This window comes from Pyrus communis, chromosome 9 (assembly GCF_963583255.1).
Source record: "Pyrus communis chromosome 9, drPyrComm1.1, whole genome shotgun sequence".
Classification (NCBI taxonomy): domain Eukaryota; kingdom Viridiplantae; phylum Streptophyta; class Magnoliopsida; order Rosales; family Rosaceae; genus Pyrus; species Pyrus communis.
In genome coordinates, this window is record NC_084811.1 from 23,759,934 (window position 1) to 23,896,315 (window position 136,382).

The 136,382-nt window shown below is 39.0% G+C and overlaps 10 protein-coding genes and 1 non-coding gene across 14 annotated transcripts; 6 read left to right on the top strand and 5 right to left on the bottom strand.

Annotated features, from left to right (window-relative positions):
* The first annotated feature begins 18,795 nt into the window (after positions 1 to 18,795).
* LOC137746347 (U5 spliceosomal RNA) lies at positions 18,796 to 18,913 on the top strand. Its single transcript, XR_011069819.1, has one exon. It is a non-coding gene; the product is annotated as a U5 spliceosomal RNA (small nuclear RNA).
* Positions 18,914 to 25,930: 7,017 nt separating this feature from the next.
* LOC137746256 (nuclear transcription factor Y subunit A-10-like) lies at positions 25,931 to 30,851 on the top strand. The gene is made up of 6 exons (XM_068486332.1): positions 25,931 to 26,115; positions 26,846 to 27,178; positions 29,084 to 29,175; positions 29,305 to 29,373; positions 29,823 to 29,963; positions 30,089 to 30,851. The coding sequence occupies exons 2-6, from the start codon at positions 26,917 to 26,919 to the stop codon at positions 30,491 to 30,493; spliced, it is 969 nt and encodes a 322-aa protein (XP_068342433.1). The 5' UTR covers positions 25,931 to 26,115; positions 26,846 to 26,916; the 3' UTR covers positions 30,494 to 30,851.
* A 3,388-nt stretch (positions 30,852 to 34,239) lies between these two features.
* LOC137744975 (33 kDa ribonucleoprotein, chloroplastic-like) lies at positions 34,240 to 36,128 on the top strand. The gene is given in 6 exon segments (XM_068484813.1): positions 34,240 to 34,261; positions 34,264 to 34,283; positions 34,286 to 34,798; positions 34,881 to 34,982; positions 35,179 to 35,490; positions 35,633 to 36,128. Coding segments are annotated over 6 exon segments (1,158 nt in total). The 3' UTR covers positions 35,822 to 36,128.
* A 149-nt stretch (positions 36,129 to 36,277) lies between these two features.
* LOC137744976 (uncharacterized) lies at positions 36,278 to 40,437 on the bottom strand. Its single transcript, XM_068484814.1, has 12 exons — positions 40,314 to 40,437; positions 40,135 to 40,155; positions 39,912 to 40,012; positions 39,764 to 39,821; positions 39,587 to 39,630; positions 39,387 to 39,467; positions 39,154 to 39,224; positions 38,922 to 39,032; positions 38,455 to 38,537; positions 37,399 to 37,615; positions 36,739 to 36,822; positions 36,278 to 36,514 (listed from the first exon to the last, which is right to left on the bottom strand). Exons 1-12 carry the CDS (start codon positions 40,333 to 40,335, stop codon positions 36,448 to 36,450), a joined length of 960 nt encoding a protein of 319 aa, XP_068340915.1. The 5' UTR covers positions 40,336 to 40,437; the 3' UTR covers positions 36,278 to 36,447.
* A 254-nt stretch (positions 40,438 to 40,691) lies between these two features.
* Positions 40,692 to 44,508, bottom strand: LOC137744977 (syntaxin-121-like). The gene is made up of 2 exons (XM_068484815.1): positions 43,829 to 44,508; positions 40,692 to 41,668 (listed from the first exon to the last, which is right to left on the bottom strand). Exons 1-2 carry the CDS (start codon positions 44,352 to 44,354, stop codon positions 41,316 to 41,318), a joined length of 879 nt encoding a protein of 292 aa, XP_068340916.1. The 5' UTR covers positions 44,355 to 44,508; the 3' UTR covers positions 40,692 to 41,315.
* Positions 44,509 to 48,312: 3,804 nt separating this feature from the next.
* LOC137745170 (syntaxin-121-like) lies at positions 48,313 to 50,251 on the bottom strand. The gene is made up of 2 exons (XM_068485074.1): positions 49,496 to 50,251; positions 48,313 to 48,912 (listed from the first exon to the last, which is right to left on the bottom strand). The coding sequence occupies exons 1-2, from the start codon at positions 50,064 to 50,066 to the stop codon at positions 48,497 to 48,499; spliced, it is 987 nt and encodes a 328-aa protein (XP_068341175.1). The 5' UTR covers positions 50,067 to 50,251; the 3' UTR covers positions 48,313 to 48,496.
* A 675-nt stretch (positions 50,252 to 50,926) lies between these two features.
* Positions 50,927 to 64,131, bottom strand: LOC137746207 (uncharacterized). 2 transcript variants are annotated; one of them, XM_068486283.1, is made up of 28 exons: positions 63,763 to 64,131; positions 63,542 to 63,636; positions 62,899 to 62,998; positions 62,565 to 62,669; positions 62,199 to 62,361; positions 60,115 to 60,232; positions 59,915 to 59,977; positions 59,711 to 59,791; positions 59,508 to 59,602; positions 59,254 to 59,404; positions 58,980 to 59,066; positions 58,174 to 58,293; positions 57,867 to 57,995; positions 57,685 to 57,782; positions 57,465 to 57,588; positions 56,779 to 56,886; positions 55,759 to 55,900; positions 55,470 to 55,580; positions 55,310 to 55,367; positions 54,518 to 54,593; positions 53,716 to 53,901; positions 53,508 to 53,618; positions 53,079 to 53,234; positions 52,828 to 52,986; positions 52,412 to 52,645; positions 52,123 to 52,284; positions 51,793 to 51,905; positions 50,927 to 51,688 (listed from the first exon to the last, which is right to left on the bottom strand). In XM_068486283.1, the coding sequence occupies exons 1-28, from the start codon at positions 63,923 to 63,925 to the stop codon at positions 51,148 to 51,150; spliced, it is 3,849 nt and encodes a 1,282-aa protein (XP_068342384.1). In that variant the 5' UTR covers positions 63,926 to 64,131; the 3' UTR covers positions 50,927 to 51,147. The 2 variants fall into 2 exon arrangements, with proteins under 2 accessions (XP_068342384.1, XP_068342385.1); XM_068486284.1 differs by lacking the exons at positions 62,565 to 62,669; positions 62,899 to 62,998; positions 63,542 to 63,636; positions 63,763 to 64,131 and having other exon boundaries at positions 59,711 to 59,831; positions 62,199 to 62,338.
* A 134-nt stretch (positions 64,132 to 64,265) lies between these two features.
* On the top strand, positions 64,266 to 71,148 carry LOC137746208 (DExH-box ATP-dependent RNA helicase DExH1). Of its 2 annotated transcripts, XM_068486285.1 has the most exons (16): positions 64,266 to 64,600; positions 64,962 to 65,107; positions 65,252 to 65,351; positions 65,428 to 65,652; positions 65,738 to 65,833; positions 66,491 to 66,766; positions 67,392 to 67,595; positions 67,691 to 67,846; positions 68,086 to 68,178; positions 68,351 to 68,565; positions 68,907 to 69,066; positions 69,314 to 69,587; positions 69,664 to 69,856; positions 69,949 to 70,141; positions 70,336 to 70,704; positions 70,832 to 71,148. In XM_068486285.1, exons 1-16 carry the CDS (start codon positions 64,301 to 64,303, stop codon positions 70,961 to 70,963), a joined length of 3,132 nt encoding a protein of 1,043 aa, XP_068342386.1. In that variant the 5' UTR covers positions 64,266 to 64,300; the 3' UTR covers positions 70,964 to 71,148. The 2 variants fall into 2 exon arrangements, with proteins under 2 accessions (XP_068342386.1, XP_068342387.1); XM_068486286.1 differs by lacking the exon at positions 64,266 to 64,600 and having other exon boundaries at positions 64,978 to 65,107; positions 65,248 to 65,351.
* Positions 71,149 to 92,087: 20,939 nt separating this feature from the next.
* Positions 92,088 to 109,695, top strand: LOC137744809 (protein virilizer homolog). 2 transcript variants are annotated; one of them, XM_068484609.1, is made up of 28 exons: positions 92,088 to 92,312; positions 92,568 to 92,656; positions 94,724 to 94,847; positions 95,333 to 95,956; positions 96,127 to 96,495; positions 96,592 to 96,696; positions 96,843 to 97,025; positions 97,969 to 98,110; positions 98,206 to 98,387; positions 98,480 to 98,565; positions 98,642 to 98,690; positions 99,207 to 99,273; positions 99,374 to 99,852; positions 99,929 to 100,028; positions 100,438 to 100,565; positions 101,342 to 101,409; positions 101,494 to 101,710; positions 102,324 to 102,539; positions 102,692 to 102,847; positions 102,923 to 102,976; positions 103,067 to 103,281; positions 103,391 to 103,460; positions 103,994 to 104,262; positions 106,034 to 106,214; positions 106,314 to 107,657; positions 107,755 to 108,492; positions 108,804 to 108,875; positions 109,498 to 109,695. In XM_068484609.1, the coding sequence occupies exons 1-28, from the start codon at positions 92,238 to 92,240 to the stop codon at positions 109,516 to 109,518; spliced, it is 6,423 nt and encodes a 2,140-aa protein (XP_068340710.1). In that variant the 5' UTR covers positions 92,088 to 92,237; the 3' UTR covers positions 109,519 to 109,695. The 2 variants fall into 2 exon arrangements, with proteins under 2 accessions (XP_068340710.1, XP_068340711.1); XM_068484610.1 differs by having other exon boundaries at positions 98,254 to 98,387.
* Positions 109,696 to 118,835: 9,140 nt separating this feature from the next.
* On the top strand, positions 118,836 to 119,786 carry LOC137744711 (dof zinc finger protein DOF3.5-like). The gene has a single exon (XM_068484498.1). The coding sequence runs from the start codon at positions 118,836 to 118,838 to the stop codon at positions 119,784 to 119,786; it is 951 nt and encodes a 316-aa protein (XP_068340599.1).
* A 9,391-nt stretch (positions 119,787 to 129,177) lies between these two features.
* LOC137744548 (uncharacterized) lies at positions 129,178 to 129,666 on the bottom strand. The gene has a single exon (XM_068484334.1). The coding sequence runs from the start codon at positions 129,664 to 129,666 to the stop codon at positions 129,178 to 129,180; it is 489 nt and encodes a 162-aa protein (XP_068340435.1).
* Between the last annotated feature and the right edge of the window lie 6,716 nt (positions 129,667 to 136,382).

Below are 136,382 nucleotides of genomic sequence, written 5' to 3' on the forward strand. Positions count from 1 at the left end.
GGAATAGTTCGGATAAGCAGGGGGGTCAAAGAAGTCCTAATACGATAAGTGGTCCTAGTGCAATATGGATTCTCGACCAGTATTGAATATGACCTCAAAAAAGGTGAGTTCAAAGTCCTAATAGGAGTAGGATTGGTCAAGGTAGAGTTGGATCAGAACAAGAAGTCCTAATCCAGATATGGTTTTAACTCGATCTCAAGGAGGATTTGTTGCTATAAATACAAGACATCATACAACAATCAAGGATCTCCAACTCAACACACAATTGCCCTGTCCAATGCTCTCAAACAACTTGAGATTTTTTTTTTCTTTTTCCGCCAACACACATTCAGTTTGGATAAACAGCAATGTGAAGACAACTAGCGAACATCTTCAGTTTGGATAAACAGCACTGTCACCGTAGAATCAGCCGACCGTGAAGCACATTCAGTTTGGATAAATAGCACTGCGTCGAGGCTGATTGATTACCTATCCAAGTCTCGATCGAGAAGGGTTTCCAAATCCTTATTGGCAGAGGTCATCTTATTAGCATTCTCGACGAAGTAAGGTGTTACGAGTTACGACATTTGGCGCATTGAACGCCGAGTGATTTTATGATTGGATACTCACAAGTAAGTTTCAGAGTTCGGCATTCTGATGGCCGAACCATATTTACCATCAAGACATACATCACCTTTGAATATTTGTGTCCATATAGTCTGGTGTCGATTCAATGTGTTTATACTCTCACGAATATAATCATCGTGACCGAATCCAACGCCGATGATTCGTGAACTTCGCAGAACCAGCAGCCTTGTCTTCAGGCCCGAGAATCCAAAGGCCGAGATTTGTTCCTTCCTCGGCCGTAGTCGCAAGATAAAGAAGTCAACAACGCGCTCAACGCAACATCAACAAATTTTGCTCCTCGGCTGACGAGTTGGCACGCCCCGCATTCAACCGAAAGACGTAGTTAGCTTATTAGTTACTCGGCCTGCGTGTCATGTAGGTTTTGTAATTTTTAGGGTCAACATTTTGGCATGCCCAGTAGGACATTGTGCTAGACCTTCGGAGTTCATAACCATTGAGACACAGTCAGTAAAGAAGAAAACAATCATGGGAAAGTTAACAACTGACTTACCAGTACAAGGCCCTGGACAAGATTTGTCTCAGGCACAAAATCCCCTCATTGTTGGGCCACCCGAGGCTACAAGTACGACACACCAAGAGAAGAAAATTTGTCTCGGCGGACAGCTTCATAACCCAGAAATTCCTAACCAAACGGCAGACATTTTCGTCGAAGGAATAATGGAAGATTGTGATGAAGAGGGGAAGGTTCTGATTCGCCAACTAGGTCGTTTCTTCGAAGACGACTGGATGAACAATCTCAGCAGGTCGAGCAGTCGATTGGCCAGAAAATGAATAATTTGCTTGAAGTAATACAAAGTAATAGTGATACACAGACCAGGTTGCTTGAACTATTGGTCAGTAAAGCCTTCGAAGATGGCCATGTCGGCCAACCTCGATAGCTTCCCCTTAAGAATGTTCCATTACAACCCGAGAAGGAATCTGCGCAGCTCCAACCAATTAACTTAAGAAAAAGAGACGAATCAAGCATTAGATTTGATGGACCTGACCAGGGAGTGGAAGCAACATCCGTTAATATGACTGAGGTCTAAAAACTGATCGATTCGGCCTTAAAAAAAGGGCCTAAGTTCCCAAAGTTTATCCATCCGTACCTGGTTTATGTAGAAAATTTTGAATATCTTAAAGGCTTCAAGATCCCGGACTTCAGTCTTTTCGTCGGAGAATCGTCTTTATCTTCACTAGAACATGTAGCCCGGTTCACTGCACAATGTGGAGACGTTAATAGCGACTTTCATAAACTACGGCTATTCAACTTCTCACTAACGGGTTCAGCCTTTGCTTGGTATATTAACCTTCCACCGAACTCCGTCCAGAGTTAGGAGGAATTGGTCGAGAAGTTCTATGAACAATTCTATCAACCGGGGATGGAAATGTTTGTTTCATCATTAGCTAGGATGGCTCAAGCTTCAAACGAATCACCAATGGAATACTTAACAAGGTTCAAGTCGGCCAGGAATTGGTGCCGACTACCTCTCCCTCATGTTGAATTCGTCAGAATCGCTCTAAACGGCCTGGACGTGAAATACAAAAAGAAATTCCTGGGGCAAATATTCGAGATATGTACGAACTGGCTCAGCATGTTGACCAGTATGATTATTTGCTCCGAGAGGAAAAAATCTCAAAGTCCCTATCCTGGGGAACGATATACAAGAATCCCACGGTTAGTTATGCATTGGCCGAAAGTAAGGATCCCCAATACGCTAGTGTGGACGCGGCTGAAATAGTAATAGACAAACCGTACGTTTGCAAGGCATTAGCTCAAATCAATCCCAAAGATGCCAAAACCCGCTCGGCCTCTGAAGAAATGATCAAAACGTCAAAAGTTTACACTTTTGATATCACTAAGGCTGATACAATTTTCGACCAGTTATTGGTAGCAAAGATCATAAAACTTCGGCCAGGACACAACATTTCTAAGGCCGAATAGTTGAAAGGCAAAACGTATTGCAAGTACCATAATTCAAACAAGCATGTTACCAATAATTGCGTCGTGTTCCATGATGCGATTCAAAGTTGGATTGAGAAGGGCAAGTTAAAATTTCCTGAGAAACAGATGGCGGTTGACACCAATCCCTTCCCCTCGACGACAATTGGCATGGTGGATGCTCATCTCCCTAAAAACAAAGGAAAAGGGAAGGTCGAATTCGTCCCAGTATAACATAATAGTAAGCAGGGTGGTCAGCCGAGACTCAAAATTGATTTATTTTCAAATGCACCACCCATCGAGTCTTCAGGGTCGGCCATCGTTGAACCTATGTCAGGTTCTAGTTCCGACAAAACTGATGAATCAATGGTTTTGTGCGGCCGCTGTAAAACACGAATTGCCCTAACCAAACCTAAAAAGAGAACACCTCCGACTCCAACTTCATATCAGCCGTCCATGGCCGCAGCAAAACCTCTGAAAGAACTCGGCCTACAGGTTCCAACCCTAGTCAGACGACGTCTTGACTTTGATGCGCCATTCTATAATGAGGATTATTTCTTGCGTAACTCCAGCAATTCGAGTTCATCATTGGGTTGAAAAACCTTTAAGCCACGTGACCAACGTTGGTACAGTTACAATTCTCCAACTGGCCTGTATACGGCGTTATCTAAGTCTCAAAAACGTCATCGCCAGTGGATAGATTGCATGGCTCGACGACAAGAATCATAAACTAATTCGACTACCTGGTGGCAGCCAAAAAAGGCATCAGGAAGCAGCGACGACCGACCTACCCCAACCATTATGGCTGAATTACTTCAAGAGAAAAAGGCAGTTGATCGCGACTTTGAAGCCACCATTAAAGAATCCGAGAAACGCTTCAAGCTCTTTCTTCAGCCTGGAGAGATGAAAGCTCATCTTGAGCATTTCAGACAAGAAGCCGAAAGTAAGCTTCCCTCATTATTACCGCAGGAACCGTTAATAAAAATACGGTCAATCTGCACCTTCCATTCCTCGGTGAATCCTTGGAGTACATGCGGGAATTTCATAAGAAATACTTCGCCGATGACTTGTACACACTGCCCAAGGCATGTCAGGAAGCCCTCGACCTAGCACTAACTTGCCCTGATGCTGAACAAATTATTCAGAGAACCACCGATCCGGCAATAAAAGCTAGGTTCCAGCATATACGTGAGGCTCGAGTCCTCGGCTTTGAGGTCGACCCATGCACAGATATAAACACCGTTGAGCTACCTTTTTCACTCGAAGACCTTTAGCACCTGCAATATCATTTCGAAGTCTTCTCGGCCGTGTCTCTTTTCGACCTTATGGGTGATGAGGAAAATCGTGTGGCGCGTTTAGATGCATACCTGGACACAATGAACCCCTGAATCGCCTACGAAGAACGAGCCCGTAAAACACTACAAGAACAAAATCACTCTTCAGCAATAAACAGGCTCGAGGACGATGACCAGAATGAAATAGGTTCAGTCAACGTGCCCCAAGAGCAGGTACATATAGAGGCGATAAATAATCCGGTTGAAGACACTCCAAAGACTGATACCACATCTACTAATCTGGAAATCGACGACTAAGACCCGATGAGCCCTTCGGTCCTCGAGCACATAGAAATCAGCATGGTTCATGTCCTCCCAGCTGAATTTCAATCGAGAAGCCACCAGTCAAATTTTTTGGATAGGGACATGGTTACCGAAGAAGCGACATAAGTATATTTCATCGTTACTGAGGAAGATGAGGAAATCAATGAAGGTGACAAACTTAAGGTAGCCCTGGCCGAATTGTTTCCTCGCTCTCCTTCTGTTAATCTCCAACATCTAAAGTCGTTATACGTCATGGCTTATATTGAAGGATACCCCATTTCCAAGGTGTTTGTTGACTGTGGAGCCACAGTCAACATCATGCCGATTTCCATCATGAATGCATTACGTCGCTCTAATGACGAGCTCATACCATCAGGGATTACGATGAACAACTTCATCGGCGACAAGTCTTAAACCAAAGGAGTGCTTCCGTTAGAAGTCAGCATTACAGGTCGCAACCACATGACTGCATTCTTTATAATTAACTCAAATACCAACTATAATCCATTGCTCGTGCGCGATTGGATCCATCAAACAAGTTGCATTCCTTCATCACTATACCAAGGTCTCATATTTTGGGATGACAAATTTGTAGTAGTTCATCCAGCCGATAATTAGCCGTTTAAGACCAACATGATTCAGGTTCGTTATTATGACGATAATCAGCCGTTTGAGACCAACATGATACAGGGTTTTAACGAGGACGGACAACCGACTTAAATTTTAGTTTAGAAAGCCATCGAGGTAGGCGCCGAGACTGTACACCAGAATTCAACGAGACTCGGCTTGGTAGATCTAGTTACCAACATCGATGACTAATGTTGCCAAACAAGAAAGGCGTCGAGCCGTGATTTCATCCACCATGGAACGTCTGCTGGCTCATTGGTATGCTATTACCAAGCAACCACACTCGGGCATAAGCTTAATCAAATTTTTGGCCGAGGGACATAACGGCCCAGTTTTAACCCTAGACAAAGTTTAGGCCGCACCAGCCGAACTTGAAGACAATCGACCCCAAGTCAAGGACTCATTAGAAGAAATAAATGTTGGCACAGCCGATGAGCCTCGGCCATTGTTTATTAGTGCGTTGTTGCCTTCCCCCATGAAGGTTGAGCTTAGTAAATTACTCAATGAGTTTAAAGATTGTTTTGCGTGGAATTATCATGAGATGCCAGGCCTCGACCAAAACCTCGTCGAACATGAGTTACGCATTAAAACTGGTTATAAGCCTTTTCGACAACCTCCCGTCGGTTCTCGACAGAAGTACAGCTTGGCATAAAGGACGAATTAGTTTAGCTTTTGCAAGCCGGGTTTATTCGGACCGCTCGGTATGTCGAGTGGTTGGCCAATATCGTCCCAGTGTTAAAGAAAAGTGGAGCCCTATGCATCTGCATCGATTTTTGTAATTTGAATCTGGCAACTCCCAAGTATGAATACATGATGCCGATCTCAGATTTATTAATTGATGCTACAACCAATCATGAAACATTGTCCTTCATGGACGGCCATGCCGGCTATAACCAAATCTTTATCGCTGAAGTTTATGTTCACAAGACCGACTTCCGTTGCCTAGGGGCACTCGGCACATACGAATTGGTCGTCATGCCATTCGACCTCAAGAACATCGACGCCACATACCAAAGAGCTATGAATATGATATTCCATAATTTAATCGGTACGGTTGTAGAAGTATATATCGATGATGTGGTTGTGAAATCAAAAAGCCACCGAACGCATCTGGATGATCTTCGACAAGCATTCTTTCGAATGCATCAGCATAATCTCAAAATGAACTCGGCCAAATGTGCCTTCGGTGTATCGGTCGGTAACTTCTTGGGTTTTCTTGTGCACCATCGTGGCATCGAGGTCGACGAAAATAAAGTTTGCGCAATCATTAGCGCTCCATCCTCGGCGACCAAGAAGCAACTCCAATCGTTACTCGAGAAGATAAATTTTCTCTGCCGTTTCATGGTTAATTCGGCAAGCAAAATGAAAGCATTCTCTACACTCTTGAAACTTAAGGACTCAGATAAGTTTGAATAGTGCAAAGAACATCAAGCGGTTTTCACGCAAATCAAGGTCTCCCTTACCACACCACCAGTACTAGTACGGCTTTGCCGTGGCAGGCCTCTCAAACTGTACATTTCGGCAGTCGACGAGTCTATCGGTTACCTCATTGCGTAAGATAACGATGCTAGGCGTGAACAAGCTATCTTTTATTTATGCCGGAATCTGAATTCACTGGAGATCAATTATTCACCCGTTGAGAAACTTTGCTTAGCTTTGTTTTTCGCCGCGTCCAAACTTCGACATTACATACTCTCATTAGTTACACAGGTAATCGCCCAAACAAATGTTATTCGTTACATGCTTACTCGGCCCATCGTCAAAGGCCGAATTGGGAAATAGACAATGGCATTATCAGAGTTCAGTTTGCAGTACGTACCCCAAAAGGCCGTCAAAGGTCAAGCTCTAGCTGATTTTTTGGCCCAACATCCCTCTCCTTATGGTTTTGAGGGCAGCGAAGTCGACATCGGTTTAGTCAAAACACGAGACAACTACTGGACGATGCATTTTGATGGTTCTAGCACCTCAACCTCGACGGGTGTTGGTATCGTCGTTCAATCTCCCGACCACTACCGATGGTATTTCTCTCTCAAGTTAGATTTCAGTTGTACGAATAATCAGGCCGAATATGAATCTCTCATCATCGGCCTTCACGACTTAAGAGCAGCTCGTGTCCTCGTCTTCGGTGATTATGAATTGATGATTAACCAACTAAACAATGTTTTCCGTTGCATGAGTTGTACTTTGGCGCCCTATCACATGGTTGCCACCTATTTGGCCAAGTCGTTTGAAAAAATTACACTGACGCAGATGAACTTGCCCAAATAGCCTTCGAAACACAATTCCTGGGGGGCAAGTTAGGCTGGGCAACACCTACAGAATGACGGTCTTACCCGGCCTTGGTTAATCAGCAAGATTTCCAGCGCAGTCAAGTAATACGCACACGAGTGATGTCTTTACCATCATTGCTAGAGCGATGAGACCCTATAAATGTATGCACCATTAAGACAATGCCAGACGATTGAAGAACGACAATTATACGATATCTCGATAACCCCAACGACAAACACGATTGCAGAACGAAAGTACATGCCACAAACTACGTGTCGTATCAGAATGAGTTATATCGAAATGGTGATAATGGTTTGTTGTTATTGTGCCTCAGCCCAGATGAGGCTGCCCAAGCAATGGCCAAAGTACACGAAAGGATTTATGGAGCTCACCAATCTGGACGTAAAATGCATTGGTTGTTCCGACGACACGGCTACTTCTGGCCGAGTATATTGAAAGATTGCATTGAATACGCACGGGGATGCATACGGTGTCAGATTCACGGACCTATACAGAGAGCCCCGGCCAAATTACTCCACTCAGTTACCAAACCATGGCCATTCAGATGATGGGCAATGGACGTAATCGGCAAAATCACTCCATCTTCTGGAGCGGGAAAACACGCGTGGATATTAGTGGCAACCGACTACTTCACTAAGTGGGTTGAGGCAAAATCATATGCCGAATTAACAACCAACGAAGTTTGCAATTTTGTAGAGGAAAACATTATGACCAGATTCGGCGTGCCAGAAACGATCAAAACTGACAATGGCACAATCTTCATAACTGACAGGTTTAAGGAATACACGGCGAATCTAAATATTTGACTTGAGTAGTCTACGCTGTATTACCCACAGGCGAATGGACAGGACGAAGCAAGCAATAAGGTATTGATCGGCATTTAAAAAAAAAACGGTCAGAGAGAGGCTTGGGATGTGGCATTTAAAGCTAAATGAAGCATTATGGGCCTACCGAACTGCACCCTGATCCGCCACCGGAACAACTCCTTACGCGTTAACTTACGGACACGACGCTATGTTACCAGTCGAGCTAAGTATAAATTCATTACGAGTAATCGAGTAAAGTAGTTTGTTCAGTACTGAATACAATCAACCCGTGAGACAAGAGTTAGAAGACTTGGAAGAAATTCAGCTTGACGCTTGTAATTTATTAGTAGCACAGAAGAAAATTATTGAGCGGTCTTATAACAGACAAAAAACGTTCGGCAAAGGAGAGTTGGTTTGGCAAACTGTGTTGCCCGTAGGGATTAAGGACCCTAGGTTCGGCAAATGGTCGCTAAATTGGGAAGGACTGCTCATCGTCCACAAAGTTATTGGCAAAGGGGCATACCACCTTAAAAACCGAACTGGTTTAGTTCACAAATTACTAATCAATGGGAAATTTTTAAAGAAGTATTATCCAGTCATGTGGGAGATGCGAGAATAAAGTCTATTTTATTAATAAGCTCGCAAAAACGAGTATACAAATACATATGGTCAATTCGATTGCAGCTAAATATCCCTAAGGTGAGGAAGGAATGAGAGTTTCAAGGACAACCTTCAATTCCAACCACCTTACCTCACTCATCGTGACCTCGGCTTGCCGATTCCTCTTATCCATCTTCACCTGGTCGACCCACCGCACACTAACTATGTATTCGGTTAGGCAGGACTTGTCACCCGACTCAAAATCTCTTGTAAGCTCGGAGGTAACTGTTGACCTTCGGCTCTGAAGTTCGGCGATTTGACGATCGAGGTTTGCCAGTGCTTCTTTCTTCGTCTTCAACATGTCGACCCTTGGACACAGAGCTTCTTGAACGACTATCGCAACTTTCAAGTCATCTTTGGCTTAGAGAGCTCTCTCGAAAATACCAAAATATTCTTGAGTTCATTCCAGAGTAGAAGATGCTCGAGTGATGGCTTCGTTGCTCAACTGATCATTGGCTGCAAGATCGTTCAGATATGCCTTCACGGAGTCGGGGCCCTAGAATTCAAGAATTTGTAATGCTGAAAGGGACAATAGTTTCTGCAGCTTTACAAAGGCATCCGGTTCGACCGTTGACACAGAGGGTTTGGTTGCGGTTGTTGAAGAGCCAGCCGCTCCCGACGTAGTTAGGATAAGGGCATTAAATTCGACCTCCCACGAAGGCTATATAAAAAAAAATTGTAAGCAGAAGAAAATTATATGGAATGCATAAAGGGATTTGCTTTAAACCTGTTAAGATGAGACTTCGGCCATGTCCCCTGGTTCATTGTTCGAACCCAAAGAGCTCAATGACCGAGCTCAATATTTAAGGTTGCTCCTCAATTCACGCAGCCGATGGAGGTTATCCACATTCGACGACCATTGAGGTGGCCAGGAAATATAGATAACAGCCCTCGGCGCGTAGAACTCTCGGTGAAATGAATGATCGGGCACTTGACATTTAATATTGTCTGGGTTCAGATTTGTTGTAGTAAAATTAAATAGATAAGGGGATCGAGCCTTACAAAAGCCGAAGTGACCTCTTGGGGAGGAATGCCGAAGTTTTGATCCTGCGGATGGATCGGCATTTCCGCCGTAGCTTCAGGTTCGACAAGTGGCCTCTTTCCACGATCCGCGACATGAGGGAAGTCTGGGGCTGCCGCCTCAACCACGGGAAGGGGATTTACAATAAGGGATTTGGTTGGTCGAGGGCGGCTTGTCAACGGGATCTCATCGTTTTCGTCATCCTGAAATAAAAAGCTGTCAACACTTGCGAATTCAATGAGACAAAGAGTGTTACCAACGATAGAATCATACATCTTCCAAAATGATCATCGGTTGTTTGTTGGGAGTTGTCTCAACGAGTGTGGCCATCTTCTCCACAACAGGCGCAACGGCCGGCTCCGAAGCTGCAGATGGAACAATAGTTGGTCCAGCCACAACCTCAGGGATTGGTTAGGCCGGTTGGTGGGATGGAATTGACCATTTTTTCGTCAAGGCCTGGACAACTGGAATGGGATAAGAGACACTAGGATCGGTCGCTCCCGTGGTCTGGCTAGAGATGACGTGAATCTCCCGTTCCCCCTTTTCTTGACGTGTTTTGGAAGTCGAAGAGCTTTACCTCCCGTCTCGGCATCCTGGCGAGGTCGTTTGCTCGGTAGGGCGTGTGCGACGGTTTTGGTTTTCTTGGAAGAAGGCACTGATTTCTTCTTGACTGCAGCCGCGACAATCACGTCCGTCATTTTCAATGCTTGATCGTTTAAGGAAACCAAAACAAGTTAGCAAAGTTGAGTTAGGTATTTGAAAAATGAAGATGGATATACAAATACCTTGATCTTTTTCTGTAAGTGTGGGGGTGGAAGTATTCTTCGGGCGATCGCTGAATATTTTCTCGATAACGTCTTCGGATTGCGCGTCGAAGAAGTCTTGAGTATACACGGCTCACCAGTCGACGAAGGTGGCGGTATTGATAGTCTCAGGAACGTTTGGCCGAAGGCGGAATTTCTTACATCTTTCTTGAAATTCTTGCTCGACCTTCCTGCATTCTCTTTCCGAAGAACCAGAAAAACGTCCTCGGCTCAGGAGAGAACGAGATAATAGAAGGAGCAACGGGAGCCTTGAAGATACCCAAGTTACCGTGCGGTGAAATGGGGTTGGTAGACTTCCCAACTTGCACGTTTAGCGTCACAGCAGAAAGGAAGGTCGCGAGTCAGAACGAACGACCCCCAGCTCTGTCGGAGGTCGGCATCTTCACTTCATCCCATGCCGAGGAAGAGAGCTTGATGGAAGGGGGTATTCTTGATGACGGCAGATCAAGAATTCATCATTAAAAAGGTCTTCTAAGCCGAAAAAGTATTTGAAGACTTTTTCGGCCGAATGAGGAGGGGCGTGTCTAGAGCCCAATTGAAGAGCCAATACTTCAGTGGGTATGAAGTTTGGGGTTTCTGGATTGAGGGTGGCGAAATAGACTTGCAGCCAAAGTTGAAGAACCCAGAATGGGCCAGTCTGGTGTGGATCAATCTTGTTTACCGTTGCCTCGGCCAAACAATGGGTAAGCTGGGCAAGAACAGCCGAGCTAAGGGCCAGGACGTGACCACTGGCTAAGGCCTCAGCAACCGACATGTTCTCGACTAAACACTTATTTGATTTGGTACAACAAATTCATTTGTTGTACCAATAGAAAAGGAAGGCTTCATGTTCCCCTTTTCATGAGGTTTTCTTCGCCAAGCCAACAAAGTGCTGGATAAGGGTGTTGTAGTTGAAGAAGTTCTTGTGCAGTTTTTGAACTTCTTCTTTTAGGGGTTTTTGGTGTTTCTTCCTCAGCGATTCGACGACACGTTCGTCGAATAGCATCTTGAGGTCGACACTAGATGGACACCTAGAGAGAGACGTCAACCAGAAGACCCGAAAGAGAGGTCCCGAGAATGGCTGAGATGTCAAGAACGGTAGGACCAATGGGGCTAAGTGGAATGACCAAAAGCTCAGAGTTGCCATAAGAAGCTCCTTGTCCATAACAGTCTTGATGGTCGAGAACCTAATTGTGCCATAGATACCAAGAACCCTCCATTCTTTGCTAAAGAACTTCTCAATCTTTTCGCCCCATGCTACCTAGGTCGCGGTGGTTGAAGGCCAAGCCCCTTGGGGTTTAGTTGATTCCTAATTCGATCAATTGAAACCTTGACACAGGTGCCAGACAGTGATCCTTGAGGAGGTTGGTAATGGATGCTAGAACGTTGTCCTTGAAAAGTGCTCCCAAGATTTGATGAGAGGCGTTTGAGTCACCTTTAAATCGCAAGTTTTTTATGGTACTCTGGTCGGTGAAGTCCCAGCATTTGGCGCATTCATCGGAGAGTTTGGAAATAAAGGTATTGGAAGCCATTTTGGAGAGCTTTGAGGGATTTCTGGGATAGCTTGGAAGGTTTTCTGGGATAGGAGTCTTTGGGTTTTCTGGGATTTTGAAAGCAGAATGACAAAAAGATTTAGGGGTTTTGGAAGCGTAATGTACAAATGGGAAGGTTTCAGGTATTTATAGGCGTATTGAGAGGAAGGTTAAACGTTTGATCTTCAAAAGCATTCGATTTTCAAAATTTAGGGCGAAATCGACCTGGAAATTCCTAATCATTATGGATATCTAAGGGATCTCGGGGAAAAGATCGAGGTTTTCGCAGTTCAAGGACGCATGATTGCGTGTTACGGTATATTTAATACGAAGATGACATTTCGACTGGCGCACGTTTTCGAGGGTCATGATTAAAAGCTGCTAGGCTAGCCAAGGGGTTGACATGCGGCAAGACGTGTAGAAAATTCGGATAATGCGATCATGTGTCGTAAATGCGCTTAACGATTGGGATGTGTGAGGCTTTTCATTATCCCGTAGTTATCTTCTAGGGTTCGCTTCTTCAAGGTCAAAAATCGGCCAAGAGACTCTGGACCGAAGACCTCAGAAGCGAGAGGGCAATGTTTGGGCCCAAAATGTTATTGGGCAAAAAAATGATTCATGGGGATATTTGTGGACTGATTCACCCTCCATGTAGACCATTTAGATATTTTATGGTTTTGGTTTATGCTTTCACACGTGTGCTTGCTATCCACAAGGAACGCTGCATTCTCCAAATTGTTGGCTCAGGTTATCAAGCTCAGGGTTCACCACCCTGATTATCCAATCAAATTTATTTGATTGGATAATGCTGGAGAATTCACATCTAAAACTTTTGATGACTATTGCATGTCGGTTGGGGTTGAAGTTGAACATTCAGTACCCTATGTTCATATGTTCACACCCAGAATAACCTGGCAGAGGTATTAATTAAACGCTTACAAATGATTGCTCGATTGTTGTTCATACGTACCAAGCTTCAGATCGCTGCTTGGGGCTATGCAATATTGCATGCAGCCATGTTGGTCCATCTGAGGCCTGTTGCGACCAACTATATAGCGTCATTCAGTTGGTTACCAGATATGAACCCGACATATTACATCTGCGTGTTTTTGGTTGTGCAGTCTATATGCTGATTTCACCGCCTTTATGTATAAAAATAGGGCCCCAACGAAGGATGAGAATCTATATCGGATATTATTCTCCTTCAATTATTCATTACTTATAACCTTTGACAGGCAATCTTTTTACCGCTTATTCCACAGATTGTCACTTCTATGAGACAGTTTTCCCATCATTAGGGGAAGATAAGAACGTCACCATTCCTAAATAACAACGCCAATTATCGTGGAAGACTCCCACTTTGTCTCATTTAGATCCCCACACCACGCAGTCTGAAACTGAAGTGCAGCGCATATTAGATCTTCAAAACGTAGCTCAGAGCATGTCAGATGCTTTTACGGATCTAGCGTGAGTAACAAGATCACAAATTCTAGCTACAAATGTGTCTGCAAAGATGGATGTACCAAATGTATGAGGGACTTCCCTCCTGGAGGCCTAGGACGCCACTTTGGCTGATCCACGTACATTAGCAGTTAGCCAATCCTCTGCCCCTACACAAAAACATGGCAGACCACTTGGTTCATAGGATTCATACTCCAGAAAAGGAAACCCACGGCACAGGTTGTTAAGCATATTGTGAATCCGACTGTCTCTTACTCATTTTATCCAACTAATGAGGAAATTTTAGATTACAAAAATGCCCTTCAAGAGATGAATTTACCTCCTAAGAATAGTGGGATTTCGATCCATTTTGCTAGCTTGGATGATGTTTGGTGTAGAAATGAGATGATTATCAACGATGCATTAGCATATGTAGTAGTTACTTTGATCATGTTGAGCGATGACATTGAACCCTGTTCTGTTGATGTATGTCGACGTAAAACTGATTGGTTAAACTGGAAACAAGCAATCCAAGTCGAACTCGATTCGCTTGCTAAACGTAAGTGTTTGGACTTGTAGCTCATACTTCTCCACATGTGAAGCCCGTTGGCTACAAGTGGGTTTTCGTTTGGAAGCGTAATTAGAAGAACGAAATTGTACGTTACAAAGCTCGTCTTGTTGCGCATGGCTTTTCACAACACCCCGAGATTGACTATGATGAAACTAATTCACCCATTATGGATGTGATTACTTTTCGCTACCTTATCAGTTTGGTAGTTTTCGAAAAACTGAGTATGTAGTTGATGCACGTAGTAACTGCATATATCTATGGGGATCTTGATATGGAAATTTATATGAAAGTTCCCGAAAGACTTACATTGACTGGATCAAATATTTCCAAACCCTAGAATATGCTCTCAATTCGGCTGAGGCATTCACTCTACGGTTTGAAGCAATCCGAAAGAATGTGGTATAACCTTCTAAGTGAGTATTTGACTAGTTAGGAATATGTGAACAATGAACTATGCCCTTGCATGTTCATTAAGAAGTCACATTTCGATTTTACGATTGTTGCAACGTATGTCGATGACATGAACCTCATCGGAACTTTTAAAGAGCTCGAGAGAACTGCAAAGCACCTAAAGTCAAAATTTGAGATGAAAGATCTAGGAAAGACTCAATACTGTCTTACTCTCGAGATAGAGCATCGTTTGGATGGAATCTTAGTACATCAATTGAACTACACCCAGAATGTGTTACGCTGCTTTAATGAGGATAAAATAAAGCCTTCGAGTACTCATATGGTCGTTCGATTACTAGATGCAAGACGAGATCCCTTTTGTCCGAATGAAGATGATGAAGATATTTTGAAGCCCGAAGTTCCTTATCTAAGTGCGATAAACACTTTATTGTACTTAGCTCAATACACTAGACCCGATATCTCCCTTGCTGTTAATCTTTTGGCAAGATACAGTAATGCACCAACACGCAGACACTGGACTAGTATTAAAAACATCTTCTGTTACCTTAAGGGTACTACGAATCTGGGCCTATTCTATCATTACGGATCCTCGAGTGATGCTGCACCCCTATCTCGAGTTGATTCTCGCCTTGTTAGTTATGCCGACGCATGTTACTTATATGACTTGCACAAGGCGTGCTCTCAAACAGGTTATATCTTTACCGTTAGAGGCACCACAATATCTTAGAGGTCAACTAAACAGACCTTAATTGCCACTTCGTCTAACCATGCTAAAATTCTTGCCTTACACATAGCTACTTGGGAATGCTTCTAGTTGAGAACAGTTGTGGGTCATATATGAAGCTCTTACGATCATTACCCCCTCGTTGACGTCCCGATGACGATCTATGAAGATAATGCAGCATGCTTCGAACAACTCAAGAAGGGTTACATCAAAGGAGACAACATCAACCACAATGTGCCGGAATTCTTCTTCTCATATCAACAACAAGAGCAACAGAAGATTGAAGTCACGCAAATCCGTTCACAAGACAACTTGGCCAACCTCTTCAACAAATCACTACCGAAGGTGACGTTTCAGAAGGTTGTTTAAGGAATAGGTATGCGTAAACTTTCTGAGTTATAACATTGTTAGTTCTCTTTGGAATTATGTCGAACTCAGGGGGAGTATCCTGAAGTATACTTGTAACATCCCACATAGCCCAGGGGTATGGATCATGTAAGCCTTATATGTATATTCTCATCTCTACCTAGCATAAGACATTTTGGGAGCTCACTGGTTTCGGGTTCCATAGAAACTCCGAAGTTTAGCGAGTTTGCCCGCGAGAGCACTCCCATGATGGGTGACCCACTGGGAAATTCTCTTGTAAGTTCCCAGAAACAAAACCGTGAAGGTGTGGTCGGGGCCCAAAGTGAACAATATCGTGCTACGGTGGAGTCGAGCCTGGGATGTGGTGGGGGCCCGGGCCAGGATGTAACAATACTTGCTTGATCTTAATGTACTCTTTTTCCCTATGATTAGGAGCATATTTTCCTTTGGGTTTTTGCTACCTAACGAGGTTTTGACAAGGCACCGTTGATTATATCCCTGATGACGTTCGGTAGACGTTTCATTTGACTTTGCATTCTCTCACGCATTTTTCCTTAGACTATGGTTTTGTCCCTACTTGGTTGTTACCATAGCCATTGGGTTTTTTGTGAGACTTAGTTCCATTCACAAGTTCCTACTTTACTTTGAGATTAGCATGTTCCCATAATCAATGCTGACGAGTCGACTTCCTCAACTCTACATGATGCTGAATCTACTTGAGTATTTGCATACTCAAGGGGGAGTGTTATAAACATTGTATTTAAGTGTGATTCTGTAAATCCTAGATTAGATTTGATACTAGTTATTCTTTCCTATTAGGACTTGTATTCCTTGGAGGAGAATGATTCTTTCCTCCCTTATGACTATAAATAAACACAATACGTAGGGTAAATAACACATCCTCTACACAACCCTACAAAGACATCTCTCTCCCTACTCTCTCTGTTGCCGCGACTCCCTCCTTCCTCGTCAGATTGAAATGAGCCACAACACATGAATAATTATACCCACCTTAATGTTATCACTAATTTAATTAAATGAAGAACAATAAAATTATGATTTTAATAATACATTCCAAAATCGGGGAGCTCTCACCACTTGCAAATTGGCCCCTCTATCACAAAGATGAATCTTCAACCTCGAATTATATAAAGTTGTACAAGATTCTTTGAAGGATATTTACCTTTAATTAACCATCATGCAGGAGATGTAATCGCCCATTACTTGGGAAGGACAAAGATTAAGAAACGTTAATCCACTTGCTTGGTGGCAATCCCATTTCGTCCACCCTAGCGATAATACTTTTTAGTAATTATTATTTGAACAATACTTGACTACTCAAATATGAGTAGGAATTCATACTCAGAACTCTTAGTGTTTTAATCACAGAGCTTTGTGCTTATGATTAGAACCGTTCATACTATGAATCACACTGTAAAGATCATCTATGCAAAACATAAATTAAAACTAAGGTCGTTTAGTTAATCTATTGTAGCAAATACATAGATGGTTTGTAATGCTTTTACCAATACCGTTCATTTGTTTTTAAACAGTTTTATGACTAAACGATCTTAGCTTTAATTGATTTTTTGCAGAGGTGATATTTATAGGGTGATTTATAATATGAATATTTCTTATTATAAACACGAAGTTTTATAAATAGACAACGAACAATTTTAAAAAATTTTGAGTAGGAGTTCCTACTCATCTTTAAATAGTTAAATATTGTTGTCATTATTTAGGTAAAAGTGAAGAAAAGCATAATATTTTTTTTTTTGGCTTAATTAGTTAACTCCCTTTCCTGGTGAAGTGAATTTGCATACCGCGTAATAGGTCTTTACCGATAAGGGGAAAACAATCCTCCTAAAGACCCAAAAATACGACGCAAAGTGAAAATAATTACATAAATAATAAACATAGCCAATCCAATTTTAAGATGCCGATGAACACCATAAGTATACATAGTAAAATCTTGCATGCGTTTTCAACCAAAAAAATTCCTGCATGCAGTCACGTAAACACCATACACCTGTAAAAATCTCTTTTATATTTTTATTACATATGTAGATGTGAAAAGATCAAAACACAAACACAGTGGATCAAATCCAAGCAAAAATAATTGTATTCACACCAATTATATTGTATTATTGGCACTCCGTCCGATTACGCCATGTAGATAAATGAGAGCTAGTAGCATGCCACTTAACTACTTAGAAAAGCAAAAGCAAACTAAAAAGCGCAAAATATGTGGAAATCGATCTGTATATTTGGTCGGTAATTAATTTATGATATTTATGATTTTATTCACTCTTTACATAAAAGTGGTGCATGTCATTCAACAAATTTCATATCATACTTTTGGTTAAAAAAATTATATCGTACTTTTTAAAACGATAACTGATGTATAGTAGAGTAATTCTAATTGCCTAGTCTTTTATTAGTTTATCTGTTGTCGTTTTATATGATACAAAATTTACATGTATAATATCATTCATGTAGAATTTTTTTTTTTTTTTTATAAAAAATATGAATTACTTTTTCTAATTATATTAGAAAGAATCGAATTTTGAATCTATTTAATTTCCACCTAATTATCTCACCATAAAGCGTACCCTAGACCTAATATTACCTAGCTAGCTAGGTCAAGGTTCTTCTTCCATGAATCTCTCTATATGGCCATCACTTTCTTTTATGCTATTCCTTATAATAGGTTTTCATTATTTTCTTACCGTTTTCGATGCTCTGTGCTACCTTATCTTAACAATAAAAATTACCACCACGTAGAGCTAGCTGGCTCGACCTCTTTGTTATTGAAGCTAATCTTTTTCTGTTAGGACTTGGATTATGAATTCTAATTCACGCTTGTACAAACAAAAACACAAAGAATATGGTGTACGTGTCCACTTGATCAGCCTATTGTGGATCGATCCAAGAAAGCAAACCCTTTAGACGTTGACAACGAAATAAAGCTCTCTAGTTCTCTCTCCATCTCTCCTGATCACATGAATCCAAAAGGCCATGCCAGTGCTGGTGGTATAGTCTGCTAGCTAGGGTTGAAAGATTAAAAGAAAGTTCAAAAGCTTGGTTTGTGATTAAGTGGATTGCAAACCTAACAGGCACAAAATAAAGATCAGTCCACCTTTTGTACGTGTCCCTCCAGCAGATTTCCCACTTGACGGCTCGTCGTCCGCCACCGTGGAGTCATTTTTGGGTGCTCCATATATATAATGGACACGGTTCACAGTTCACAGTTCACAGTTCACAACCCATAGTGTCTTGAGTGGTGGAAAGCTTTCTCAATCCAACATCAAACAGGGAGAAAGCTGAAAGAGATAGACAAAAAGTCACAAAGGTTTGTTCATTAATTAGGAGTATATATAATTGTTTGAGTCATGAAGCCATGCGTTGATCACAAAGCAAAGTATTATTTCGCCTTTTACACTAAAGAATACCGTGTTCTTATCGTTTTAAGTGGCATACGTCCATTTTTGAAGGAGCGTATCTCTGTCGGTGCCCCTAGAAAAAAGCTAATAAAAAAAATAAAAATAATTGTTTGAGTGAGTAGCTTGTCTCTTTTGTAACTTTGTTATATATTAACCATGCACCTCTATCAACGTACGTACTACTTGGCTAACGATATTCTTGAATAATTGAGGAGAGAAGCTAGCTAAGACCAGAGACAGCCAGCTAGGCATCTGCTTTGAGAAACTGAAAGTATGGGCATGGCAGAGGAGACTAGATGTAAAGTGATTTTCCTATTTGGTTCACAACAATGGTTGGACTACTACTTCATATAGGTATGCATGCATGCTTCTTGAAAAAGAAACATTATAACTTGTATTATGTGCTGACGCTGAATTTTGCCATTTTAAAGATACTATTTAGGTGGGAGGACTTGAATGCGTATACTAGTACCCTTTGCCAAGTTGTCATTTTTTATACAAGCTATATGGAAGAACAGAATGTAAGATTTCAAAGTAAATCGATGAATATTCTGAACTACTTGAGCTACAATTTTCTTGTACCATATTAATCACAAATACTGCATCCAAATTTTTTTTAACTAGAAATATAAACAAATAAATGAATCAAGAAAAATAAGATTAATACTTTCCTCTCATGAGATCAGCAACCGTACAATACCTTACAATATTTAAAAGCTAGCACTACTGTCATGGTGAACTACTCAAACAATATTTGATAATTGACATATATGTTGTTGGGCCATTAGTAATATACAATTGATATGTCATGAAGCCATTAGTAATAGATAATTGAATTGGTATTTTTAGTGGAAGTTGTACGTATCCAGAACTTGGTTACCAATGAGCAAAACAATACTGTAATCTAGGGTTTTTGAAGTAAGAAATTGAAGAACTCAGAAGAACTTGAAGAAAGAAATGAAAACGCAGAAATTGAACCTTTCAATTAAGGAAGTTTTAACGAAAAGTCCAAGGTACTGTTTACTTTAACGAAAAACTATATTTTTACACTAAAAAGTCAATCATGTACTATTCACTTTACCCTTTATTTTGTCATTATCATTAAAATTCAAAATTTTCAAACTCTTTTCATTAGTTTTCCTTTCAATTAACCGACTAAAGTCATTTCCACATCAGCTATATATAACTATCCAATCTTCGTTTATCAACTAAGCTATTACACTGCTTACAATTAAAAAACCAACACACAAATGACAAGTGACATCATCCAGCATCATCTATGTTATTAGCTCCAGCTCATTAGAAGCCAAATTAATTATATTATTAACGTTAATTAAATCTGGAACTAGGTAGTTAGTGTCTGTTGAAGTGTAGCTGTTATTTGAGACCTTATGAAAACTTGAATTGATAGGTTGCTCCCTGCCCTATCAACCATCCTCTCCAGCCCTCCAAATAAACAAATAAGTTGCTCACTCATTGTCATCGTTGAACTAAATTTCTTGAAGCAACCAAATAAACTTTAGTTACGTCTCGGTGTTTGTCGGGGTTTTGTAATCTAGCTATATGTGTTGTTGTTTTAGTTTCCTTGTAAAAAGTAATGAGAGAAAAATAAACATTGATGTATATGTTATTAGCATCTTTGGTAATATTCAAGGTTTTGGAGCAGGACAATGGACCTTGTCTCATCGTTCAAATCATTGGTGTAATCTAAGTCTTTACCTACTCAATCAGACGAGACCAAAGTAAAAAAGTAAAGCAAAAGTTCAAGTAAAAGGAAAATGACTAATGGGGACTCTCGCAGTGCCCGGTAGGAATTTTTTATTTTTTGAACAACCAATAGTATCTAAACTTAGAGAGTAGGAGTGAGTTAAGCCTTATAATGGATTTGTCATAATAATGTGGTTTAACTTCGTCTTTGACGATAATTGAACTTAAAACCTCTTACTAAGAGGTAAAAAAAATACCACTGAATTATAGTACTAAGTTGCAAAAATGCAAAGTAAGATTTAAAAGTTATTTATTTATTATATCTTCTCGAAAGCAAGAGGTTATTTATTTAGAAAAAAAACAGCGTCTAGGATCGTGCTTTAATACTAGATGCAAATTACATAGGGTTAAGTGCTTTAATACCTAATTTAATTACTCTTCATATTTTCTTTCTGAAAAGTAAAAATATCAGATATATATATATGTGTGTGTGTGTGTGTGTGTGTGTGTGTGTTTCCATTTTGTTACAATCGAATTAGGGAAACACATTTTGGATACGACATAGTATGTAGCAATACTAATCAAGTTTAGATCGGGTGTTACAATGTTCATGTTGAAATAAATATGAACACAAGATCGATACAATGGCATAGAATAGATGCCTAAGAATAATGAGAAGCAGCTTGACAAGGGTAAGTCCATAAGAACAAGGTCCATTCTTTGTAGATTGCTCTAAGCTCTTATTTAAGTTAAAACTTATTGTTTCGAAGAAAATAATGAGATGAGTCCAAACATTTCTTTATGGTCATATATGGTCCTTACTCAAATTCGATAATAAATTAAGTCTAAAATCATTTTAAGTATTACCTAAAATCATTTTAAGTATTTAAGGAATCTTATTCTTGTTTGTATTTTGCTTCCAATTAGGGTTTCTAGGGAAACTCGAGTTTGAATTTTAAGCAACCCTAACTCAAATATAAAAGAATTCATATGCTACATGATTAACTAGTTGTACCATGTTAACAACCTAATGCAGTTAATGATCACATGTTAACTAAATTTGAAGAACTCGTGCATCACTGCTCTGTTAATTTGCAAAGCTGCTTTTTTTTTTTTTTTTTTTTTTTTCCAATTGGAATGGAAGAACAACGTTGCGGTGTTACCTGACAAAACCTATTGATTACAAGTAATACTATGGAATGATTTACCCTAAAATACTGAGTTTATTCCTTACCAAAACAGAACTTTGTTTTTATTTGAATCCTAAGCCGTACAAGTAGAATTATTGAATAACAAAAGATGATTACTAACTTACCAAAACCAGCAACAGCTTGTTAGACTACTAGCCATAGCCTGCGCATATACATCCAAATCACCTTCAACAACTAATTCAGTAGTATTAGGCCTTCCACAGTATAATGCTACCACACTCATGTGTCTAATATATTGAACTATCATGAGTCTAATAAATTGGTATTACACTCAAATTTTTTGGTGTTGATTCCTATATGAGTTTAATATATTAATATAACTCTCACTTTGTTCGACCTACTGGGGAAGACCTTAGTATCACGTTACTATGCGCCTAATGAAAACAGCTTGAAATTTTGAATTTTTGAGTCTTAGATTAATCTTATATAAATAAATTTAATCAAATTAAAACATAAAACGATAAAAACCGAGCTAGCTACTACGCGCCTAAATATCCTTGTATCTGTCAGTGTTCACAAGAACAACTGAAAAACTACCACGACAAGGACTGCAAATTTGCAGATATCTTAGCAAGTTTAGTGAGCTTGACCAGTCCTCCTACCAACATTTCTTGTGGTCCAACCTTTCGTATTTATTCATTTCGTACTTATGAATTTCGACCTTTGGTTGCTTTTTCTGGACTAAAAGATAAAGTTTTGTTAGTGATTGATGTTTATGGTTCCTGAAATCGAAGGTTTGGTGATGTCACATGAATGTACTGAGCTTTGCCGCTAAGCAAAGGGAAGCAAAACACTGGCCAGTGGGCACCTCCAAATTAACCTAATTATTCTTCAAACATTCGAAGCAAATGGCCGGTTTAGAAACACAGCCAAAACTAAATTAAATAGTGTGAGGGAGTAAATGGCACATGTGTAAAGAGCTGAGAAGGCCGATTCCCCATTTTCCAAAAGTCCCTGTCCACTTTATTCTAACAATTTTGGGGACATTGCCGGCTTCCTATTGAGCCCAAAATCTATGGAGGGAGGCATAAACTCATCAATGTTGTTGATTTGTCTAATCATTATTTTCCCTCTAATAGGGAACAAGGGAGAGAATAGCTAATATGCTTCGGGGCATCTTATAAACTGAATTTTTTAACTGTTAAATTGTTGTTCAAGTATGTAATGGCCAATATTTTACAGTTAAAAATCTCTAAGTAGTTTTTCTCGTTTCAAAATAATTTTTCTTATTAACTAGCTAATAATGCTACCATGCCTTTAGCTAGCTACATATTTTAAAATGTGTACCTTAATTACTTGTACTTTTCAATCCATTTGGATTGGGCATCTTTGTCCAAAGCAGGTCTTTTATACAAGGAAAATAAAAGACTAGTTCCAGATAAATCCTAGAGCAGAAACAGATTTGAGCCAGTGATAAAACTGCCCCAACGTAATTAGGTTAAAGGAAGTACTACAGCTACTACTTGGAGATAAAATGAGAGTTAACCCGACCCAACAGGATCCTCTTCGGATCCTTTTGGTGAAGATCATGGGGATCTATGAATTATGTTTGTTTATCGTACATTGTGCAGTCAGTTTTTTTCAAGTATTGTTTGTGTTTAATTTTAAATAAAAATATTTAAAATAATTTTTAACTGCACGATGTATGATCAACGGACAGAATTGATGGATCCCCAGGATCCTCACAAAGAGGATCCGGATTCTAGCCCGACTATGTTGATTTAGACATGTTGAATGACAAAGCAAATTTTAGAAATTGTTATTAGCACTCTAAAAATCTCATTCTACACATCTCATAAGTGTATATTTCTTTCTAATTATAGAAAGATTGAAGTACAAAATAAGATTTTTGGAGTGCCGATGATAATTCTCTTATTTTATTATATTAAATATGGGTCAGGATCAGGAGACACACACTTTTTAACACACATTTTGACACACTTTCCTTGAGCCCATTCCATAATGTACTTAAATGATCCAACCATCTATCTTTTTGGTATTTCCTCGAAGATAATCTCTACAAAAAAATCACTCAAATGCGAAACCATATAACCGTTGGATTTATTTGTAGTCATTTTAAGTGTTTCCTTGTGAAACCTATTCGTCTATTTTCTTTACTACAATAAACGTTTTAATGGTTTTGGATTTGTCTCATTTTTTGTAAGGATAATATATGAATGATAAATTGAAATATAGACAGTTCAGCCTTAAAGAAACACTACTACATTTAACAGTTTTAACAATGAAGAACATTTGGTCACGCAAAGAGAAATTCCGTCACATAAATATTAAAACGACAAATCTTCGTCATTTGCACAAGTTGTTGTGCAAAGGCCGCGAAAAAAGATCTGCACGACGAAATTATGAACTTCCTTGCGCAACAAACGGAGCCCCATGATAAAATGAGGTTTCATCGCAATAAATGTATTGGAATGAAGCTCTTCATCGCGGGAAGAATAAGGATACAAGAAAATGTTTCAAAATGGGTGTTCCCCAATCCTAACCCATTAAATATAAGTAATATACGTTACTCGTCATATTAAAGGTTTATAGAGATACTATATATATAAAAGAATAACTTTCATGTAGTCATAAAATTTTTAGGTCCCAACTTGGACTGGTTATATATTGGAATAAACCAAGAGAAAGAACTCCAACGTATCTAATCCAAATCAAAGTAAAACAACGTACATACGCGTAGAAAAGGAGACATGTTCTCAATCTTCGCTTTACTATGCATCTTCCAGGTAGTCATTAGCAAGAAAAATCTAGCAACTAGCCAAACATATTGAATGACAAGACAAAGCCAAACACATTGTGCATACTCACGATCAAAAAAGTGAGAAGATAAAGGACACTAGTTGTAATTTTTTGCGTCTTACTATTTTTCTTGTATCTCACAACCAAATTAAGTGCCTGGTAAGCCAAAGCCAAGACACTAGTTGGAAATTTTTTTGCATTCTCATATCAGAAGATAAAAAAAGGTTGAAGTACAAAAACAAAATAACAACTTTAAAAAATAATGCATATGTGTCATCCCAACCCACCCATCCATCCAATAACTTGATGGGCCAACCTAGAAAAGTAACAGATGTTTGAGTTAGCAAACCTAGAAAAGTAAAATACAAAAGTAAAGTCATATACTTATATGATTGTATATTTTAATATCTTAATTATCTTATCTTTATGAGTGTTAAGCTTAAACTTATCTGTCACGCACTTGTATTAGTAATAACAAAGGGCACTTGTGAATAGCGTGACCACTTCTCCAACATAGATGGCATACTCAGATTCTCAACTAAAATAAATACCAAAAGAAATCTAAATTAAAAGAAAAAAAAAAGCATAAATGGAGATGTAGAGATGAGGATTGATGCGTGGTTATACCATCATTTCTTTTTACCTTTTGGGTCACTTGGTATTGTTTTTGTGGGGGCATTTTCTCACCACCTTCGTGTTGTGGTAGCAGAGTAATGCTAGGTAAACTAAATTTTGCAGACTAAATGATGTGTCATAAATAAGAAAAAAGCATGTCAATCAATATTTAAGTAACAATACAATCATCAACTTTCATGTCATTTAATTTACAAAATTCAATCGATAAATTTAGTCTCACTAGTATTACCTGGTGATGATAATATACTCATATTCTATTTTTCATTATTATTGAATAAATTTAAATTTTAAGATTTGTGTCTGCCTACTATCTCGATCTTGAAATTAAAACTCATTTAACATTAGTGATGAATAAGTTAAGAAGCATCATCATCCACTAAGGGTGGTGAAAAAAATAATTCCTTGTTTTTGTGGCCACTAGCCTCTCACTAATAGATCTCAACACCCTTGGTTTTGAAGTTGATAAATATTAATTAAATACACTAGCCCCAAACTTACCATATTATTATTATTATTATTATTATTATTATAAATTATTTAATTAAGTTATTCTAATACTAAAATACAGAAATATATAAATACAAAAGTGAGACAGGGAGAGAGAAAATGTGTACGGTAATTTTATAGTATTAAGTATGGCACAAAGGCACATATTAGAAAGCGGGGTTGCATGAAAGCCAAAGCTCATTGGCCACTGGTGTGGAGTTCCATATCACTTGTGCGCATATATCATCGCTCTCTTCGGCCGTTTTTCTCTCCCCTTATCTCTCTCTCTTTCTCTCTCTCTCTCTCTCTCTCTCTCTCTGCTTTGCTCTTCTGCTTGTAACTGTACCGACATGGCTCCTAGCAAATGGGGTTTCTCTGCTTCCGTTTGGAACTCAAATTAAGCTGCTCCTTCCACTCACTCTACAAGCACTTCTGCAATTGAGTTCTTCTCCACCAACCTCACTGTTAAAACGGTCTGTTCGGAATCTTTAGACTTGTTTCTATGCTTTCCTTCTTTTCTTCAGTTATTTAGCTTCTACGGTTGCGATTTCCGGTTTTCGCTCACATGATTGTTGTTCTCTCTTCTAAGTAATCATATTTTTGCTACCTCACTGCTAAAAAGGGTCTGCTCGGAATCGTTAGACCTGTTTCTATGCTTTCTTTCTTTTCTTTCAGTTATTTAGCTTCTACGGTTGCGATTTCCGGTTTTCGCTTACATGATCGTTGTACTCTCTTATAGGTTATCATATTTTTGCTAATATCCTTCACAATTCAGTATCTTTTGTTGAGTTTGTTTTACTCTTTCTGCTATTTCTCTTTTTTTTTCTTTCTTTTTTTTTCTTTTTTTTTCTGTTATCTCATTTTTATGTATGTCTATTTCCTTCTCTTTTTTCTTTCGAAATATTCCATTTATTTATTCCCTAAATTCAGCTTGTTTTCATCTTCTATGTACTAATTGGAAGCTCATATGAGCAGTTAGACATTCTTTTCTTATATCATAGGAACATTTTAGTTGCATATTGTTGTCAAATATTTCATTAAAATCACACACAGAAGAGGCATGTTGGTCGAGCGATTAGTAACAGAAGGAAAACTGTCCTCTTTGGTGGATTTATTTCAATAGATACATTTCAGTCCTTCTCCTTCTTTAACTGAAAGGTAGCATAAATGGTATGTTTTTAACATTCAACTTTGAATTTGCAGGCATTGTATGGAATATTTGAATTAGAATTAAGTAAAACTCATTGCTGGGATCATTAATTTTGGAGGACAGTATGGCTATGCAAACTGTGTATTTCAAGGGACATGAAGGAATTGCCCCTAATCCCATAGGCCAGTTTTCATCTTCATTGTCAGGACCTTGGTGGAGTTCCTTGGGATCTCAACCGGTGTATGGTGAATCCTGTGGCCTGTCGAAACCTTCTACTAAGGAGCAGCCCAATACTGGGGACCATTTCACTGCCACTAAACTTGCCGGGCGGGGTACTGAACAAGGACTGGAAAAAGGGAACACAAATCAGTTCACTATCTTTCCTGGTATAATAATCTCCTCCTTTACTTTTGATGTCTTTCCTTTTCTAAAAGACTTCTATTTATGAAGTCTTTTGGTCAATAACATTTACGTAGTGGTTTTGAAAAGAAAAGGAAATGCTTTACTAGCTTCTTTTTTGTCGCTGAAATTTATGTCTGAAGATAAGGTTCGTATCCTTCGTCATGAAGATCCCTCGTTGTTTCCTTGTTCATCATAGACTGATTGGAGATGGGCTAAAATGTGGGGTCAGGAAACGTGTTTTTTCTTTTCGTATCAAACATTTAAGGATTCCCCTTGGCGATGATTGAAGGTAAAGTGAGTAGCAAAGGTTTAGTCATATTTGGTGAAGAGAGTGAGTGTAGTTAGTACTTGAGAGATACTTGAGGGGGTATGAGAATCTTTCTTCGCCAACCTCGAGGTAAGTTTTTTTTTTCTTTTTTTTTTTTTCACGCGATCTTGTCGATAAGTTTTCTTAAATATCATTGCTGCAGCAAATCATGAAGAAACTAGTTAATAAGGTGTGTGGAAGATGAGAAATGAGATAGTAGAGGAAGGTTTATGAAAAAGACGCACCATTACATGTTCGAATAATATCCTTTTCGGGATCATATGTCAGAGCTTAAGCTGCGATGATCTTAGTGTTAGGGGTTTTAGGAAGTTAAGGTGGAGTTTCTTTTACTATAGTCTTCTTCCCAATAAATTTGATTATGCTGATGCGATATCGGATATCTTATAATTTTTTAAGTATGATCTTCATCAGGTTTAGAAATAATAAAGAAGGGGCTTATCTTTCCCCTAAAGATCGGAGCCTAAATGTCGAACCATCTAGATGCATTCATTGCTTATATGTTATAGGACGCTACTAATTGTACCTTCATTTGGAGTATTCTCATGAATCCCCGGGAGAGTAAGAAAACTATGAAACTGGACGCATAAGGTTTAGGTGATTCTCTAACATTGCCTAGATATCAGTGATAGCAATAACATTAACCATGTTCCTCCAATAAGAACCTCTCTATGCCCCTCCCTCACCACTCATTCGAGCTCTTCTTTACTCTGAAGCCTGATTGCGTAGCCCACCCTTGTCCCGGCTTAATTATGAAGAAGAGGCTGTCTCAGATCACGTGGGAGTCGGAGCCCTACTGCTGAGAGTTATTCAATTTTAACTGCTTTTTAGTAATCTGGGTGAGAGGAATATGAAGGACCCATGAGAGACTGGTGAGGGTTTTGACGTGAGCAGCATTAAAGCGAGCTTTTAATCCTTTATCGACACTTCTATTCCAAACTGCTCTCGAAATGCCACCTTGTAGGAATTAGGTACAAAATTTGGTTGTCAATTTCCGAAGTATTCTGAGGGTCATTTCCAATGCAAAACTATTGGCTGCAAATATAGAAAATGATTCGCAGAAGCGTGCGAGTGTAGTTCGCAATATTATTATGGAAATTAAATGTAGACTTGGTAGAGTAAGCTTTTCTCCTGCTGAGTAGACATGCCAGTATGAAGGAAATTACTTTATAAAATAAAAAATGGTTACAAAGAATGGATGTAGATGCTGTAGGAACAAAGTCTTGGCAGTTGATGTTGTCCACTCTACGTGCTTTGAAAGATCGAGTTCTTACTCGACAACGAAATAGTTGTTGATAATTGCATTATTAGTTACACTTGTTTTCTCACCTTTCCTGGCCTTCTGTGGCAATAGAGATTGTTAAACTGGTTTGCCATTAAAGAAAACCTTCCATCCTCCCTCACAAGCCCTTGTTAACTAGAACCGATGAATAAATTATCAACTCGTTTACATTATCGTTCTTTCACAACTTGTTCAAAATGATTTACTTCTCAACCAGAAGTTATATTTAGTCATGGTTAACCAGCCAAGTAGTTTCTCATTCAGGTGAATGTTAATTTTCAGGGGATGGACAGAAGTCCCAGGCAGCAATCTCTCTGCAATCATCTCCGGGAAAATATCATGGTCATTTTGAGCTTGGATTCAGCCAGCCAGTTGTAAGCCTTTCTTTTTCGATTACTTTTCATTTGTTTATTTGTGAATCAATAACTGTTTTAGGAATAATGAATATGGTTCTTGTCAAAATTGCTGATAAGTTGATTCTTTGTTTGGAACTTGAACTGTAGATTTGCGCAAAATATCCATTTATGGATCAATGCTATGGACTATTCTCAACCTATGGACCTCAAATTTCGGTGCTTCTTCGATCTCTTCTCCTACCTCACTATAAATGGAGCTATTACTTTTTCAATCATGTTAATTCCTTGAAAACAATATTTCTATTTCTCTGTAACCTGCTAATTTTGGAATATACTATCTTTTTCTTACTGGTGCATTAAAATGGAAATATGAGAAATAGAACCAGTTTAAGAAGCATGAATCTCTATTTATGTTCTTGGTTCTCTACGATAATTTTAGCTTTGCGAACTAGAAACCATTTAGGATTTAACTTAGAAAGTCTCTCTTAGCACCCCTCTGTGTATTTTCGTGAGTTAGAGTAAGCACGTCTTTGCATGTCTTTGAGTTTTACTCTTATTAAAGTCGGAAAAATGTCAAGACAAGTAGAGAATCCGTTTCTCTGCGAAAGAGGCAGTTCTTTGAGTGTAGCAAATTTACTGATGCACGTACTTATCCGTTTGCTTAGGGACGCATTATGCTGCCACTGAACTTGACTGAGGATGAAGGACCAATCTATGTAAATGCTAAGCAGTACCATGGAATCATGCGTCGCCGACAATCCCGTGCGAAGGCTGTCATTGAGAACAGAGCAGCTAGACTGCGTAAGGTATGACATCTGAATTCGATAGGATGCAAGTTTCAGAAACAAAATGCACATCTGATGAAAAAATATTTCTCTTGTGCAACGACATAGTCTGTTAGAATGACCTACGATCTATTTTGTTTCTACAGCCGTATATGCATGAATCGCGCCATCGTCATGCAATGCGCCGACCAAGGGGCTGCGGTGGTCGTTTTCTGAACACTAAGACTATGAACAATGGGGACAAGGGAACTGAAGGGAAGCAAGTTGGTGATGGGCAGCTGTTTAGGCTTTCGGGTTCTCAGAGTTCTGAAGTCCTGCAATCCGATAGTGGAACTTTAAACTCGTCAAGGGAAACGAATGGCAGCATTTCTAACATATCCGGGTCAGAGGTGACAAGTATGTACTCTAGGGGAGACCTTGATTGCTTTTCAATCAATCATCCTGGTCCCTCCCTGCACTCTCTCTCAGACATGAGAGATGGTGCGCGTGGTATGGTCATTCCAACCAAATGGGTTGCAGCAGGAGATAACTGCTGCAACCTCAATGTTTGATAGCAAAGGAAAAGATGGGGTTGGTGCCAACTCCGTTGCCTCAACCCCATCTACTCCGCAACCAGATGGAGAAGCCTTGCTGCAGTTTCTGTTAAGGCTGTTGCAACAGGCTTTCGGTTCTAGGATTGTCCTGCCCCCATTTGGTTGCTGTCAAAAGGCAAATCATTCTTGGCTAATGCTTGCGGAAAAGTTTTCCTGCCGTTCGATGCAGTCATCCTGTTCGGGCGGCTAGCGAAAACAGCGGAAACCTTGAAGCAGCATAAATTAATCAGTAGACTATATATATGGCTCTCTTCCCATAAGAGGAATCAGAACTTGAGAGTCTGGTGTGTGTTTGTGATAAAAAAAAAAAGCTAAATTTCTTGTGTAATACTGTAATATCTTAGTGTCTGGATTTTTGACCTACTTGGTTGGTGTGATGTATAACTGAATGTTTGTGTTGTGTTCCGAACGTTTGGAAGAATAATGTATCATATTTTAAGACATATTTCTTGCCTTATTGATGTCAAGGAAGATGCTTTCCAAGTGTGGTGATACTCAAGCCAAGCACCTAAACAACACATATCGCATATTGTTATAAAAATTTCCACCTAGGTGCATGATGGTTGGCCACCATCTTGATTAATCTCTAAGCATTTGAAAATTAAGAAATGGCTCATAGACTTACTTAGGCACTGGTCTAGCCGATCCAAACCTGCCTAAGTTGTGACCCTCACTTAGACAAAAAATAAATAACTTTCATTGAATTTTTTTTTCTTTCAATAAATTATAAGAGACTTGTTGATTATTTAGATAAACTCACATTATATGCTTGTTCCCCATGGTTTCATTATGTTCTATTACTTTATAATCTATATGCTATTCTAGTTTGCAATTTATATATCCCAATGTAATTATGTACTTTTTAATTGTAAGAAGAAACTTATTTAAATGATAATATAATAAATTTACTTAAATCTGTTGAGTCTGCCTAGGACCCCTCCTACGCCCAGCCTAGGCCCCACCTCCCGACTAGCGCTTACCTTCTTTTAGAGCAACTCCACTGTTGCTAATTGCCTAATTGGGGATAGGCAACCCAATCCACTCTCCTCTCCCCCAAAACACTCCAGCCCACTCGGGCAATTGGACCCAAGGCAAGCTCGATGGAAAAGTCAGACAATAATCACCTATCTCAGCACCTTACCTATGTGACGTAAGGCTAACGTCAGCCTCAATTTAAATTATTAAAAAATTACAAAGAATATAAAAAACTAATTAAAAATATAAAAAAATATAATTTTTTTCTATAAAGATGTAACCATGGTCTTCCATTTTACAAATACGTAGCCACATTCTTCCACTTTACATTACATTTCAATATTTTCGAACACTTTCAACTAATCTTTTATTATTATATGAAATTTAAAAGAAAGTTATCTTTTATTATTTTATAAAATAAAAAATATTAATATTTTAATATGAATTGCCTTGGCTATTCAATTTAGGGGTGGAGATGCACTCGGACAGTTACTATTCATTGTAGGCAATTATAGTTCATTTAAGGAGATTGAGTTGCCTATTGCCTAGGAGGCCTTCCTACATTGGAAGTGCTCTTAGAGCCTTGATATCAGGTGACGTTGATCTAGGCTCATTACCAAATTCACAGAGCACTACTTCACCATGGAATTTTGATTAGGGGTGGGTTCAAAAAACCAAACCGAACACCGAACTGAGACTGAAAAAATTGAACCGAATTGAAAAAACCAAAGCAAACCGAATTCTTTTGGTTCAATTTTGGTTTTAGTGGTCTGAAAATCGAACCAAACCGAATTAATTAAATTGACATTTATTTTATTTATTTATTTAATTATCTGTTTTGGATATATATATATATATATATATATATATATATATGTGTGTGTGTGTGTGTGTTGGAATGTGTAACAGGTAATTATTATATTATTAAAAAAACTAAAGTTGGTCGACAAAAGTTGTATCAAGCACATGGGTGCTTGCTTTCTAAAGATAGAAATCTATCTCTCTCTTAATCTCTATTGCCTCAAACTACTACCCATTTCTGAGATCTAGCAAAAAGCCATCTTGAGCCCAAAGCCAAATGGCTCTCTTCCACATTTCCATCTGTCCTCTTTCTCAAACCAACACATGCCTCCATTTCTCTGCTCTTTGCACAAATCTCATCGCTGCAACCAAAATCACAGAGCCTCCAAGGGTGCATAAGTCTGTAAACGAACATCCAAGGGTGCATAAGTCTGCATACCTCATCGGAAGATCAGTCCCAAAAACAAACCCCCAAGGTAAAAATCTCTCTTGGCTGCTATTTAGTTTTATTGGGTTTATTTTCATGGAAAAATCAAAGAACTAACACATGCATGCGTTTTCTCTGTGAAAGCCCTCGGATCCACAACAAGAAAGATACACTGACACCTAATAATGTCAAATCCATGGCCGATCATCCAACTCCGGATCATCAGTCATAGAATCAAAACTGCACTCCCAATCATCAGTCATAGAATTAAAACCCTCATCAGGTGTATAGCTTCCATCTGTTCTTGACTGCCCAGTTAAAAAATAAAAATAAAATAAAAATTAAAAATAAAATAAAAAAATAAAAATAAAAATAAACAATTTTCATGGAAAAATCAAACCGGACTGAAACCGAACCCAAAAAAACCGAAACCGAAGAAAAACTGAACAGTAACTTCGGTTTGGTTTCCGATTTTGGCCAAAAATCGAACCAAACGGAACCGAATCCACCCCTAATTTTGATTATCTTCACGATGTGTGATGAAAGAGAGTGGAGTGTCAGAATCAGAAGCCTCTTTCATCACTCAAGGGTTTAGTATTTAGGGTTTAGGGTGTGTTTTACTGTTTCAAAAATATCCCCAGTAAACAGTGTACATGAATCTCTCTGTAGACCTGCCTCTCTCTCTCTCTCTCTCTCTAAAGTCTCTCCTTCTTCTTTCCCTCACCAAGGTCTTTACCCACAAACTCTGGTTCCCAACAGTCGGCCCCTCTTTTGGTTGGGGTCGGTGGCAACCCTTAAATTTACTTTTCCTGCAACTCTTTGCTTTCCTTACTTTTCTTGCTTTACTTTTGATCCTTGTATCTGAGCTCAATCTCACTTTCCCTTAGCTCAGTCTCACTTTCCCTGGGCTCTGTCTCAATTTTCTTGGGCTTTGTCTCAATTTATGGAAATTCTTGTCTCAGATTCAGAATTCATGATTTCTTCCACTCTAATGGTTGTTCCTAGCCGCGAGTCGCCGTCCACCAGCCTTTGCCACTCGACTTATCTTGTGTTTCCTCCATGGATCTCTTTGGGAGACATGCTTTGGGTTGGGTGGCTCTTAAAGTGCTTCTAACACTATTCGGTAGGATTATGGGAGCGCTCATAGTGCAGGTGGTTTTCAACCCCCGTTTTCCGCTTCATCCAATTGGTTTGTTGGATCTTCTTTGGTGGCGGCGACCTTGTGATGGGGGTGTGGCTGCTTAGGTGGTGATGGCTGGTCCCTCATTCCAGATCTAAGGTTTTATGTTTTAGTGTGTTATGGGCTTTCCTGTTAGGCCCTTACCTTATATTTTATTTGGTTGTATTTTTGCTTACTTGGTTGTTTTGGTTTGTCTACGAACTTTCCTAACCTTGTATTAGGCTTTATTTAATGAGCTTCACTTCTTTTGAAAACCAAAAAAAAAAAAAAAAAACCACCAGTGTACATGTATGTAAATAAATCCATAAAGGGGGTTATCAAATGAAAATCCAAAAATCCAGAAAGCTTATCCATGTCCCACACGTGGGCATTCGTCTTAGTCAAATGGGAAGCCCCTTCGTCCCGTCTTCTGCCACTCGAAGACCTTCCATCCCCAAACAGCATTTCCTCCCACACAATGCTATCCATGGCTTCCACAAGCACTTCTTGTTCTTCTCCCCTCTGCAACAAAATCTCCAACTTCTCAATCTCCCACTCACTCACTCCAATTCCCACCCACTTCCCACCACACATTAAACTCCTAAAACCCCTCAAGCTCAAAGCCTGTTTCCACAGCTTCCCTCACCTCTCTCCTTCCCCCAGTTTCCGCCGCTCGTTGGCGGCGTTCGACGGCTTCGAAGTCGAAGAAGATAGTGAAAGCCAAGGCGAACTAGACCCAGAAGCAGAGCTCCATGAAAAGCAAGAAGAAGAAGAAGAAAGAGAGGAAGTGCCAAAGATATCAGACGCCGGGAGGCTGTATGTGGGGAATTTGCCTTATAATTTGACTTCGACCCAATTGGCTGAGGTTTTCGGGGACGCCGGCACGGTGGTTTTCTCAGAGGTTTGAGCTCTTCTTCTTCATGTTTCCATTGTTTGATTTGATGGGTTTGTAAATTGTTGGTGATTGTGTTTGTGTGATGTAGATTATTTATAACAGGGTCACAGATAGAAGCCGGGGATTCGGATTTGTCACAATGTCAACTGTTGAGGAAGCTCAGGATGCCATTAGGATGTTTGATGGCTCTGTAAGTATCAGCGAAATGTGTTTCTTGTGTTAGTTGATTCTTTTAACATGAAAAAACTCGAGAACTGTTATCCAAGAATGTCTATCCTTCGCTTCACCAAGTGCGATATGATTTTTTTGGAATGTCAATAACAGCTCCCAGAAATTCGAACTCTTTTCGATTTTTAATTGTTTGGGATGGTGGCAATGGTTGACAGCAAGTAGGAGGTAGAACTGTGAAGGTGAACTTCCCAGAAGTGCCAAGAGGAGGTGAAAGGGAAATTTTAGGACCCAATAGCACAAGGACAGGGTTCAAGGTGTACATAGATAGTCCACACAAGGTTTATGCAGGAAACCTTAGCTGGGGTTTAACTTCACAGGGTCTCAAAGATGCCTTTGAAGAGCAGCCAGGGCTGTTGGGTGCCAAGGTCATATATGAGAGGGTTTCTGGACGATCCAGAGGTTTCGGGTTTGTGACATTCGAAACTAATGAGGCTGCGGAATCAGCTATCGCTGCCATGAATGGAGTGGTAAGAAAACTTTGAGTATCTTATTACGTTGCCAGACTGTGAATACGAGCAGTTGGTTAGGTTAATTCTTAAATCAATGTGTGGTCTAGGTTCACATGGTTCCGTAATAATCCGTGTGTTTGTGTATGAAATTGCAAAACAGGAGGTTGATGGGCGGCCTTTGCGATTAAACATGGCGGCAGAAAGAGCAAGGCCTGTTGCTTCCTCTCCGGCAGCATCAGAAACAACTGCACATGACACAGACAGCAGTGAATTGGTCTCTCCTCCCGCATCGGAAACAACCACAGAAGACGGAGACAGTGGCGAATTGGTTTCCAGCGTTAGCATCTGAACTTAACATTGCACTAAAGGGCAGCCTAGTACCAGTTTTACGAAACAAAATGATACCGGGGCTGCGGTGATTTTTCGGTTGCAGGGGCAGAGTGAGACTCGAGTTTTTCCAAGGAGCGAGTAATTAGGCCTTAATCATGTATAAACGAATGGAAAACAATTTCAAAGTAATATTGTTTCATGTATAAAATAAATCAATACAAATGTACCTATTATTTTAAAATGGGGCCAACAACTCGTCGGAATTTTTCTTCGAGTTCCCTGAACAATGGAGGTTTTCTTGTTTTAATGGTCAATTTTGTTAACATGGAACTGCATCGAGTTTTTATCATAACAACCACAATGATTAACTTCGTACGAAAATGTAATGCAGCCTGAGAACAAACAAATTAATCTCTTAAGCAAATTTAGGAAAACTCCCAACTCCTCGGAGTCAGATAAAATCTCGATTTTCAGAGCCAGAGGCAGCTAGCAAATAAATACAGAATGCAGTTTAACTAATTTCCCTACTATCCATCGATGTTGTTGAGTATGTCACTTTTAGAAGAAAAAGAAGAGGGTTACGTATTGCCATCCCAATAAAAAAGAGGAACTGAATAACCTTCGGCACGAAGGAGTTTGGCTTTATCACTGAGGGTCATGACCATCAAGTAGAGAATCTGCTGCAGAATCCAAATCCTGAGGAAAGAAAACCCTGCACAACAGTATGTTGTTATTAATCAAAGCTCATACCATGCGGTGATTGATTCTGCTGGCAGATATGGTGTGGAAAAACTGGCATTATCATGATCAGCTTGCACTAACAAAATTCATAAAAGCCAAAATACACAGCGAGAGGTAAGGTTTACTCCATGAGGTTCACTGCACATCTAAAGCAAACAGAGACTAGTACAAAATCCAGAGTCCAGGAACATTTACCTGCAAGTGTTGTGATACAATGTCCGGCTCAGCTGACCTATGTCATTGATACCTTTACAACCGGCTACCACCTCAAGAACTTGCCTGAAAAAAATAAAAAATAAAAAATAAAAAAAAAAGGTCATGTTGAATGACGAAGCAGATACATAAATTAGGAGCTAAAACAAAATTTACTTCAGATGAACATGCACTTACTAAGAAGGAAATTGTCATAACCGCCATGTTCAAACTAAATTCCATGTCCTAATGTCAAGTTCATGAAATGAAAGATAGACGGACCACAATGTCTTAATATCAAGTTAAGCCAAACAAGCATGTAAGAGACGGACTTTTCCCAACAAAGATAAATGCATGTGTATTGCAGATGCAAAAGCCCAAGGTTGATGATCACTCAATTGAGGCTGCAGATAGTATCTTGCAGATAAAATTTGACTTGAGACCCATCTATTATTGTACAAAATTATGCAGTACTATGGCTTCCTAAGCAGTAAATGGTTCATGTTAGGGGAAATACTATTCACTGAACAGTAGAACAGTCCAACTTCACGCTATAAGAGTTTTCTTCTTACACATTACAGGTTCATTATTCTTTTTTACCACAAGAATAAAAGAAAAGAAATGGAGTTCATAATATGGTGGTAGAAAAATATTTCCACTTACCGAACCAAACACGGTTCATTGCGGTCTTTAACAATGCACTCTTGATCATACTTGTCTTTCTTCTTCGAAGGCCAAATGGACTTCACAAATTTAATCCCAGCACTTGTGTTCTTGATTCCACAATATGGAGAGTCTGTCTCAATCATCATCCTTTCAATAGGAATGTCCCTCACAATGTCGAGATTCTCAGTTGTCTTCAGAGAGCAACCATTTACTCCTGTTGAGAACCAAAAGGTATTCATGACCTCTATCTAAACCAAGATAAAGTGTTCAATATGTCCATCGTAACTAGCAATTAAAAACTACTATTTTATATTCAAAGAAGCAAAAGAGGAACTTTGTTCTCTCCTTTCAAACTTCAGATATGCAATAAAATCAGAAAATAAAAAACGTCAATGCAAAATCTGTTGCTCTATTTGCACAGGTTACAAAAAATATATATAATCATTTTGGAAAATGATTTGTAAATTCGATCAGAAATTCATTCTTATGGTGCTCATTACTCAAGATTAAAATAACCAAGTAGCCAGATGTGTTGTATAATGAGGGAAGAGAATCGGTAAATATATAGGGCAATAAGACAAGTTAGACAAAAGATACCCCTGACCCTAAAAAAGTAAATATTTAACCAAAATCCAGTCTATAAAAAAATAAAAAATCTTTCTGCACAACCCCATTTTGCCTGCACTGGGGTCATCTTATTCTCTATAAAGCCCCCAAAATTTCCAAGAACCAAGGAATGTAGGCTAAATTAGTCAGAGTGCACTACAGAATGTTAGATAGAGGGATTTGAAAATGACTAGACGAAATGCACTAGTGGGGATTTGTAAATGACTACTTGAAATGAGTCATTTGAAAATCCTTTATTTAGTGGCTATGTAATGCTCATATAGTGTGTTTTCAATCTCTCTTATTTAATGTTTTGTAGTGCATAACCATGAATCTTTAAGCATTCATCTACACATAGGATTTAGAGAAAGAAACAGACATTGTAAACTTTTGCAGGCATAGAAAGATTTGTATTAGAAGACATGCTATTTTTTATAATGTTTTCACCTATATACATGTTGTTGATGGAAAGAAGTTTATCACGATCTTCTGCACAACCAGTAAATGAGTGGGCCACCCCAGCGCTGAATCTGTGAAATAGTAGAGGAAATGTGACACGTCATGCACACATGTACAGCACACCACCATCACATAGAATTGAAAGACAATCATAAAAATTCATTTAGTGCAGTACAAGGCAAAAGGGAAAGAAAACAGGGACGAGATAAACTTGCAGCTATTCTTTCTCGTTAACAGAAATGATTATTCATCAGAAAACTAAAATGTCCAGCTGGTATTTCAGTTGTCAAAAGTGCAAGTTTAATCCAATTGTCCAGTTTATTCTGCATCCCCAGTATGGTAACTTTGGAATTTGAGGGTGAACAAAAATTGAAAAGATAAATGAGAAAATAAAAACAGTGATGATGTTAACCACCACATTTTGACTCTAGAATTATGGTGCTAAGGATTCTCACCTGCCCCTATTTCTCTCTACAATTTCACAGAAATCTGGAGCAGCTGCACGCATATGCAGAAACATGGGAAGCTTAGTGGTGTGTGCCAATTCAAACTGCTTCTCAAAATACCTGGAGTTCACAATACAGAAAAGATGGAAGAGACACAACGTATCTTGTAACAGAATGAAAGTAAAAGCGTGCAAGCGGAAACAGATAATAAGAAAAACTACTTTTTTCAGAAACAACGTACTTTTTTTGGATCTCTGCTGGGCAAAACTGAAGCCTGTCATAGTCCAGTCCACACTCACCAATTGCAACCACCTTACAAGCACAAGAGAACGAAATAAAAAGTAAAAAAAATATTGCTCCATGATATGAATATCTGACCAGACCACTCTCTCAAAGATGTTTTAATGACTTGAAACCCTATAATGCACGCCTCATGTTCCTCGTGATATAGAGAACTTAGGGTACGGGGCACACCTTTCCTTTCTCAATGCCCTCTTTGGCCAATGACAGAAGTGCCTGAAAATGCTTATCCGGATCCCCACTCTCTTCAAATTCCTAAACAGAATAGACAATGATCCTAATTCTCAAGCATCTCTAACCAAAACCGGAAATCAATAGACACACATATCAACTTCTTCCGCAGTTAAAAGTAAAAAGTGAGAAAAAGGGCAAACCTTGCATCTAGTGGGGTGCACACCAACCGTACAAAAAAGCCTTGCTGCAAAAAAAACCCAAGAAGAAAATCCCCCCAATTGTAGCTCAAATCGACATTTTTAAAACTTGGCAATGACATTTATTCACAACAATACAGTAACAGTAACAGTAACAAAACAGAGCAAGCAAAAAAAAACCATCGGTTTCCGCAATTGTTAGAGCTTCCTTTGATTCCTCAAGTGATCCACCAGTGACCTACATTATCCATAAGCCTAGTTCCAATTTCAGAGCGCATTAAACCACAACAATTACTTAACAATTCAAATCGAAAAGGAAAGAGAGTACGATAATGCGGTCGACGCCGGCAGTCCAAGCCCTGCTCAAAACCGTGGCTATGTCCGGGACATGGCACTGCTTTCCATTGTATACTCCTCTGAACATCCCATCTGTAATTTGCATTTCTTCAAAATTTCAGTTTCGATAGTCGAATTTGACAAGTATGAAGTTTGATTTTTGGCAAGACAAAACTGGCATGCCAAGTGTTCGATGAAATGCCTGAGTGACTGACCTGTGAAGTTGACGGCTATGTCTATATTGGGCATCACCAAAAACAGCAGAAAGAGAGAGAGAGAGAGAGAAAGAGAGAGAGAGAGAGAGAGGTAGAGAGAAAGAGAGAACGTAAGAAGAATGAATGGAGGTACGAATTGAATTGTTGCAGAAAGCAAGGATTTAGGAAGAGATACTTGCCTATCATGCGGATTGTTGCCATGGCCACGGCGAGAGGAAAAGGAAGAGCTGGTGCTGTAATTCTACAAAATGTCTGGTCTCTGGTTTTTGTATCGGTTAGGGTCCCGTTTGGTTCGGTTTAAAACTCAAATCAATCGAACCGGTGATATTGGTCAAATCATGATCGAATTTTATTGGGTTGGTTTTTCTTTTTACTAGATAGAACCTAACTATAGCTAATGAGACGTTTACGTATAAATTGAATTGAATTAAATTTTGATTACAAAGTACTCCAGCGTTTATTAAATATTGGAGAATAAAAAAATGATGGGATACAAATGAATTTTGGAATTCAATTCCTCATTTTGAAAGAATTAAACATTGTATATTTGTGGCATTCCAATTCCAAATGACGTTAAAAATCCGGAATAATTTTTTTTCACTTATTAGGGTTAAATGATTTTATGGGAATTTTAAATCGATTTTATCTGTTACAAAATTAATAATAAGCAACCATTTATGCATTTTCTTTTTTGTAATAATTAGGCTAACAAAAATGAAAAATATAAAAAGAAAAGGGAATTTAGCTTAGGACCAAACCGCCAGAACAGTGGTTCGGCTTCAATTTTAAAATAAAACTGATCCAATCCGAACTATGCTCACCCATACTTAGCATCCACATGGACCACGTTTCTTTTGTTCATATCATCAACTGAATCTATGAATGTCTTTGCTCTTTGGCCACTACTACAAACTATATAGATCTCATTCTCTTTAATTAAAAAAAAATACAAAATGTCATAGAAAGATCACTACATATGAAAATAATGCACTCTTCAACCAACCAACCTAACCAAAAAAAGTACAAGTATATATATACACAATACAATATACGTACAAAAGAAATGGAGAGAAAAATAAGAACAAAAATGCATATGGACCACACATATCTCATGCAAAAAGGTGAAAATTAAAAACTAAAGAAACGAAATGGTAACCAAATGACTGTTAAATTATGATTTACTAATTAGGCAGCGTCGAGGCCAATATAATCCCGACGATGATGAGTAAGAGTATGATGCCGTAACAGGTCCATTTATGGGTGTTTTTCTGGAAGAACCTGGCTTTCTGCAACTGCTGGGTGCCGGAATGCACGTACGAGTTAGCTCTCTCCACGTGGCCCTGAATGTCGTCCAACTGGTCACCTTGAGCTTGCACAAGAACTGCCATGTCCAAGAACACCTGGTGCAACTCATTCAGATTCCTTTCCATGGCCTTCACACCATCATGTCTCTCTTGAATCTCTTGTATGGTGTCCAAAACCCTCCCTCTTCCTTGCTCTTGGATTGCCTTCTGTAAAAATGTCTCGCTCTCACCTACATACATATGCATATATAATAGTTTGCAAATTAGTATTTAGTTGTATGAACATCATTGACACTCCACTCACTAATTTTGCACAGGGGTAGAGGTAATTAATAACTTAATACATTACTAATCACTACTCGTAACTTAATTAATATAGTACTAATCATTACTCTATAGTTTCATAATCGATCATTTTTTAGGTATTGAAAAATCATCCCTACAAAATTCACTTCAATCATAAGTGGTTTGGTTGTCAGACTCTTACCTAATAAATAAACTAATATAGTATTGTTAGTAATTAAACAATGAAATGTTCATAATAATAATATTCAAAGGGTTAAAATGATTTCTAAATTGAGAAATTTTTTGTAAAGATGATCTATGAATGAAAACCTAAATAAATGAACAAATGGGTTATTATACAAAATGGTCCATGAGATTTGCATGATCAATAGAAATAGTCTCTGAGATTGAAAATCAATAGAAATAGTCCTTGAGATTGTCCACCATCCATGATTTTGGTCCTTCCGTTAAAAACGATTTTGGGCACTTTTCAAAGCTTTATAACTCAATCGTTTCTTAACCAAATTTGATCCATAATATATCAAAATGAATATAGGAAAGTGTAGAATAAGATTATACCTATTTGGAAACTCAATGGTTGCCGGAGATGGCCGAAAAATAGCCTGAAAGGTGACTGGTCCGCGAGAAAACTGGAAAACTCGCCGGAAACTGGGTAAACTTTAAACGTTCTTAACTTCTTCAATACTCAACCAAATCGAGTGATTCAAAAACAAAAATAATATTTCTTGACAAGATGAAGATAATGGTATCTTTTTCGAAGGCTAACTCACCGTGGTTTGGTCGGACAACTGCTCGAAAGTGGCTAACTATTTTCGACTTAGCCACTTTCAAGCAGTTTTCCGGCCAAACCACTGCGAGTTAGTAGTAAAGAAAAATACCATTCTCTTTGTCTCGTTGAGAAGTATGATTTTCGTTTTTGAATCACACGATTTCGTAGAGTATTGAAGAAGTTATGAACGTTTAAAATTTATCCAATTTCCGGCGAGTTTTCCAGTTTTCCCGCGGACCAGTCACCTTTCAGACTATTTTTCGGCCATCTCTAGCAATCGTTGGGCTTCCAAATGATATAATCTTGTTCCACACTTTCTTATCTTCATTTTGATATATTATGGGTTTAATTTGGTTAAGAATCGATTGAGTTACGAAGCAATGAAAATTGCCCAAAGAGTTTTTAACGGAATGACCAAAATCATGGATGGTGGACAATCTCATCATTTCTATTGATTTTCAATCTCAGAAACCATTTCTATTGATCATGCAAATCTCATGAACCATTTTGTATAATAACCCCGAGCAAATTAATTAGATTATCATATTATGTTGTGGATGGCACTGGACTTACTAAATTATTAGCGTTTCCTATGTATATAGATACATGTACATCATTACGTATATGGCATGACATCTTAATACGGTGTACAAATTTACACAAATCATAACATGTGTATTATATATTATCAAGGGTTAATCTCAGTTTACTACCCTAAAATTTCTTGGCTTTCAACATTGCATACATCAAGTTTTTTTTTTGTCCCAGTCTGATACATAAAGTCATAATTTTGGGACACTGTCTTACATCTATTAAGTTTTTCGTCAGAACCTCCTCTAACTGATGACGTGAATGATGACTGGACACCACGTGGACATTAAAAAAAATTAAAAATTAATGTCCATGTGACGCCCAGTTATTATCCACGTTAGCGTCACACCATCAGTTAATGGAAGTTCTGACAAAAATCTTAACGGATCTATGAAAGTGTCCTATAATTATGATTTTAAGAATCAAACTAGGACGAAAAAAAATTATTGTATAAAATGTTGAAAACCAAAAAATTTCAAAACAGTAAATTAATATTAACCGTATTATTAATATCTAACTTCTAAACCTCAAATGAATCCAAGATCTGCACGCCCAAGTGTATCAAATATATGAACCCATATAGTCTTTCATATCAGTAGCACTCAAACCTAGATTCACTCTAGAACTCGCTTCTAGGGACAAATCATTTGTTGAATAAATTTGGTGGGCGTAACGTTATTGACTTGCTATTTTTATTTCAAATATTTCATACATGTTATGTTACCTGTAGAGATGAGAAGGTCTAGGGTTTTGTCGTCGGGGTTATCTCCGGTGACCGTGAAGTACCTACGCTGAACGGTCTCTCTATGCTCCGATGAGATCTTGTTCCTCAAGTCGTTAAAGCGATCCATGGAATCCTTTAGATTCTTCCTCAGCCCATTGACCACCGACGTCCGTGTCCGGTCAGATGAGGAGCCAGGACCGCAGCCGGGCAAGATCCGATTGGCGGCGTTGGACTTGTCCAACGCATCCAACTGCACCTTAAGAACCTTAGCGGTCTTAAGGGCAGTATGGACGTCCGCGTCCATGCGGGATCGGAGGTCCTTGACTGCCTTGGAGTTGTGGAGACTCTTGCTCTGCTCGTGTGCGCTTTGCAAGCTCTTATTGATCTTTTGAAGCTCATTGAGCTCGTTCTGGATCGACTCCACGTCCTGGAAAAACTTGTTGAGTTCGATGGATGTCGCCGCCATTTCAATGACATGGTGGTCCGGCGAGTCCTCGGAGAAGGAGCTGGAGAGCAAATCGTTCATTTTCCGATGCCGTAATTTGCTCCGAGATCATATACTCTCAGAAGTTAAGCTTTTCTCTCTGAGTTTCTATGCACTCAAAATTTAGGTTTTGGATACATGTTATACACAGAGAGATGTTTTGGCAGTCTTTCTTGACCTGCAGGTCAGGTATTGGCTGCGTTTCAAGTTCTCAACTACCAAATTTGAAGGGTTCAAACAAACATTATCCCCCAAGTACCAAGTACATTCCTCGCAGCCAAGGACCATGTTTTTTCCAACCTTCTGGAATCTATTTGGAGAAATGTAGGACCGTTGTTGTAGACTAGTGGGAACATGTGCTAATAATCTGCCATGATATTTTTTTGGGAGCTTTTAGAGATAAGGACTTACTAAAGATGATTTTTAGAATATAACCTGCAAGGTTTTTAACATTTTAATGCACCGTAACATGCATGTTACCTATAATAATACCACATATTTTACCACAATTTACATGGTTGTCATCTTAATTTTTTAGAATGTAACCTACACTTCCTGATTTCAAAAAAGTAATAGAAGGGGCGTGAAAATATTCATATCACATAATTGAAAACAAGACATGAAAGCAGGATACAATTGCACCTGTAATCAATGAAAATTTTCAAATTTTAAAATGGCAACTGTCACATAACAGTATGTTAGGTATTGTTACCTTCTACAACTCAATAAAAATCTATTTGAAGCTACAATAAAAAGAGAAATTATTGCTCGGGTTAACGATTCGATGCCTTTGTCGGAACCCAAGAATCACTTGTAAGCTGCGGTTTGTATTTTTATTGTTTTAATCAACACATCAGTTCGTACGGTTTGTGTTGTTGTTGTCTTAATCATAAGCTATACAGTGTGGAAAATGTGTGTAGCTCTCATAATCAACACACCAGTTGATACCTGTGTAGCTTTTTGGTACAATTGGTATGTTTAGGTTCGATAGTTTTCATTGTTTTAGGAAGAATAGATTATTTTGCAATGCACAGCATGTGTTTGTTGAAATCCTATGTGGTAAATTTGCATTTGGTGGTTTTGTTTTTAATTTAGGTACGGCCAATTAGGTCCGATCGATTCAGTACAGTCAATTAGGTATGCTATATAGGATGTGAAGCAGAGATGGAAACATTGTAAGTAGAATAGGATGTGATGTGAAGGTGGGGGATGAAATCTCATTGAAAAATAGTGTAATGTACATTGTAGCTGGGTAGGGATTGAGGATATGGCCTAAAGTATTTGTTGGCTGTGAAGTGCCATCATTTTTTTGAATTTTTATATGGTCATTTAAGTCTGGTCGATTCGGTATGATCAATTACGTACGTTACTTAGAATAGGTTCAATCGTTTCGGTACAATCAATAAGGTAAGGAAAACTTATGTTTGATTTACAACAATGGGTTGCCTTCAAATCCAACACCAATTAGCAATCCCAGATTGGTTTACGGGTTCAAAAGCATGGAAATTGCTAGTCAATATCACAGCAGCTTCACAACAACTGTAGGTGCAGTTGACGATGAGTAATAAAACTGAAATCACCGAAAAAAATATAGCTCTATCAATTTCTGGTTCAGTATATAGAAAAGAAGCGTGAACATTGTCATCAACAAAGAAGGAGGAAAAAACTTCATTGCCGCCAAAGATGGGGAATTCCATTGTAACCAAAAGAGGAAAGATGTGAAGAATCAATAAATACAAAACACTAAAACATTGATTTGTAGGAAACTAAACTATAATAATTCTATTTAAAAAATGATTAAATATGATATGGAATACCATAATCTGACGTGAAGGACTATTTTTAGTTTTTAATCTTACATAGGGTATTACTGAAAAAATAATCTTATTTAGGGATTCAAATGAAGTTTTCTATATTTTTTTTCCTCAAGGTTTAGGTTTGGAAATCCTTTGCTCTATCTTGGAAGTAGGAAATCTTACATGCCCCAATCACAGATTGACATGTCTGCAATAACTTTTCTTTCTGTATTTTTTATGAGTTATTTTTGCTTACATGTCAAATTGTGATTAATATGTAGAAAGTCTTTGCATATAAGTTAAACTAAAGTTGATTAATGCTATCTAAACACACAAAAAAATTGACAAACTATCTAATACAGGTGAATCTCATATACAACCGTATTATGGATTGATCTTTGGGGTTAATTACCGTAACTTCCCTTCACTAATTTTGCGATTACCAATCAAAATGAAAGGTAACAAAGGACATCGATTGGTAAGCTTAAGTTTTGACCCCAAAAAAACAGCACAAAAGTAGAATTACAAGCTTAAGTCATTTTTTTACATAATGGGTACGCACAATATACGTCATTTACAAAATTTAAACTTAAAACTTTTCATTTACCAATAATGATAGATACCACTTGGCCGTAAAGCCAAGTGACATTTTAATTATGTCATTTTCTTGATGCCCCCCCCCCCCCCCCCCAAAAAAAAAAGAACCATCCAATATTTATTAATATTTGGTACCACATAGTTATCACTCATCTCAATTTTCAGATTCCACGGAGAAAATAAAAAAAGAAAAGAACAAAAAGAGCATTTATACGTGTGATAATTGTCTAGTTGCGCACTTCCACATTTAATGTCCATCTTTCAAGTTAGCGAGTTAGAGTCAAAATTGATCTGCCCCCTTGACCACCAGGGCTCTCCAATATTGATCAGAAATGTCCATCCTTCAAGTTAACAACTCACTCATTATTTTGGCATGGAGGATGCAAAAGGATAAGTTAACAACTCACTCATTATTTTGGCATGGAGGATGCAAAAGGATACAAGAATAGTAACTTAATACTACGGTCGAGCAATATTTTTTTTTACTTGTAAGTGAAAGATTTAAGTTAGAATCACATGATTGTGAAAATTCAGTTTGGTAAAGTCAATCTTCACCACTTATATTTCAGAGTTCAGACTACTTTGGATCACCCCCCCCCCCCCCCCCCCCCCCAACCCCCGGGGCGCGTGGGAACTTTCACTAAGTCGTTGCCTTCCTCCCTAAATTTTTCCATCGAAAAATTAAGGACTCATGCTTATTTTTTTGGCCTTTTTCCCCCAATTGTTAGTTTTGGGATGTGCTATCCACACACTTTATTTTACTTCTCACATACTCTTTGATAATTTATGTCCATTGATCTTCTTCAATTCATCTGATCCGATGGCCAAAAATTAAAAAGATGTGTGAGAAGTAAAATGGGGTGTGTGGATATCATACCCCTAGTTTTTTATTATTATATCCAAATTTATGTTAAATGAAAGCATGTGTACAACATGTAAAGGTAGTTCGATCGCTTTGTTCTTTAAAATAATTGAAAACCCTAGATTTAGAAAATGTCAACCTATGCAAATATGTGTGATTATGTAGTTTTTGTGTCTAAATGTCTAGCGAAGTGTCAATTTTTTTCTTCTAAACAAACGATATTATATACGCTAAAGGAGTAGACTAAGCCTCACAATTGACTAGTAATAATGTGGTTCAAATTCACCTGGTGAGAATCGAACCTAAGACATCTCACTTATAAGTAAAGAGAAATATCACTAAATTATAGTACTAAATGGTTACATTCTAACTTTTAAGTATTTTAAATCTCCAACCACTTTTCCCACCACACGTTTGACTCTAAAACTGACCTTTACAAAGGAAAAGGATTCCCGTGATCGTGACCGTTCATCTTACATCCTGCGGTCAGAAATCATTTCAAAATTTCAAATTTCAAATTAAATATAAATACTACCTAATGAAAACTAACCGCATAATATACGATAAACGATTACAGGATCCTTAGGATCCCCAGAGATGCTTTTCCCTTTACAACATCCATAAACAGAATAGGATAGCTAAAAAGAACACAAAAGGTTACAAAGCAAGCAATGAACCTATACGAGAGCTTGTATTTTTCTTTTTCATTTTTTTCCAGACAAAGCGATATTTTAAGCTATCTTAGTACCGGAAAGAGATTTAAACTTGATACGAGTAAGCAAACACAACTCTGATCAACTGGTCAAACCTAACAAAATAAAATGAAGAAACCCCTACTATAAAAAATAAATAAATGTCACAAAAATTTAACACAAACAATAGGAATGTGGAATATGAACAAATCACAATACTCTTTACTCTCTCCTCTCCTACTGCGGCGGCGATGGCGCGGCGGGCGTCGGATTATTGCTATTATTGCTACCGCCACCCCAATTCCAGGGCTTCAAGCTGAGGATCACGATCAGAATAATAACCAGCAGCAGAATAATGGCGAAGCAAGTCCACTTGCGGGTGTTCTTCTGGGAGGCCCTGGCCTTGGTGAGCTGCTGGGTGCCACTGTTGACGAACGAGTTGGCTCTCATGACGTGGTTTTCGATGTCGTCGATCTGCTCCCCCTGCGCCTGCACCAGCACGGCCATGTCCAGGAAGACCTGGTGCAGCTCCTGCAGGTTCCTCTCCATGTCCCTTACGGCGTCGTGTCGCTCCTGGATCTCCTGAATCGTGTCAAGGACTTGGCCCCTCCCTTGCTCCTGTATTGCCTTCTGCAGAAACGTTTCGCTCTCTCCTGTAGATTTAATTCCCAATTTGGTTAATCAAATGGTTCATTAAGCATTTATTTTTTCAACCAAAAAAAATGGTTCATTAAGCACTACAATTGCAGGATTAGTTTTTAAATTGCAACAGAATTGGAGCTTTGGTCTTTAAATTAAAAATGATTGAAACTGGTATTTGAATTCACACAAAATGTGAAACCTTGGTCCTTCGTGCCAATTCACTAAGAATTTCCGTCACAATTAAGCGACACTAATAACAAAATCGAGTAACATAATTCTTTAGGCACTTTCGCTTTGCATGCTTAATTTTGACGGAAATTCTAGTTCGAATTATGGTTGCACTTTAAAGTTTTAAATACTAAATCCACGTAATTTTGACGGAAATTCTGACTAAATTTATAAATAAGGATCAATGCTCTACATTTTGTCAAATTTGAATCGAATTTTAATGAATGTTTAGTTTTAAGGTAAAAGCTATAAGTTAGTCAAAGTTTGGGACTAATGTCACAACCCTCTTTACTTAATTCCATTAAGCAGCAAAATAAATGGCGACGAATGATGGTTAAAATGTTAGAATGACGGATTTGCCCTTACCGGTGGAGATGAGAAGGTCTAACGTTTTCTCGTCGGGATTTTCGCCGGAGACGGTGTAGTACCTCCGCTGTACGGTCTCGCGGTACTCGGACGAGATCTTTTGCCGCAGAGCGTTGAAGCTGTCCATGGAGTCCTTGAGCTTCTTGCGCAGGCCGTTGACGACGGAGATCCGCGTCCGGTCCGACGACGACCCCGGCCCGCAGTTCGGCAGGCTCCGGTTCGCGGCGTTGGATCGGTCTAGCGCCTCGAGGCGGACCTTCAGCACCTTGGCCTTCTTCAGGGCGAGAGTGACGTCAGCGTCCATGCGGGATCGGAGGTCCTTGACGGCGGAGGCGTTGTGGAGCGTCTTGCTCTGCTCGTGGGAGGACTGGAGGCTGAAGTACACGCGCTCGAGCTCCTTGAGCTCGTCCTTGACGGACTCGACGTCGGCGAAGAACTTATCGAGGTTGACTCCGGCGGCGCCCGACCCCGCCGCCGCCGTCGACCCCATCTCGATTACGTGATCATCGCGCCGCGGCGACTGCTCCTCGCTCCGGAACCGCGAGAAGGAGCCCGAGAACAAATCGTTCATGATTTTGCGAGCTTTGAGTTTTTCAAATCGAAATCGAAACCAAAATCCGATCGGAATCGATAAGAATAATTGGGAATTTGGGATGAATGGGAGATATGAAATTTTGGGGAGGGGGTTTGAAGAGGAATGTGGGGGGTAGATTTAGTCAACGAGGACTCGGACTGTTCAGCTGTGAGAAGAAGAGAAGGGGATGTGGACGCGGTCTGGTGGACTGGTGCGAAAAACGAAAGAGGTGATTTATTGGAAGGTGAACGGTCTCTTTTATGATTGGGCCACCTGTTAATCTAGAGAGAGAAAGAGGATGACAGAGAGAGAGAGAGACTTAATCCTTAATCCGGAGAGAAATTTTTTTATGTGTCGGAAACTAGTTCTGTTACTTTTTAAGTGGTTGAATTATTTTTTTTTAAGTATCTAACTATTTGTATTATGACATTTCGTGTATTGAGTTGTTTTTCGGCACACTAAAAAATATCTTGTTAGCAAGAGGGAGACTTAATCCTTAATCCTCTGTTTGTTAATGTGTAGCCACTTGGGCAAATTACGCGTAAGGACTAAGGGGAAGGAAAAAAAGGAAAAATAGGAAAATTAAGTTGGAAAGCGAGTTAAAACACATGGGACTTGGTCGGGTGTCATTGCATTTTTGGATTGTGAAATCGCCAATGACACACCCAGCATAAAATACTTCGTCGGCTTTATACACCCACGCGGGTACATTTCTTATCACAGGCATTTTACACGCGTGTTTTCACAACTCCTACACGAGAACAAGTTTAGAGAGATTACTAACGAAACATAAAGAGATACAGCCTTTTTTGTCTACTGAAAAAGGGTACATTCATCCATGTATAACAATTTCGGAGTACACCAACTAACATTCACTGCTCTAATTATTCAGAGAACAAAATGGAAAAACAATTTGATTTCATCTCCTAACTTTCCTAACCCTTTCATAGTTCCTGCTGTGCTAAAATAAAAAATCGAAAACAAAAGAGAGACATCGCGAACATTATAATTTACAGGCCGAAGATACAAAACATAGTACACCCATCGTTATGGAGGAGGTAAAAATGAAAGAAAAATTTCAATCTGACTGGAGTACGGTAAGGTAATATGGATATCCCTGGCATGTCCCAGAATACCTATCCCGATTTTCTTGATCGTTAGAAAGTAAAAGGTTCCAATGCAAAACATAGTTCGACAGGTCATGTGTCCCGGGAGAGAATACACAAACTTGAAGAGGAATTTCAGTTCTTGACATAGGATCAAGTTGGACTCTAGTTGAGCTTGACCCGGACCAAATAAATGGGGAGACGCTCTCCACGGCAATTGACTTACTGACCTGGGATCCAAGGGCATCGGAAGTCACTTTGATGTCAGTCGCTAGTGAGAGGTCATGCCATCCATCTTGGTTGCCAGAAGACGTGGCAGGTTGAACTGGAGTTGCATCGCCTGAATGATCACTAGCACTGGAGTCTGAGGTGTTTATGCGTACAGATGAAACGACATCTGATGAGTTGTAGATTGTCATGCTAAGATTTATTTCACAAAAGGAAGCAGAGAAGTTATGATACAAGGTTCGAGGTCCGTCCACTAGCCATGATATAGGACTTGGCCTTGCAGTACTGTAGATTAACCACCATAATAGATGTCAGCGTAACATAAATTAAAACAAGAAACTACAAAGTTAGGTAAAGAGAGCAAAAATCCATATTAAAACAAAACTTGCCTGCAGTGACATGCATGATGAGAATAAAGATGCGGTGGCTCGGAAACTTCAGGATTAATGTCATTCTTCAAAGGCCGGGAAATCAATATGAAGTCAACTGGATTAGTGTCTCCCTAATCCATACAAAAAGAAAAGGGTCAGTGTGAAAATAATGCTGAGAAGCAGCCACAGTGCACAAAAGCGTAAGCTAATGCGTCATGACTTGTACATGTTCTGATGCACACTTTAGTTCCCCTTCAAGACATGGTGATTTATGAGTCAAACCAAAGCCAAACGGTGTCATGAACACAAAAAAAGATTGTAGAAATGATATAGCAAGAATATATCAACCTTATGTAAAATTTCCTGGTGCAGTCTTTCAGAATGGTGGAAATCTGCCAGGGGAGAGCTAGCTATATCAAAAAGTGGTCCATTACTGAATCTCAAATCAGTTCCCCGAAGTCGGGAATGGGAAGATTTCTCATCTTCAGAAGTTGATGACTTGCCATGATTCTGAATCCAAAATTAATTTCATTCATTAGAAAGAAACGAGGAGAGGGGAGGGGAATAGAGAAAGGGGATGGGGGGGATGAAATTCTGTAAAAAAAGATGGGACCACAGTTTCGGCTTCTTCACGAACCTTGAGCATGAAGAAACATGACAATGCTTGATGAGCGGTCAAAGATTGTGAAGGAATGATGTCATCAACAGGTTGAAGTAATGAGATTTCCCATTGGTTCCCAACAGATGACAACTGTTGAATTTCAAAACTTTCAGAGCTTGTCTTGTTGACAACATCCATGCGCACAAGAAACTCTTGCAATCTTGATGGACAGGGACTAATAAGGAATGACACATCCAATGACGGCAGTACCTATTAAAATAAATGTTCATCATTGATATATCTTAATCAATATATTTGAAGATAAGCATCTATTTCAAAAGATTGCATTGATTTATAATCATAAAATTAAAAATAAAAAAAAAACCATGAAATATTTCTTAGAAAAGTGAATCAAATCAAGAAACTTTCATAATTGACATTGATACACACACCTGCAAATTGTAATGCATGCGTAAAGTGCGATATCTCATGCTGCTTGAAGTATCGCCCATCTCATAATATATAGTTATGTACAAGGAAATGTTCCCAGGAGCAGCTGCCCGAAACCAAAGAGGCCACAATAATGGTGTTTCCCCTTGAATAATTGTGTCCTAAAGTATAGAAAGAGATCAACATAAAACACTAAGACCAGAAACTGGAAATTTATAGCTTCATTACAAACCGGGAGAAATTGGATGCTGACCTCTAGAAACAGTGCCTGAGAAATGTCATTAGGGTTAGCATGTTCAGCAGACTGATCAGAATTTGTCTTTTCTAAGCAAGCAGGAAACTCGGTGTTCAAACTTTCTCGCTTTCCAAGATTTAAGAATCTAGGATGACTAATCTTTATTTTCAGATTCTGCAAGAATATCAGGCCATAACATGTAAGCACATTAAACAGATTGTAAGAATATGGTAAGCCTCTGCCTAACATAAAGGTGTATAATCATTAGCTCATGCAATGGCATCTAGTACAACAATCCTGCATGGCAAAGTGATCAAAGAAATTTCAAGACAACTACCTAGACTACGTCCTAAACAATGAAGAGCAAACAAAAATTTCACAAAAACAACACAGATAAACCAACTAGCTGATTATAGATTTAGAACATAAGAGTCCAACTGAGCATACCTTCACAGCAAATTCAGATTTGTTCTTTAACTCCAACACAAGATGCCGTAAATCTCCCGCATATGCCCTTTTAGGTGGTGGATGAATGACACCCTCAAGCTTGGGTACACTCTGACATAGGAAAGAAGATAGTCAGAAGAAATGGATGCCCGAACATAGTCATTGCAGAATTCTGAAGGTGGAAAGAATAGGAGGTGGGAGCAAACACCTTAACAACTACAAACTTTAAATTATCACTATGAGGATGCTTAGCCTTCTGTATTCGCTTTCTGCTTATCTTCTTCATGGGGTTAGTGTCAAATTTATGGAAGCCAACAACAGAACCTGACAACTTCCACTTTACACCAACAATCTGTAAAATGCCTTCTATTCTAGGAGTAACCATTAGTTGCACCTGAAGGGAACGGGAACTGACAATAAGTAGAATTCGAGAAGTATAATAATGAATTTGTAAAAAAGATGGTTTATAAAATGTGTTATGGGAAATCAATTTAACTATATTTTTCAAGCAGAAAGAATAACCAGACATGTAAAATAGATCTCAAAATGTCTTCAAAATAAATAAACAATTGAAGTTGGCACAATGTGCACAGGAAGTACACAGGAAAAAATAAAAATGTAAAGGACTGAGAAAAAAAGGAAGAAAAGACAGTGATTGAAGTCATGCATCATATTAGCTAAAAACTCAGCTCTATTTTATTCTTAGTACAAAGTTACAAATCAAGTTAAGAATGAGAATTATAAAAACATATATTAAATTTTAGTAGTATAACTAACCAGTTTTATTAGTTTCAATCACAAGCGACTTTCTATCATTTGCACAGATCATGTAGATGCAAATTAATTCACTCCATAGACTAAGAAACACCAAAAGATATATAGTACTCAGTGATTTTAAAATTTTGCAAAAGGAAAAAATGTGAGAAAAGGGTCTTAATTACTTTACATTTATGGAGGATCCTAAAACACTTCATTCTGCAATACTTTAACAACACAAATGAAGTACTCACCACAATTTTTTCACCTCCAGCTAATGAAAAATCAACACCAGACAAAGAAAATAAAGAACTCTCAAAGTTCACATCCCTGCAAAAGTCAAGCAAACAAATCCACCTTAGCAGGTGCAAACATGATAAGAACCGAAATAGGGATATTGATATAGACAAGTAATGAATGTTTTCAAAGCCAAAGCTTAATTATCAAAGCATTTATGAGTAAGCCTTTGGGACACAAAGCTCTACAACAAGAAATATCACTGGTCATGGTTTAAGCCCCAAATACACTGACTTATTAAGTAGTCCATGGGACAGCCTAATATCCATTAAAATCATGAAATACGGAAGCCCACAAGCCCCACTATAAGGCCCAAACTTGGCAAAGCCAAAACTCATTTTACAAACCCAACTGGTTCTGGTTCATATTAAAATAAAATAAGTAAAGAATCCACTGGTTGTGCAATATAAAGGCATGCGGTCAGCCAAACCAATGACAGACAGTATTACTACAGGTTGATACTAGTCTTGCCAAAGGAGAAGATGAGATTTCTCTACGAACTCCTCAAACTTTCAGTGATGTCTTGATTAAGAGCTTACAGAGTCATTAAAAGATAACTTTGGCCAGTAAGTATTCAAAAAAAAAAAAAAAAAAAAAAACTATCAATTCAGCAACAAAATAGCTCATGCCCGGTAATGCAATAAGATGCTGAAAGTCATCGCCCAATGCAGTTTAGGGTCGCATTGCACTGAATGCCTCACCAATGCCTTAAAAATACTGAAAGTAATTATAAACAATCATATACACACCTATGAATTAAATTAGTAGATTCCCCATCCTGAATCTCCGTCAATGAGCTACTTGCATCTGCATCATCACAAACCGATCCACCCAATGATTGTGACATGTGCTCGCCAATAATCAACTTAAAGAGTTAAATTGTGTTTGTGTGTGTTGGGGGGTAGTTACCAGATTTCATTTCATCAGAGCCTGCAGAAAGCTCGCATATTAGGGAAACACTAGACAGGAGGAGGGGGATTTGCAATGGGTTTTTGAATTCGATATCAACCCTGACAGCTTCTGCATATGGTAATAAAGAACAAAATATCAAGAAATGTCAACAAAGCGTAAAATAACCCTACAACATCTTCTTTCTTCAATATCAATGGCAAGAAGAATGTGCATTAATCCTTAGAAGGATGCAATTTAATATATAAAGTACAAATCATGCAACTTTATATATTGTTCGTGTTCATACCTCCTGCAACACAAACATTTGAATCTTTGTACTTCTTTGGGATAAGCTTTGATTGTAACTCCAACCAATTAGTTCTAGCAGTAGACAAATTTGGAATCATTTCCTCCTCTAAGGAGACCCATATTCTTTCCTTGACATTTGCCTGGAATGTTTGTAACACAACACTAGCAATTACAAGCCATGGTCTAAAAACCTTAAAGAGTCATTCAAGAAAGTCCATGAGAAAGGAAGGCTTCTCATCAGCATCACATATAGATGAAAGGAATAAGTATGATCACATTTTCTGCGCCTATGATCAAAGCACAAATTACGTGAGTTTTCATAAGTAATTCATGCTCATTAGTACATCATACTACGTGTACCACATTTAGAAATTCCTATACAACACTCTCAAGATTCTTTTCTTGAAGTTCGCAAAAATTCAGTCCACAATTTAGTAAGGCTACAAAGCAGAATATGTGTCCATAAGAATAAACAATCAATTTGTAAACCTTCATTTTTCCCAATCATGTTGTGTGTGTGTGTCACAATACATTCATTGATATGTTGTACAAGGTTCTGCAAAAGCAGAAATCCAGCAGCAGCATAGGAAAACTAAAAGAGCCAAGCATGTCAAAAGAGTTATTCAGGCAGTTTTGTTTGTTGTACGTTGTGGCAATCCCTACACTACAATTTGTAACCTCGTTCAAAGACTTTATGCACCTTGGGAATATATGCATTAACAATGCAAAGCCCCTAGAGGTTTACAAGAGCTGGCATATTTCCATCTATTTGTGTTCCACTGCTGTACCGAAACAGCAACATCCATATATTTTTCATAAGGGAGGTACAACCCTTATATACAATAAGAACATCATCCTCATATTCTACAAGTAAACTCACCAGCCTCCTAATAGCTTCATCAAATGGGAGAGAAATAATGAAATTACATGGAAGAAATCATTGAAAAATAAGGAAATAGAGAGAAAAGGGGGAGCATTGAATAGAACATTTATAAGATAGAAAGGAAATATAACTTACAGCTGCAGATGATACATAAGTCCGATGATCCTCAAAAATTACCCTAAGAGATGAAATATTGATCTCTGGCAATTGAAGCTTTGATACTTCAAATGTTTTCCCTGCTTTCTATATAATCGAGGAGGAAAGCTCAGTTAGTTTTTAGTAAAACCTAGTTGAAGGACTATGTTGATCTCATTTCAATTGCTTAAAATATTTTAAGAAATTTAATCTGTTTAATCTAAGAAACATAACGTAAGCAAAAAGCGCAAACCATAAAAGAGTGATAAATAGGACAGAAGTCTACTAATTTTTGCTACAGAAGTTGCTAAAACTTCCATTCCAATTTGAACAGGTCTGTGGATGTCTACAGGGCCTGAGAAGTTATTCTGTTTCCTATCAGGATCATATTTAACTTTACAGACTCTGGGGGTGTAGAATCACCTAACATTTTAGTCCACCCTACGTGGTGTATGCATGTTTTAATGTTTTAAAATACCAAAAAAATTTAAAATATGGCATTAAACTCATTCTGAATGCAGGTTAATGAATTTAAAAGGTCAAGCCAAACCATATTATACCTTGAGATCTGAAATGAAAGTTAATTTTTCCTACTTTCTAAAGAGCAAATACAAACTATTTTAAGGACCTTACACTTTTTCCTTCTCCTCAATCAAGCACAGAATACAAAGAGTACTAGTGCTGACCTGAACAATTTGAAGGAAATCTCTCAGGAATAACTCCTGCGTTTTCTTGGACTGATGACTACAGGCCAGGACCTCCAACACATGATTTACAGCCAAATCATATAGCCCAAGAAGAGCATACCACCTGAATCACAGAAATTGTATGAAATATGCTATAGATTGGTCCGCAAGAAGTTGGCATGCAAAACTACATACCAAATAAAGCTGCATCTAAACTTACTGTCCAATATGGAAATGAACATGGTCTTTGATATGACACCACGTAGTCCCTGTATACACAGACATGGCACCTCTATATGTGCGAATTGCATGTTTGACCTGAAGAACACAAGGCAAGAAATCTTTCAAAAGATGCAGCATTTATTTAAACAAGTTAAGTTGAATAAACTAAAGAATAGCTACCTGATCACATTTCTTGTAACGGTCACCAGAAAGAACAAGATGAAATCCATATTTGTGCAACATAGGCGGTCTAGACAGCAAGTAACAATAAGAAGCTTGCTCAAGCATTACAGCGGAATGTAGCGGCTCCTATCAAAGAATTAGTCAGGAATGAGAAAACAAGACCTCCTAACTGATTATAGAGAAAAGCTAGCAGTAAGACGCTTGCTCAAGCATTATAGCAGACTGTAGCAGCTCCAAAAAAAGAACTGGCCCAGGAGTAGAAAAAAGGTTCCCGTAACATATGAAATTGAAAAATGAGCATAACCTCAGTACAAACACGGAAGTAAACAGTTGCAGCCTCTTTATACTGATATCTTGCCTTCAACATCTCCACCCACCAAAGACCACACCTAGTTGCATTTTGCTGGCTAGATGGTGCAACTTTCTGCTTGGATACCAATAAAATGAAATTAGGGAGGATCAACCAGAAAGAAGAACAGGAAAGATATGGGGGAGCTGCAAGTGGATATTATAATGTAAGTCAACAGGCTAGAAAATTTGCCAATTTAGCCAGTCAAGTTCCAGAAAAAATGCAGAACAATCCCTGTAAATGCAAACCTGAGAATCTATTGAGAGCAAAAATGGAATTGTAGGACGTCGGAGTTGGATTTTAGGTGGATGGGTTGGATGGGCATGAAACTGATGAGGAGACAGCAAATTGGTTGCAACGCCTTTAACGGAAGATGAAACTTGAAAAGTTTTGTTTGCCTGTGGAAGGATAGATCCCTTTGGTTTGGTGGGTTTTACATGACAGCTTCCCAGGATTGTTGGGCTGTGACTACTGACTAGAGACTAATCATCTAACAAAATATTTTGAGTATTAAGAGTGAGCTTGTGATGAACACTAATGCTATTAAAATATGCTTGATTCCTAAAACTCCATTTGTTCAAGTCATCGACTACAGACCTACAATTTGGTTCACTAGTATCTACATGATCTTAGCTAAAGCTCATATCCCTGAGATTGAGACAGGCATTGGGTAAGGTCATGTGATACCTATTCCTCAAGGGCTTTTGGCTAGCAAACATATTAATCTCAAACGAAACAGGAAAATTAAAAAATATACATACTAAATAGGTAGTAAATGCGTTTTCCATGCAATACTCTGCATCCTTTCTTGATTGGTCTAACATGAAATATGCAAGCCCCATCATTTCCTGCAAGAACAAATGAAATAAGTGAGATTTGTTACACCATGAAACCCTCACAACAAAATAAAGACCTTTTAGCCAAGGGAGAGAAATCGAATGTAGGGATACATAAGCAGAGGGGTAAAATCAAAATCCAAAAAAGAAATATATAAAATTAGGGAAAAAGTTACAATCCAAAAGCCATTAAACCCACCTGTACGCCAGCATAGCGTTTCCAGGCTTTGTCAAGCTTGTAATCTGTGGATATTAGGCGATAATTTGACAATGCAAGTTCATAATCACGTAGCATGAAGGCATAATCACCCAAAACTCTAATTTGGGATTCAATGGAGTTAAAGGTATACCTAGAACAAGGAATGTAAACTCCACATTAGTAGAATAAAAGGATATAACAAAGAACACGTAGTAACAAAATAATAATGAAATGAAATATATTGTACAGCATACGTAGGGCCACTGGGAGAATCCACCACATCATCTTTTCCTTTTCTCCACCATAGATTTTTTATTTGATTCCTAAAACCTTTCCTTGTTGCAGCAACCTGAAAACCAGAGAGTCAGACATAATCTAATTAATTACACATATACCAATTGTACACTAGAAAGTAAAATACACACAGAACTAAAGGTAATATTGTCGAGTTACATACCTGCTGATTAAGCGCACGTATTTTTTGCTCCATGTAGGGAATAATGTGTTTAGTTGATAAATCTTGCATAAGATCCCTTATCTGTCCCAGTTTGTACAAATTGGATATCATGGTCAAAATTCTGACGTAAGCAAAACATTTGAATTATCAACATAGCATTGGATTATAAGAAAATTAGATAATGAGCAACAAAAAGTACTTTACCTCATTAAAATCGTTAATATTAAGGAAGCAGCGAAGCGGTTGACTAGGTAAATCTTCAAATTTCTGTCAATAACACACACAAGCATAGAGGCTCAGCTATAATTCATCTAATTAATTTGTACAATAATACCATCAGACAATCTACCTACGGAAAAGCAAAGCAGAACAAAGTAAAAACAGAGTACTTCAGAATAGCTTACATAAAGCACCCAGGGATAATCTTGATGTTCAACCACACCATCTTGAGAAGAATTAATGCATAGTAATTGACAGTCAGAGCCAAAAGTGCTCCTCATTTCAGTTAAAATTTTAGTTGCCCTGCAAAAATAATAAGACTTAACAATATCAATTTTCCATTGTTGTCACCTTTGATTATCGAAAGTTACTATTTCTCTTAGAGAGCTCATCCAACAGAAAAGTTACAAGATTGTTTGAAAAGAAAATAAGAGAAGAAACATGTAGAAGGAAAGAGAAACAAAATGTCCAACAACAAAAAGCCCACAATCAATATAATACTCCCCTCTCCCCTCTTTCCAACACCAAATCTAGAGAGGAACTCAAGAAACCTCACTCTGATTTTTTATTTATGTTTATAAGATAGGACTCTATTGTTTCTTATCATTCCATCCAATGAGTTCACAAAATTTCCAAACATGACATAACCACAAAGTTCAAGCTTTCATTTGAAGTAACTCCAAAATGATACTCCCCGAATAAGGAGTAGCAATCTCTTGACAGCGCATCACAATACTAAACACCTAAAGAAACTTCCCCCAAATATGAGTGATAAAAGGACAATGCAGGAAGCAATGACTAATACAATTTGCATCTATAAAGCAAAAAAGGCACCAATGAGGTGGTCTTCTTTTTTGGACTATGATGTACACCCCAGAGTATCTAGCAAGGATTAGAAAAAAAATAAGATTTAGATGAAAAACACCAAGCACTTTTTAACTCCATATGATGCAAAGGGAACTGAAGATCAAGAACACTCACAATTCTCCGACACTCATGTAACACCTAAAAGTCAAGAGCCAATAAACAGATGTAGAGGGAACTGAAGAGGCAAACAAGCAACTGAAGAGAAAGCAGCATACTGATTTAATGACACCGATTATTAATAAGGGAAGAAGACTCCCAAGACAAACTTCTACCAAGATCTACTCCTATTCCATCCCCCCAATTTTACTTTGCTACCTCAATGGTGCATCTTAAGCAAATCTGCCTCTGAATCAACCGACCACCTTTTTTCATTGTCCTGTGACATTGAGTTTATGGCTGATGTTGTTCAGGGAGAAGGTATCTCTTGGGTAATACCAAAGAATTGTCTTTCCTCATCAAAGCCGGGTATTGTTTGTCTGTATGTTTCATGCTGTGGTTTAGGTTGTTTGGATGCAGAGAAATAAAAGGATCTTCAAGGATTATGGGGGAGCAAATAAATTTCAGTTTCTATCAGTCTAATGGTCTTCTGTTTCTAATGAGTTCACACTGGAATATCAGTTTCCTTCCTTTGTCTAGATTGGAAGGCAGCTATTTGCTAGTCTGGCTGTTTTTGGCTCTAGGCTGTTGTTTGTTTTTGTTTGCTTGGGTTTGTGGTCTTTGTTGTGGTAGGAGTGTTCGGGCTGGTATGTTAGACCACCCTCTCCGTTTGCTTCTTTTGTTAATGAAATTGATCATTATTAAAAAAAAAGTTTCAAATCTTCATCCTTTCCTGTAGAAAATCTCTAGGATTTTGTTCGCTCTTTGGGAGTCTAAATATAGACATGAAATTAGTAGGAATAGTACTTAAGACTGACTGCATGAGCATGAGTTATATCCTCTAGGCAAACAAGGACATTCCCAGAATTTTACAATTCATAATCCCCGAATTTCAGAAAGCACGGATTACACCCCGAAGGGTGCCCAAGATAAATCAAGGCCACCCACCAGCTTCGCAACTCATACCCAAATCAGGGACACCCTTATCTGAACATTGATATCCACCATAACACTCTTGAACACCTTGATTATGAAGCTCAATAATCCTAATATAGTTTATAAGAGAACTAAGAAGACTATTTGGATTATCAATGTTAGCTTACCTTGTTTCAACTCCATGTACCTTGATGGTATGAAAATAGCCCTTAGTTCCTTACCTCCCTATATTTACTAAATTCAGTCAAATGTGTACACAAATTAATTTGCTAAGTTCTGAGACTGCTGACCAACAGGTATAAAAGTTTTATGGCCATGCAGATTCTTCATTCACTTTCTAACATGATTCGAAGACCAGAAAGGTACGTACTTCTCTAAAGGTCCATCTTGATTATCATGCACTAGTAAATAATGCTTCAAAATCCTTGGGTCCATTGCCCCATTAGTAAGAAGGGAGGGCAACTTGGTCGAGTTAAAGAGGTCATCAAATCTGTTGATGGGCTGATCATCCTTTGAAGAAACTACAACGAGACCTGCAAGTAAAATCAAACAAGATAGTTACATCAGACCACCAATTAATACCACAAAAAGAAAAAATAGCATTTTGAGAACTACGATTCTGTGACTGATAGCGTGGACCAGACTTTTTGAGCTTTGTCATTAAATTGTAACTAGATAGGCAAAAGATAGGTACTTTATAAGTTTCAAAGGTACTTTATAAGTTTCAACATCTTACATGCCACAGGATGATCAAAAGCTTCATGGTCTGAAAAAGACACCGTATGCACAAGCTCTTTATTGAAAAACTGAAACCATGATGGTTGAACTTCAGATTCCGATACTGCAAGGGAAAGCCATAATCAATGTTAAAAATGCAGATCTGGGTAAAAATAAGCATTCATTTCAATTTCAATTGTACAACACAGGTGCACAGAATAGCCTATGAAAGATAATTGCTCAATCAATTTCACAAAATCTAAAATTAAGAATAACAGAAAATAGTTAGCCACAGCACAACTCCCTTGAGAGCAGAATGTTGACCACGGATCTATACGAGGAATAATACTTACTGGATAATGCATTATCAATTTGAGGCAGGTCCGAGCACAATTCAGAAAGATCTTTCTCCGCAGCCTGGGTTATGACTTGTTTCAACCTCTCTTTTGCTACCTAGGTGAAGTTAAACAATATATCTCAGGCTCAGACGGTTGAGAATCCGAGAGAATATTAACCTTAACTATAAAACTACATATACAAAACAGACATAATATTCAAACCCAAAAGGGCCAAAACCCACCTAAACTTCAACACGATACTTCTTCTCATTTTTTTCTCCCTTTGCTTCACTGAGAAACATACCACGATGGAAAGCAGCACAGTGTACATAAGAGTTTGAACCAGCCAACGAGGAACATTTAACATTTAACAAGTTGGACTTGTAATTGTTTCAACTTGAGCTTAAGTTTCTTCTTAATGCTTACTCTGTCTACTCAATATCTAACAAGTATAGTCCTTTTTCCCTTTTCCCCTTCCCATCTCTCGGTTAATGTCCGTGCTTTCAAAAATCAAGTCAAATGTTTATATGTGCCAGCCTAGTAGCCTACCAATATCAACTAGTCAAATTAGCAGCCAAGAAAACTTGAGTTCAACTTACTCCAATTTTTTTAATTCCCACATTTTCACAGCAACAAAACAGCACAATCGAAAAATTACCTCTAAGTTTGGTTGCCGAATATCCGACTCATAAAACAACCGCAACCCGAACTTCTGAAGCCTGTAGGGTTGATCACTCGCAGTCCGCACCGGCACTGAACCGAAACCGAAACACAAAAATCTCAATTTCCACCCAAATTCCACCATCAGAAAACCCTAACACACACATAAATAGGTGCATAAATTAGTAGAGAAGTGAGAAATGAGCGCGTGGCGTTCACCGTCGATGTTGTTGAAGACACAGAAGGGCTTGAGCATTTGAACGAAGGTGAGGCCGTTCTTGAGGCAAGCTTCTTCGACGAGGGGCGTACGGAGGACCATGACGACGGGAGTGATCTCCTCCAATAACATTCTGCCAAGTGGCGTATTCGCCGGATCAACCATTTCTCTGGAAATGCGCGGTGAAATTGGCGACGGCGACTCGGAGTAAAAGACGGGACTGAGTCAATCACCGGGTTGATGCGGGTCGGGTGAGCCAGGCGGGGGCTGGGCTCTCTCAGATCCCGGGCGTCAATGGAAGATCAGAGAACGAGCGATTCTGGCGAATGAAATCTGCGTAGAGAACTCAGAGAAGAGCTTCTACGACTTCGTTTTTGTTTTCGTTTTCGTTTGTTGTCCGGTATTCGGGTCGGGTAATTATTTGGGCTTATCGGGTTTGTCGGTGGGAAGCCCAATTACATCACTTGGACGCGTGCCCGTTCTCAGCAGCGCGCACAAACATATCTGAAGTGGGAAGTGCGGTCCGTGTGTTCGTTATAAATGTCAGTGCGCTTCCTCCTTGGCGCAACAACAAGCTGCCCGCTTCCCCGACACCTCCTCGCCGCGCCCAAAATCTTCGCGTTTCGCCCTGGGATCTCGACACTCGCCATGTCCGGACGCACCAACTTCCAAGGCGGTCGCCGAGGCGGCCCTAACTCTGGCGGAGGCCGCCGCGGTCGCGGTGGCGGCGGCAGAGGTGGAGGCGGTCGTGGAGGTGGAGGTGGAGGCGGCCGCGGCGGAGAACAGCGTTGGTGGGACCCGGTATGGCGCGCAGAGCGACTGAGGCAGCAGGCCGTCCAGGTAGGCAGTGGGTTAGATTATGTGTTTTGCTTTGGTTAATTGAAATTTGAAGAGTTTAGAGTATCTGTGGTAAATTAAGGAGTTGTTTGGTACACACTTAACTCATTGGTTTCGAAAACAAACAAAAATTGGATGTAATATGGGTACCAAACAGGCCCTAATGATAATGGATATGATATGGATAGCAGATAGAAGTTCTTGATATGGGTTGTTTGGTATTCTATTTGAAACGAATTTATGGTTTTCGAAAATGATGAATGTAGCTAAATCACCTTGACTCGTTGGTTTCGGAAACAAAAAAGTTGGATTCTAGTGGATAACGAACAGCCTGTAGATGTAATGAATATGATATGCTTGGCAGATGGAAGTGCTTGATGAGACGGAATGGTGGGGAAAGATGGAGCAGATGAAGAATGGAGCGGAGCAGGAGATGGTAATTAAGCGTAATTTTAGCCGGAATGATCAGCAAATTCTATATGACATGGCTTATCAACTGGGGCTTTACTTGTAAGTACCCTCACTAAGACATTATTTCGTACATTTGGTGTGCAATGCATAGCCCTCTTATTTATATTTTGGGTAAAAGCAAAGCTGCTTATTAGTCTTACAATATCATTTTTTGCATGTTTTTTTATGCTTGGGGAAAGAAAGCCATGCATACAATAAAGGGAAGGCTTTGGTGGTCAGCAAAGTTCCATTGCCGGACTACCGGGCAGATCTTGATGAGCGCCATGGTTCCACACAGAAAGAGGTACGACATTACTTAATGATATTTGGTACAATGCTTCAAATTTGTGCCGGAGTATTCATTTCTGTGTTTTGTACAGATTAAAATGTCTACAGAGACTGCCAATAGAGTTGGGAGTCTTTTGCACAGCTCACCGTCACAGGGGGAAATATCTGTCAATGGGCCTTCTGGGTCAGGGCAGGGAAACAGACAAACTTCAGCTAGCGTAATTACGAGTAAACCTGTCGCCCAGTTAGAGCCTGATAATGTTAATGAGAAAGAGAAACTCAGCCTTCAACTTAAGGAGAAACAGGAAAAAATGAAGGTACATACATGCATATCATACTTCTTGTTTCGTTTAATGGGTTTTGTTGGGAGATTTATCGGTGCTATTGGTTACTTATGAGCAGGTGAGCAATAGTTTAAAAGCAATGCAATCATTTCGAGAAAAGCTTCCTGCTTTCAAAATGAAGTCCGAGTTTCTGAAAGCTGTTTCAGAAAATCAGGTGCAATATTTTGCCCACTTTCATTTAAAATTGTCCTTTTTATCCAGAACCTATGCAAACTCTTGTATGAATTGCTATTTACGATGTTTATTATAGTCTAAATGGAAAAAAAATGGTTTGAACATCTTCTGCACAGAGAGAGAGAGAGAGAGAGAGAGAGAGAGAGAGAGAGAGAGAGAACCTAATTGGGACACTCTGTAAGTTGTATCAGATGAAATTCATTGGTCAGTGTATTTGTAAATATACAACACCATTTCGAGATAGCTTGGTATGGCTCACGAGGCATTTTGCAATTTTGCAATGAATCCCCAGATGTGTGTACAGCTTACTTTTTGTAAATTTTAGGTTTCACTTGTCAACCTTACACGATAATTTGGCATAAAGATACAAATTTATTTAGGTCAAAATTTGAAAAGTATTTCTTAGGTGTTTGCTAGGAAGAATAAAGGATGAAGGTGGAATATATCAACAGTATCGACTAGTTGTTCATCATTTTAGTTGATCTTGATCTAGTGGTCCATATTGATCTGATGACTAGATACTTTTTACAAATCTGTTCAGGAATAGAGGTTCTGTTAACTGTTTACCATATAACTGATCCTTTTATCCAAGATTCCACTAATTTGCTTACACTTCTTAAATTTGTTTACAATCCAGGTCTTGGTAGTCTCTGGGGAGACAGGTTGCGGAAAAACAACACAGCTTCCACAATTTATTCTAGAAAATGAGATCTCACGTCTGCATGGTGCTGACTGCAACATAATATGCACACAACCTCGTCGTATTTCTGCTGTATCTGTTGCAGCTCGTATATCCTCTGAAAGGGGAGAGAATCTTGGTGAAACTGTTGGTTATCAGATCCGTCTTGAATCAAAGCGCTCTGCTCAAACACGACTGTTATTTTGCACTACTGGAGTGTTACTTCGACAGTTGGTAATATGTTTTCTCTGTTATGTTTCCAACAATTGGTTTAGACTGGTATCCTGGTTAGTCCTTGTTTTCTTCCCTAGCTAGCCTTCAACAACGTATTAATATTTTTTTTTTTTTTTTTAACTTCTTGACTTGGATGTTGCTTGATGTGTAGCTTGATTCAATCCTTAGGTTTAAGTTTGTTCTGAGACCTTGAGATAAATAATTGTTTAGATCTCCCCTGGGAAAACAAGTTGTTTTTGTTTATTCACGAGTTATAATTTTGTGCATCCTAGCACTCAGAAAAGTAATGTTAAAGTGTATAATTATACTTCGCAAAACAATGGTGAGTGTTGGAACATTTGTTAGTCCATGTTTTAGAAACCTCCTCCCGTTTATTTTCTGTAAAAGCTATCATCTAGGGAATATTTTTCGAGTTTTTAAATTAGTTCTAATGATATTGGTAGTGGTAACAATTTTGTAACATTTAATACATTCTAAGTTACCTTAATATACTCTTTAAATCAGTGCTATATCATTGATGGTAATATGCTTGTATTCCAATGGCACCATTATACATTGAATCTTTCTAATCCATTTAATTTATACTATCCGTGACAACTCTCTTGTATTTGATGTTGAACTACAGGTTCAAGACCCAGAATTAACGGGCGTGAGCCACTTGCTGGTTGATGAAATTCATGAAAGAGGCATGAATGAGGACTTTTTACTCATAATCTTGCGTGACCTTCTTCCTCGGCGTCCAGATCTACGATTAATTCTAATGAGTGCTACCATCAATGCTGACTTGTTCTCCAGATACTTTGGAAATTCCCCAACAATACATATACCAGTATAATTTTCTTCTTTTTCTTTTGATCTACTTGAATCTTTTGAGTTCAAATTTAACATACATGTTTAAATGTTATTGTTGTTGACAAATGGCAGGGATTAACTTTTCCTGTGGCAGAGTTATTTCTAGAAGATATTCTGGAGAAAACTCGTTACGCTGTCAAGTCAGAGTTTGACAACTTTGAGGGGGGGAATTCCAGGAGAAGGAGACAGCAAGATTCCAAGAAAGATCCTTTAACTGAATTATTTGAGGCAATCCAGCATTCCCTTATTATTCTCAATGTCCTCGTTGAAATCTACCTAATTATCTTCTAGTACACAATTTTAATACTTGTACATGTTTAGAGAAATGATACAGCTCTTGGTTCATTAAAATATTTGATGGCATAGACTTATAATCAAAAGAATGTCTGTGTTTATAATTTTTAGCTTGAGCATTTCCTATATTGTTTGTGTTAAGTATTTATGAGGATAATGCTTTGGACATGCAGGATGCCGATATTGATGTTCAGTTCAAAAATTACAGCACAGCTACAAGAAAGTCTCTTGAAGCTTGGTCTGGTTCACAGCTTGATTTGGGGCTGGTAAATCACTTACTTTAGCGCCAGCATTGCTTTGAAGAATGTGTTGCATCTCATCTTTAATGAGCATATGCTGTCATGCTGAAGGAAGTTTTTCTATGTAGAAAATGAATTCTCGTCCTTTATTAAAAATGGATAAAACAAATTTGCATTCAAATCATCATAACTTTTGTAGGTGGAGGCGACAATTGAACATATATGTCGCAATGAGAGAGATGGAGCAATTCTTGTATTCCTTACGGGCTGGGATGACATATCAAAGTTACTTGACAAAATTAAGGGAAATAGATTCCTTGGAGATCCCACAAAATATATGGTTCTTCCCCTGCATGGGTCAATGCCTACCGTCAATCAACGAGAGATATTTGATCGTCCTCCCCCTAATAAAAGGCAAGCATGTAGTGTTGAAAGAATTTGAAGTTCTATTCTGTTTAGGCATTGAGATTCATCATTTGATCTTATCTTCTATATTTCATGTTTTATCTCCATGTCCTTTGGACCATATGCTCTTGTCTATACGATTAAAAATCATTATGCTTAGTGTCTTCTTCAGTTGAATCAATTGTTTGAACTGATTGAAAATGAAATATGTGCTTTTGTTGTGAGCTAACTTGTTGGTAATCAAAATTACCCTGCATGATCCATATTTTTATATTTTATTAAGACCTCCTTAATCTTGTTTACTTCACCTGTTTTCCAAATATTAAATTTCCTTGTATTTATGTTTTCAGAAAAATTGTGCTGGCAACAAACATAGCTGAGAGTAGTATCACCATAGATGATGTTGTGTATGTCATAGACTGCGGAAAGGCAAAGGAAACCAGTTATGATGCTTTAAACAAGTTGGCTTGTCTATTACCATCATGGATTTCAAAGGCTTCAGCACATCAGGTATAATTTACTAGCAGAAGTAAGAGAATATGAGGCTTTGCCTGTATTTTGGACTCGCTGAGACCAAGCCGGAACCATTTTTTGTTTGGCAAAATGAGCATTAATTTTATTGCTTTGGTGCAATGATTTCAGAAGTAAGAGAATATGAGGCTTTGCCTGTATTTTGGACTTGCTGAGACCAAGCCGGAACCATTTTTTGTTTGGCAAAATGAGCATTAATTTTATTGCTTTGGTGCAATGATTTCAGAGGCGAGGGCGTGCTGGCCGTGTGCAACCTGGAGTTTGTTACAGACTATATCCGAAAATGATCCATGATGCAATGCTCCAATATCAATTACCTGAAATCCTCCGGACGCCGTTGCAAGAGCTATGCCTCCACATCAAAAGTTTGCAACTTGGAGCTGTTGGGTCATTTTTGGCAAAGGCACTTCAGCCACCAGATTCTCTTGCAGTTCAAAATGCAATTGAACTTCTCAAAACCATTGGAGCTTTAGATGACACAGAGGAGCTTACCCCGCTTGGTATGTATCACTTTATGCAACTTATGTCTCTACTGAATATGTGCTCAGGTAGTTGACCAAATATCTTACGTAACAGGTCGCCATCTTTGCACGCTACCATTGGATCCAAACATTGGGAAGATGCTTTTAATGGGTTCTATATTTCAATGCCTCAATCCTGCTTTAACAATTGCAGCTGCTCTTGCTCATCGTGACCCATTTATACTACCAATAAATAAGAAAGAGGATGCTGATGCTGCAAAGAGGTCCTTTGCGGGTGATTCTTTCAGGTACAGCTCATTAAACTGAGGCATATTGCTGAGTGTTACAAGGTTGAGCTTGTTCTCTATATTATTGTATCTGTTTATTTATTTTCTTGCAGCGATCACATAGCTCTTGTGAAAGCTTTTGAAGGATGGAAAGAGGCAAAACAAAATGGAGCGGGAGCAGGAAAGTCGTTCTGCTGGGAGAACTTTTTATCCCCTGTAACATTGCAGATGATGGAAGATATGAGGATCCAGTTTCTTGATCTATTATCAAATATTGGCTTTCTTGACAAATCCAGGGGTGCTAATGTAAGCTCCTTTAAGGGCTTGTTTGTTAATCGTTTTATGTTCTGTTTATTTGCTGCTTTTTTTTTCCTAATATAAGACAATATGGAACAAATTTTACATAAAAATTGAAAAGTTTAAAATTGATTTTCAGTTTTCAGCATCTAGTTCACTTGGATGATGTGCAATAACTAAATATAACATGTGCGTGCATGCAGGCTTACAATCAATACAGCCATGACTTGGAGATGGTGTGTGCGGTCCTGTGTGCTGGGCTCTATCCGAATGTCGTTCAGTGTAAAAGAAGAGGAAAGCGGACAGCATTCTATACTAAAGAAGTTGGTAAAGTTGATATCCATCCTGCATCAGTCAATGCTGGGGTTCATTTATTCCCTCTCCCTTACATGGTTTATAGTGAAAAAGTGAAGACAACCAGCATTTACATCCGAGACTCTACAAATTTATCAGATTATGCTCTACTTCTATTTGGTGGTAGTCTTATCCCTAGCAAGACCGGGGAGGGCATTGAGATGCTCGGAGGTTACCTTCATTTCTCCGCATCAAAGAGTGTTCTAGAATTGATTCGGGTAATGCCTCTCGAGATCTTATGTTAAATCCATCACTTCTAGAGGACGGCAGTTGCTCCTACACTATTTTATTTGGATAGTGAAAACAATGTTCTGAATATTTGTCTTTCGTTATGGCTTTTTGCAGAAACTGCGTGGTGAACTCGACAAGCTTTTGAACAGGAAGATTGACAACCCAGGATTGGACATCTCCAGCGAGGGAAAGGCAGTTGTGTCTGCTGTGGTAGAGTTGCTGCATAGTCAGAATATACAATATTGAAAACTTTGTTCCTTTCGGACAGTCACGGTTTTGGTAAAATTTTTGCAGTAAAATGTTCTCCCATTATGTAATGCAGATGTAATTTTTTTCGTTTTCCATTTGAATGCGCAGCTTAATTTCTTGTGATGTCTTTCTTGTATGACGAGTCTTTAGAAAAAAAGTGGCTACGAAGTAATCGTTTACCATCATGTGGGCATCATAGCTTTTTCATCAATAAATATTATTAAAACTAAACTTCGAAACAAGATAGAAGATTACTTTCTTGATGATTGTATAATTCTCCATATGAAAGAAAATTTCTTGATGATATTGATTCAGATTCATTAATCGACAGAAGGGATGTATATGGGACACAAGATGAATAAAGAAACATGGTGTAAGGATAATGTATAAAACAAAAATTGATAATGGAAATGACTTATGATTGTTTTTCATTCTTTGGTTTTAATAAGGTTTTAAAAGACGCTAATTACTAGTTGGGCAGTGGACTGGAGTCTAGCGCATAGGCAATTAGGCAGGGCCTAGTGTCTAGGCGAGGATTTTTAGAACAGTGATTTTAATTTTCATGCTGTATACAATTCCATATATACTTTTCCACATTTCTCTGATCAACTCTTCTTTTATTCATTCTCTATTCCGTGTATATTTTCCTTTATATTTTTATTCAAAATTAGAACGAAAAACAAATTAACTATCAAATAGTACTGGATTGTACTAGGGAAAGACATTTATTGCTTCATATGGATCGCACTTTAGCTCTTAAGGATGATGGAACTTAAGTATTAAAGGTAGGGTTTCGAAGCCTTAAAGATTAGTCTAAATGGTGAGGACGAGTGAAATAATGAGTTAGGATTAATATATGTTTATAGTTTAAATTTATGTTTATAGTTTATATTTCTCTAATTAGAAGGCCAGAAGCATACTTTGGTGTCTCAAGGCTTCACAAAAAAAAATATATTGGATTGAAAAGCCCCTTAAACAAAAAAAATTAGAAATGACCAAATTTGATGCATGAAAACACGCAAGGGCAATTTTGTAAAAACAAAAAACATAAATCTGAAATTCGTTTTATATTTCTCTAATTAGAAGGTTAGAAGCACACTTTGGTGTCTCAAGGCTTCACAAAAAAAAATAAAAAAAAGGAGATTGGAAAGCCCCTTAAACAAAAAAAAAATTAGAACTGACCAAATTTGATACATAAAAACACGCAAGGGCAATTTTGTAAAAAAAAATATAAATCTAAAAATCCGTTTTATTAGAAGTAAAAAAAAAAGAAAAAAAATTAAAAAGGGGGAAGATGTGATGGACTAAAAACGCTGACTACTAGTCGAGCGGCAAACTAAAGCTTAACGCATAGGCAGTTAGGCAGGTCCTAGCGCCTAAGCGATAATTTTTAGAACAGTAGTTTTAATTTTCATGCTATATACAATTCCATATATACTTTTCCACATTTCTTCGATTATCTACTCTTCTTTTATTCATTCTCTATTATGCGTATATTTTCTTTTATATATTTATTCAAAATTAGAACGAAAATCAAATTAACTATCAAATAGTACTAGATTGTACTAGGGAAAGACATTTATTGCTTCATATGGATCGCACTTTAGCTCTTAAGGATGATGGAACTTAAGTATTAAAGGTAGGGCTTCGAAGCCTTAAAGATTAGTCTAAATGGTGAGGACGGGTGAAATAATGAGTTAGGATTAATATATGTTTATAGTTTATATTTATCTAATTAGAAAGGTAGAAGCACACTTTGGTGTCTTAAGGCTTCACAAAAAAAAAAAAAATGGATTGAAAAGCCCCTTAAACAAAAAAAATTAGAACTGATCAAATTTGATACATGAAAACACACAAGGGCAAATTTGTCAAAAAAAAACATAAATCTAAAATTTGTTTTATTAGAAGAAAAAAAAATTAAAAAGGGGAAGACGTGATGGACTAAAGAGATATTAGGCCAACCGACCTGGTGTCACATCCCCGCCCGAGCGGAACCACTTCCCTAGCTCGACTCCACTGTAGCACGATATTGTCCGATTTGGGCTTACCATTCCCTCATGGTTTTGTTTTTGGGAACTCACGAGCAACTTCCTAGTGGGTCACCCATCATGGAATTGCTCTAGCCCCCTTCTCGCTTAACTTCGGAGTTCCTACGGAACCCGAAGCTAGTGAGCTCCCAAAAGGGCTCGTGCTAGGTAGAGATGAGAATATACATATGTTTGGGCCTAAAATATTATTGCTGGGCCGAGCAGCAGGATGCGCTCGGCCCAAGGTGATGACAAATAATATGGGCCGAATAATAAGGCCCGGGCCAGCTGGCAGGGTCAGCCAAATCCTAAAAAGTCCAGATAAATAGAAAGGTCGAGGAAGTCCTGGTACAACTAGGATTCTCGACCAGCAAGGAATGAAGTCCCGAAAAGAAGGAAAATTCAGAATCCCAGTGGGAGTAGGTTTGTTCGAGGAAGAGGCGAAGTGGGACAAGGACTCCCAATCCAAATCGGAGTCGGATTCAAGGAATGGGGCACTATAAATACAAGAAATCATGCAAACGGAGAGGGACCTTCAACTCAGCATACAATTGCCCTGCGCAAAACCTCTCAATCACCTTGAGATTTTTCCTTTTCTTTTTCCTACCGACACACCTTCAGTTTGGATAAACAGCACTGTGGAAGCAACCGGCGAGCACCTTCAGTTTGGATAAACAGCACTGCTGCCGCAGAATCAGCCGACCAAGAAGCATCTTCAGTTTGGATAAACAGCACTGCGTCGAGGCCGACCGATTATCTATCCAAGTCTCGGTCGAGGAAGGTTTTCGAACCTTTGTTGGCAGAGGTCACCTTACTAAGCTTTCTCGGCATAGTCAGGTGTTACGAATTACATTGCTCGGCGTACTGGTTGCCGAGTGGTTTTATGATTGGATACTCACAGGTGAGTTTCAGGGTTCGGCATTCCGACGGCCGAACTACGTTTACCATCAAGACATATATCACGTTCGAGTACCTGTGCCCATACACCTTGGTCTCGATTCGACGTGCTTATACTCTCACGAATATAATCACAGTGACCGAATCGGGCTCGGACGATTTGTGAACTCCGCAGAAGTAGCAGCCTTGTCTTCAGGCTGTAGAACCCAGAGACCGAGAGTGTTCCTTCCTCGGTCGCAATCGCAAGTTAAAGAAGTCAGCAACGCGCTCAAAGCTACATCAACAGATTTTACTCCTCGGCCAGGCTCGGCCGACGAGTTGGCACGCCCCGCATTCGACCGAAGGACGTAGTTAGCTTATTAGTTACTCGACTTGCGCGCCACGTAGGTTTTGTAATTTTTAGGGCCAACATTTTGGCACGCCCAGTGGGACCATTGTGCTAAACCTTCGGAGTTCATGACCATTGAGACACGGTCTACGAAGCAGAAAACAACCATGGGAAAGTCAACAACTGACTTGCCAGTGCAAGGCCTTGGGCAGGATTTGCATTCTACAAAAAATCCGATCATAATTGCGCCGCCCGAGGCCACTAGTATAACACGCCGGGAGAGTGAAGTCTGTCTCGGCGGACAACCTTACAACCCCACAGTCCCGAATCAAACAGCTGGAATGTTCATGGAAGGGATTGTAGAAGATTGTGATGACGATGGTGGAGAAGGTTCCGATCCACCAACTAGGACATTCCTTCGGAGACGACTGGATGAACAATATCGTCAGGTCGAGCAGTCGATTGGTCAGAAGATGAATGATTTGCTAGACGCAATACGTAGTAATAGCGATACACAGACCAGAATGCTTGAACTACTAGTCAGTAAAGCTTTCGAAGATGGCCAGGTCGGCCAACCGCGGCAGCTCCCGACGAATGTGCCCATACCAGCCGAGAGAGGGTCCGCTCGGCCACAACCAGTCCCCTTAGAAAGAAGAGGACCAGGGAATAGAGCCGAGGGACCAAGCCAGGGAGAAGAAGTCGCCTCCATAAACGTGACCGAAGTCCAGAGAATGATTGATTCGGCCCTAAAAAAAGGGCCGAAGTTTCCAAAATTCATTCACCCGTACCCGGCTTATGTGGAAATGTTTGAATACCCACGAGGATTTAAGATCCCCGATTTCAGCCTCTTCGCCGGGGAATCATCATTATCCTCACTAGAACATGTGGCTCGGTTCACAGTGCAGTGTGGGGACGTCAATAGTGATTTTTACAAACTACGACTGTTTAACTTTTCACTGACAGGCTCAGCTTTCGCCTGGTACATTAATCTTCCACCCAACTCCGTGCAGAGTTGGGAAGAGTTGGTCGAAAAGTTCCATGAACAATTTTATCGGCCAGGGATGGAGATGTCCGTATCCTCCTTGGCCAGGATGGCTCAAGCATCTGATGAATCTCCAATGGAATACCTAACAAGGTTTAAATCGGCCAGGAATTGGTGCCGAGTGCCACTCCCCGAAGTAGAATTCGTCAGGATCGCCCTCAACGGATTAGACGTGGAATACAAAAAGAAGTTTCTGGGGGCAAATATTCGAGATATGTACGAACTTGCTCAACACGTCGAACAATATGAGTATCTGCTCCGAGAAGAGAAGATATCAAAGTAACCATCCCGGGGGACGTTGTATAAGAACCCCACGGTGAGCTATGCATCGGCCGAAAGTGAAGACCCTCAGTACGCTAGCGTGGATGCAGCCGAGATAATAATAGACAAACCCTATGTTTGCAAGGCTTTGGCACAAGTAAATACCAAAGACGCCAAAACACGTTTGACCGCCGAGGAAACGGCTAAGTCATCAAAAGTATACACTTTTGATATCACCAAAGCTGACGCAATTTTCGATCAATTATTGGCAGCAAAAATCATCAAGCTTCGGCCGGGGCATACTATCCCTAAGGCCGATGAATTAAAAGGAAAGATATACTGCAAATATCATAATTCTAATAAGCATGCAACCAATAATTGTGTTGTGTTCCGGGACACAATTCAAAGCTGGATTGAAAAAGGAAAGTTGAAATTTCCGGAAAAGATGGCGGTCGACGTTAATCCTTTCCCTTCAACAACGATTGGTATGGTGGATGCTCACCTTCCCAAAAACAAAGGGAAGGCCGAATATGTCCCAGTGCAGCATATCCGTCGACCAAATGGTCAAACAAGACTAAAGCTTGATATCTTTTCAAATGCACCACCAACGGAACAATCGGCGCAACCCGTCGATGAGCCGATGACAAGGTCAAAATCCGACGGAACTTGTGGATCGAAGGTGTTATGTGACCATTGTAAAACACCAGTGGAGCCTGGAAGGAAGATATCTTCAACACCACCTGCGGCCCCTACAACATCGTCGACAGGGTTAAGTCCACGGCATCAAGTGTTTGATCGACTCGGCCCACGAGTACGGCCGAAAGACCAGACCTCGGTCAGGCGGCGTCTGGATTTCGACGCACCTTTCTACAATGAGGATTATTACTCGCGCAATGCTAATAGTTCGGCCTCACCGGCCAATCGCAAAACTTTCAAACCACCAAGGACATCGGATCAACGCTGGTACAGTTACAATTCTCCGACTGGTTTGTATACGGCACTGTCCAAATCCCAAAAACGTCGTCGTCAACGGATAGATTGCATGGCTCGGCGACGAGGAGCACAGGCCAGCCCGGCCAATCAATGGCAACCAAAACAGGCCGTGGAAGGTAGTAGCGAACGGCCAACCCCGACTATCATGACCGAGTTAGCCGAAGGGAAGAAAGTAGCGGAGGCTGATTTCGAAACCACCATTGAGGAGACTGAGAAACGTATTAAGATCCTTCTCCGGCCTGGGGAAACGAGAGCTCGTCTAGAGTACTTTACAAAAGAGGCCGAAAGGAAACTTTCTCCGTTACCACCGCGCGAGCCGCTTATCAAAATACGGCGCAACTTACACCCTCCGTTCCTCGGTGCATCCATGGAGTACATGCGAGAATTTCATAAGAAGTACTCCGCAAATGACTTGTACGGACTCCCCAAGGCATGTCAGGAAGCCCTCGACTTGGCGCTAACTTGCCCTGATGCCGAGCAAATTATCCAGAAAACTTCTGATCCAGCCATTAAAGCTAGGTTTCAACATATCCGGGAGGCTCGGGTCCTTGGCTTTGAGGTCGATCCTTATACAGATATCGACGCCGCCGAATTACCCTTTTCGCTCGAAGACCTTCAGCACTTACGATATCATTTCGAAGTCTTCTCGGCTGTATCGCTCTTCGGCCTCACGGCCGACGAGGAAAAACGGATAGCACGATTGGATACCTATTTAGACACAAGAAACGCCCGTATTACATATGAAGAACGAGCCCGTGTAACAAAGGACCAACGAAAATCTTCGGCAGTACACATCGCCGAAGGAAATGGCTCACCCGCACTCGATTTGGTTCCCACGTCTCGGATACCGGCTTTTACCGAGGAACTCAAAAGTTTGATCGAAGATTTTCCGACGACTGCTACAGAGGATAGTTCTCCGGAAGACGACGACCATGACCCCATGGGCCCTTCGGTCCTCGAACATATGGAGATCAGTATGGTCCACGTCCTACCGGCTGAATTCCAACCGAGTACCCACCAGTCAAGTTTCTTGGACGGGGACGTAGTTGCCGAGGAAGCAACACAAGTAGACTTCGTCGCAAACGACGACGATAGAGAAAACCAGAGCGGGGACAACCTTAAAGCCGTTTTGGCCGAGCTATTTCCCCGCTCCCCCTCGGTTAATCTCCAACACCTGAAGCCGTTGTACGTCACGGCTCACATCGAAGGATTTCCCATTTCTAAAGTGTTTGTCGACTGTGGAGCCACAGTCAACATTATGCCGATATCCGTCATGAAGGCCTTACGTCGTTCTGATAATGAACTCATTCCATCAGGAATCACTATGAGCAGCTTTGTTGGTGACAAATCTCAGACCAAAGGGGTGCTCCCGTTGGAAGTTAGCATTGCCGGCCGTCAACACATGACGGCATTCTTTATCATTGATTCCAAGACCGATTATAACGCATTACTTGGCCGCGACTGGATCCACCAAACCAGTTGCATTCCTTCCTCACTATACCAAGTCCTCATCTTTTGGGATGGCAAATCGGTCGTAGTCCACCCAGCCGATAACCAACCATTTGAAACCAACATGATTCAGGCTCGCTATTATGATGATCACGTCGGCTACATCACCCTCCAAGGCCTTAACGAGGATGGGCGGCCGACGAGAATTTCGGTACAAAAAGTGATTGAGGTCGGCGCCGAGACTGTCCAACAGGATTCGGCGAGACTTGGCTTGGCGAACTTGGTCATCAGTGCCGATGATTGAGCACACCACGCAAGAACGGCGTCAGGCCGCGGTTTCGTCTACAATGGAACGTCTGCTGGCCCATTGGTACACCATTACCAAGCAACCACATTCTGGCATCAATTTGATCGAATTTCTGGCCGAAGCAGATAACGGCCCCGTTCTATCGTTCGATAAAGTTCAGGCTGCGCCGGCCGAACTCGAAGACCATCGACCTCAAGTCAAGGACCCGTTAGAGGAAGTTAACGTAGGCACGGCCGAGGATCCTCGAACATTATTTATTAGTGCGTTACTCCCACCGTCCATGAAGGTCGAACTCCGTAAGCTACTCCATGAGTTTAAAGATTGCTTTGCGTGGAGTTATCATGAAATGCCTGGCCTCGACCGAAACCTTGTAGAACATGAGCTACGCATCAAGGAGGGGTGTAAGCCTTTTCGACAACCTCCTCGCCGATTTTCAAACGAAGTACAACTCGGCATTAAGGAAGAATTAGTTCGGCTTCTGAAAGCCGGGTTTATTAGGACCGCTCGGTATGTCGAATGGTTGGCCAATATCGTCCCCGTTTTAAAGAAAAACGGTGCCCTTCGCATTTGCATCGATTTCCGTAATCTAAATCTGGCTACTCCCAAGGATGAATATACGATGCCGATTTCAGATTTATTAATTGATGCCGCAGCTAATCATGAACTGCTATCTTTTATGGACGGTCATGCGGGTTACAACCAGATTTTCATCGCCGAAGCTGACGTCCACAAGACGGCTTTCCGTTGCCCGGGGGCACTTGGTACTTACGAATGGGTAGTCATGCCTTTCGGCCTCAAGAATGCCGGCGCCACATACCAACGAGCCATGAATATGATCTTCCACGACTTAATCGGTACAATCGTCGAAGTTTATATCGATGATGTGGTCGTAAAATCCAAACGTCGTCAAACACACCTGGACGACCTAAGGCAAGCGTTCCTTCGCATGCGCAAAAACAACCTCAAGATGAACCCGGCCAAGTGTGCTTTCGGTGTTTCGGCCGGTAATTTCCTAGGATTTTTGGTACACCATCGTGGCATCGAGGTCGATGAAAATAAAGCCCGCGCCATCATCAGCGCCCCACCTCCGACGACAAAGAAACAGCTCCAGTCGTTACTCGGGCAGATAAATTTCCTCCGGCGTTTCATCGCCAATTCGGCCGGTAAAATGAAGGCATTCTCTACGCTCCTTAAACTGAAGGAGACCGACCGATTTGAATGGCGCGAAGAGCATCAAACTGCGTTTACGCAGATCAAGGTGGCCCTTTCCACTCCACCAGTGCTCGTTCCACCTTGTCGCAACAAACCCCTTAAGTTATACATTTCGGCAGCCGACGAATCCATTGGTTGCCTCCTCGCGCAAGATAATAATGTCGGGCGTGAACAAGCTATCTTTTACCTTAGCCGAAACCTGAATTCCCCAGAGATTAATTATGCACCTGTCGAAAAACTTTGCTTAGCGCTGTTTTTTGCCGCATCCAAACTTCGGCATTACATGCTCCCCACAGTTACGCAGGTCATCGCCCAAACCGACGTAATTCGTTACATGCTGACTCGGCCTATGGTCAAAGGCCGAATCGGGAAATGGACACTCGCCTTATCCGAGTTCAGCCTTCAGTATGTACCACAAAAGGCCGTCAAGGGACAAGCCCTCGCCGACTTCCTGGCACAACACCCATCCCCTTATGGTTTTGAGGGGGGCGACGTCGACATCGGTTTCGTCACCACACGCGATAACCATTGGACTATGCATTTTGATGGTTCCAGTACTTCGACCTCGGCCGGGGTCGGTATCGCAATTCAGTCGCCGGACCACTGCCGATGGTATTTTTCTCTCAAGTTAGATTTCAGCTGCACCAATAATCAGGCCGAGTATGAAGCCCTCATTATCGGCCTCCATGTTTTACACGATCTGCGGGCCCCCTGCATTCTCGTCCTTGGTGATTCTGAACTTGTGATTAACCAGCTGAACGGCGTGTTTCGCTGCATGAGTTGTACTTTAGCTCCCTATCACATGGTCGCCACCTACCTGGCCGAGTCATTCGAACGAATCACATTTGAACACATTTCACGTATTCACAATACTGACGCCGACGAACTCGCCCAGATCGCCTCCGGAGCACAACTCATGGGGGGCAAACTAGGTCGAATTGTGGGAATTGCGACCACGGGTCAACGATCGTACCCCGCCTTGATCAATCAGCAAACTCTCCAACGCGCACACGTAATACGTACAAGGGTAATGTCGCTCCCATCCGTACTAGAACGAGGAGATCCCATGGAAGTATGTGCCGTCGAAGTAGAACCAGATGATTGGAGAAAGACGATGTTACGGTACCTCGATAACCCCAATGGGAAACACGACCGAAGAACGAAGGTGCTCGCCACGAATTATGTGTCGTATCAAAATGAATTATATCGCAAGAGCGAGGATGGTTTACTACTATTGTGCCTCGGCCCACACGAGGCTGCCCAAGTAATGGCCGAGGTACATGAAGGAATTTGCGGAGCACACCAATCTGGACGAAAGATGCGCTGGTTGCTCCGACGACACGGTTATTTTTGGCCCAATATATTAAAGGATTGCATCGAATATGCACGGAGATGCGTATCATGCCAAATTCATGGACCCGTGCAAAGAGCCCCGGCCGTATTGCTACACTCGGTTACTAAACCATGGCCGTTCAGGGGTTGGGCAATGGATGTAATTGGCAAAATCACGCCGTCATCAGGGGCAGCGAAGCACGCATGGATAATTGTAGCAACCGACTATTTCACTAAGTGGGTCGAGGCAAGGTCATACGCCGAATTAACTGCTAAAGAGGTATGCAACTTCGTAGAGGAGAATATTGTGACCAGATTCGGCGTGCCAGAAACAATCATAACTGATAATGGCACTATATTCACGGCCGATAGATTTAGGGAATACGTGGCAAGTTTGAATATCCGACTCGAGCAATCTACGCCGTACTACCCACAGGCAAACGGACAGGCCGAGGCAAGCAACAAAGTGTTGATCGGCATCCTTGAAAAAATTGGTAAAAGAGAAACCTGGTTTGTGGCATTTAAAGTTATATGAAGCATTATGGGCATACCGAACTTCACCCCGGTCGGCCACTGGAACCACTCCTTATGCGTTAACTTATGGACACGATGCTATGTTACCGGTCGAGTTGAGTATAAGCTCGTTGCGAGTAATCGAGCAGAATGATTTGTGCAGTATTGAATACAGTCAAGCGATGCGACAAGAGTTGGAAGACTTAGAAGAAAGTCGAATCGACGCAGGTAACTTGTTGATTGCGCAAAAGAAAATTGCCGAACGAGCATATAACCAGCGTGTAAGACAAAAAACGTTCGGCGAAGGAGAATTGGTTTGGCAAACTGTGTTGCCAATTGGAATCAAAGACCCCAGGTTTGGTAAGTGGTCGCCAAATTGGGAAAGGCCATTCATCGTTCACAAAGTCCTCGGCAAGGGGGCATATCATTTACGAGATCGGACGGGTTCAGTTCACAAATTGCCGATTAATGGAAAGTTTTTAAAGAAGTACTACCCAATTACATGGGAAATGCAAGAGTAAGACCATTATACTGACAGCAAAACGACCATTGTATTGATGACAAAATAACCATTGTATTGATAACAAAAAGAATCATTACAAGAGAACAAATACAATGATTTAAACTCCTAGGGGGTCGAGGGGAGGAAAGTCTCAAGGGCAGCTTTCAGCTCCAGCCACTTCGCCTCGCTCAAAATTATCTCAGCCTGCCGCGTCTTCTTGTTGCACTGCAGTTGCTGGATACGCCGTGCGCCGGCAGCGAAGGCCGTCAGCCGAGCCTTGTTAGCCTCAAAATCCTTCTCAAGCTCGGAAGCAGCAGCCGACCTTTGGCGTCGAAGGTCAGAAATCTGACGCTGGAGGTCAGAGATCTGGCGATCAAACTCGGTCAGCTTTGCTTTCTTTGCCTTGAAAGCCTCCATCTCTACTTGGCCAGCCTCATGCGCGACCTTGGCCACCTTCAAATCGTCCTCGGCCTGTAGGGCACGCTCGAAGATAAGAAAGTGTTGCCGAGTCCGCTCCAGGAGGTCGGTTAGGAAAGAGATGCCCTCCGGGCTCAGGTGACCACCACTGGCGAGGTCATTAAGACATTCTCCAACAGAGTCAAGGCCCCTGCACCGGAGAGCTTGGGAGGCAGTCAGAGACAAGACTTCGTGCAGCTTCACGAAGACTTCGGCGGGCGTGGCTCCCGCCGATTCGGCCGGAGCTGCAGAGGAGCCGGCCTCACCGGTCGTGCTCTGAAGAAGAGCGTCAAGCTCCACTTCCCACGACGGCTGCACATAAAAAGAGAACTTAGTGAAGGAAAGAAAAACGTGATATAATGCATAAAAAAGGGAAGTGTTTTAGACCTGCCGAGAAGAGACTTCGGCCATGCCCTCTGGGTCATTGCTCGAACCCAGGGAACTTAATGGCCGAGCCCAGTGCCTTAGACCGCTACGCAATTCACGTGGCCGGTGGAGGTCATCTACATTTGATGGCCACGATGGCAGCCAAGAAATGTAAACAACGCCCCTCGGCGCATAAAATTGCCGGTGAAATGAGTGTTCGGGCACCTGACATTTAATAGTTTAAAAAAAAAAAAAAAAAAAAAAAAAGCAAGACTTACAAAGGCCGAAGAGACTTCCTGCGGAGGAATGGGAGGGTCTTCGTCCTGCGGGTGGATCGGCGTTTCAGCCGTGGCCTCAGGATCGGTAACAGGTCTCTTGCCACGATCCGCCGCAGTAGGACGTGGTCGAGCGGTCGCCTCGACGACCGAAGGAGGATGGACGGGAGGAGAGTTGACTGGTCGACGACGGCGTTCCAACGGAACTTCATCACTCTCGCTCTCGACATCCTGAACAAAAGAGATCATTTAGCATTACGACCGGAAACCTAACCAACCAAGAGTAGGAGCAGAATTATACCTCCAAAACGACCGTTGGAGTCGAGGGAGCTTCGGCAGGCGCAGCCGACTTCCCCGTTTCAGGCGCCACGACCGGCTCCGAAGCTGCAGCAGGTGCAACGATTGGATCGGCTGGGGCAGCCGGCACAGAAGGAGAGCCGGCGGGAGTAGGCGTCCCAGTAGTGTCACTGGGGACGACATGAATTTCCCGGTCGCCCTTCTTCGCAAATTTCTTGACGCGTTTAGAAGGGCGATGGGCCTCCTCCGCCGGCTCGGCCTCTCGGTGGGGGCGTTTGGAAGGGACCGTCCGCTCGGTGACAAGGGTCCTCTTCTTGGGCACAAGCTTCTTTGCCCTTGCCACCGCGGCGACCACCTCGACCGTTTTCGACCCGCGACCCCCTGAAATAGCAAAGTAATTAGTAACAAGTACAAGTGAGTTTCTCTGTTTCTGGGGTAGCTAAGTAATTAGTCAACAATATACCTTGGACCGACTCCTTAGTTTGAGTCGAGGGCGCTGGTCTGGGCCGGTCACCAAACACTTTGCTCACCACGTCTTCGGCCGAGGCACCGAAGAAGTCGCCAGTGTACTCGTCCCACCAGTCCCCAAATGTGTCGGTGCCCAAGGATTCCGGAACGGTTGGCCGAAGACGGAACTTCTTGCACCGATCCTGAAACTCTTGCTCCATCGACCGGCACTCCCTCTCGGAAGAACCAGAAAGACGTCCCCGGCTCAGGAGGGAACGAGAGACGATCAGGGGTACGGGGCAACCTTGGAGGTAGCCGAGCTGTCGGGCGACAAAGTGAGGCTGGTAGACCTCCCAACCGGCTCGGCGGGCATCGCAACCAAGGGGAAGGTCGCGAGCCAGTACGATTGACCCCCAGGACTGACGTAGGCCTGCGTCCTCGGCCGCGGCCCAAGTTGCCGTCGGGAGCCCGATTGAAGCAGGATACTCCTGGCGCCGGCACACCAGGAACTCGTCGTCCGAAAGGACGTCAAGGCCGAAAAAGTGCTTGAGGACCTCGTCAGCCCGGTGAGGAGGAGCCGGTCGAGAGGCAAGTTGGGGGCCGAGGGCGGCCGAGCGCCGAAAGGCGGGGACCTCAGGCCGAAGGGTGGAGAAATAGACCTGCAGCCAGAGTTGGAAAACCCAGAGGGGCCCATTCTGGTGCGGGTCAATCTTGTTGATGGTCGTCTCGGCCAAGCAACGAAAGAGGTTGGCAAGAATAGCCGAGCTGAGCGCCAGAGAATGACCACTAGCCAGGGCCTGGGCCATCGGCATATTCTCGACCAAGCACTTGTTCGACTTGGTACAACAAATAAATTTGTTGTACTAATAGAAAAGGAAGGCTTCGTGTTCTCCCTTCTTGAGACTCTCCTCGCCTCGGCCGGCAAAGTGGAGAATCAGAGTGTTGTAGTTGAAGAAGTTCTTATGAAGCTTCTGAACTTCTTCTCTGGAAGGCTCTCGATCTCCTCGGCTGAGCGTTTCGACGGCCCGCTCGTCGAAAAGTGCCTTCAGGTCAAGAAGGGAGGGACATCCAGAAAGGGCAGCGTCAATTGGGAGGCCGGATGGTGGAGTCCCAAGAATAGCCGAGATGTCAAGGATAGTAGGGCCGAGGGGTCCGAATGGAAGGACCATGGTGTTGGTGGCTGAGCACCATAGAGTCAAGGCCGCCATAAGCAGCTCCTTATCCATGGTAATCTCCATGGTCGATAACAGGATGGCATCATAGATGCCGAGGGCTTTCCATTCCTCACCGAAGGTTGATCTCATTCGATCCACCCAGGCAGCCCAGGCTGTAGTGGTCGAGGGCCAAGCTCCTTGAGGCCGAGCCAAGCACCATTTGGACCAGTCGAACCCCTGAAGCAGGGGTGTTAGGCATTGCTCTTTGAGAAGATTGGTGATACACGACGGCACTGCATCCCTGAAGAGGGGGCCCAGAATCTGATGAGAGGTAGCCATGTCATTCTCAAAGCGTAGTGTTTTGATCGCATTCCGATCAATGAAATCTTTGCATTTGTTGATCTCGTCAGAGAGCTTCGAGATAAAGGAGGCCATTTGGAAAGGTGATAGGAGATAGTTTGGAAAACTGGTGAAGAAATCGCAGAAGGAAGAACGGGAAGGGTTTTGGCTTGAACAGGTCTGAGAGAATTGGGATTTTGGAGTTTCTGAAAGAGTAAGATGCGAATGGTGGAAAATTGGGTATTTATAGGCTTTTCAGAATGAATATCAAACGTCTGAAATTCGGAAGGCGCTGGAATTAAAAAAGCACTGGTTTAATTTTGGGGGAAACTTAACCCGGAAAGATTCCAATCATTTCGGATATGTTGGGAACCTGCGAAGAGGGGATCGAGGAGTCGAAAATCCAGGACGCACGATCGCGTGCGGCGCCAGTTTCAAAGCATAAATGAGGATAAGACGTTCCAGTTAGGGCACGGTTTCGAGGCTCACGATTGAAAGTTTTAAGAGCAGCGGAGAATCGACACGTGGCCACGCGTTGGGGGCAACGAGGAAAGTGCAATCATGTCTCATAAATGCGCAGGAATAACGGTCATTAAGGAAGTAAAATCCAAAAAGCAATAAACGTTTTCGCTTCTTCAAGGTCGAGGCCCGACCAAGAGTTAACGGTCGGCGACCTCAGAAGCGAGGGGGCAATGTTTGGGCCTAAAATATTATTGCTGGGCCGAGCAGCAGGATGCGCTCGGCCCAAGGTGATGACAAATAATATGGGCCGAATAATAAGGCCCGGGCCAGCTGGCAGGGTCAGCCAAATCCTAAAAAGTCCAGATAAATAGAAAGGTCGAGGAAGTCCTGGTACAACTAGGATTCTCGACCAGCAAGGAATGAAGTCCCGAAAAGAAGGAAAATTCAGAATCCCAGTGGGAGTAGGTTTGTTCGAGGAAGAGGCGAAGTGGGACAAGGACTCCCAATCCAAATCGGAGTCGGATTCAAGGAATGGGGCACTATAAATACAAGAAATCATGCAAACGGAGAGGGACCTTCAACTCAGCATACAATTGCCCTGCGCAAAACCTCTCAATCACCTTGAGATTTTTCCTTTTCTTTTTCCTGCCGACACACCTTCAGTTTGGATAAACAGCACTGTGGAAGCAACCGGCGAGCACCTTCAGTTTGGATAAACAGCACTGCTGCCGCAGAATCAGCCGACCAAGAAGCATCTTCAGTTTGGATAAACAGCACTGCGTCGAGGCCGACCGATTATCTATCCAAGTCTCGGTCGAGGAAGGTTTTCGAACCTTTGTTGGCAGAGGTCACCTTACTAAGCTTTCTCGGCATAGTCAGGTGTTACGAATTACATTGCTCGGCGTACTGGTTGCCGAGTGGTTTTATGATTGGATACTCACAGGTGAGTTTCAGGGTTCGGCATTCCGACGGCCGAACTACGTTTACCATCAAGACATATATCACGTTCGAGTACCTGTGCCCATACACCTTGGTCTCGATTCGACGTGCTTATACTCTCACGAATATAATCACAATGACCGAATCGGGCTCGGACGATTTGTGAACTCCGCAGAAGTAGCAGCCTTGTCTTCAGGCTGTAGAACCCAGAGACCGAGAGTGTTCCTTCCTCGGTCGCAATCGCAAGTTAAAGAAGTCAGCAACGCGCTCAAAGCTACATCAACAGATTTTACTCCTCGGCCAGGCTCGGCCGACGAGTTGGCACGCCCCGCATTCGACCGAAGGACGTAGTTAGCTTATTAGTTACTCGGCCTGCGCGCCACGTAGGTTTTTTAATTTTTAGGGCCAACAACATATAAGGATCACTCTCCTGCCCGATGTGGGATGTCACACCTGGCCAAAGAGCTATAAGGCTAAAAATAGCTCAAAATGACACGAAAATCGTCTTCAACCAAGGGCTAGGCCAAAGGGCTTGTAGGCCCCACGAGGCCAAAAACATGAAATTAGGCCAACCGGCTGGCCTATTCCAGCCAGCCCTGGGGCGGCCCAAAGTTTGAATTGCAACAGCTACATGGCTTTAGTATGATGCCAGCTAGCAATGGCTAGATGACATCATGCTGATGCCATGTTACTGTTGCATTTGAATTTTTTTTCCAGACAAAATTTAAAAAAAAAAATTTCTAATTTTTTTTTTTCCTATAAATACCTAAGCCATTCCTACACCATTTCTCACATAATTTTCACCATTCCATACTATCTTTAAATTATATGAGAATTATGAAGATGATGATTATAGTCTTTAAATTGAAGTTGTTGTTGTCTTTAATATTTAAGTTGTAGTTTTTAAATTTAAGTTGTTGTAGTTTTTAAATTGAAGTTGTAGTTTGATAAATTCTTCCACAAATTTCATTTCAATTCAGAATTAGAGAGACATGCACAGAGTTTCCATCTTACGAAATTCCCAATTACTTCTCAACCAGGTTCGCTACATATTATCTGATTACACAAATTTTTTTTTTTTAATAGCAAATTGTTTCTCCGTTCATTGCAGAAATAAAGGAGAAGAGAACGAGGGCGAGGGAGAGGATGAAACAGGGAGACAAATTGACAAAGAGTGTCATATCCCGGCCCCGGGCGGATCACTTCCCGGGCCCACTCCACCACCGTAGCACGATATTGTCCGCTTTGGGCTTACCATTCCCTCACGGTTTTGTTTTTGGGAACTCACGAGCAACTTCCCAGTGGGTCACCCATCATGGGATTGCTCTAGCCCTCTTCTCGCTTAACTTCGAAGTTCCTACGGAACCCGAAGCCAGTGGGCTCCCAAAAGGCCTCGTGCTAAGTAGAGATGAGAATATACATTTAAGGATCACTCCCCTGGGCGATGTGGGATGTCACAATCCACCCCCTTAGGGGCCCGACGTCCTCGTCGGCACACACGCGGCCAGGGTTAGGCTCTGATACCAAATTGTCATATCCCGGCCCGGGACGGATCACCTCCCGGGCCCGCTCCACCACCGTAGCACGATATTGTCCACTTTGGGCTTACCATTCCCTCACGGTTTTGTTTTTGGGAACTCACGAGCAATTTCCCAGTGGGTCACCCATCATGGGATTGCTCTAGCCCCCTTCTCGCTTAACTTCGGAGTTCCTACGGAACCCAAAGCCAGTGAGCTCCCAAAAGGCCTCGTGTTAGGTAAGGATGAGAATATACATTTAAGCATCACTCCCCTGGGCGATGTGGGATGTCACAAAGAGTCTTCCTCGGTACAACTTCTCAACTCTCAATCTTAATCTTTTATTCTCAATTCTCAATCTCAATCATTTCCTCTTGTCAATCTTAATCTTAATATTTTTAGTTTGTATCTCTTTAGATTAATTCAAAGGGTTGTTTATATTCCTCCTGCGTATTAGTTTATTTTAATTCATTAGTATAAATTTTCATTTTTATGTTTCTTCTGCCAATGAGTTTATTTTAATTAATTAAATAAAATTTTCATTTTTGGTTTTTGGGTAAGTGAATGTTTGAAAATTTTTAATTTGTATAATCAGTTTTGAAGTTGGTTTCACAGAAAAAATATGGAAAAAAGTATATTTTGCACCATCCGACTCTCCCCTTTCATTTGTTTTATTGCAAGAAGTATGCTTGAAAATTTCTATTAATTTCTTTATTATATACTAATTTATTAGTTAAATAATGGTTACTCATTTTTCAGAATTTAAAGGGTGGGGTGATTTTAGTTTCACTGTCCATTTTAATATGATGTTTTCCAATTTATATTGATTACTTATGTAATGCAAGGTGGATGTACTCATAAATCTTGAGTGACCAAGATATCACTATCAAGTTTTTAAGGTACACTAATATGTATTTTTATGTTATTTTTTTTGTAATTTCATGAACCCCTGATTGTGTTGCACTATTATGTTAACAATTTCTGGTTTAATTTTATTCAGGTATTGTATTGGATACAAAATGACACCAATTCCATTCAATGTATGTATATTGATTATTGGCATGTATGGTGAAATAATTTAAAAATATTATTAGTTTTATTATTTGATATGTTTGTATATGTTGCGTGACTAATTTGGACTTCAAGTTTGTAATTTTACTGTGATTTTTTTGACACATATGGTTAGTTTTCTCTTTGCACATCGAAGTTGTCTTTTTGTGCGGTTTATTTACTCAGTTTGATGATAATTTAAATGGTGTATTCATATGTGACTTTTTTGCTATCATTTGGACATAAAGTTTCATTTTTGTGGCATTTGTGATGTGGGAGATTAATCATGAACATCTTGTTTAGCTTCGTTTTGTTTATATGCTTCTCTCTTTTCAAGTTGAGAGGCTTGTAGTATCTTAATTTAAATATAACGGTGCAAAAGTGCATACAAATTTTTAGCCAAAAAAATTATAATGAAAGAATGTCTCTTTACAAGTAAAAATTTTATAATTAAACATTGTATGTTGCGCTTAGCACATTGTAACTATAAGAATGTCTTCAAGTGTGAACAAATGTAAAAGGAAAAAATAACTCTAGACGCCGTGCGTAGCGCGCCATGATGAAAGGCTTTTCGCATGCACATAAGCACATGCAGAAAAGCTAGTATTTCTCTAATATAATTTAAAAATAGAAGATGGGATCTTGCGGGCGATAAGTGTTAAAGGGAGAAAATATGAACCTATTAAACAGAAAATATTAGTTTTTTATATGTGAGGCAGCATTTTTCATTGCATATAAATTAGATTGTCATGGCACAAAACTTTTCTTTTGTAATTTTAATGAGATATTTTGCTACTATGTAAAAAAAAAATGATTGACACTTAGAGATGAAATGATGTTTTATATGTAAAGAGTCAAACAATGTTTTTTTAAATGCCCAAATTTGGTCATGTAATCTAAATGAACTGAAAAAGGACCAACTCATGTAATAGATAATGTTCTAAAAATCAGCCTAGACGGCACCTAGGCACTAGGCGGTGGAGTGCCACTCAGATTTAGTCTAAATCGCCAATGAAAGTCGAACATCTTATTGGGTGACTTTTGGACGGATCTATGCAGGATTAGGCAGAGTTAGGCGGAGTTGGGCGGAGCTGGTCGGGGCTAGGTGAAGATAACTAGCTTATGTGGAGAACGAAATCTGGAAAAAGAAGTTTCAAAGCACTGGAGACTCGCGAAGAAGATGAAGTCTGTTTGAAACTTACCCGACGTCGTTTAGGTTTAAATAAAACTTTTTGACTTTTCAATTGTTTAGCTTTTTTACGGAAAGGGATCATCTCCGGATCCCTTTCCACCTAATCTACCTAGTTCAGGATCCGGACCATTGAAATTTGATCAAAATTATCACTTTAAAAAGACCCCTGTTTGTAGCCGTTGGATCAAATTTCAATGCCTTCGATCCCAGATTAGGTGGATTAAATGGAAAGGGATCCGGAGATGATCCCTTTCCCTTTTTCACCTCTCTAACCGGACCCACCATCTTCTTGTTTTGCTACCATTTCGCCTCCATTCGTTTTATTTTATTTTTTCTCTTACCCCACATCTTCCATTTTGCAGATTTTGACTATTATTCTTTAATTTTTCTAACTATTTATTTGTGCCCACATATTTAAGACCCAACATATTTTATAATTCTTCTTTTTATTTTTCGGTTTAAGGCTCCACCATATTTTTAAATGTACTAAAATATTTAATTTAACCACACACGTAAGAATTAACCTAAAACCCTCATCTTACATATACTTTTCTTTTGAAAAAAATAGCCTATTATTTATTTTTTATTTGTATATCAATAGTAAATTAAATCAACTTATAATAAATATAGTAAATTTAATCAATTTATAATATTAAAATAAATTTAATCAAATCCGCCTAGGCACCCATCTAGACCCCTCATAGATGCTAGGCCACAGCCAGTCGCTCAACTAGCATCTAACATCTTTTAAAGGATCACGGGCCATGACTTCATCCCCAAGATTAAAGAATTAAGAGGCCTAAACCAAGAGGAATGAAGATCTTGCCTTTTTTGGGAACCAATTTAAAGAAGTTCTTAAGTTTTGTAATAGATTTAAAAGGATCATGGGCCATAACTTCGTCACCAAGATAAAAGGATTAAGAGGCCCAAACAAGAGAAATGAAGATCTTACCTTTTTTAGGAACCAATTTGAAGAAGTTTTTACATGTTTCAAACCCTAAAGTATGCAAATGTGGGTCAGACCATTTTGGCCATAGATTGTGCGCCTACTAAAAAAATGTATAGTAAAATCTCACAAGGTTTTGCCGTACAACTTAATACAAGTCTTGCTTAAGAATGACGATGATCTACATTTCCTCCGATGTGCATGATTTTGTAGATAATCAAAATAATTTTGGGCCATTGATAGAAATAAATATATGATTTTAAGCTGGACATGAAAGTCCAAAATCAATACCCAATCCAACGTATTTCACCATTCCCATTAGCGCGTGATTAAAAATTTGTTAACTCCCCAAAAAGACCTTTTACATAGGGCATGAGCACGTACGAAGAAGTTAGTTTCTATTTAAACTAGTATTTGCCTACACACTTTGTGTGTATGAACACATTTTTTTAGAAAATGAGAAGGAGAGAGGGGGAGAGAGAGAGAGATAACGTGGGGGAGTGAGAGATTTTTGTTTTTGGTTTTTTTATTTTTTATTTATTATTTTTAATATTAGAGCTATTTTAACATTACATGTAAGTATAAAAAAAATAAAATTTGGACATGTGAAATTACATTATTACCCATCATTTTTTTTTATGTGATAGAAGACTAATTTGTTTTTTCATCTTCTTTTAATTGACAAAGAAAATTTTATTAATTAGTAGAGATTAATTAATTAAACCCCAAAACAATAATTAAAAAGTATTGAACAAAAATGATTAATTAAAATGATTTTTTCGAGCCAATACCTATTTTCTCTCTCTCATTCACGTCGGTGACACGTTGACAAGCCTGAAACCCTCCTCCCTCCTCACATCAAAACCCCTAACTTTTGTTCCGGGGAAGAACCTCCAAAACCCTAGAAATTCAAATTCAACGACTCAAATTTCCATGTTTTCTTGATAGACACTCGAAAATCACAGCGAATGGGTCGCCCCGAGCCTTGTGTGTTGTTCACCCAGACCTTCGTCCATCCCCATCTCGATGAATACGTCGACGAGGTTTCTCTCTCTCTCTCTCTCTGTGTGCAATTTTTTGAAATTTTAATTGACCGCCATTCGGTTAATTTAATGCCTGTTTTGCAATTAATTTACGAATTTTGATTTTTAAGTTACTCTTACCTTCTATGGATTCTGTGTTGCCAATGCATTGATCGAACTATGCCGTGTGTATAAGTTTCTAAATTTGTTGAATTTATGCTTGGTTTTTACTATTAGTTAAATGTTACTCATTCGAAGCGGAATTTCTTTTTTTAGGTTTTGTTTGCTGAGCCCATTGTCATCACTGCTTGCGAGTTCCTCGAACAGAACGTGTCGTTTGCTTCTCAGGCAGTATCACTTCTCGGGTAAGCGGATTTATTGATTTCGAAATTGTTTCAGCCTTTACCTTTGTTTGTGAATTTTAGAATATTGTGATAGGATCTTTTAGATTAGGCCTGAACATGAACATGCTTGTCATTATATTCAGCATTCACTTAAGCTTGTTACAAATACCGTATCTTAGATCCGGCCCAAAGCATATGCTTTCACATCTGACAAAATGTTTTTCTATCTTACGAATGCCATATCTTCTGCTGTAGAGTTTTGGTGGCATCTGCTATTTTGTCAGATGTGAAAGCATGCGTTTTGTTGCACTTTGGGAATTCTGTTTGTCTTGATGTATCTCCCCTAGATATGAGTTGTTGCTGCGGATTACATGTTTAGAATTGTTTAAATTGGCGAGTTCTTTTACTTAATATTTCTATTTCTTATTAAAAGAGAAAAGAAAAAAACATTAGTACAGTTGCTATTGCAAAGTTTAGTAACTTAGTTAAAAGATTCAAAGTCAGAAATCTAGTGTGAGATATTTTATGGGATAACCAAGGAGAAGGGATAACACAGGGGTTATTTAGTGAAGGGGAATTCGTTTTAAGATCTAAGGAAAATGTGGTTTAGGTGTTGGAATCTTGATTAAGAGGAAAGCCCCTTGATTGTGGACAAGCAGTTAGCATGTTGTCACCTGAAGTAGGTATTTCCATGGTGCTAGGAGGTGGGGTTCCCATTTCAATGTGGTGTTCAGAGGCTCTTGAAACTCTTCTAGAAGCCTTTGAAGAAACATTTCACAGGGAATGAATTCCTTTTCTCAAAACCTTTGCTTTGATATAGGATTAAATTTCTGAAGATAAATGGTGTGGGGATAGGTTGCTTATACTCGTGATGTGTCAATTGCCAATTTGTCACTCATCCTCTTACCTATTGGGTTGGAATTTAACTTCTAAAGGAGCCTAAATGTCTTTAAATTAACGAAGGCTTTCTTCCCTATTATCAATCTATCAAAATTCAATGTTAACTTTTATTAGGCCTGGTTGATATGGGCTTTTCAATTAAAATTTCCTAAAACTTAAAAATCTTGTTTTAATTGGTTGATTGATGACATGTGTTTACCTATTCTCAATCCAACCCAACATAAATAATTTGGAATTCTAGGATACATAGTGAAGTACAAGTGCTTGTTTGGAGAATTACTCATGGGAGAGTTGAGACGTACAACAATGTTGACCGTAGGAGGCCTGATATATTTCTTTCACTTTCATGGTCTTGTTGTGCAAACTGGAAGCGGTCATTTTTGTGGAGAATCGTTGTTGTGAAAACTTTTGGGGGGAAGTGTGGTGTATTGACATTTTTTTTTCCATTTGTATGGCTTGGAATGGCAATAACTTTTGAATAAAAGATGGAGAGGAGGTGTCAGAATTTGGGGACAGATCATAGAGTCAGGTTTTGGGCTTCTCTGTGGGCATTAGCTGCAAAGTTTTTAGAGATATCCCTTTGCTCTTCTGCATGCCTGTTGGGGAGATACAGTTTATTGATTAATTTCATTGAAGTTTTCTTTTTCCTGTGTTAGTAACATGTTGTAGGAAGATTGAATGAAACTTTTGCATTAGATATCACACAGTTTAGATGGTAGACTTCTTGTTCACCACTTAACATTATGGCTATGTTTGGGTGAGGGACTAACGTAAAGTTAGTAAGGAATGGACTACAAAATGTTAGATAGAGGGGATTAGAAATGCACTTCATGATCATTACAAAGGAATATGAGAGGGATTTGCAAATAACTACTTGGAAGGAGTCATTAATCCCTCGTACATGCTTGTGTCATGATTATGTAGTGCATCTCTAGTCCCTTTTGTAGTCTATTTCTTCCTCACTTAGCCTCCATGCGTTGGAAATTGGAAGCCCCTCACCCATACTTAGCCTGTATTTGTTCTCTTTCTGAATTTCAAAAATAGGTTTCCATTCTTATACCAAAAATCAATAAAATTTTGGGTTTTTACCACTGAAATTTAGTTTGCCTGTGCCAGATTATGCATGATAGATATTGCATTAGTATCAATGTAGTATCAATGTTTTGAAGTGCTAATTGTTGTTTACAGGGCTACTTCACCTCCTTCATTTGCTTTGGAGGTATTTGTTCAATGTGAGGGGGAGACAAGGTTCAGGCGCCTATGTCAGCCTTTCCTATATTCTCCTTCTTCTTCAAATGTGCTAGAAGTAGAGGTAATTATCATATTTACACATGATTATGGTACATGCTGTATTCTGCAAATTTCTGCTCCTGTTTTTGAGTACCTTCCGATGGTGGACTGTCAATGTTGAGATGACAAGTATGTTCCTGTTTATAGATTTATTTGTTTTAGCTTTTTAAAATGTGTTTATTCCCTCCGTAAGTAATGATTTTAGGTCATCTTAAACTTCTTATGTGTAATCTACTTCTTTATGGAGTAAATAAATTTCTAGACTAGCACTATACTAGAAAATCATAACGTAATGGGTGGACAAATGCACTTAGAGAAAAAAGGGTTGGGAACATTTTGGTTTCAGTTTGTTTTGTTTCTGTTCCCTTCTACTTGTCCTAGCTATAGGTGAACCTAGTTGTTAATATTGATGAACAGTCTCCTTATGTATTGCTGTAACACACATTTACAAGCACATCGTTGTTTCTTCTCTTGACTATTCTCACAGGAGTCATTGCTTATCTGCAGGCTGTTGTAACTAATCATCTCGTTGTAAGGGGCAGCTACCGCAGTCTGAGCTTAGTCATATATGGAAACACGGCAGAAGATCTAGGGCAATTTAACATTGAAATTGATGATAGCTCCATAACTAATCTTGTTAGCTCTACTGAGGGAAAGCTTGAAGACCTCCCTCTTGCTTTGCATTCAACTAATCTGACAACTGGGGAATCCATATCAGCTCTTAATACTCTATCTCTACCTGTTGCGGCATCAGATATATCTGTTGAAGCTAAGCATTTATTACAACTGATTTTGAAGGTTTTTGAGTTGCCCAATCTAGGTGATGCATTGCATAAAGTTGTCGCTGCTGTAGTAACAGCTGCCACTTCTTATGTCACCTCCTCTTGGGGAAGATCCAACGAGTGTGAAGAGTTGCACAATGTTCTTAGTGAGGCCAGAACAGAGGTTATGGAGCTCTATAAAGTCTTTAAACACAAATCAGGGAATGGCTTAGCTGAACCACATGAAGACAACGGGCATTTTGAGTTTGAGGCTGAATTAGCAAATTCTAAACAGTTGGTGGATGTGTTAAGTCAGTACTTTCAATTTAGTAGGGACTTCTTGAGTGTTGTGCATCACCAACTTCCGCAGGTGATTAAATTACAATTTCTTTCATTTCTGTACTCCATATTTTCAAAATACACCAGACAAAAGTGCGTGCTCTCTCTCTCTCTCTCTCTCTCTCTCTCTCTCTCTCTCTCTTTCTACTTGTGTGCCCACATTGAATGTGATCCATTTTAATGTTGTATCTTTGTTTTCAGAATACAAATGTCATGTTGGGGTTGAGTGTGGCTTTTCTTTTGTGCTCTGGAAGAGAGAGTTGCTTTCATTTTGTTAGTGGTGGGGGAATGGAGCAGCTTGTACATGCTTTTTGTTGTGACAAGCAGAATTCTACTGCTAGTACATTACTACTACTTGGAGTTGTTGAGAAGGCTACTCAGCATTCTTTTGGGTGTGAAGGATTTTTAGGTTGGTGGCCACGTGAAGACGAAAACATCCCATCTGGTGTCAGTGATGGTTATAGTAGATTGTTAAATCTGTTATTGCAAAAGCAGCGTCATGATCTTGCTTCTTGTGCAACTTACGTCCTTCATCGGTTAAGATTTTATGAGGTTGCTTCAAGATTCGAGGTATACTTTCACTTTTGTGACACTGTTTGTGGTTTTACTTGTGTTTGTGCGACCTATATTTTAAGTGGTTTCCTATGGTAATTCTATTCTTTGCAGTGCGCAGCTTTATCGGTATTGGGTGGTCTATCTACTGTTGGTAGAGTCACAAGTGGAACTCTGGACATGCTTATCTGTGCAAAGTCACAGCTTAAAAAGCTGTTGGTCAGTTCAGTTGTCATTTTGTTGCTTTTGTTTTCAGCTATGTGAAACCTTTGGATATATTTTTTCCACTTTAGATGTCACTGAAACTTGCATTGCAGTTTTTTTGTTCATACTTAATAATTACTTATTGACAAGTATTTATGCAGAAATTGATAAATTCACGTGGTCCAATTGATGATCCTTCTCCAGTTGCCCAAGCAACCAAATCCTTGATTCTTGGTCAGACTGAAGGTTTGTTGTCATTCAAAGCATCCAATAACTTGATTGCTTCTTCAAATTGTTGTTTCTCAAATTCAGATATCGACATGCATTTGCTGGCTCTTCTCAAGGTAAATTCCCTGTTTGCTCTTTCAGCTTCTTCCTAAAAAACTGAGCTATGGTTAATTTATATGGTTTATTTGTATAGTCTCTATGATGTATGGCCTATTACTGCTCCTTATTTCACTATTATTCTAAATTGCATGCCTTTTTGTCATTAATTTTAAAAGGGTGAAAGTCTAGGCTGGGGACTAACTTTGTTAGAATTGAAAACTATACTTCTCTGAACATTGGCAGACCAAAATAGAGAGGTAGAAGTAGCATGTAGCAAGTAAACTAAGTATGTGATAGTAGGGATGCGGTGGAGAAATATAGTTTTGGATAGACCTGACTGACAGAGGTTGGTCCATGTTAAAAAACCTGACTCCCCAAAGACTTGGATGTTTATGTATTATATGTTAATGAACATAGGGGTAGAGTTAATATTTTATTAGCTCAACTCTATATCCAAATTGTTGCATCACCGTTTATTTAATCACTTGGAAAGGGACTAAGAAATACCTTGCAGTACTTGGATCTAACGGAAGACTTGGCACAAAACCGAGCTCAGTGGCGTTCTAGGATTCATAGAGCTGACCCCACATAGTGGGATATACAACTTTGTTGTTGTTATTCAACTGCATGATCAAATTAAATCACTAAAATACCCTCAAGTTCGTTATCCAGAATCAACACAAATTAAACTCTCTAATCTGTTCATTCCCTGAATCGGGTGAAGTTTTGTCCAGAAAATTGTTTTTTCCAACCTGCCTATTATTTTCCTGTGTGTTCACACTCGCTCTTTATTTACATCACAGTTTAAATTTAGGTAGTTGTTCTTGTTTACTCTATGTATTGCAATTTATGCTGCAATTTGCAATGGATATTTTAAGTTTTTTCTTTTTTGCTCAATGTTTAAACAATATAACCATATTAGTTTTTGACTAAGCAATGTTTAAAATACCTTGGTAACAGGAGAGGGGATTTCTACCTCTATCAGTTGCAATATTGTCGTCATCCATATTGCGTTCAGAAGTCGGATGTGTGAGGGACATATTTGTGGATGTTGTGTCATCAATTGAGGCCATAATTCTCTCCCTTCTTTTTTGTCGCTCAGGTCTCTCTAATGCTCTCCTATTATCAAGCTTCTTATATCTGTCAAATCCAGATCATGTTAATGACAATTATGACATCACATGTTTTCTTACTCAGGCTTAATTTTTCTTCTGCACCACCCTGAACTTTCTGCAACAATAATAGGTGCACTAAGGGGTGCTAATGATGTGAATAAGGATGCGTGTCTTCCTCTTCGATATGCATTTATTTCATTATCCAAAGGATTCTTTTGTGCTCCACAGGATGTTGGAATGATTGTTGGGGTCCATTTGAGGGTGGTTAGACTTTTGGCCCCTGTTGATTTTAAAATCTCTGTTACAGACTTTCAGCTAAGAGCCTAAGATAGAAACTTTCTAATGCTTTGGTGCAGGTTAATGCTGTAGACCGTTTGCTTACTGCAGCACCTAACTCTGAAGAATTTTTATGGGTGTTGTGGGAACTGTGTGGTCTTGCAAGGTGGAACGGAATTCATCTTGGTGATTCTCAGTTGTTAATACATGGTCTTTAACCACTTTTCTGTTTTGATTTGCAGGTCTGACTGTGGACGTCAAGCATTATTGGCTCTGGGGTATTTTCCGGAGGTACTGATGAATTTTCTATCTGAAACCATATAGTAATAATTATTGCACAAGTCTACTTCCAACCAATTTAAACTAGCTTGATTTTAAAATACAACTTTTTTCATCTATATGGAACTTATCTTGGCTTTTGGAAATCATTCTTATATTAATGATTTACTAAATAGTAACTAATTTGCTAAGTTCTTATGTTGAATTCTAAATTTTTCATGTTTCACATTATATTTTTGAAGTTTTGTTTTGTTTGATGGGTACAAACAGTTTGAACTTAGGCCTCATAAACAAGCCAAAGAGGGTTTACGAACTAACCTAAGCAGTATTATGCAATTTTATTTTGGTATATAATTATGATCACAAATGTAGATTTGTTAGTTTTACAAGTTCCAAAATCTAACAATGTAGTATCTGTGGTATCTGAACAATAGTTCTGTATGTTGTTCTTGGTATTCCTATTGTTAGATTATCCTTTATAGATACATACTTCAGTTATTGACAAATGAGTGAATATCTATTTTGTAGGCTGTTAAAATTTTGATTGAAGCTTTACATTATGCCAAAGAAACAGAGCCGCTTGCTAAAAATAATGGTTGTGCACTTGCCTTCATCTAAATCTGAAAGTTTGACAATTATGTACTTTTTTTAGTTATGTATTTAGTATTTACTCAGTTGATGTTCTGGATATTCAGGAGCCTCGCCGTTAAATATTGCCATATTTCACTCAGCTGCTGAGATTTTTGAAGCGATTGTTTCTGATTCCACTGCATCTTCTCTTGGATCTTGGATTGGACATGTTATGGAGCTCCATAGGGCTTTACATTCCTCTTCTCCTGGGTCAAATAGGAAAGATGCCCCCACACGGCTGTTGGAATGGATAGATGCTGGTGTAGTATATCATAAAAATGGGGCAACAAGTCTTATACGGTATGCTGCTGTGTTGGCTTCTGGAGGAGATGCCCACTTGACTTCAAACATACCGCTGGTGGCAGATTTGGCAGATGTAGAGAATGCAGTTGGAGATACATCTTGTGGTTCTGATGTGAATGTTATGGAAAATCTTGGAAAGTTTATATCTGACAAGACTTTTGATGGTGTTAATCTTCGTGACTCTTCTGTAGTACAGTTGACAACAGCATTTCGCATTTTAGCGTTCATTTCAGAGAACTCAGTATGTGATTTTCTACTTTTTTATTTACCGTTATAGTGAATTTTTTATGTTGCTCATGTTTATTTTGTTGATGTAGACTGTTGCTGCTACTTTGTATGATGAAGGTGTTATACCAATAATCTATGCAGTTCTGGTCAATTGTAGGTCTATGCTTGAGAGGTCCTCAAACAGTTATGGTATGTTGATTGGAAATAGTTGATTTGCATATATATTGTATAACCATTATAAGTGTTTCTTTGAAAAGTTTGCTACCAAACTTGTCCCATCAAAATCCAAATATTTCTACACTGTAAACTTAGGGGGAAGAGGTGATTTCAACATCACCTCAACTTTTCAGTGTTAAGAGTTCTCTGTACATTTATATGTCCTTGCTCTCTGTTCATTAGGTTCTTTGCTGTCTTCAATTTGGCTTCCCCAACTTTTCTTCCTCTTGCTTATAAGTTTGTTGCAGTTACAGATTCCTCTCATTTCTTTTAGAACCTTCTCCTCAAATCAGACACTTCCTTATTGTACAATATTCTGATATTTTAATAGGTCCATTTTGTTTGACTTGTGGAAAATTTGCTCTTATTTTGTCTTGAACAGACTACCTTGTTGATGAGGAGTGCAATACTACATCAGATTTATTGTCGGAACGTAATCATGAGCAGAGTTTAGTTGATCTTCTTATTCCTACAATTGTGTTGTTGATCAATTTGTTGCAGAAATTGCAGGTTTGCTACATTTTGTTCCTAGCTTCTATATGATTGATTTATATATATGGGAAGTTTTGTTTGATTGAGAGAAGCAGCATTTCACATTGGAGTAAAGTTGTCTGTAAACGGTTACCATCTAATCTGGATGCTCACATCATTCATGTTAGAGATTCTAAAATGTTGGTAATCTCATTGGATAAAACAACCTTTTATCTAGGGCGTAGGATAGATGTGTTGACATTAGCCGCTATGGTCTAACTAAATTTTGAGAAAATCATGACTAACAAACTGTCAGATGCTGAAATGTTGGTAATCTCACTAGATAAAAAAACCTTTTTATGTAGGGCATAGGATAGATGTGTTGACATTAGAAGCTATGGTTTTGGTCATGTTATGTCATTGGATTGATTGGGTATGAATCTATCTAAATGGAATTTTCCTTTCATTCTACCCATGACTAGTAGAAAAGAGGGAAATCTTTTCCTTCTATGTAGGGCAGAGAATAGTTGTGTTTGGTTTTGTCCATGAATATATCTCATTTTTGTGAAAGGATGCTTTCACTACCTCACGCTATAAACAAACTGTTAAATGTAAATTTCATTACATCCTACTGATTTGTAAAGAGGAAATGTTTGATTGTTTCATCCTTCTGTTTTTAGATCTGGGAATTGCATGAACTTGCTGCTGCATTTTAATTTCCAGTTCATTTGGGACTTGCACACTGTTTGTATTTGTAAGATGTATGCTCTCACCAGTTGTACATTAAAATGTGGTCTTTTGACTGCTATCTGTAGGAAGTACAAGAGCAGCACAGAAATACCAAGTTATTGAATGCCCTTCTACGATTGCATAGAGAAGTAAGGTAACTGTGTCATCCTCATTTTCCTTTTCCCTAGACGTGTTAGTTTTATTCATACATAATTTGACTGAATTTATTCAATTGCAGTCCAAAATTGGCTGCATGTGCAGCGGACTTATCCTCTCCATATCCTGTTTCTGCACTTGGTTTTGGAGCTATCTGTCATCTTCTGGTGTCGGCACTTGCTTGTTGGCCGGTCTATGGTTGGACTCCTGGCCTTTTCCACTCCCTCCTTGCTAATGTTCAAGTTCCTTCTTTGCTGGCCTTGGGTCCAAAGGAAACATGTAGTTTGCTTTGTCTCCTGGTATGCATTTCTTCTCTTGTTCCTTTCTTTTGTTTTTGGGAATATCATGTAGAACAGTCATTGTAAGTGATTTAGTGAAAGATTAAAGATACGTACGTTTCATAAGGAGCTTGACTTAGAGCTGTCTGAGACTTTCCTAGTAGCAGGATCATTAAAAACAGCAGTGGTTTAGCATGCCTAGTCCATTGTAGTTATTCATAGTGCACTTAACAACCCTTGTGTATCTGTAACTAGTGGCGCTTTCCATTCCCGGTTTCTGTTTATTGTGCGGTTGCTGTACCAAAGAGAGTGAATACATACAGCATCATGCTATACTGATTATTCACTTTGTAAATTTCGGAGTGATTCTTTTCTTGGCCGATAACTTGGACTGTATTCAATGCTTTTGGTTTAAGAACTGCTTGTCTAAATTGTTATTTTGATATAATCAACGATCATTGACAACATCTAGTTTCTTTTCTGATACTTTGTTTATTGAGTTGGTAAATGTGGCATACTTTGCCTAAACCATCAGTTATGTTATAATTTCCACCTTTTGTGGGCTGCTAAAAAACGTATGACACAAGTTTTAACATGTTTTCTCTTGTGTTTTCTTCCTTTCTGGGAATGCAAGAATGATTTATTTCCTGATGAAGGGGTCTGGCTCTGGAAAAATGGGATGCCCTTGTTGAGTGCCCTTAGAAAGTTGTCTGTTGGGACTGTTTTGGGTCCTCAGAAGGAGAGACAGGTCAATTGGTATTTGCATCATATGCACCTGGAGAAGATGCTCGGCCAATTGACGCCACATCTTGACAAAGTTGCCCAGATTATTCAACATTATGCTATCTCTGTATGTGATTTCTTTCAGTGAAGTTACCTGTTATTTTACTTTTTGTTTTCTTTCTCGTACCTCTGAGAGAAAAGAGTAGGCAGCGGACCCACTCTTAATGAATACTTGCAGCTTTTGTCATCTTGCACGACTAATGAGATCACTTTAAACAGGCACTGGTGGTCATTCAAGACATGCTTCGAGTCTTTATTATTCGTATTGCTTGCCTAAGAGCTCAAAGTTTTCCCGTACTTTTACGACCCATATTCTCATGGATTCGTGATCATACGTATGATACATCTTTGCCATCAGATACGGATGCTTATAAGGCAAGTTTCTTGCCACTGTTAAAAATTAATAGTTTGTGTATTTTTGTATATTTAAGTATCCTCTTCTCTTTCCAGGTTTATAGATATATTGATTTCATTGCTAGCTTATTGGAGCATCCACGTGCCAAGGTTTGCATTTTAATTTCTCATTTATTTTGTTCCCTTCCTTTTGTATATCAAAGAAGCATTGGATTTTTAATTTCGGTTTTCCTTTTGCAGTCACTATTATTGAAGGAGGGTGCTTTTAAGTTGCTAATCAGAGTGTTGGATAGTTGTTTAGTTGCCACTGAGACAGAAGGAATAGAGAATCTTGATGGTAGAAGTTCAGCTACATTTGGATTCGGTTTGCTCAATTGGTGCCTCCCTGTATTCAAGTCCTTCTCATTGATTTTCATTCCTCAAGCATCTCCACACCATGCTGGGGGAAATGATTTGTAAGTAGATAATATACATATACATATACATATTAATATTATTTCTTTTCTTTTTAATTGGATCATACAATTTGAATTTGTGTATGCTAAACTACTTCTGGTTTAACAGGCACGAATTTGAAAAGTTGAGTGCTGAAGATTGCAAAATCTTTTTAAAGTATTTCCTCAGGTTTTGTCAGGTAACTCTCTCCTTCCTCTGGACCTGAAGTTGGATAAGTGTATGTTGGTCAGTGTGATATTTTTTCAGTAGCTAGTTTTTGTTGTTTACTGTCTGGCTGCCCAATGGGTCTGAAAGAGTAAATAAGAATTGTGCTTGAACACAAAATAAGCAAATACTTGGCATTCTGAAGACATTTGGGAAAATTGAGCATTAAAGATGATAATGATAATAATTTTCTGGGACTTCCTTCTAATGATTTTGAGCCGTTATGGAATTATTAATATGACAAGCGACTATATCAACTTCACTTTGTAAAATGTTCACTCATATTACTAATAACTAGACGAGGAAAGAGTTCTTTAGTTATATATTTTTTTTTTGCAAGAAAGTAATTGGGAAGAGATTGAGAAGTATAAAGCACAATGGATGGTCCATCAGAATCAGACAACTAAAGATATAACCATACTATTCAAAACCGGTACCAAATGGAAGAAACCAGTAAAAGATTTGGCTCTTCTTATTTGATTTGTTGAGAGTGTCCTTCCTTTCCAGGTTCTACCAGTTGGAAAAGAATTACTTGCCTGTCTTACTGCTTTTAAAGAACTGGGTGCTTGCAGTGAAGGTCAAAAAGCTTTAGCAGCCACTTTATATCCTGCCCTCTCTGTTGAGGACCATGAATGGAGAAAGAGTCCCCCATTGTTAAGTTGCTGTAAAAACTTGTTAAGATCAGTTTACTCTAAAGATGGGTTGTCAAGTTATGGAATTGAGGCCGTCAATGCATTGTCTGTGGGATCTTTCCGCTTCTGCCTTGATGGGGAAAGGTGACTACTCTTACCTTATCGGCTATTTTACCAAATCATAATTTTAGGGTAGACTTGTTAATTGTTGTATGTTTTGAGTTGTTTAACATTGCCAATTTATTTGCCTAAAAACCATCTAGGTTTCATGGCATTGTGTCCTTGAACTATATTCTTTTTTTCCTTCTACTTGTTTCATTTAGTAGTTTCACATACTTGGCAAACTGCAGAGCTATAAAAGATGAGTGTCCCTTAGGCCTTGTTTGGCACATCGTATAAGAGACCAGATAGTATTATATAATACGAAACAGGTGTTTGGTGAGCTTTCATACTAAATAAGTACTGGATTATTAATCCGGCCCCACCTATTGTCTCCCTTACACCCGCTTGTTTATCCCGACCAAAACCTTGGGATTATTTAGTTGGGTTCACGCGAACAAAAACACACTGGCTTTTCTCCAGGCCATCTCGCCATCTGCTTTGCACATCACAAACTTCTCAAGGTATTCTTTCTCTCGCTCTTTCTCCATCCCCACCTCCGATCAGCATCAAGCAAATTTCAAACGGAAAGGTTGCAGATCGAACTCAAATCACGCCGGGACACATTATCTGAGTTTTTGGCTGGTTCATTGATTTTGTTGATGTGTGGTGATTAAACTCAAAACTGGGCAAGATTTCATCTGGGTTTTTATTTCAATGGATTAGAAACTCAGAGCTGGGCGAGATTTTATCTGGGTCTTTTAATTTAATGGATTAGAAGCTCAAAATTGGGTTTTTGGCTGCCATGATTCCCCTGGAAGGATGGAATTGATGATTTTTTAAGTGCGTTTCATTTTTGAATGAATGAATCTGGAGGTTTGCTTCTGTAAATTGAACCCACCTCTGTGCTGGGTTCTTTCTGCACCGCTGCTTGACACCAACCACCCACGCTGTTGTGATGGCTGCTGGGTTCTCTCTGACAACTTTGTTTTTTTCTGTTCATTTTCTTTTCCAGCAATCATTAAACTGGGTTTTTTTGCATTTGACAACTTTGTATTTTGTTTTTTATTCTTTTTCTTTTTCATTAATGATTAATTTTTTTCTCTTAAAAAAAACAGTTGTAAGTTTTCTTATCCGGTACAGTACACAGTATAAATAATACGACTATTAGTCTGATACTATACCAAACGTCTGATTAATTAGTCAGCACTATCCGATGACAAGTTATCGTATCCGACTGAAATAGCTAGTACAGTCTGAGCTACAAACGAGGCCTTGAGGTTAGTTTTTTTTTTTTTTTTTCCCATATGTAGGGAGTTTGTTGCTCACTGGGGCTAAGATGGTGCCATATAATTAATTTTTCCAATGGGCCTTTTGTAATACGACACACATTGGTTAGAATTAGGAGTACTGGGATATCCTCGAACAGATTTTGAAATGCTTGCAAGTCAATTTTGACTTTTTAGTATAGTGATTTTGGCATTAGTTGCCAAATATGTATACTTTAGGATTCATTAAAATGTTATTTCCCAAGTAAACTTTTGGCTTTTTTAGAACCATTATATTAGAATTCTATTTCCTGATAAGTAACTTTGCATTACAATTGTATGACCTTACTTGAACAGGGTTTGTGCTACAGGTTGTACTTTTCTGTCCTTGAGTTCTGAAGTAATTTGGGGTGTCTCTATGCACATGTGCTATAATATATATATTGGCTTTGGTTTCTTCTGTTCGGTATCTGCATTCTTTTAAGCTTTGGAATGGAATTTGTAATATCCATGTCACTGGTTAGACTTATTGCTTGGTTCTTTGTTAGATTGAATCCAGACATGGTTGTTGCGGTGAGACTCCTGTTCGGAGTGTCTGATGATGTTATAGCTGAAGCAGATGGTGTGCCTGATGAAAACTTGAGCTATATTCATGAATTGACCTCTCAATTGAAGACCATGGAGGCTGCCCATATTGCCGGCTCTGATACTCAAACCCTTCTGTATCAGGTATAACCGGTTTTGATTTCTTCTTTCATGGGATTCTTTGTAATCTCCAAAATTGTTTGCATAATTTTAATATCTGACATTGTCTTCATGAATGCACAGGTTTTAGAATCTGCGAAATCATTAACATTGCTATTGCAAAAACCTAGTTCGTCGTTAAAGGTGGATGATGTCTTTTCTGTTGATTCCATACCTCTGCCACCAAATATTCTAGTTTCTTTAAATACCCATATAATGCCAGATGGTGGTGCTGAAATGGATTGTGATTGTCTTTACCAAGGATCACTTGGAGACAAGTTTCACTGGGAGTGTCCTGATAAATCATCAGAATCAAATCTTAAAAGGAAACAGCCGCCATCACTTGATGGCCCAAATAGGCGTGCAAGAGGAGAAAACTCCCCGGCTGAAACTGCAAATCAAAATGTGTTTCCACGAGGACTGGGTTCAACTACTGCGTCATTGGGTCCTACTCGTAGGGATACCTTTCGGCAGCGCAAACCAAATACCAGCAGGCCTCCTTCCATGCATGTTGATGACTATGTTGCAAGAGAAAGAAATGATGGCGTTTCTACTTCTAATGTAATAGCAGTCCAGCGGGTGGGATCTACTGGTGGGCGACCTCCGTCAATTCATGTAGATGAATTTATGGCCAGGCAAAGGGAACGCCAAAATCTAGTGTCGCCGGTTGTTGTGGATGCGGCTGTACCAGTGAAGAGTTCAACTCCTGTGAATGACACAGCTACAGAGAAGTTCAACAAGCCTAAACAATTGAAAGCAGATCTTGATGATGATCTTCAGGGCATTGACATAGTATTTGACGGTGAGGAGTCTGAACCTGATGACAAACTGCCCTTTCCTCAGCCGGATGATCACCTGCAACAGCCTGCTCCTGTCATTGTTGAGCAGAATTCTCCCCACTCTATTGTTGAAGAGACAGAGAGTGACTTGGCGACTACAGTAGCATCTAACATGGATGAGAACACACAAAGTGAATTTTCTTCTAGGATGTCAGTATCACGTCCTGAAATTCCATTGACTCGTGAACCCAGTGTTTCTTCAGATAAAAAGTACTTTGAGCATTCTGATGACTCGAAGAATGCTATACTACACAAGGCTTCTAGTGGTTTTGACTCTACAACAGCAGCAAATAGTCCTAGATTCCCTGTTTTTGCTTATAATAACTCTTCAGCATCTTCCATACAGATACCAGTTGATTCTAGGATGACTCCACAAAATTTCTTTCCGAAGAGTAGTCCGCAACATGCTGGCAATGTGCCTCCAGGATTTTATGACCAGAGATTTCTTCCAAATCAACCTCCTTTACCTCCCATGCCACCTCCCTCAACAGCTGTGATATTGCAGACTTCTGATTCTGTTCCAAGTCAATCATCACCTTTTATGAACTCTATGACTGATGTACAGCAGTCACTTCCGACACCCTTTCAGGTACGTTCTGTAGACATTTTTCTTCACCTGTCTTGTGTAGCTGTCTCTTGCTGGTTTATATGCATTTATGTAACCTCTTTGCTGTGCTTCATTGCAGATTCGCTCAGATTATCTTTCTCCCTTCAATAATGGTTCCACATCTTCAAGAAATTTCATCTCTTCTCCTAGTGGGGCTGTCAGACCACCTCCACCACTTCCTCCTACACCACCTCCTTTTTCCTCTAGTCCATATAATTTAACGCCCAATAGAACTATTACCCAGTCTTCAGTATATAATCAGACAAGTGTGGGAACAAGTGAACTTCTTCATAGCTCTACCACACCTTCAGGGGCCAGAGTAAATACCTACTCGCCATCTCAGCACATGGTTTTCCGACCTGGTTCTAATTCTATGAGTCCTTATGGAAGCATCCCAACTCAGCTGCAAGGCGACAATGCAACTGTTTTGCAGAATCTCTCTATCGCTCAGTCTTCCATTCAGGCAATTCATTCCCTTGCTCAGTTGCAGCCGCTGCAGCCACCACAGGTTCCACGCCCTCCACAACCACCTCAGCATCTTAGGCCACCTATGCAAGCTTCACAACAGTTGGAGCAAGGTGTATCTATGCAGAACCAAGTTCAAATGCATTCACCACAGATTCTGCAACAGCCACACGTTTCACCTATGCATGCGTACTATCAATCCCAACAGCAGGAGTTTGCTCATGTGCAGCAGCAACAGCAAGTTGACCATTCTCAACAGCAGGCAATGCATCAATCAGGGGATGGTACATCCCAGCAACAAGATCCAGCAATGTCATTACATGAATACTTCAAGTCCCCAGAAGCTATTCAGGTATTTGTTACGTAGGATACTTGCAGAGCGAAAAAAACCTTTTCATGAGTTCTGGATTTCCCTTCAATATTGGAGACCATTTGGTGTCGTCTTAGGGGCAAAAATGCATCTGTGAAGAACTTCAGTTTTAGAGCTTTCTTCAAGTATACTTTTTAAAATGAAAACAAAAAACAAATTTTTTTTTTTTGTGAAAGATGTTTCTGGAGATGCTCCTTCATATGGACCCTTGCACTTTCTGTTTAAGCTTTTAGACGTGTTTGACCGATTTGACCTTTGCTCTCTTCTAATTATTCGTTTTCCTTCTATGGCAGTCTTTATTGAGTGACCGAGATAAACTTTGTCAGCTTTTGGAGCAGCATCCAAAGTTAATGCAGATGCTTGAGGTATTTTCTTTTGTCCTGGGGTCCTATATCAGCCTGCTAGTTCGTGTATCCTCTTTATTAATAGTGTTGCTTTTCTTAATCTTGAATGATGGGGAATACATAATGAACACCAAATGTGTAGGGTTTTAGATATAAATGAGGCTAAAATGTTAAAAAAAGAAGCTATAAAACGTTAGATACAACGTATGTGAAATGACTATAAATGGTTTTGAATGAACCCCAAGGAATCTTTGTTATCACGTGTTTTAAAAGTTCTGTTCTTTTAATTTCAGTTTTGGTTACTATGGACCGTAATAATCTGATAATGTACAACAAAATGCCCAGGCTTGAATTCTCTCCTCCCATGTAGGTCCTTAGTTGACAATTGACATGCATATGACTTGATGGCTTAAAGCTTCTTTCCGCTGGTCTTGTCTTTGTTTGCGCTGAACATGTCTTTCTATATTTTAATAACCGAGTTGAGTCTCTTCCTCGTATGCCTTTTGGTTTACTTTATTTGTTCTCTCCTTGTATGTTTCTGCCTGAAGAAGGGCATATTTCTTGTTTGTACTCGTTGCAAGGTGACCTCGGATGCTATGCCGTTCTAACGTGCTAGATTTGTTTGGTTCTTGTGAATTAACAGGAGAAGTTGGGCCAGATATAACGGAAGGACCAAGAGTCGGAAGAGTTTCTCATGCTTCCTAGGAGGTTAACCTTTGATCAATCATTTAATTTTTTGGTCACCTGAAATTTTGTATCGCTAATGTACTGTAAAACTGTACATTATATTTTTCCAACCTTGATAATGTAATTCAATCCTATAAGAAAAGGTGTCATATTAGTGTAATTCCTGCCTGGTTTAATTAGCTGCAATGCAAACGCGTTTAATCGGTAGCTCGAATGTGCATTTATGACCTCATCAAAAGTTTTCACTGAGGTTTTGTGCTCCATTTTTGTATACTCGGGTTGAGTTCTTCCAAGGTTGGCCAATTTGTTGGGTATTCAATTATACCTGTCGTGTGTGACACACCCTGACCGTCATTTGGACTCTGAATCGAGCTGTGCTGTCTAATACCTGGAAGGTGACGAAGTCATGAAGTGTACTGTAGTGGAAAATGTGGATAAATTTTAACCTAAAAGTGCATATATATAAGAGTGCGCTGTGAGCGGGAATGAACTTACTTCATACGTGATGTTAGACCATAAGTATAGTAGAGTGGATTGAGAATCATACCATCGAAGGTAATCTCCAATGCCAAGAATTGCCATAAATTCTCGTCGATAAGAACGCTCAGTTATTAAAACTTGGAGGGGCGAAAAACAAGGGTGAGTGGGTTTGAAAATAAAGTTCTATAAAAACCTTTCTGAAAACATTTTAACCTTTCATCGTAAAACAAGTATAGTTTCCAAACTATACTTACTAAGTATAGTATAAAAAGATACTTACCATAACCTGTAAAGTCTCAAGAATTCATTATGGCACAATATCTTGTAACTAAGGGCAGGAGATCCAAAATCACAAAATCTCAACAGTATTACAAGTAAAATCAGTTGCTTAACAACCTATGCTAGCACACGAGTTGGAGTCGCCTAATGTGACCTGTACGACTGAACTGATGCTCATCAATCTATGCTAGCACACAGAGTCGAAGTTGCCTAATGCAACCTGTACGACAGGACTGAGCGTAATCATAATATATGCTTTAGTGCTATAATCACGTGAAGACTGACACTATTCGCAGTCACCTACGAGTCAGAGTTGCCTAATGCAACCTGTATGACAGGACTGGCACCTACTTGGATCCAGGACGAGCGTGCGGTGCGGATGTGAACATACACGTGAAAGACTAGCCATGGCCCTGGGTGAGCATTAACATCGGGTGCAGCAATGTATGATGAGCAGATAACATAGATATAATCATGCTACAACAATTCAACAATTCTAGTCATTATAATACTATTCATGACCATAAATATAATTAAGGCATACCCTTAATAATAAGTTTACCTGTGCATTCTGTAGGATTATTTCGTCATTTCCCAACAATGAGGCATTTCTTATAACGTTAATTTAATCATGCCAATCACGTAGAGAATTTATTTATAAATGTATATATGGAAACTAACCTATATATATAAAAGACCCACTCACCTGAAGTGCGCACTATAACTTCCTAGCACGGATATCGAGGTGTCACAAATGATCGTTGCCTAGAACAAATATCGAATTGTCTTAGAATTCTTATTGATAGAACATGTAACTTACATAAAGCACATCCCCAATGATGTTCTAGAATGATTTGAACCCCATTGACCAAAAGTCAACCATTGGTCAAAGGTTGACGGTAGGGTCCACAACCCTACGTAACTCGATCTGGAAGATCTGTACCTCGAATTTCCGATTTGTAACTTCTCAAGAGTTTCAATAAGCTTCTAAAACAACATCCTAAAGTTTCGGAATGATCCAATAGTCAAATCTTTGCCAATCGCTAAAATTAAGTGGCGACCAACGTTTTATTTTATGAACTTAAAAATCCAATTCGGGAAGATCCGTACATCAGATTCCCAATCTGTAAGTTCCTAATGTCCTCAAATATTACGTATTATAACGAATTAAAGTTTGGTGATGATCCAACAGTCGGATCGTCGATTCATTTAATATCCAAGTGACGGTCTCTATCAAAACAATAGTCTTACGGCGAGATTTCATCAATTGAATGTCACATATGGAATTAGGGCATCCAAATTAGTCTAGGAAGGGCAGATGGGGTCTCGGCCCACGTGCCATCGCACATGGCGGCCGGCTGCCGCGGCTCACCGGAAAATTCAACTATTTCAAAAAATTCTCAAATTTTATAGGAATGAAGATCTCAATGAGTAGATCAAGTTTTATACCTGAGGTCAAGTCCAATTTAGCCAAGAAATGCTTGACTTTTCCCACGAACGACCGAAACCCTAGTTTTGGGTGTGCTTCGATTTGACTTCCATGTGAGCTCCGACGCCTCTACCACAGCTTGGACTTTGTTCCAGACCTCAAGAGAAGTGTTTTGGTGGTGGAGATTGATGTGATTTCCTTCGGAAATGGCCGATCACCGGTGTGGCCCTTCCCACTCATCGATGCAATTCTTCGTGATTCTGAGCCTAATTTCTTGGATTTGGGGTGGAAATGATAAGGAAAGGGACATGGAGTACTTCCCAGGTGGTGGTTCAGCTTAAATCGTCGGAATTTGGCCAGCGGAACCCACGACTTCCATTGTCTTTGACCGGGTCGGGTCTCAAAATGAGTCAAGGAGGTGACCCAGTTTCTTCCCCTTCATTCTTTCTTCCCTCCTTTCCCTCATTTCTTTCTTCTCCTATTGGTTCATTCCTTCCTCTCTCCTCTCCCATTCGGCCAACCTCTCTCTTTACGCTTACACGATCGTCTCGTCAAGAACTTCGAGAGTATGGTAAAATAATAACTCGTACGCGTCACGAAAGGTGGTAAAAAAAAGTCAACAATCTAGCCTCTAGGGCATTTTTGTCAATTCACTCATTTAAAAATTAATAAAATCGTAAAGTTAGGAACGGGTTGTCATAGCGTGCATGTAGGATCTTACTATCTTCTTGTTAATTTTAGGGTTTTTATCACAAATGGTCCCTGAGTATACAGAATCAATCAATGTCTTCCCTAAAATTCATTGTCGTACATCAATTTGGACCTTCAGTTGAGATTCCGTCAATTATTCTGTTAGTATGTATGTGGAACCCACAAATTTAATGGTGACACATGTACTATGCAAAATAAGGGTTTTTATTGCAAATGGTCCCTGACATTGATTAAACTCCTCATTTGGTCCCTGAGTTTCAAAAATCGATAAATTTGGTCCCTGACTTTCAGTGGCGAAGCTACATATAGGAGCGAGTGTTAAGCCCCTTTCGTTCGGCCGGAAACTGGAAAACATGGTGGCTATTTTTGTTTGTTCGTACTGCTGCTCTGCTTACTGAGTGCAGGGCTTTTATTTTTTTAGAGTAAAAACGACATCGTTTTACTTGCTATTTGAAAAAAAAAAATGATAATATTGCGCCCGGAGAGGGGGGGGACCATTGGTCCCCATTCCCATCCAACCCGTTCCACTTTTCCTAAATGACCAATCCCTTTAAATTTCAAATGTGTGCCCGAATCCTAGAAAGCATTAAAAGGCCACGGCAGCTACCCAATCCAGTTATGCTAGCTTTCTATTCCAACTGCCACGCCACGCCAGACTCTAGAAGCCATGCCAGCAACCCCTTCCCAAATTTGAGGTAAATTTTTTATTTTCTGAGTTTATATTATTTCAAACCCTAATTGATTATTTTTATTTAATTGATATAGAATTATAGGATAATACACTAATATGGTTATTGATTATTGATAATTGATATGAGTTCTATGAGTATTGATGAATGAAATTGTTGTTTAGGATGAAAAATAAATTCTTAATTATTGATTGATTAATTGAATTATTGAATAATGTATATGATTATACATATTGATTAGTTGAATTGAATTTTTGTTTATTTAATAATTTGTATGATTTTTGGTATAGATTAATTGAATTGTTAGTTTTATTAGTTATTAGTCATATTGGTATAGTTTACTCTAGGATTAAGACTCTAATATATATATATATATATATATATATATTTTTTTTTTTTTTTTTCTTTCCATTATACAACGATACTATAAGACCTTGGACATAGACATCGAATGCTTGATTATCCACCAAATTATTGTGAAGCAAATCGTAAACACTATCTCTAAAATACCATTGCCAACCTAAATCCCACATTATGCCAAGGAAAGTTAGCGATAATTGATGTTTTATCCCTCATTAGTTTGTCATTTTTTTAACCTTGAACTCCTTTAAGTTCGTCCCTCCCCTCGACAATTCCTAGCGTCGCCACTGCTAACTTTCACTACCGCAGATCAATTTAGTCATTCTGTTAAAATATCGTCAATACTTTTTGTTAGTGTGCTGATGTAGTCCTGCTAGTCCAATCATATGGCGTCACGTGGATTAACTATAAGAAACTATTCTTTTAAGAGTGAACCAACTGACGAGTATTCTGCGCTGGCATTTCTCTTGTAACTCACAACCCCAATTAGATAAAAAATTCAATCTAAATTCGATAAAATCGAATCCAAATTCAATTCAAATTTGATAGCATTATAACCAACTAGAGGGAATGATGAGTGAGTTTAGGGAGGCCAAGTGCTTTACCGATGCCATGGTACCTTCTTTTTCATTTTTAGCACACCAAGATAAAGACGATGATGTCTTTTTATTCTTTTAGTTTTTGTTTTTAGTTTCTTATTTTACTTTTAGTTTTAAATTTATCGATTTTTGAAACTTATGGACCAAATTGAGAAGTTTGATCAATGTTAGGGACCATTTGTAATAAAAAAATCCTTATTTTGTGTAATCCACTAGTCACTATTTTATTGGATTTGTGGGTCCCACAAACAAACTAACATAATAATTGACGGAATCTCAACCGAAAGACCAAATTGATGTGCGGTAGTGAATGTCAGGGACGACATTGATTGAATTTGAAAATGAGGGACCAAAATGATGAGTTTGATCAATCTCAATGATCATTTGTGATGAAAACCCGTTAATTTTATAACTGAGAAAAATTATTCGTTCACAAGATGGACGATGCTTGTGGGGCTGCTATAGGTTGTTTAGAAGTTTTTTCGAGTTCTATAATGTGACAGTATAATGTCACGTGTATAAGAAATGAGCTTGGGGGCCGATTCCAAACCAGATTTTGCGGAATTGTAGTCGTCCTTGTTAGAGTTTAGGAAATATCGACACAAATATTCATGGAAATATTGATATCGATGCAAACTTTGGGAAGTTTTAAAAGAACAGAAAATGACTATGAAACTATAAGGACACGAAATTGATTAAATATTGATCAATTAAACATACAATTTTCATAAACTTTGACATATCAAATGAATACATTGCATGTGAGTGTTCTTGAGATTGTAACACACTAATATGCAAAAACTTCTTGATTTTCAGAAGCTTTCATGATTAGGTTCTTTAATATTTCGACGACACGGTACTTTTTTTTGTAACGCCCCGCCTTGAAATATTTATTTCGGAAATTAATATCGGTGATAGGCCCAAACTAAACTCTTATTTATTTTACTACCATTAATCGCAATCCTTTAATTAAATTCCTTAATTCCACACATGATCTATAACCATAATTATATTCTCAATTATGTGACCTTGTTTATTTTATGGCTGCATCTAACTTCTCGTTAGATTGCCTACGTGCCCTTCGACGGGATCAAACCATTCGTAGTTCACAATCACTTTACTAAAAGATAATTGAACACACATATAACACAATCATCATCATCATCAATACACAAGCCAAATCATGTTTAATAATCATAGGTCTATGGCTAAACATATAAAAATCACATTTCAATAGAAATCATATTCATAAAACCAAGTCATATTCACAAATGATATTAATATAAGAAATTAAGGTAATAACCATCTCACATATATTCGTCGGCCCACTGGCCAAAGCTCCGCCGCGGGTGGCGATCGGCTACCCTGACTTTCCGGAAAATTCAACTATTTCCAAAAATTACGAAATTTCACAGGGTTGTATATCTCAATGAGTGGAGCAAGTTTCATACCTGGGCAAAGTCCAATTTGGCCGGGAAACACCTCAAATTTCACACGATCCGCCGGAAACCCTTGATTTTGGGTGTGTTCTTAATTCAACTCCAAAACAGCTCCAACGCCCCAAACAATGCATGGGATTTGTTCCTGAGGTTGAAGGGAGTCTTTCGGTGGTGGTGGTTGCCTGAGTTACCTTCGGATTTAATGGATCACCGCCAATGCCCGCCACACCAACCGATGCATTTCTCTACAAAAACACCACCAATTTCCTTCTAATATGGAAGAGGGAAGGATGATGGTCAGTTTTCAGGTGGCGGCAGAGTTTGAATCACTGGAAAACCGATGGAAAAGCGTCGGAAAGGTGGCGCACGAGTCGGGTCTGAAGGGGTATACGGGTTAGCCCGTTTCTCCCCCTTTTCTTCTTCTCTCATTTCCCTCTTTTTTTTTCCTCCCTATTGGTCCGTTCCCCTCCTTTTCTCTCCCGCACTCTCCTTTTCTTTTCATCACAGCCACACACGTGGCTCCTGATCAAATCTCCAACAAATTTGGAGCATTCCAGATTTTACAATTAAATGACTATTTTGTCCCTAACCTTAATAACTTTTAACTTTTTCATTTTAACTCCATTTCACAAACGGTTTGCGTCTACGCGTTCGTAGGATCAAGCTCTATCCAAATACGTCAAGAATTAAGATAAAATACATGAGGATAAAAGACATCCCCTTATAATTACGTTAAGCCAACTAGGGCATTTTCGTCTTTTTCCCCTTATCGTTAAAATTTTACGACATAAATTATAATAATTTCTAGAAAAAAAAAACTTTAAAAATTTTTAATTAAATTTTCATAACCATAAATCGATTTATTTACGATTTTCTCCACATATTCATAATCATGAAGATCTTATTCATGTATTTAAATTTTTAGGGTATTACATTTTTTCACCTCCATAAATGTTAGTGGTTTAAAAAATCTATAACTTCATGAAAATGTCAATATATCAATGAACGTTCATGAAAGTATCGATATTGTTGTAGTTAATATTATTTAGGAATGTGATCGTATAAATCTGAAAATAGATTATGATAGGATTTTGGAGATCTAATTCTTTTATGACTTGTATTACTTGTTAAAACCCACTTGATTAGTATACATAAGGCATAAGGCCACCAGTGAGCGTGTGCAATTCACAACCTTACCATAAATAAAGGCATAAGGTCATAAGAGAGCGTGTACAATTCACAACCATCATGTTCTCTCATTCTCTCTCTCTTGCCGTCCCTCTTTTACCCTCACTCAACAAATTTTCCTTCAACAGTATATCAACGAATGTTTTCATCCGTCGCCTTTCTACTGATGTGTTTCTTAAGGCTTAGTATGAGCTTTTGCTCACCTGCGCATGAAGGGACGAAAGAGAACGGCTAAGATTTATGAAAAAACATGTGTGAAGAAGAATTTCCAAGCTTAGTATTGGTTTCCTTCCCAAAAGACACATAAAATTCACGAGCTGACGGATCCAAGAAGCCCATGATCCAAGAGATCCTCCATAAAGTATAACTGTACATGTGTAGCTAAGCACCGATCCAAGGGACATTCCCACTTTAAGAAATTCTAGGCTCAAGAGCTCCCACATGCTCTAGCTTTGCAGTACTTTGACTTGTTCTTGGTGTAATGTGTTTAATACCAAAAGATGAGGACTAGAGAACAATTTGTGTTTAGGTTTATATGGTTGAGAACATATCGATGCCATTGCTAGGCATACTAATTAAAGTACAGTATGGATTCGTTTTACACTCATTCCCGAACAAAGGTAGGTAGTTAACCAAACTAAATTAGTGCTCACAATTTTTATGCTAGCGACAGTCTACACTGTATTAATCTAAATTACGGAGAGACGACTCAACTTGAATGCAAACGGAAGCACATTACTTTAACCTGTAATGATGTGAAGGTTAAAGAGTCCCACATCGGTGAAAGGAAAAACCTTGCAAAAGCTTATAAGAGGTTGGGCTATTCTGGAACCCCAACTTTCTTCATGGTATCAGAGTAGGTTGGCCACGCGTGCGTCACCCGATTAGTGTGTCCACATGCTAAGCTTAAAAATTCAATAAACATCAGACGGCGTGTTGAGAGTCTCAATTTCATGTCAGGAAAAGGAGGATTCTCAATCAGTAATAAATTGGAGTGATTAGTTTTAATTAAACATAAATAATAAAGGGACAACGATTATTTGCCCTCCCACTTCCGGTGCCCTCTTGTTTGTGTGATCACGGTTAAACCACGTCAACATTATATATTACTATTCATTTTTGTCTTATTATCTCTATAAAAAAAATAATATAAAATGTTAACGTGACTTAACCGTGATCACACAAAACAGGAGGGCACGGGAGGGTACCGAAAATGGAAGGGCAGACAATCCTTGTCCATAATAAAGAAGGCTGCCTGCTCCTCAAAGGGTCCTGAAATTACCCGTTTCGAGGGTTTTGCTTCCTTTAACTCCCTGACAACTGTGCATGATCATGGCATCATTATCCTTGTACTACGTGTGGCAAACACCGACACCCTCTATCAGCCTACGGGGACGTGACACACGCACAACCCTAACTCCCTTTGCGGCCTCAACGCCACCGAAACCTCCTGTGCACGGGTGCATACACACAGTCAACATTTCTATATAACAAACTTCACTCTTACATAATACTAATGGCATTAGAGTATATTAACTCAAAAATGTGAAACTTTCTATTGCCTATTTGGTTCATTGACGATGATCACTTTTTATTTTGTTGAAAAGATTTTGAGTTCAACTCTCATAGATATTGAAAACAAAGATTAATTGTAAGTTTTTACGTACATGTATGAGATAAAATCTCAACACATATCCTCATATTTGGCATGAATTAAACCAAATAATTATACAATACAAATTAGGCTTATTCTGATATCCTGATAGAACTAAAAATGTACCTTGAACCAAAATCAATTAGCAATCGTTGAAGACCATAATTATATATTGAAAAATCAGAGTTTACATTATCAATGTGAGAAAATCTCTCAACACATTACGTACTAGTGTGCAATGTGCATGGGGTTGTGTACTCTACACTACTGCTTTCTTAATTATAATTATTTTACCCCATATAAGCATATAGACTATACTATTTCATTTACATGCAACCCAATTGAGCCTTCTCTCTCTCTCTCTCTCTCTCTCTCTCTCTCTCTCTCTCTCTTTCTCTCCAACTCTGAAAGGAAGAGGGAGTGTTGGAAATTTTGATGAAGCCTAAGAAGAATTGGGTCATTGGTGATGGAGAGAGCAGGATGGAAACCAAACGATGATCATCATCACACATTTCCCAATTGTCCCCGGTGTGGTTGTTCCAACACCAAATTTTGTTACTACAACAACTATAGTTTAACTCAGCCAAGGTACTTTTGCAAGGGCTGTAAAAGGTACTGGACCAAAGGAGGGTCCCTCAGGAACGTCCCCGTCGGAGGTGGCTGCCGCAGGAATAGAAGAGGGTCCAAGTCTTTAAGGCTATCCGCCACCACCACCAGCACTACAGAAGGTCACGCGCATCACAACACAAAGAAGAGTAGGGCCAGTACTTATGAGGGTGCTCATAATTCCTATGGCACCAACGTATTGGGTGATTCCACAAGTCCCTCAGTGACTCAAGATGGGTCACATATTGATCTTGCACTTGTTTATGCAAATTTCTTGAAGCAGAAGCCCGATAATTCAGATAGTACTACTGAATCTGATCATCAACTACCAAAATTTCCAAGTGAATTCGACCCGGCAGCTTTAGATTTTTCGAGCATGGAATTAAACATGAACAATGCAAGCTCAGACAATACTAGTACTCAGTTAATGGATAATCATTATCATCAAAATGGTCTTGTTGGGTCGCTTGGATTTCACACTCTATCTCATGATCACTTGTCCACTGAAAATTGTAGCACCAATGACCGTATGTACTTTGGTGGATTAGACCCATTAATTCATCATCCAGAGAAGCATCATCATCAACACACAAGTGAAGTAGTACAATATGCAAGCGATTTTGGGTTGCCCCCATTGCCAGGCCAAGAGGCATTGTGGTCTACTACTTCGCAAATGATGGATAGTGGTAGTCATACAATGCAAGCTGGCACATCGATACTAGGACATGAACTTCATAATCCCAACTTGTTAATGGATGGTTGGAGCCCGTTTGATCTGCCATGTAACGAAACTTTCTCCAGGAGTACATGATGAGAGAAGAAATGTTGTTCATTGTTTTCATTTTGTTTTAATATACTATGAATATGATTACTTATGTATAGAATAGATTGGAAATTAAGAATCACACCATGAATAATCCATAAATATAAATATGATCATTTTACTTCAGTTTTGTGGTAGTATGTACTAATTATAAGCGTTTCATTCAAGAAAAATTAGCTGATATTCGGATTTTAAAACTCCGTTGAAATAAAATAACGACAACATATTACCAAATCATTTCATCAATTGAGATTTGCATTTTCATCATTTCAACCAATTTCCCTTCATTTAATTAAAACGCAATCAACAATTTCAATTTCCATTTTAGTGAGTGAAGCACATATGTAATGCAGAGTATTCAACTAATCTAACGAAAGGTATTTCTCAATGTTATCTTATCAGTTTAAGAGAGGATTATTTTGTAGCTAGCTAGAATTTCTTAGTTACTCTAGGATATCTTTTCAAAATTCATGCATTGCGCAAATGAAGCTCCTGTATAGAAGTTTCTTTAATTTGTAAGTTAGTAGACCTTTCTATTATTTAGAAGCTCCCACAGAAGCTTCTGTGGCTTAATTGTTCCCCTACTCACTAAAGTTCAACTACTCGATCAATTTCCGACGAGGAAAATTATTAGTGCCAAAGCCCTACGATAATGAAAATTATTACTTGGTCAAACTGCATGTAGGACTGTAGGTTGACATGTTCCAAGTGGTGTCTCTTCCTCTTTTGAAGGGAAAAGTAGTCACTCTTGTGCCGTTTATAACCGTCATTCGAATTAAAAAGAAAAAAATACATACGAAACTTTCAATTTATTGAAAGCATGTTCTGGGTAGCCATGAAACCCCATGCAGCCAGCATGCGCAAGTTTGAAAATTTCAGAGGATTAACAATTGGAATGAGTCCCTAATAATCTCACATGTATTGATGTGTGTAATAGTGGTTTACTAGGGGAGGTTGCCAAGATTAGTTAAATATTTTTGAGGATTACATGAAATTTAGTGCAACACATGATCCCAGAAGCTCCCATGATCCAAGAATTAACTGACTTCCACAACCTTCTTCCAGCCGACAAAAATCTAGTATACAGTGCCTGCAAAGTTTGATCAAATCATATATTGACTTGTAATATGAAGATTAGTGCTCCCCAAATCTATCTTGCAACATTATGAAATCGCCAATGAGAAGTACACGTTCAAATATGATTTTACTTCTTTGATAATGTCAACGGTAATAAAAAACTGCTTAAGAGCTAATATGATATTTCCAGAAAATCAAATCTAAGGGGGTGTATTGGATATATAGTTTGATGAATTTTCATAAGGTTATGAATACATTGGATTTTAAAGGAGTTTACTTGACTTTCATGGACTCTATGTGGATTTTGATTGAATTATACATGACTTTTAATAGAGTTTGTGAGACTTCTATCATAAATTTTAATAGAGTTATGTGAATTGTCATGAACTTTTTATTGATCAATTTATTAATTAAGTATTGTTATTTTTAATTTTTTTCACATTATTTGAAATGATTATTATGATCATGACAAAGTGGTCATATAAGGTGGTGGATTTGCCCATGTGGTATTTTTGGCAATATGGTGGTAGTGATGGTGGCGTATTTGGTGGCAACGTTAATAGTATGGGTGAAAATAGTGGTGGCGGCGTGGTGTTGGGATGGGTTGGTAGTGATGTTGTGGTGATGATGGTGGTAGAGGTGGCAACCATAATGAATGTGGTGTCAGTGATACTCATGCTGGTGGTAACGACGACAATAAAAAAGTGGTCATTAGAGGTTGTGGTATGGTGGTGATGATCGTGACACGATGGTGAAAATCCATGGTGACGGTCATAGGAAGGTGGTAGTAGTCAAGGTAGTGTGGGGTGGGTGGGGGTGGCAGGGAGAGGGAGTGGGGTGGTGATGATGCCTATGGCAATGATGGTAGTGACAACGATGATGACCATGGTAGTGGAGGGCTAAAGAGATGGTGTTTGGGTCATAAATGAAATAAGGCATACTATAGTACTTATTTATTTTTATTTACGCAAAGTCACACAACTCCGGCCCACTAACTTTGAAGCCTAAAATTGGGGCTCAGACGACAAATTCATTTCACTTTAGCACGTGTAAGGGCTTGGATGGGTTCCTATCCGAAGCACATCTGCCACATAGGCAACCAAAGCTCAAGAATATCTTGCCCCCTTAAATGCCTATGCACATGTAATCTAACACACTGATGTCATTACTGCGATCGTGCTAACCGTCTCAAGACACAGTTGAAGGCCACCTACCAAAAATTATAGTCACTGTCAATGCTAAATGTGCAGTCTACCTTTACTTTAGCTCAATGATATGATCGAGGTTGCTCATTCTCCTTCCCTATAAATAGAGCCTAAGGTCTTCAAGGTCGAGACCTTCGTGAAGTTCAATCTCTACGATTAAACAAAAACTTTGAGAGATTATTCAATTAACCCAACCGTTTTTCAGCACAAACCCAGTTGCTCTTTAGTAAAAACTCTCTTAGCTCTTCAACTACAATCTTAAAGCTTTTCTTCAAAGCAAATACTGCTTACGATCCCTGAGATATAAAACTTTCACAACTCTACCACCTCGTGGTATGATTTAGTTGATGTACAATTCCAACCACATTGATTTCCTCTATGAGAAACATTTTTTGTACTAAGTCCAATTAGACACCAATGATCTCAGTAGACTCCTTCAGCATTATCTTTCCCTTCATGGACTGAATCTTGCTAGATTTTTACTAATGTCTCTACATTTTCAGTCAATTACATTTAATTATGTAGCTTAGCTAATCGGCCTAGAATTTACTTTTGTGAAACGTTTGTAATCTTGATTACATCATGTGGTGATTACATTTTGTTTCTCGTTTTAATTTATACTTTACTTCCATTTAATTTTTAGGCAAGCATACACGAAGCTACACTAAACTTTAAGTCCACATTTGCTCAATGAACAAAAAAGAACTAAATTGAACCAGTGTCCCACTTGATGCACAATCATTGGTTAAAAAGTCAGATTAATGCGCAACTTTCACACACAATCAAACACAAACTTTATTTGTTGGCAACCTTCAATAGTGCCACGCCTTTTTCTCTTGAGCCACCCTGTGGCACTGAGACCAAAAGCAACACTTAGGGCAAATATGTGTTGAACCCAGTCCAAACTCTGTCCAAGTTTTGACACCAACAAATGATCATGGTAAGGTGGTGGTGGCAACATGGTGGTGAAAGGGTAGTCCTTGCATATGGTGAGTGGTGGAGTATATTATCAAAAATGAAAAAAAAATGAAATACATTAAAATCTTAGGGGTAGAGGTTGTATTTGATATGCAATAAACTTACTATAAAAGAACTCAACGTTCATCAAAGTCCACGACCTTTTAAAATCCTTTAAAATCAATGAAACTTTGAATACACCTATTTTTTTTTTATAGACTCGCAAAAAGTCATAATTGAATACCATAAGATTTTTTGACTTTTTAGAAGACATAAAAAATATTTTTTCAATACAATGTGTCTTATTTACTCCTCCAAAGTCTGTATTTCCTAGATTTCAAAATCAAGTACATCAAATTCCATATACAATACATTCCCCCGCCGCCTTAGTCATTAATAGGATTCCTTGTTCTACAAGTATTGTAATTAATTGTAATCCTTGTATGCTCAAAGACTTAAGATGTATACAACTCTTTAAATGAAATCATCCAATATCCTGGTAATCCATGATCCACAAATAACTAATCAGTAATTCGTAGGGCAACTAGAAACTCTTCAATTAATAGGCTAATAACAAATTATATAGTTGGTATTCTAAAAATTTAATTATGACTCTTTATAATTAAGATTATTTTTCTTTATATATATATATATATATATTTGACCGATTAATTCATGGATAAAATAAAAAACATCACCTAGTCAATTGCATGGTACCCAGTACCAGTTCTATGCCTTTTATGTTAGCATGTACTAGCTAGGTTATTTTATAGTTTCCTCATCCATCACGCAGTCGAATAATCGATCACATAATCTTTGGTGAACGACGTGAAAATTAATTTGTTTAATTTCCAGCTTTCCATTGTTGCGATTGTAAGTTGCAAATGCTGATCTGATCATAAGTAGTGGATTGCAAATTGAAAAATTACTGAGACAGCATGCTTCTAATTGTCTAATAACATACAAATGTCGGGCGATCGAACTTGGATGATATCCTCGCGTCATGATATATGCAAAAGTCAGTTAATTAAAGCTTTACGATGTGCAAGATGTTTTTGGCCCCTGAGAGTAGAGAGAGGCACAAGATTTGCATGGCTTTATTGTCACATATTATTAGTTGACTATGAGTTGGTGCTTTTTTTTTTTTTTTTTGAGAATTGAACTTGCAACGAATTAAACTATCTAATCTGCACCACAAAATATGCTGGGGTTATTATTCTAGCATGTTCAAACAGCATTCATGGTAGGTATAAAATGGTCATATAATTCATGCACTATTTCTTTTGTGGAGTAAACTGTTGATTTACCCCCTGAACTTTCACTTAACTTTCGATTCACCCATGAACTTTTCTATTGGAAAATTAAGGACTCAAACTAATTTTTTTTAGCTGATATGCCCCCTATTGTTAGTTTTTCATATATTCCATCTATATTTCTGTTAAGTGAGACCATGTGCACAACATGTGAGGGTAGTTAAGTCATTTCACTCTTAAAAATGATTAAAAAACTGAAAATAAATAAAAAGACAAAACTTTCCCTCTATTTTTTCCCGCTAATTCCTATCCTCAATTTTATTTTTCCCTCTCATTCCTGTGCATGAGAAATGACTATATGGTGTTATTGTCTTCATAAGTAGCTAAGTTGGTCTTTTTCTTAAAGCATGTACTACCATTTTTATTTTCTCTAACAAATAAATAATTTGATAAATGCTCATGGTGTTATTGTCTCCAAAGCAGTGCATTAATATTAGAAACATGTTCATAATACTCATAAAAAAATGCTCAAGATAATTACATACTTTTCATAATGTCATAATAATCCCAATACAATTCCAGAGAATGATCCTTAAGAAGTTGGAAAGCATAACACCCTCAACCTTACTCAGCCATAAAAAATGAAAATAAGTTCAGGTACAAGATTCCAACCAACCGAGGAAGGCCATGGAAAGTGTAGTTGATCTCCACGTGTCATGTGCATTTTGAGCAAAATGTTTGTGCTCTTGTTTTGATAACTAAAACCTTATTTTGCTTGTATTTGGTTAAGTGGAATGCCCATATTTTGTAATTGAGATTCTATGGGTTATGTTCCTTATGGATGGTAAAATCTCTTATGTTTTCCAACTTCTTAAGGATCATTTTGTGGAATTGTATTGGGATTATTAGACCATCTCCAAAGGAGATGTCAAATTTTAAACCTAAAATTTAAATTTGAAAGCTTACATGGCACTTTGACATCTTTTAAACTTTTGCTTTCTAACCGATATGTCAAATTTTAAACATAAAATAATAATTCATATGTATTTTCTTCGTATTGGGAATGAAAAGAAACAAAAGGATAATGCTTTAAACCAATAAAAAAATTAATAAAAATCATTTAATAATTAATTAAAAAAATCTGAAGGTGCTGTCAAATTTGGCAACAAGGGGGAGAGATGTCAATCCATGTCATGCCACATCAGATTTGGCTTCTCGGTTGGAAAACATTAATGATGTCTTTTGTTACCGTTATTGCTGATTTGGACAATTTGACATCTCATTTGGAGATGCTCTTATGACATTATGAAAAGTAAGTAATTATCTTGAGCATTTTTTATGAGTATTATGAACATGTTTCTTATATTAATGCATTGCTTTGGAGATAATAACGGCATAAGCATTTGTCAAATTATTAATTTGTTTGAAAAAATAAAAATGGTAGTACATGCTTCAAGAAAAAGACTAACTTAGCTACTTTTGAAGACAATAACACCATATGTCATTTCTCATGCAGAAGAATGAGAGGGAATGATAAAATTGAGGATAGGAATTAGCGGGGAAAAATAGAGGGAAAGTTTTGTTTTTTTTTTAATTTTTTAATTTTCAGTTTTTTAATCATTTCTAAGAGTGGAATGACTTAACTACCCTCACATCTTGTGCACATGGTCTCACTTAATAGAAATATGGATGGAATATATGAAAAACTAATGGTAGGGGACAAATCAGCTAAAAAAATTAGTTGGAATCCTTAATTTTCCAATATAAAAGTTCAGGGGGGGGGGGAATTGAAAGTCGAGTGCAAGTTCAGGGGGTAAATCGACAATTTACTCTTCTTTTGTGTCCAGTGGAAAGGTAAGGAAATCATCTTAAATAACTATATAGATATAATTTTTCAGCAATGGAAATAAGTTATCGAGCATATATGTTACTATATATGGGCCTAGAAAATAAAAAAAAAATACTTTAAGAAGGTGATGTATGATCATATAAATTAAAAGCTTAACCGTTAATTAGTTAGTAATTTATTACAAAACTATGCATCCATGTGTAGTCCTGAGTCCCTGATGCAAATCCTTTGTGAAAAAAATAAGAAATTAAAATTTTAACCGCTAATCAATTAGTAATTAAAAGTTTAAAAGTTTAAACAAGATTACCTGTTTTCAGTTTAACCAATCGGCTTTACGTTGTCATCCATCAACGGAACGTGGTTTTAATGTCATCGCTAACCATGATGTCAGTAGCTATTGTGTACACAAATGTATCGTCGACAATCATCTCATTCCTATTCCAAACCTCATCTAATATTGTGTAGTGGACCGAAATCTCACGATTCTCGAGAGATCGGTTTGTCTCGTCTAAAACATTACCGTAATCTAGAATAACCTTAAGCGTTGGAACAGATGAGTGAGCGATGGTCAAATTTAAACTAGGGTTGGTGTCATTTTCCTTTTTCGAGGTTGTGAATCCTTTAAACCAAGGGGCCTGCCACGCTTAAGTGTTGGGGTAGATGATTGGCTAACCTCCAATGTACCGAGCCGTATGGAAGGTGGGGCCTCCCCACCTTCGGGGACAGTCTAGCCTTCCCAGGTGAGATGGTAACGTATGTAGGGTACATCTATCCTTTGCAGATGCGTTTATAGCGGGTATATGTGATCTTGTCACCTTAGCTATATCATTAAAAGCATCTGGCATGCTCTGAAGATCTATAATTCATTGCACTTCAATTTCAGATTGGGCAGTGCGAGGATCTAAATGAGACATAGTGGGAGCATACCACTACAATTGGCGGCGTTCTCCAGAAACGTTAGCATGCTTATCTCCCCCTTAACGACTGGAAGACTGTCTCATCAAAGTGACAATCCACAAAACGTGCGGTAAAGAGATCTTTTGTCAAGGGTTCTAAATAACAAACAATTGATGGCGAATCATAACCGACATAGATTTCCATTTTCTCTAATGACCCATTTTGGTATGTAGTGGTAGTGCTATTGGCACATAAATGGTGCACCCAAACACTTGTAAATGCGAGACATCAGACTTGTATCCAGTGACCAGCTGTAACGGTGAATGTGGTTGGGTAGCGGTGGGCCTCAGGCGGACAAGCATAGCTGCGTGCAATATTGCATAACCCTATGCAGATACCGGCAGTTTGGTTCTCATAACCAAAGTCCGATCTATTAATTAAATGTGCTTTATGAAAGCTTCTACAGGTTGTTTTGGGTGTGAACATGGGGTACATGATGTTCCACATCAATCTCTACTGACATGCAATAATCGTCAAAAGTCTGTGACGTTAACTCTCCAGCGTTATCTAGTCGAATCGACTTAATCGGATAATCAGGGTGGTGAGCCTTTAACTTAATAATTTGTGCTAGGAGTTTAGCAAATGCAGCGTTGTGTGTGGACAATAGGCAAACAAGTGACCATCATGTTAATGCATCAACCAACACCATAAAATATCTAAATGGTCCCCATGTTGGTTGGATAGGTCCCCAAATATCCCCTTGAATCCTCTGAAGAAACTTAGAGGGGGTTGTGAATAATCTTTGTAATCGAAGGTTGAGTATTCAACTTCCTTTTTGAGCACGCTTTGCATGGCGGGAATCCAACATAGGGAGGTAACTGATGCCCATGAGATGTTTTGAGGATGCGACGCATCATGTCACGTCTAGGATGTCCCAAATGGTTATGCCAAAACAGCAAAGTACCCTGGAACTCAGGCATAGGGCCAGCCACATATTGGGCTTCTATGCCGTAAATGGTTGTGATGTACAACCCACTCGAGAGACGTTCCAACTTCTTGTGAATACGTTTCTGGCCATATTCATACAAAGTGATACAAAGAAATTCAGAACCATTATCTTCAGTGGTTTCAACATGGTATTGATTATCTCAAATATCTCTAAAACTCAGCAACGTTCTTTCGGAACGTGAAGAATAAAGTGCCTCTTTAATGGTTAAGACTATACCATTGGACAACATGATACGTGCCTTTCCGTATCCTTTAATCAGGTTGGATGGGCCTGAAAGGGTTGTCAGATGTGCTTTCTTGGGTATAAAGTTAGTAAAATAGTGTCGCGCATGCAAAATGGTGTGCGTGGTAGCATTATCAGCCAGACAACTTACTTCCCCACTAGACATACCTAGAAATAAACTGATTGAATTGGTCACATGCATAAATATAAGTCCATTCATTCAATTAAGCAATTCGAGAAATAATATCCATAAAATAACAATCCATAATTCAAAACAAACCAAAACCAAACAAATTATTCCAAATACTTAGAAAAATTGTTCAAAATTAAACCATAAACCTAGAAAAAAAGGAGAGAGGGGCCGGCCACTAGGGTCAAACACCCTAAAAACATGTCTAATTTATTCGACCATAGGTGCTGACGCCTCCTGAAAATCCGATATCTCCATAAATGTAGTAACATTTTCCGGATGATCCAAATGTGCAAAGTTAGACTCATGATGGTAATGATACTTGGCAATAGCCTCGGGGTTAGCTTGGCATACGCGTGACCAATGATCTTTTGATCCACAACTGTAGCATATGTCCATTTCAGTGGAAATCGGTTGAGCAGTAGCTTTTCCCTTGTTTTTGAAGTTCGGGGCCTTAAATGCATATGGTGGACGTTGCTGGGTCATATTTCCTCCCTTGGGGCTGGCGCTTTGTTGACCTTGGGCTAATGGTTGGGCTTGCTGCCTATTGCCACGGCCATGATGATTCTTTCATCGTTTGTGACTGTTAGAATTGGGCATGTGCGCTTCAGGCTCGACGTTCAAGCCAGGTGGTTGAGCTTGATGATTCTTTATCAAAAGATGGTTCTGCTTTTTAGTGAAAAGTAATACAGAGATCAAATCCAAAAACTTGGTGAATTTTTATGCCCTATATTGTTGTTGCAGGATAATATTGGTGGCATGGAAGGTCGAATAGGTCTTCTCCATGAGATCTGATTCAGTAAGTTCCACTTTATAGAACTTCAATAGTGATTGAATTCTACAAACTTCAAAGTTGTATTCATTCACGAACTTAAAGTCTTGGAAGCGAAGATGTTGCCAGTCGTGTCTTGCTTTAGGCACGTATATATCTTTCTGTTGATCGAAACGGTCAGCCAGAGCAAGCCAGAGGGTGCGTGGGTCATCCTCAGTGAGGTACTCGATCTGCAGAGCATCATGGATGTGTCTTTGAATGAAGATTATTGCACTAGCTTTCTGAGCTTCGTCGACAGGTTTATCGTTAGTGGGTGCCTCGATGGTGGCTCTAATACCTTTTGCAGTGAGATAGAGCTTCATGTCTTGAACCCACTTCAGGTAGTTTTTTCTTGATACTTCCAAAGCGGTGAAATCGAGCTTGTTTAAGTTCGACATGTCCCTAAAACAGAGGGTAAAAAAAATGTGATTAGTCATATGGTGATCCATAGACATATATCGTAGAACATTCAGGTTCTATAGACATGTATTGGTTTAATTTACGCATGAAAACTACCGGTTTCATGTGGTAAGTTTTGAATGAAAACTTTAGGTTTCAAAGGCACTAAATATGAAACTACAGGTTCAATTTAGTTTTTATGAACAATTAATTCATAAATGAAAGGTTCCTACAAAAACCACAGAATGCAATATACTGACTTAAGTGTAGTGAATTTGAGTTTCTTCAGGAACTCAAGTGTGAGAGCTTCATTACTACGAAGGTACGTCAACAGTTCAAAGTATAAAAATAAATTATTGAATCGATAATGTCCAAAAGTGATATTCAGGTCAATAATTTCGGATTTAATCACCAGATTAATGGACTGCAGGCCAATTTTAATTAATTCAATAAATCGTGACCGAATAGAGTCGATTGTGGAAGCAAAATAATATGGGAGAAAGGCCCTGCAGGTTTGACTGCAGGCGTGTTAGGCTCGTTGAGGGCTGCATGCCTCGGGTTGAGAGGGTTTGGGGAGCTTAATAGCCAAGGCTACTAGCTTCAGGTTGAAACTGGGACACGGGGCAGGCCCAGCAAAAAGTTGGCCTTTTAAGTTGGTCCGGGGAAGCCCAGAAAAGTTGGGTTTCATGTTTTAGGTTTGGGGAAAATTAAGCCCAGCAACATAAAGCTGCTGGCGAGTGGGCTGAGACTAGGACGAAGCCCAATGAGCATACAGGCTGCTATAGGCGAGCCGGATTATGGGCAACAAGGAAGCCCAGCAGCTTAGGGTTGCTAGAGTTGGGCCAGGGACTCGGGACAACGGGCCAAGAAAAAGCTATAGGTTTTTCTTGGGTGGGCTAAGGGACTTCAGGCCCTATAAAGCTAAGTAGGTCGGAGGCCTAGGGTCCGGGTCAGCGTAGCAGCCTGTCGTGAGGTCTAAGTTGTCTAAAATGACATAGTGCCATGTTATGCTCCACACGGTTGGGCTTCAGGCCAGCGGTGGTGTCTTGGTGAAGCCACGGTGGTGATGCGGTAGCGTTGCCGCATGTTTCCCAATTTTTTTTTTTTGACATTCCTAGGGTTTGAAAAACCCTAAATCGTTTCTAATTTATTAATAAGCTTTGACTCACAATTCCACATAGCAAATTAATTGCGTAATGCATGAAACATATATATATATATATATATATATATTGACAATCATATGAAACATATACAATATATTTATATTGTAAGGAAAATATAAACATAGAGGGGTTCATGCATCATGGGGAATGTTTTCATGCTTCGTGGACGTTTCAAATATCTTCATTTATTTCAAGCGTACCTAATTAGCAGAAAACAAAGAATAGCCTTTGAATTGTGTGGAAGATAGCCTCCTCCTACGATCCGTCAAGTCCTCAGCTTCTAGCAAGAGCATGTTGATAATGTATTGTAGGCCTATTTAATTGAGCTATCTAAAGGTTTAGAGAGAGGGAGACCGGCGGTAGTGAGAGAGAGAAGAGAGATTTAATTGTGAGATGTGTATTGTATCACCCCTATTGTACCTTTATTTATAGTAGTAGGATAGGCAAAAACCTTACCCTTTAGGATTACAACTCTTAATAGGTAATCAACTCCTAATATGAATATAAGATATATTCCTAGATCTACTAGGATTTACTCAATCACATTCTTATTCTAAATATGACTGCAACAACTTGGTTATTTTGCAATAATTCTCCTTAAAAATCTTTGTTTTCATTTATTTCTTCTTTTCTTTTGTTGTTTTTAACTTCTGGTCCACCATTCCCCATCTATTTTTTTAATTTCTCCTCTCAACTCTTAGTCGAATTAAGCGATGAGTAGTGATTGCGGTTCGTAATGTCTTCTTCTAACTATCTTAATCTTACTCTATAGCTTACTCTTTGATTGTAATTTTACTTTATCTTACTCTTTCTATTGTTCGCTCCACTTGAATAGGTTCGATTCATGTGGTGACAAGTTCGATATACCAATTTATTATAGTTAGTTTATTGTGTGCAAATTCTCATCTCTTTGTGTAAATATATTGCTTTATAAAAAATAAACAAAAATACGATAAATCCATGGTGCATATTAGAAATTAAAAAAAATAGAGCTTCACATTTCTAAAATGACCCCTTATATATGTGAATTAGCAGATTCACCACTACTTGTGTCCACTGCATAATATTTCTTATGATCTGAATTGATCATTTTAAAGTGATGTCATCACTGCAACAATTCACTTAAATCGGAAAGTATTTAGTTATCTAACTATACTTGGGTTTTTATTTTTATTTATTTTTTATATATTTATATATTTTATTTTATTTATTTTTTTAAAGGAACAGTTGGTGATAAGCCATAATTATCTACCCATTCCGGGGGCTGGGAAGACTTACAGAGGCATTTCAGCCTTTCCCTGGTCACAATCAAGCAAACTCACCAACTTGGAGTTTCAAACACTGGACTTCCCTGTTTTTTGTATTTTAGGAGCTGAAATCCATGCTCTTACCACTAGGCCACTTGGATTTTGACTTTGGCCAAATAGTTAGACAAATCACAATGTTGTAGATGATGCTTTACCACAATGGGGAAAAACAATCATATCTATGTATTCTAGTGCGGGTTCAATCTCCACCGATCTTCTTTACCCAAACAACTAACAATTTAACCCACTACCAATATCATTTGTCAAAAAAAAAAAAAAAAAACGTAGGTCTCAAACAATTCCCCGTTGAACTCAATTTTCTTTAACTTTAATCCCACTTATTGAGGTAATTGATTTTCTATGATCCATAAATGGGAAATTTGAAAATGTCCTTTTCTAGAGGCTTGAAAAAGACCTTTTCCCTTTTATTACCGAACTCTTATAATTTTTTCCTTTTTTACGTGTCAAAAAACTTAACTAATCCTATAATTGCATTGAAATTTTTTGTTTAGTTTCTATTGCTCCTGACCCCCTCAAGAGCAACTCAACCTCATGTCGACGCCCTTGAATAATATAGCAGCAAGTAAATATAATACTCAAGACAAGAGAAATGATTCGACAAGCACTCGAGGTGTCGTCGAAGGATCTCGAGAAATGAAGAATAGGCTAATGGTTTGCATGCGATTAAAACTATAAGAAAAATAGTCTTTTACTTTCTTCCCAAAAAACGAAATGAAGAATAGGCCAATTTTTTATTTTTTATTTTTTTTCCAAATTTGAAAAGAACAATTCCTTTTCAACCTCGAAAAAATAGCACTTTTCTAAATTCCTAGGCATAATCAAATATTTTAAACATAAATTTTAAATTTGGTAAATATTGAATTTTATAGGATACATAAAACAAACAAAAACTCTAAAGGGCCATCAATTTTATGCTCTAAACAATTAACTATGACAATTTAACCTTAAGTTGACTATATTAACTACATTGGAGAAGTAGCAGAGATGAACAATTATAAAACCAAAAAATGAAGTTTTATAGGGAGAAGAGAAATGTGAGAAAAAAATGAATGAAGGTTTTGTATTGAATTCAATGACTAATTTTACTATATCTTTACAATAGCTATATATAGCTGACTAGAGGACTAGCTCATAAGCTTTGAGTAACAAACTCTAACTAACTCTTTCAACTAACTATTACATCATCCAATCCTTTACAACTGTTTTGATGAGTGGCAGTGATGAGTTGGTAGTGATATATTCAACATCCCCCCTCAATCTCAGATAAAGGGACTGAAAACATAACCTTCGCAAAAAATCTTGAGCTGAGCATTTCGTCAAACACTTGGACTGCATAAAGTTCTAAACTTTCTTCCACACTGGAAAACAAATTAGGGATCAAAGTCGCAAAAAATATAATTCAGAAAGCTGATCAGAGTACACCACCAAGAGGAAAGAACTATATCGAAGGCACCGAAGAAAACGTACCATAAATTGATGACCGAGTGTTATTCCTAACACCGCACCATGTCCGGAGGAAAACCCATTTCCAGAGCAAAACCCAAATTGTAGACCACCATCACGAGCCCCTCCAAGGTGAGGGTATTCCACTGGATCCAAGAATTTGCTTGAAAACCCATTTTTTCCCCTAGTATCAGGAGGTGAAGAACTCGATGAAAATCTGTTTTAAAAGCCAACAAATCAATTGGATTACCACATATTCGATTGATCCTACCAAGCAATGACCATAACAACTGGATACATACATACATACATACATACTTACATACATACATATATATATATATATATATATATATATATATATATGAATGGGACTTCACTTAATGTGAAAGCTTGTTGCAGAAAAGAAACATGGAAAGTGAAAAAGGTTTAAGAAATACAATACCAAAAGTAGAAAGAAATTAAGACAAACAAAGGAAAATAACGAAGAAAAACTATGATAAAAAGGAAGTTTCTGTGTGCACTAAAACATGCCATGACCTACTGGCAATGTTTTAAAAACTCTCACCTAGCGCCTAAACGTGATAAAAAAGAAGTTTTTGTGTGCACTGAACCATGCCATGACCTACAGGCACTATTCTAAAAACTCTCACCTAGCGCCCCCAAGACCTCGTTTAGGTGTTAGGGGGTTGATCACTGCTCTGATTAATTCTTAGACATTTGAAAATTAAAAAATGACATTTAGACCTGCTTAGGTGCCCACCTAGACCGCCTAGGCGTCTTCCTAACCTGCTCAGACACGCTTAGGTCACGATTCTCAATTAGGCAGAAAAGAGATAATCTTCATTTTGCATTTTATTCCTCATGTTTTCATTACGTTCTAATACTTTATAATCTATATGTCATTCTATTTTGCAGTTTTGTCATCCCAATAGAATTATGTATTTTTTTAAGTATAAACAAACCTTTATTTGTACGATATATAATATACTTAAATCCGCTTAGGCCCTGACCTAATTGCCTAGGTAGTATGCCCCAACCTGTCGCCGACTAACGCCTAGCATCTTTTAGAATCTTGCATGTAGGTCTCAGCTGCATTTTCCTTTCTAATGGGAGGAAGGTAAAGTTTCCTTTTTATTTTTATTTTTTATTTTTTTAATGTGTTCTCTTTTATATATACTTAGGTAGCCCATGGAATTTTTTTTTTATCCACACATCTCTTTTTACTTCCCACACATTCTATGTTGATTTATGTTTTTTGATTTTCTCTTTATTTGATTCAATGATCGGAAAGTAGGAGAGGTGTGAGAGGTAAAAAGGGGTGCGTAGATACCACCACCCACTCATTGGGTTTGTACATCTCCTAGATAGAGGGAAATTAGTACAATAAACATATTTTTGTTGAAAACCTAGCCTATTTGAATTAGGGTTTTTTAGGTTTTATTTTATATAAATATAACTTGTAGTTTAATATAAGAATAAAGTTAGCCACAATATAGTCTCTCACAGTAGCCGTTTGGGGAATTTGTTGTGTTCTTTTTCTTCAATTAATAAAGTTTTATTCGTAATTTTATATTCAGTTTGAACCACATTATTGCTAGCTCATTGTGAGGCTAAACCCACTCCCTTCCCTATAATATCGTTGTTCAAAAAAGAAAAGAAAAACTATTTTGACATCAATGCATAAATGATCAACATTTATTATGTCGTCATTATATATATCATTGTTTTCGTTATGTTATCGCTAAATCGTTGATATGTGATTAATATGTCGTTATTACTGAAAATGATCATTTCTACAAACTCAATGTCAAAATGTGTTTATTGTAGCTATTTTCCTTAAAGAAAACGCATCTGATTAATGTCTAGCAATATCTATTCCACACTATGTATACTTAATTACATGCAAAACGTACTATGCTAGTTAATATATAAAATATTAATGTTTGACTTGTGACATGATGTTCTACAATTTGATTTCAGGTAACGTGTCACGTATTTAAAAGGTGGATTTAACTTATATATTGGATTTTTTTTTCATAAGTACAAACTTAACTATATTGGTTTAACTTATACGTTTACAAGTATTCACGTTATAAATTATATATCACATATACATATAATATTTTTCTTTCTATAATTGGAAGTCAAGCACAAGATGGGTTGTACTTTGTTTGGTAATTAAGAAGGAAGTTTGTACCGGTGGTGTTTGTACATGTGGTATTATTTATGTTTGTTTGTGTTATGGCAAAAAAAAATGTTTACCTTGTTTGTGCAAATTACCTCCTGACCGAATAATTGATCACTTAAAAAAATATTCTCATAAAACTCTATCGTTTTCTTTAAAAAAACAAAAAAAACAACAAATTAAGAATATAACTATAGCTATAGTTATAGCTTATCGGGAAAAAAAAAGGGAAACAACAAAGTAGAAATGATCCCATTGTTAACTCATGGGGTTCTTTGATATGGGTCCAAAGTAACTAAAAATTGGACCTATTTCAAAATTTCCCTTAATTTTCATTACATGGATATATGTATATATTGTTTTTTTAATAAATGATAGGATATTTTACATTAAATTATTGAGATTAAATTCAAACGTGAGCGCAAAGAGATGAGCACATTACTATCACATCCCGGCCCGGGCGGGACCACTTCTCGGGCCCCACTCTATCATAGCACGATATTGTCCGCTTTGGGCCCCGACCATGCCCTCACGGTTTTTTTTTGGGAACTCACACGAGAACTTCCCGATGGGTCACCCATCCTGGGAAT

Bases quoted from the DNA above. Each gene is read 5' to 3' on its own strand.
- LOC137746256 (XM_068486332.1), top strand. From the start codon at position 26,917: ATGGCTATGCAAACTGTGTATTTCAAGGGACATGAAGGAATTGCCCCT. The intron at 29,176-29,304 runs GTAAGCCTTTCT...CTTGAACTGTAG, and splicing joins TTGGATTCAGCCAGCCAGTT to ATTTGCGCAAAATATCCATT. The intron at 29,374-29,822 runs GTGCTTCTTCGA...CCGTTTGCTTAG, and splicing joins CCTATGGACCTCAAATTTCG to GGACGCATTATGCTGCCACT.
- LOC137744976 (XM_068484814.1), bottom strand. From the start codon at position 40,335: ATGGCAACAATCCGCATGATAG. The intron at 39,468-39,586 runs GTTTGCCCTTTT...TATTCTGTTTAG, and splicing joins TGCACCCCACTAGATGCAAG to GAATTTGAAGAGAGTGGGGA. The intron at 39,225-39,386 runs GTGTGCCCCGTA...TGTGCTTGTAAG, and splicing joins AGGGCATTGAGAAAGGAAAG to GTGGTTGCAATTGGTGAGTG.
- LOC137744977 (XM_068484815.1), bottom strand. From the start codon at position 44,354: ATGAACGATTTGCTCTCCAGCTCCTTCTCCGAGGACTCGCCGGACCAC. The intron at 41,669-43,828 runs GTAACATAACAT...ATATGTATGTAG, and splicing joins AGACCTTCTCATCTCTACAG to GTGAGAGCGAGACATTTTTA.
- LOC137745170 (XM_068485074.1), bottom strand. From the start codon at position 50,066: ATGAACGATTTGTTCTCGGGCTCCTTCTCGCGGTTCCGGAGCGAGGAG. The intron at 48,913-49,495 runs GTAAGGGCAAAT...TTAAATCTACAG, and splicing joins AGACCTTCTCATCTCCACCG to GAGAGAGCGAAACGTTTCTG.
- LOC137746207 (XM_068486283.1), bottom strand. From the start codon at position 63,925: ATGGTTGATCCGGCGAATACGCCACTTGGCAGAATGTTATTGGAGGAG. The intron at 58,294-58,979 runs GTATGTATATTT...GTATCCAAGCAG, and splicing joins ACGCATTTACTACCTATTTA to AAAGTTGCACCATCTAGCCA. The intron at 56,887-57,464 runs GTCAGCACTAGT...TCGATTATATAG, and splicing joins ATTTCCTTCAAATTGTTCAG to AAAGCAGGGAAAACATTTGA.
- LOC137746208 (XM_068486285.1), top strand. From the start codon at position 64,301: ATGTCAGTGCGCTTCCTCCTTGGCGCAACAACAAGCTGCCCGCTTCCC. The intron at 68,566-68,906 runs GCAAGCATGTAG...TTATGTTTTCAG, and splicing joins CGTCCTCCCCCTAATAAAAG to AAAAATTGTGCTGGCAACAA. The intron at 70,705-70,831 runs GTAATGCCTCTC...GGCTTTTTGCAG, and splicing joins GTGTTCTAGAATTGATTCGG to AAACTGCGTGGTGAACTCGA.
- LOC137744809 (XM_068484609.1), top strand. From the start codon at position 92,238: ATGGGTCGCCCCGAGCCTTGTGTGTTGTTCACCCAGACCTTCGTCCAT. The intron at 94,848-95,332 runs GTAATTATCATA...GCTTATCTGCAG, and splicing joins CAAATGTGCTAGAAGTAGAG to GCTGTTGTAACTAATCATCT. The intron at 108,493-108,803 runs GTATTTGTTACG...CTTCTATGGCAG, and splicing joins AGTCCCCAGAAGCTATTCAG to TCTTTATTGAGTGACCGAGA.
- LOC137744711 (XM_068484498.1), top strand. From the start codon at position 118,836: ATGGAGAGAGCAGGATGGAAACCAAACGATGATCATCATCACACATTT.
- LOC137744548 (XM_068484334.1), bottom strand. From the start codon at position 129,666: ATGTCGAACTTAAACAAGCTCGATTTCACCGCTTTGGAAGTATCAAGA.